At 46.6% G+C, this 132,723-nt stretch overlaps 4 protein-coding genes across 6 annotated transcripts; 1 reads left to right on the forward strand and 3 right to left on the reverse strand.

The window, feature by feature from the left end:
• Window positions 1–2,485: 2,485 nt before the first annotated feature.
• Dupd1 (dual specificity phosphatase and pro isomerase domain containing 1) lies at window positions 2,486–42,553 on the reverse strand. The gene is made up of 4 exons (XM_032917788.1): window positions 42,479–42,553; window positions 28,612–28,837; window positions 13,160–13,380; window positions 2,486–3,059 (listed from the first exon to the last, which is right to left on the reverse strand). The coding sequence occupies exons 2-4, from the start codon at window positions 28,806–28,808 to the stop codon at window positions 2,830–2,832; spliced, it is 648 nt and encodes a 215-aa protein (XP_032773679.1). The 5' UTR covers window positions 28,809–28,837; window positions 42,479–42,553; the 3' UTR covers window positions 2,486–2,829.
• Window positions 42,554–61,390: 18,837 nt separating this feature from the next.
• On the reverse strand, window positions 61,391–70,659 carry LOC116913552 (dual specificity protein phosphatase 13). 2 transcript variants are annotated; one of them, XM_032917759.1, is made up of 4 exons: window positions 70,466–70,659; window positions 67,844–68,017; window positions 62,986–63,206; window positions 61,391–61,846 (listed from the first exon to the last, which is right to left on the reverse strand). In XM_032917759.1, the coding sequence occupies exons 1-4, from the start codon at window positions 70,657–70,659 to the stop codon at window positions 61,644–61,646; spliced, it is 792 nt and encodes a 263-aa protein (XP_032773650.1). In that variant the 3' UTR covers window positions 61,391–61,643. The 2 variants fall into 2 exon arrangements, with proteins under 2 accessions (XP_032773650.1, XP_032773649.1); XM_032917758.1 differs by lacking the exon at window positions 70,466–70,659 and adding an exon at window positions 68,767–69,188.
• A 3,435-nt stretch (window positions 70,660–74,094) lies between these two features.
• Window positions 74,095–76,724, reverse strand: LOC116913553 (dual specificity protein phosphatase 13). Its single transcript, XM_032917761.1, has 3 exons — window positions 76,576–76,724; window positions 75,557–75,774; window positions 74,095–74,294 (listed from the first exon to the last, which is right to left on the reverse strand). Exons 1-3 carry the CDS (start codon window positions 76,722–76,724, stop codon window positions 74,095–74,097), a joined length of 567 nt encoding a protein of 188 aa, XP_032773652.1.
• Window positions 76,725–78,816: 2,092 nt separating this feature from the next.
• Window positions 78,817–120,590, forward strand: Samd8 (sterile alpha motif domain containing 8). Of its 2 annotated transcripts, none has more exons than XM_032917344.1 (6): window positions 78,817–79,039; window positions 103,218–103,810; window positions 108,030–108,125; window positions 111,055–111,172; window positions 118,827–118,977; window positions 119,361–120,590. In XM_032917344.1, exons 1-6 carry the CDS (start codon window positions 78,866–78,868, stop codon window positions 119,663–119,665), a joined length of 1,437 nt encoding a protein of 478 aa, XP_032773235.1. In that variant the 5' UTR covers window positions 78,817–78,865; the 3' UTR covers window positions 119,666–120,590. The 2 variants fall into 2 exon arrangements, with proteins under 2 accessions (XP_032773235.1, XP_032773236.1); XM_032917345.1 differs by having other exon boundaries at window positions 78,843–79,095.
• The last annotated feature ends 12,133 nt before the right edge of the window (window positions 120,591–132,723 follow it).

Raw genomic sequence — 132,723 nt, forward strand, 5'->3', positions numbered from 1 at the left:
AGAGGCCAGACACTCAACTCTAGGTTCTCTGCTTCAAAAGGACTCCAGTCCAGGGAGAGGTAGGCTGTGGGATGAGGTTCAGGGACGGTGGCTCAAGAGAATCCCAAGTGGGACTCTGTACGTTCTATCTTTTCACCATGCGTGTTCACTTAAAGCAAGTACTTCATGAAAATAGAAATGCCGACTTGTCTGGATACGGAATGGATGAGACTAACAGAAAGCTGAGGTCAGATGGGGCCAGCAGGATGCTCATGGGACACCAAGTCTGAGTCACCAGGGAGTCCATCTGCAGGTCTTCTGCCACTCCAGTGTTCTCTCCCTCAGAACCACGAGAGCCTTGCTTTGTCCAGCCGAGCGTCTGGCCAACTCAGCACTTTCTCCACCTCAGTCTTGCTGCCTGACAAGACCAGGTGATGGTGACGTGTGTGCTGGTGGTACAGCTTTGCTTTTGCCTTTGCAACTTTGTGGCAGTGTTTTAGTTTTGTTATATTGTAATTGTTAAGTGAGTCTCTGGTAATCTCCCTTGCCTATATTAAGAGGAGGACCCAGCCTCCTCCTGGACTAAGGTGACACCCAGAGCATCCTCAGAATTCCTGGAAACCAGCCTGGCCACAAGGTCCCAAGCTACAAGTGTCATGAAAGGAAAGCAGCTTCCTTGGGTGACATAGTGACCTAGATGACTTTACCCAGCGGCCCTGGATTCCAGCAAGAACATCTCTTGGATTCTCTAGTTCACACTGGAGACTTGGCCTTTCCCATCATTCCTCAGCAGGCATTAGACCCCCTCTGCCTTCTCCAGAATGCCATCATTCCTGGTGCTCCACTGCTGGTCTCTCTCTCTCTCTCAGCAGCCTCTCTCTAGGCGCCTGGTTGTGGAAGCCCGCATGCCGCTTCGTAATGCTGCTGCTTTCTCGAGAGTGAAGAATGGACCCAGCTATACCACTCCTGGGAATATACCCAAAAGATGCTCCAACATATAACAAGGTCCACTATGTTCATAGCAGCCTTATTTATAATAGCCAGAAGCTGGAAAGAACCAGATGTCCTTCAACAGAGGAATGGATACAAAAAATGTGGTACATCTACACAATGGAATACTACTCAGCTATCAAAAACAATGGCTTCATGAAATTCTTAGGCAAATGGATGGAAATACAAAATATCTTCCTGAGTGAGGTAACCCAGTCACAAAAGAACACACATGGTATGCACTCACTGGTAAGTGGATATTAGCCCAAAAGCTTGGAATACTCAAGATACAATCCACAAACCACATGAAGCTCAAGAAGGAAGACCAAAGTGTGGATGCTTCAGTCCTTAGAAAGGGGAACAAAATGCTCAAGGGAGGAAATACGGAGACAAAATTTGGAGCAGAAACTGAAGGAAAGGCCATTCAGATCCTGCCCCACCTGGGGATACAGCCCATATACAACCACCAAACCCAGACAGTATTGCTGATGCCAAGAAGTGCTTGCTGACAGGAGCCTAATATGGCTCTCCTGAGAGGCTCTGTCAGAGCTTGACAAATACAGAGGTGGATGTTAGCAGCCAACCATTGGACTGAGCACGGGGTCCCCAATGGAGGAGTTAGAGAAAGGACTGAAGGAACTGAAGGTGTTTACCACCCCATAAGAAAAACAACAATATCAACCAACCAGACCCCCCCCCCCCCAGAGCTCCCAGGGACTAAGCCACCAACCAAAGAGTACAGATGGCGGGACCCATGGCATATGTAGCAGAGGGTGGTTTTGTCAGGCATCAATGGGAGAAGAGGCCCTTGGTCCAATGAAGGCTTGATGCCCTACTGTAGGGGAATGTCAGGGCGGAGAGGCAGGAAGGAGTGTGAGGGTGGGTGAGGGCGCATAGAAGCAGGGGGAGGGGGGATGGCATAGGGGGTTTCCAGAGAGGAAACCAGGAAAGGGGTTTAACATCTGAAATGTAAATAAATATTCAATTAAAAAAAAAGAGTAAAGAATGGCCATCATGTGCTGACTTAACTCTCAAGAGAGACGGGCTCACACCGGAGCTCAGCTGGCTGCTCTGCCCTCACGTGCCATGCTAACCACACAGCTGCAAATACTTGAGAGTCTGAGTAAAAACAAACCTCCGTGCTACCCTTACTGAAGCCAAAGGGAAAGGAGCATTCTGGCCCCCTAAAAATAAGTGTCCTGCCTCTCCTTTTCTCCGAAACTGTGAAGTTACACTCTTCCTTGTCCAAATTTACCACAACTCACTGGGTGATGGCAGCTCTGGCTGTGACGCAAGGAAAGGTTATTTCTGTACAGGAGCTCAGGACACCACGCCCACCCTCGCCCGGCACATGCGCACATGCACACTGGCCAGACACTGAAAAAGAAACGGTGATTCCTCTGGGGCTTCCTCCGAGGTCGCAAGGCCTGTCCTGTAACACAACTTACCTGGCGATTTTCTGTGGTTTAAAAAAAAAAAAAAAAATCAAGCTCTTTTTTTTTTGTTATCTTTTTATAAGTACGTTATTTTTTTTTCCTTTCAGAGCCAAACATTTAATCACAACACAGTACCCACACATTTAAAAAAAAAAAAAAAAAAACCAGCCCAACAAAGGAAACCCTTTTTTTGCTTCCAACCTAAAGGACAGGAGACTGTGAAGAACGGTACCTTCCCCTTACCCAGTTCTCCCTGCAGCTGACTTGGCCCACCATGAGGCAAAGCTAGACTCCGGGGAGTCTATGCTGCGCCCAGCCCTTGGCTTCACTGTCTCATCTCCACGACGAACGAAGCCTTGGTGCAGACACCTTTCAGCCTTCTGCTCTGGGCACCAGGGTCTCTGATCCTCCTTGAGGAGGCGCCCTACAGCCCCAGCTCACCGGCCCCCGGCCCCGCCTGTCGCCGCTGCTTCACCAGCTGCTTGTCCAGCTCCCGGAGCTGCTTCAGGAAGCCCCGGTTGGGCAGGACACAGCGGTTCTTAGCCACTTGTTGGATGGCGTCCACCAAGGTCATGTTCTTGTGGATCATCAGGTAGGCCAGGACCAGAGTTGCTGACCGGCTTCGGCCCATGGCACAGTGAACCAGGATCTTACCTGCAGGCAGAGGGGACAGGAAAGCCAGCGCTGAACGGGATGGGGTTCCTCAACCCACATTTACCCTGTCACCCACAGTTTGGCTTGGGCCACAGCTCCCCGTAAGCTGTGGGGACACAGTCACTTGGCCCTTTCCTAGGGGTGTTGGGAAGGCAGTTTCCGTACACCACACGTGTTTGCTGATTGGCATGGGGTAGGATTGGTAAAAGGCAGACGTTAACAACTCTTGCTCGGTAAGGGAAGGCACCAAAAGCATCTTCAAGATGGCCCGTCTCCATGCCTCAGAGAGTGGCCTCCTGGAAGCGTTTGTCTGGTTTAATGTTTATTCCGTCATGTTTAGCAGGGCAAAGCATACCCCAGGAGACTGACTGGGAGACATCCGCACCCCACACCACAGCACCCTGTTCCTTGACTCTATCCTTTATCTCCTCTTGCAGAGAAGGATCTGCCTAGAAGAGTGTCCCCTTTACTGTACTTCTGCTTGCCCCCTCCCCTCCCCTCCGCTCCTTCCCTCCCTTCCCCCTCCCTGCCTTTTGCTTCTACTGTGGATGAAAACCAGGGTCGTACCCCTGCCAGACAGGCACTAAACTACACTCGCAGACTTTCAAAAGCCTTTTCTATATCTTGCTTATTTCATTTATTTCATTAACAGTTTACATTGGAGATCTCTACACATCAGTATATAAATAGTTCTCTTTTCTTTCTTTCTTAGGCACCCTCCCGCCCCATGCTGAGAATAAAACCCAAGACCTTACACATGCAAGGCAAACACATCAAGCTCCATCCCCAGCAAGAAATTATTTTCAAAGCATATGCCTTCCTTCCTTTCTTTTCATTTTGATGCTGGGGATAAAATCCAGGGCCTTGTGTGTGCTTAGTACGGGTTAGTACGGGTTATTCCACTGAGCTACACGCCTGGCCCTTGCAAGTAAATATTTTGAAACCACTGGTTCAACTGTTTGTTTCCCTGTGTAACCCAGGATGTTTTCAAAAATCAACAGCCTCCTGCCTCAGTTCCTCAAGTGCTGGGATTAAACAATTTAAGCAGAACACAGGGTGAATCCCAGAGATGACTGGGAATGAGCGTCCACCTTTGGACTGACGGTGAGGGTAAAGGCCTGTGTGCCTTTTTTGCCTTTTTTACCTATGTAACGTAACTGGCCTTGACGTTGAATCCACCAGAGCTCCCACAGCCCCCAAAGGCCTTCGTACGGTCTGGAGTCAGCACACGTGAGAGTCCGCTGCCTCCCTTCTGTTGCTGACTGCCACCTGGGTGACAAATGACAAAGCTACCCAGCCTCTAAGCCTCGGTTTCCGTAGCTGTCAAGTGGAGGGGCAGAATCAGATCAGTAGTGAGTAAAGCCAATTTAGGAAGAAGCCATGTGGTCGTGGGTCAGGCTTTCAAAGACTGAGAGTACTTTTACTGTGACCTGGGCCAGAGGCATGATATGAATGTCCCACAGGCTAAAACGGTCTCCATACCAGTTCTGGAGGGGGTTTTGGTGTTGTGGTTTGGTTTGGTTTAGTTTTCGATGGGGTTCTGTGTGTGCCAGGCTGGCCTTGAATCTACTGGGTCAGCATATTTGCAACCTCCTGGTCCTTCTGCCTCCACCCCCAGGGTTCTGAGATTACAGTTAGGCATCACCATAGCCTGCAATTGACACATGCTGACTTAGTCCTTGTCACATCCACAAAGACAACGGTTTCTTAGCATGAACAATGTCAAAGGCGCCAAACAGACAAATGATCATTGCTGTGTCTGTCGCCACACACAGGGGAGGGGGCAGGCGTTCCCTTAAGAACGTCCTCAATGGGGGTTGGGGATTTGGCTCAGTGGTAGAGCGCTTGCCTAGGAAGCGCAAGGTCCTGGGTTCAATCCCCAGCCCCGAAAAAAAGAAAAGAAAAGAAAAAAAAAAAAAAAAAACGTCCTCAAACAGCAAAAACCACAGTACAAGCAGCCGGGTCCCTCAGGTCTCCACTTGGTGGCGCTCTAGAGCCCGCCCAGTACACCCACTGGCCCTGTCTCATTTCAGCTTTGATTTAAGCCCTGTTGTCATTGTCCCTGCTGTGCGGATGGAGAGACAGGTTCAGGAGGTGCAGTGTCTTGCCGGAGGTCACCCACAATGCTGACCCCAGAAGCAGCAGCTTCATGCAAAACTGCACTGAAGGCCTTCACTGTGTGGCACTGTGCTCTGAGGTTCGGCTCTCTTCTCTCTTCAATCTCCCCCAACCCCTTCTCTCTGCGGGGCCCATTTCCATGGCTGAGGGACCCTCTCTTTACCGATGTTCAGCCGGCTGGCGTGTCTGTCGCTGTGTGGCCGATGTGCTGCCCGCCTTTCTGCCTCTCAGGCCGATGCCCGGAGAGACAAACATCGGACGGTGCTTGTGGACAGTTTCTGCGTGGGTGTGGCTCCCTGTCCTTTTTAGCTCCCCCTTCTTCATGGGACCCAAGCCCAGGCAAGGGCGAGAAGCCAAGACAACATAGAAATGGAAGAATCCCCACACAGTAGGCACATTAATTCTCCTATTCTCGTTCCAAGTGGGATGGGAAGTCCTGTACCCCACAACCAGCTACAAGCACCACTGGGGGGTTGGGGGGGCTGGCACAGAGATGCCCCCCCAACTCCTCACAATTAGTGCCTTTCTCTGTCTACCCTCAGCCAGCAGGGAGGGCAGGAAGCAACCCCCAAGGGGGCACTGGTCCACGTTTTCATCCAACGTGACCATCCAAGCAGATGAACATCTACCTCTGGTGTTCTAATCCCAGTGGAATGTTCCGGATAGAAGCTGCCTGGCCTCTGGCCAGCTCTGCTGATAACTGCTGTGTTTCGTCCTCTCCTGTCATAACTAAACACTAGTAACAGATGAAAGCTGAAACCCATTAAGCTTTTGGGGAGCCTGAAGCCTGTGGGGAGAAGGTAGAGAGGAAGAAGACCGGGAAGGAAGACGGAGATCGGGGAGGGAAAGATGAGGGAGGGGGTCTAGAGGGAGAGAGGGAGCTCTCGGCTCTGCCGGAGCCAAATGTGGTTCTCATTAATGCTGTCAGCCTGGAGAAGGAGGCCCACTTCCCCAGGGCAAGAGCGGGTTGTTCTCTGGAGGTCTCAGGTGCCCCTGGGCCCCACCAATTTCCTGTCACCAGAACCTCAGGGTCCTATTCCCTCTTGGTTCTGGGGCTCTGCCAAATTCCACTACTGAGGCCTACCTAGTGTAGCCTGAACTTCAAGAAAAGGGAAGGCTCTATGACCTGGACACCAGCCCCTGCAGGGGCCTGAGGTAAGGAGAGCTGTCAGTACTGTTTCCTGGTTCAATTCACATCTGATCCCTGGGTAACCTCCATTACCCTGGGCATCCTTCTGGGTACTTCATGGGTTGTTTGTTTATGTGCTTCTGAGACAGGGTCCTGCTAAGTCACTGAGGCCTGACCTCGGACTCTCAATCTCCCGGCGTCTGCCTTCCTGGATGGCTAGAGTCACAGGTGTGCACCAGGATGCCGTGCACCTCACATATTTCACTGTTGTGGATTCTCACGACTGCCTAATGGCTCCAGTCAAACCATCATCACCATTCTACAGATGAGGTCGCTGAGGGATATGCAGAGAAGTGGCCTGTCCCAGTCACACGGTCGGTGAATGGCAGACCACAGTCCAAATCCAGGCCATGTGACTCCAAAGCCGGGGCGGGACAACTCTGTACCTGCTGCCAGTGAGTGAGCCAGATAAAGGCCTTACATTAACGCGTGCCTACATTTGCTGCATGCAGCCTGTGCCACTGCCTTCTATTCCTTCTGATCAATTAAAAGAGCAGAAAAGAAAGTGGGCACACCCACCGTTTTGGCTTTATGACCCACTGATAGGTTGCAGTCTACGACTGAAAAATACTAGCTTCAGTAAAGTATTTATCAGAAGGAGACATGCTGCCATTGTATGGAGAGCGTCTAAATTCGGGGTTTCCTGTGTATCTACCTGGGCACGGTAGCTCGTACCTATAAGGCTGCGGTATCAGGGTTATCGTGAATCTGAAGTTTGAGGCCAGCTTGGTTTACAGAGTAAAAACCTTATCTCAAAATAAACATTCAAAAACTCTGCTGTCTCCACTACTTGTTCTCAGTGGTGACCAAAAGGTGAGCTTCTGTCACTCAAATCAGATATAATCAGGAGGCTATGGGATGGTTCCCTGGGTGAAGCTGCTTACTGGGCAAGCTGGGGGGTCCCATCCCCAGAACCCACTTGGAGGAAGGAAGGAATCAACTCCTTCTAATTGTCCTCCGACCTCTACAGCTGTGCACCCCTGTGCACACATCACACAGACACATTGGCCTCTGACCTCTACAGCTGTGCACCCCTGTGCACACATCACACAGACACATTGTCCTCCGACCTCTACAGCTGTGCACCCCTGTGCACACATCACACAGACACATTGGCCTCTGACCTCTACAGCTGTGCACTCCAGTGCACACATCACACAGACACATTGGCCTCTGACCTCTACAGCTGTGCACTCCAGTGCACACATCACATAGACACATTGGTCTCTGACCTCTACAGCTGTGCACTCCAGTGCACACATCACACAGACACATTGGCCTCTGACCTCTACAGCTGTGCACCCCTGTGCACACATCACACAGACACATTGTCCTCTGACCTCTACAGCTGTGCACCCCTGTGCACACATCACACAGACACATTGGTCTCTGACCTCTACAGCTGTGCACCCCTGTGCACACATCACACAGACACATTGGTCTCTGACCTCTACAGCTGTGCACCCCTGTGCACACATCACACAGATCCATCTTCTCCTCCTCCACCTCCTCATTACCACCACCACCACCACCACCTCCACCACCACCATCATCGGAAAGACACACCAGCCAAGCCTGTGACCTACCTGCTGCCCAGGCCTAATGTGTCCCTTAATCGGGGCCACCTTCCTTCCCTGGTTTTGGGGACTGCCCTTGCCTACTGCCCACTCATAGCCTTTCTCAGCAGTGCATACAGGGAGGGCGAGTTCCTGCTCCATCCTAGACAGATGTGGGGATGTCGAGGTCCTCAGAGAATGAGGACAAGGTGTGAGTCCAACAGGAAGGAAGGGGACTTTAGAACACTGGGGGACAATCTGGCCTGGCTAAAGCTTAGATGCCCCCAGAGAACCAAATTCCTGCCAAAAAGATGATTTCATCCATATAATCACACCCATTTGTGTGTGTGTGTGTGTGAGCGTGTGTGTGTGTGTGTGTGTGTATGTGTGTGAGCATGTGTGTATGTGTGTATGTGTGTGTGAGTGGGGGTGTGTGGGTGTAGGGGTGTGTGTGGATGTTTTTGGCTGTGTGTGAGAGGATGGGTATGTGTGTGTGAGCTGTATGTGAGCATGTGTGTGTGTGTGTGTGTGTGTGTGTGTGTGTGTGTGTGTGCCAGAGGTTCACCTCAGATGTCATTCCTCAGGCACTGTTCACCCTGTGTGTGAGTGTGTGTGTGTATGTATGTGTGTGTGTGTATGTATGTGTGTGAGTGTGTGTGTGTGAGCATGTATGTTTATGTGTGTGTGAGCATGTGTGTATGTGTGAGAGCATGTATGTGTATATGTGTGTATGTGTGAGTGTGTGTGTGTATGTGTGTGAGCATGTGTGTGAGCATATGTGTATGTGTGTGTGTGTGTATGTGTGTGAGCATGTATGTGTATATGTGTGTGTGTGTGAGTATGTGTGTGTGTAGGCCAGAGGTTCACCTCAGATGTCATTCCTTAGGCACCGTTCGCCTTGCTTTTTGTAACAAAGTCTCTCACTCACTCACTCACCCAGCTAGTAGGCAAGGCTGGCTATAAACCCCAGGAATGAGCCTGTCTCCATACCCACCGCCTGCTATCACAGAGTGCATCCCTTCGTCTGGTTTTGTCTGTTTGTCCACGTGGGGTCTCACATGATCTGCGATCAGGCACGGTTCCGACTGAGCTGTCTTCACAGCCTACATTTTATTTTCTGAAACTCTCCGTTTGTTTGTTTAGCTGAGATCCGCTCTCACAGTGTAGCTGTGGCTGACCTGGGCCTTGCTGTGTAGACCAGGCTGGCCTCAAACTCACAGAGATCCACCTGCCTCCGCCTCTGCCTTCTTCCTTGTTGTTGTGCTGGGGACCCAAACCAAGGCTAAGAAAACGCCATGCCATTGAGCAAAATCTGCGGGTTCTGTAATAGATTTTTGTGATGGCTTCAAAAGCAGGCTGGGTCCCGTTTGAGACAAAGAACGGAGTTGGGTGGTGGTGGCGCATGCCTTTAATCCCAGGACTTGGGAGGCAGAGGCAGGCGGATCTCTGAGTTAGGAACAGCCTGGTCTATGGACCCAATTCCAGGATAGCCAGGGCTGTGGCACAGAGAAATCCTGTCTCCAAAAAACGAGAGAGAGAGAGAGAGAGAGAGAGAGAGAGAGAGAGAGAGAGAGAGAGAGAGAGAGAGAGAGCGCCACAGGCAGACAGAGGGACAGAGCTGCCTGGGCAGGCTGTGATGCTGAAACCTGATCTTCTGAGCGGGTGATGTCTGGCGTTTCCTAGGAGATTTCGTTACACTCGATGTTCCCGAGCTCCTGCAAGCATCTGGGGCAGCATTTTGTCAGTTCTTTCTCCAGTGAGGCAGGATGTTCACTTGTGTCAGATCCTATAGCCAGCTGCTGGCTTTGTCTCCACTTCTGTGACATTCAGTGACCTCTAAATAGCACAGTCACCAAAGAGACACTCACATTAAGGACAAAAGACTGTCCTGTGAGGCCAGGGGGGAGGGGCTCTTCCCTGGCCTTGTGAGTGTTGCCCCCGGATAGTCCTGTGACCCTGGGCACACCGCCTGGCTCTACGGGCCTGTTTTCTCAGCTACCGGGCAGGATAACGGACCGAGTTGTGAATCCAGCATTTCCATCGTGATGGAGGTTGCCTAGTTCTTGAAAAAGGTCAAACGGGCACAGGGTCGGAGTAGACCCCAGAGGCTGATGACAGACCGGCTGTGGCAAGTTTGACCCCACAGCACTACAGCAGGTTTTCAACAGGAAACTGGTTGCAGTGGTACAAACCTGTAATCCCAGCACCCAAGCTGAGACAGGAGGATCCTGATTCTAGGACAGTCGGGGCTACTTAACCAGACCCTGTGTCAAACAAACAAAATAGCAAACGAAAAAGAAAACTAAAAACTAAAAACTATAAAAAGGAAAAACCACACGGGAGATGTAGGGCCTTGAATTCAATTCCCAGTGTTAAAAAAAAAAAAAAAAGTCAAATTCAAAAAGAGCCGGCAGTGAGGGGCGTGGGCAGGTGGTGTATTTTAGGATGGGACTTGCCAAGACGGGCAAGAAAGTCAAGAAGGAAGAAAGAGAAAGCCTTGCCTTCGGGCCAGACTGTCTATCAACACCTCTTATGTCAGGAGTATAATAGGAAACATGCGACCGACCAGGTCTGGCTCAGAAATTCCACAGAGTGTCCCTTGGTTTCCCAGTGTAGGTCAAGCCACCCCCTGCATGCGGCCGATAGGCCGGACACCTGTCGTCCTCTTCTCTTGGAGTCTGTGGCAGTGCTGGCGCTGAGCTAACTAGCATTCTCTTTTGTTCCCCTGCCCACGTAGGACAGAGACGACAAGCAGTGAGCAGTCTGACAGTACAATCCAGGTTGGAGGTTTCCCCTGAAGAAAAAAAATTAGACATTCTGCCATGCTGGCGTCGATTCTCACCAGAAACGCTGGCGGGAATGAATAAGCAGCAGCGGCCATCAGAGGAGACACCAACCAGGCTGTCTTCACCCCAGACCTCCATCCGGCTGCCTCACCAGCCGCTGGCACCATTCATTCAGAGGATGCTGGGTTCTGAAGGGTTGGCATTTCGGACCCTGGCTTGGGGAAGTCTTTAGGCAAGCCAAATGTAAAGGTCACTGAGAACGGAGCCCAACCCCGAACCCCATCGGCCAGTGTGGCTATCAGTCAGCCCACGTTTTACCGGCCCACGTGACCCATCTGTTCCGTTTCCCGCACACTCTCAGACTTCCGTGTATGCTCTTTCCTCTTGACCCATCCTTTAGCGCGCGCCTTCACACACCCGGTCACGCACCAGCCTGATACTTTCTTGCTGATGTGACCCTGCCCGGCAGGCCTTGAACACCCAACTCCGGAGCCCGAATCTTTGCGATTTGGCAGTGAGGCAGCTTCTTAAACAGTGCCCCAGGGTCCTAAGACAAGCTTTCATGTGAGTAGATCGTACAAGTTCAAAGTCGGAATGTCTTTTTTTTTTTTTTCCTCCCTCTCTGTTTTTCTTTTGGGATCGGAAACTTTACGATGATGAGGTGCACATGCTGGCACGGTTACACACTTCGCAGTGCATGGCCTCTCTCTATCAAGGGCATCCGCGGGCCTCCTGCACGCCAGGTTCCATGCCAAGGGCTTTGTGTATTCTGCTGCTGCTCCTCATTATAGCTGCTCAAGGTAAATATTTTCATCACGGGAGGAATCACAGCCTTGTCTTCCTCAAGGCCTGCCAGGCCCCTTCCATTAAGAAGGAGTTGTAAGACATAAAAAACCACAACCGAGCACAGGAAACAGATACTGAAAGGCGGGATTGCTGCACAACGTCACCCCCGAGACACGCACACACGCACGCACGCACATGCACACACACGTGTGCGCGTGTGCGCAAATACACACATGTGCGCACGTGCACAAACACACACGTGTGCGCACGTGCACAAACACACACACTTGCACATACACACACATGCACACCCACACACACACATGCACACACAATATGTTTTCAGTTAACTTCAAGTACAATGAGGTGAATTTTACCTCCTGGAGATGAACCAGAATCTGGTTGCTTTTTTTGATCCTGTGTGGAAACTCGGAGCGTACAGAATACAAAAGACAGCCCTTAAATAGAGTTCTTAAAGGACGGGTTACAATGATACATCCTCCGATCCAATCACCTCAGCTCTGTGGGTGGTGTTTGTTCGTTGGCACGGTGTCCTCTGAACCAGAAAGATGACAAATTTTGTGGGTGGCTATGGCTGGTTGAGGAGCCAAGAGCCAGCACAGCCACCAAGGTCTACAGGTCTGGCTGACTTGGCATAGACCTAGCCCTAGGTTGCAAGTTCCTGAAGCAGGTCAGTCGGTCAGTGAGCCTTGTAATGCCAACCTCTTGTGGCAAGAAAGGCTTCTGGTAACTGGATACCCTGAGTTAAGTGGTGATTCAGCAAGGGGCGTGACAAGAGGCTGAAGTCAGGGCACAGATTAGGGAGGTGACGTCCCTTTGGCCTCCGTGGAATGTGCGGAAGTGTACCCAGCTGAAGTGACTTAGTCTTGCATACCCAAGCTGGTTTATATTGGGCCCTTGACTTTTAAAAGGTGGGTATCTTAGAGGGTAGTCTGTGGGTGTGCCCGGTTAGCAGAAGTATTTTAAGTCCGTCTTGGAGTCTTAAGCAGTTCCTTAAACATTTTCTGGCACTGAAACCTTTGGGTCTAGTCAAGTGTGGGTCCAAGTGTGATTAATGTTTTGACTACAGTTCATAGTTTTGAGGGCTTCCAGACCACCCTTGCCGTTCTTTAATTTTTGTTTTTGTTTTTGTTTTTCAAGATGTGGTTTCTTTGTCTATCATTGACTGTTCTGGAACTCACTCTGTAGACCAGGCTGGCCTCGAACTTACATCTGCCTGTCTCTGCCTCCTGAGTGTTAGGATTAAAGGCATGCACCACCCTCCTCATGCTCCACTCTGGATCACCCTTGCCTTTTTAAGGGTTCTTGTTCCCAACACTGGAGCAACATATATGGAGAGGCAGTTAGCTCAGCCAATCCCTGCCAGCAATCCTGAGCTTCAGTGCACCAGGTTTGAGAATCACTTTCTTGTAGGTCCTGCTTCTGACCCACTGGGGCAAGACTGGGTTGGCCAAAACCAGTCTTCTTCCTGGGGCGGCGCCTACGTATGGGGGATAGCATGCCATGGGGCGTGACCTGGCAGGGCAGAGGCAGAGGGTGGACAGGAGGGGGACGGTGCCTCGGCTTGGGGGCGGAGCCTAATGGGGTGGGATTTCAGTCCGGGGGCGGGGCCTTGGCAGGGCAGGGTAGGAAAGGGTCTCTTACTGTGGTCGTCTTGGAGCGCCGAGTCGATGAAGGCGGCAGCCGAGTAGAAAAAGATGCTGAGGTCGAAGCTGGGCACGTCGTCGGCCTCGACGCCGTGGTACTCGATGGCCATGTCTCGGTAGTAGTCCGGCCCGGTGTCCACATTCCAGCGGCCGTGTGCGGCATTCAGCACGTGCGTGAAGCCGGCCTTCTGCAGCCCGTAGCGGTCCAGCGCTGTGGCCCTGGGCGCAGGGAGAAGGCTCGGTCGGTGGACGCCGCGCCCTGCGGGCGATGCACGGCTTTCCACGCTGGACCCTGTAATCGCCCATTACAAGCAAAGGCCCAAGGCAGCGAGCGCACTTCCAGAGGCCGCTGGGCACTGTTTGGCTCTCTGACTATGAGAAAGCTACCCCTGGGGAAGGTGCAGCCTGAGCATTTGCCCTTTCCCTTTGGATCATTCACCTTATTCCGCAGGTCCCGGAGGTGGACCTGCCAGATCTCCCCAGAGGCCACTGAAACAATCTGTTCATCTGAGCCTGCTTCACAGAGCCCCCGGGAGAACCTTTAAAAGAGGCCTCTATTCTGAAGCTTCCAAACATTATGAGTTTGGAGGTCATAGCTGGGAAAAATGGCTTCAAATTGGTGGTTCGGAGGATTTCGTTGGGATTGGATAGAATTCTTGAATTGATGCTGACAGGGTTGAAGGACACAATATGAATGGGGACTGATTGCTTTGTTGAACCCTTTGCCTAGCTGGGCTTTCGTTGTTCTAAGGAGCTATTTCTAACTCAGGTGAGAGTCCTAGTTTTCAGCAGAATTTCTAGAAAGAAAAATAAGGTTGCTGGGGCTGGAGAGATGGCTCAGTGGTTAAGAGCACTGACTGCTCTTCCCGAGGTCCTGAGTTCAACTCCCAGCAACCACATGGTGGCTCACAACCATCTGTAATGGGATCTGATGCTCTCTTCTGGTGTGTCTGAAGACAGCGACAGTGAATTCATATACATAAGATAAATATATCTTTTTTATTTAAAAAAAAAAAAAAGGTTGCTTTGAGGTAATTAGCTCAGACCAGAGCAAAACAAAAAGGCCATTGGCTGGAGTATCAGAGGAAGCAGTCTTTCCTGGAAGGAGTGTTGGGGGTTCCTGGTTGAGACACCTTTAAATCTGCCCTGCTACAAGGGTGAGCATTTGTTCACTATAAGGGTCAACATTTAATGAGGAAAGGACAGTGGGTGAGGCAGGCCATGTCAAGAAATACCAAACACCACAAACTAAAGTGTGGAAGCTGAGAGTGATGGAGCAAACATCACAGTGTCTGTAGTTGATCATTTATCCCCATAACAATATAGATTCTACGATGTGCTGATGGCAACAGAAGGGAACAGACTGATCAAGCCAAGGTCTTGGGGGAGGGGCCCCAGGGGAACTCGATTCTAATGGGCTTGGCAAACAACAATGAACAAGTAGGAGATGTGGGGAAAAGGCCACATGGCACAGTACAGCAAAGCCATGGGACTGTTGGGAAGGTTTGAGGAGGTGGCATTGGACTGAGGCAGGAAGCAAACTGGGGCAAGAGTGTTTCACCCAGGCTGAAGGAACTGAAGGAAAGGCAGGTGTGAAGAATGGGAAGGCTATGGATGCAGCTAAAGGGATGGGGGAGAGGGGAGGGACGGCGGGGCGCCAGGGAATGGGGTCATGGCTAGGCCACCAAGAAGAGGAGTTTGGATACTCTTCTAAGCTAGAGATAGTTTAAAAAGGGGTGAGCATTTCATTTGTTTAAAAGATCGGTCTGGTTGACCTGTAGAGATGGAGAAGGGGATGAGAAGCAGAAGCAAGAAAAGTCTGATGGTGGCTGCTGTGGTATAAGCAAGAGAGGGAGGCGTGGTCTGGGATCACGTCTCAGCCAACTGCCTGGGAATGGGGAGAGAAGGGGAGGGGAGAGGATCAGAGGGGAGGAAATTTGAAAGGAATATAGTTTTGGTCTTAAAAAAACTGGGATGTCAGGGTCAGTATTTGGGAGGTCAAAGAGAACTACAGTCAGTGTTTTAAGAGTGTGTGGGGTTTGGCTTGAAGAAGCCACGTCTGGACTAGAGAGATGTCTCAGTGATAAGAGCACTGACTACTCTTCCAGAGGTCCTGAGTTCGATTCCCAGCAACCATCTGTAATGGGATGCCGTGCCCTCTTCTGGAGTACAACTACAGTGTATTCATATAAATAAAATAAATAAATCTTTTTTAAAAAAGAAGAAGAAGAGAAGATGTCCTTCAACAGCACAAAGACCAGGCTACTGCTCAAGGAAGGATAGCAAGGTGTCGGACAGCAACACTAGATCGCCAGAGGAGCATTGTGCTTCCTTTGAAGACCCTCGTTATTCTAAGTTGATCTGTGGCTGTGAAAAATGCAATTACCAAGTGCAGCTGGGTGAGGAAAGGGTTGAGTCCCGTTTACAGGATAGAATCCACCGTCAAGGGAAGCCAAAGCAAGAGCTTAAGACAGGAATCAGAAGCAGGAACTATAGCAGAGACCAAGGGAAGAGTCCCAGGCTCACAAGTCAGCTACCTTTCTTACATCAGCCTAGGGATGGCACCACCCACAGTGGTCCTTCCACCCTCACCAGTTAGCCATAAGGAAAATGCTACCACAGACATCCCCACAGGCTGGCTGACGGAGGCAATAGTGGAGTCTAGAGCTTGGGAAAGAGTTAAGCACGGGCACTGGACCTGGGAGAAGGATTTTACACAGAGCCTATAGGAGCTGCCCGTGTGCACAACCAGAGGCAATGGCACTTGGGAGACCGAGACAGGGAGATTGTTACAAGTTCCAGGCCAGCCTGGACCAGAGTGAGGCCCTGTCTGAAACAAACCAAAATGAAAAAGAAAAGAAAATGGGGGCCCAGTTTGGTGGCACACATCTTTAATGACAGTGTTTAGGAGGGGGTGGGTGGATCTTTGTGATTTTGAGACCAGCTAGCTTGGTGTAAATAGTGAGTTCCAGACCAGCTAGGGCTGCATAGTAGGAATCCTGTCCCCAAAAATTAGAGGGCCGCATGGGGAGTTAAGATTCTGTAACTGTCCCATCCCCATTCCCAAGCTGGCCCTCGGTGCTGGCATCCCAGCGGTAAAGCACATTCAACCTCCATCATTTCCCTCCAAAAGGCCTGTTTTCTCCTCTTTCTTCTTGTCCCCAAATATATAACAATAAAGGTTACGCTTTGGGGACACAGACCTGCACTCAATTAAAGCCTCCAATAACTCGGCCTGTCTCGCTGAGTAGCAATCAGCCTCACTGTGAGGCTGAGCTCGGTCGAAAAATTAAAACTAACCGTCCTTGACAGGAAGCTCTAACCCACCAGAAACACTGCTCCTTCCGTGATCGGCACAGTCTCCACAGAATCCCAGGGTGGTCTGAATGGATTGCAGTTTGCACTTTGATGCTTTGTGGGAGGTCAAGGATCAAGGGTAGATAGCGCACTGCCACAGGCTGGCTGACACCACTCCACACACCCCGCCCTCCTGCCTTTGTGGCTAAGGAGGAAAGGACCCATCAGAGCTTTAGAGCCGATAGGGTATCTAAGATTCACTAGTTCTCAGGGCTCTATGCCCCCAAGCTGGGTGGGGGATGTGGTGGGGTGGGGGCGTGGTGTCCTCATACAACACATGGGGGTTTCCCTCAGCTGGGAGTCAGGCTGAGACGTTGAAGGAGCACCTACAGCAGAATGGGAAATTTACAAATGAAAACTTGTGCTTCCTAGACTGCAGACACCCGGTGTCCAAGGCCCCAGACCCGCCCAGCTCAGCAGTTCCTGAAATCAGTGTGGGTGGAGGGTTCCGTCTGGCACTGTATTGTGTTCTGCTGCTGTTGTTTTTAATTTGAGGGTCAGATGCATAATTGGCTCAGATAAGTTATGTGGGAAAGGAACCCGGAAATCCAGGGATGTTTTGAAATGATGGGATCCTCTGATCATGGGGAAAAGACTTCAGGGAACCAGCAACAAACAGATTCAGGAATTTAAGTTTGGAGACTGGATGAGGAGGGACTGAGGAAGGGTCTCAGCCAGGAAAGTGCTCGCCTGGAAAACAGGACGATTGAGTCCGATCATCACCGCCAGCTCCCATGGAAAGCTCAGTTCAGTGCTGAGCCTGCTTGCAGACCCAACATCATCGGAAAGGTAAAAGCAGAACCACTGGGTCCTGCGGCCAGCTAGTCCATCGGAATTGGTGAGCTCCAGGGACAGGGAGAGGCCAGTCTCCAAAAACAAAGTGGACAAGACAGAGAAGGACGAGTGCTGTCTGTCTGTGGCCTCCACATGTGCACGCAAGAGAACTACTTTCATCCTCCCACGTGTGCACACACACATATGACACACAGGTAGGCAGGCACGAACATGTTCACACACAGAATAACTTAGACGATAAAGCAGCCTTCCTGTCTGGGTAATTTTGAGAATATCTGGTTCTAAGAAATGTGTTCTTTTAAAAAAAAAATAATCACATGTCATCTGTTTCCAGAAATAACATGCCCAGTGAGAATGTGGAAAATAAAACCCACACAAAAAAAGTCCACCAGCCTTTCTACCCCACTGAAGTAAAGATTATATTATTAGTCTTTTAATGTAAGACCTTTCAGGTTTTTTTCTACACGTAGGTTTTTATAGAGAATGTTTTTGGCGTAATACCATACCGACATACCTCTTATTTTTATGTTCAGTATTAGAGATGAAACCTAAGGTCTCGTACATGCTACATGCGTGTTCTACCTCTGAGGAATCTCCTCGGTCCTCTTTTTAGTTTTTATTTTGAGACATGGTCTCATTAAGTTGCCCAAGCTGACATTAAACTCTCTCTGTAGCCCGGGCAGTCCTTGAACTTGTGACCCTCCTGCCTCAGCCTCCTGAGGACCTGGGATTATAGACCTGCACCATCAGGCCTAATCTATACCTTGTTTTACTGTGCCTTGTCTTATTGTCCTTCAAAGATTATATATGTGTGTGTCTGTTTGTGTGCATGCATGTGTCTATATGTATGTATGTGAGCCTCTGCATGTGTATATGCCTGTACATTCGTGTGTATGTATGTATGTATGTATGCTTGTGCCTGTGTGATGTATGTATGCTTGTGCCTGTGTGATGTATGTGTACTTGTGCATGTGTATGCATGTATGTATATGCATGTATGTGTGCATGCGTTCGTGTGTGTGTGTGTGTGTGTGTGTGTGTGTTGAACCCAAGGCCTCCGGCAAGAAGCCAAGCATGGGTCCTATCTACCTCTGAGCTATTCTCTGTGTTACATTTTATTATTTTATTTCATTTCTTTTTACTTTATCTTAGAGTTTGAGACGCATGGCCACCCCACAGCAAGCTAAGTCCATCACCACCATTTTCCCAACAGCTCAGATGACAGGTAGCATTTTTTAAGCAAAAATTAACTGAAAGATATACATTGTTTCTATAATGCCATCGCTTAATAGACTATCAGGTGCGCCCTGCCTATAGCTGCGTATGACCAAGGGCAGCAGCTATGAATATCCAACACAAAATTATAGATTTACTTAAAACATGAGTCTGTTTATAACTTGATTGTGCAGTTCTCAAGATGACATTGTTGAGTGTCAAAAGACTGGACAGTGGAGCTGGAGGATGGCTCAGTGGTTAAGAGCATCAACCGCTCCTCTCTAGAGGACCTGGGTTTGGTTCCCAGCACCCGCATGGCAGTGCACACCTGTCTGTGACTCCCGTTCCACGGGATCTGACTCCCTCTTCTGGTCTAGGAGGGCACTACACACACGTAGCACACATACACGAAGGAAAAACACCATACACAATAAATGAAAATAAAATTTAAATGTTCTCAAAGGAGGGGGGTTACTGAGCACACCAGATATAGCAGAGTGTAAGTAGACCAAAGAATTTGAGTAAATTGTTTTATTCTGATACTTATTTTGGTAGTTGAAACCAGAGGTGTTTCCAAAAGACATCTGTACACAGCAAACACCTTGACATGGCAGAGTACTGTGGGTGCCGATGTCACCTCGGGGCCTTCAGCAGCTAGACACACCCCACTGCCACGTCAGTTATGGGAGACTTCTGTGTTTTTTGTTGCTTATTATTTATCTGGTTTTTTTTTTTTTTTTTTTTTTTTTTTTTTTTTTTTTTTTTGAGACAAGGTTTTTCTCTGTGTAGCCCCAGCTGACCTGGAACTCTCAATAGACCAGGCTGGCCTCGAACTCAGAGATCCACTTGCCTGAAGCGCTGGGATCAACGGCGTATGCCACCACTGCTCAGCACAGGAGTCTTTTAAAAGCAGAGTTACTGGGCCCAGGGGAATGGGCAATTTAAAATCTCTCTGAGAGTTGGTGAGATGGCTCAGTGGGTAAAGCACTTGCCGTGTAAACTTGGCAGGTTGACTAGGATCACTGGAACCACATAAAGGTGGAAGGAGAGGACTGAGTGTACAGAGTGTTCTCTGTATACTGGGCTGTGCACGTACCTCACATGCCCCCCAACACACACACACACACACACACACACACAGGGCACATACATGCATAATAATTAGGTAAGCTATATCTGACATTCATTCCTTTTTTTTTTTATAAATTTATTTTTTAAGATTTTATTTTATTGTATGAGTACACTGTAGCTGTCTTCAGACACACCAGAAGAGGGCATCGGATCTCATTACACATGGTTGTGAGCCACCATGTGGTTGCTGGGATTTGAACTCAGGACCTCTGGAAGAGCAGTCAGTGGCCTTAACCTCTGAGCCACCTCTTCTGTCCCCTACAATCCAATTTTTATTTATCTTTTTAATAACTTATTTCCATTTTATGTGCATTGGCATTTTGCCTGCACGCATGTCCGTGTGGAGGTGTCAGATCGTGGAGTGACAGACAGTTGTGGGCTGCCATGTGGTTGCTGAAATTTGAACCCAGGTCCTCTGGAAGAGCAGTCAGTGGCCTTAACCTCTGAGCCATCTCTCTGGCCCCTCCAAATTTTATTATTTGTGAATCTCACAGGCAAAAAAAGGTATCTCATTTTCATTAACTTGGCTTGGGAACGAGGTGGGACATTCTTTCCAAACGTGAGCCTTGGAGGCCCCTGTGGTTTTGCTCTATTTGGTTGTTATTGACTGGGCCTCCGTTGGTAACTCAGTTTGCCCTTGGACCTGTGTTCTTCCTGCCTTAGCTTCCCAAGTCCTGAGATTACTGCCAAGTACCACTGCCCCTGCCCGTGGAGTTTATTCTGAGAACATTGTGGATCCCTGGTTTGACTAACGTCTCCTTAGTTCCCTCCCTGCAAACAAACCCCTGGCCAAGCTCTGGGTTCTAACTGCAGCAAAATCCTTCTTACATGGCCTGGTTTCCTCGGCCACTCAGAGCCCTTCCTTTCTTTCCTCCTGATTCTTGTCCCAACGTCCTGCCAGTTCCTTGGGAGTTACCCCCTGAAATGTTGCTTCAAACTCTGTCGGTCATAGTTAGCTTCAGCAGTCTACTTGACACAAACCTAGCTCACCTGGGAAGAGAGTTCTTCAAATGAAGAACAGCCCAGATGAGACTGGCCTGTGGCCACGTCTGTGAGACAGTTTCTTAACTGAGGTCCTAACCTGGTGGGTGTGGGCTGTATAAGGAAAGTAATTGAGCAAGACAGTAAATAGTGTTCCTCTGTGGTCTCTGCTTCACTTCCCTTGGTCCTGCCCTGAGTTCCTGCCTTGGATTCCTCTGATGATGGCCCATAATCTATAAACCAGGTTACTACCTTTCCCTCTCCCAAACTGCTGTGGGTTCTAGCATGCTAGAAAGCGTGCTAGGCTGCATGTGCATACTAGGTAGTGTACGCCTTTAATGCTAGCACTCGAGAGGTAGTGGCAGGTGGATCTCTGTGAATTCTAAGCCAGCCAGAAGGAAGGAAGGAAGGAAGGAAGGAAGGAAGGAAGGAAGGAAGGAAGGAAAAAAGAAGGAAGGAAAGAAAGAAAGAAGGAAAGAAAGAAAGAAAGAAAGAAAGAAAGAAAGAAAGAAGAAAGAGAGGAAAGAAAGAAAACTAGAACATCTCCTTGGGCCACACACACTGAGATCTTTTTTTTTTTTTTTTCTTTTTTCTTTTTTTCGGGGCTGGGGACTGAACCCGGGGCCTTGCGCTTGCTAGGCAAGCGCTCTACCACTGAGCTAAATCCCCAACCCCCACACTGAGATCTTTGTTGTCCTGATCCCAGCCCAAGTCCCTCAGCCTCTATAGCCAACACCATTTCCCTGATGAGCTCTTGTACATAGCCAAGGAGGGAGGCATCTATAGCCTGAATACATGAATCCATGCACAGCATCTGCCACTTTCTTTCAGCTAGAAAAAAACGAGCCACTCCCATGTCGCCGGATTCTGTACTGAATCCCCTTAGGAATCGCTACCTCCCGTTCTGGCGTCGTCAGCAGAGGTCAGCCTGCGGCTGGTCTGGGCGTCTGGTCGCAAGCGCCTGTTTGTATGTGGCCTGTGCCATGCACCCTTTTGAATCTACAGTCTGTAACACCGTGGTAGTCACGGTGTGCCGTTCCTGGCTGTGGCCTTGATGCCGTTGTCCTCCCTTGGAGTCTGGGCTGTGTGCATCCTTCGCAGGTGGATTTTGGAGCCGTGGGTGTTCCTAGCTTCTGGTCTCATTAAGTCATTGGGTGTGAAAGTGAAACTCGCTGGCTCCCCCCCCCCCCCCCCCCCCCCGCCTGCTGGTCTAGCACAGGTTGAGGCCATTCAGGGGCAGCAGCTTAAACTGCTGTGTGAATTAAAACCTCTCAACTAAAGCCTCCGGGGCCTCCCGTTTCTTTGCTGGCCGAATGGACCCGATTACACAGATAGTGCTTTCCTTACAGGGATTGTGAAGTTTCTTCTTTGCCAGATTAAAGAAATTCCATGGGGGAGCAATGGGAAATTTTACATCAGGATGTTTTTCTTTGTAGAATGGGATTATAGGGAATTCTGATTTTTTTTCTTTTAGTCTATGTTTTTTAAATTCAGTAATAAGCACCCTACATTCATTTACTACATAATTGTGTACTATGATTTTATTGATATTATTTCCTTAGTACTCAGGAGAGACAAGTTATTATAGAGACATGGGGGTGGGTTTTTAATTCCTTTGGATTTTTAATTCCTGTTAGAAATCTCGTCCCTCTGGCCATGGTGAGGCTGGCCTGTCATTCCCTAGCCCTGGGATGCTGAAGCAGGAGGAAAGGTTACACAACGATATCCTCTGTTAGAAAACAGAAACCTTAGCTAGGCAATGGTGGTGGCACAGGACTTTAATCCCAGCATTCGAGGCAGAGGCAGGCAGATCTCTGTGAGTTCGAGGCCAGCCTGGTCTACAGAGTGAGTTCCAGGACAGCCAGGGCTACACAGAGAAACCCTGTCTCAAAAATAAAACAAAAACAAAACAAAAAACTAGAAACCTTTACAAAAACAAAAAAGACTAGAAACGTTTTCCCCTGCTGCTTCTCTCCCACAATTTGTCCCCCAAGATGGATTCCAAGAAAGGAGGGAGAATAAATGCTGAAAGCCCATGTTCGAAACATAATGTGTTGGTAATTAAACTAGGTCGCTGGCTCATCTTGCAACGAAAGTCTTTCACGTTGTTCAAACCTTGCCCAAGAAAGATTAGCCTAGCATGAGAAGGCCTGGCCGGGTCTTCAGACATCTTTCTCTGGCTATCTGACTAGTGTCCTCTTGGAATAGTTGAAGGTTCGAAGTTCAGGTTTTCTGGTTCTTCTGGGAAAGACCCAGCCAGAGATATTGTTAACGCTGCCACATTCTGCTGCATCCTACCCTGGCCACGCCTCTCCTTGGAGCAGCAGGTCAGGTGTCAGCTTTGCTTGGTACTTTGAGGCCACAATAATTTTGTGTCTGTATGTGGGAAGAGGGTCACAGCTGTCCTGATACATCTAAGGGAGCCCCCCTCCTCCCTTTCCAGTGTCCCCAGCTGCAGGCCCAGGACATGGATGCTTCCGGCTTTCGAGATTACTGAATCAGACCCGGACACTGGCATTTGCCCGTGACAGACCTGGCTCTCAAAGAAGGGTTTAGGGTTGTTGATGGCCCCCTGAAACGAGGCTTTGGTGGGAGTCGCCTTGGGCCCCATCTTACGGGCAGCATAGTTTAAGAGCAAAGGACACCACTGTGAGGAGAGAGGTTTCTCAATTACTCTGTGTCAACTCATCGTTTTCAGCTGCCCTGCCTAGGACTGTGCAGTTCCTTCACGGTGGTAAGACAGAGTGCCCTTCTTGCTGACTACGTGGAGAGAAAAAGGGGAGAAAGAAAGAAAGGTTTTGCTAAGCAAATGGAAGATGTGGAGGAGATCAAGGCGAGAATATTTAAATCACAGAAGTGCGTGCTTTTCAAGCGTGCTCAAGCAGTTCTTGAGGTACCCATTTAAGGGCTGCTGATTGATAAGAGGCCATGAATTATTCTTATCTCCTAGTCCCTGGCTCTCTGGAGGGCAACACTTGGTTAACCTAATTTGAATCTAATTTAAATGACTTAAGAGTAATAACACAAGTATGTGCTTGAACCTAATAAAGCCTAATTTATTAAATAGGATGATTTTAAAAGGATTGTATATTACAGCCAGACAGGGACTTTTGAAATCATCCTTTATTTAATAAATAAAGAAACCGAGTCCTAGAACAATAAAATGTTTTGCCAAAGGCCAGCAGACAGTTAGCAGCCACACACAATGGGAACTTGAACTCTGTACCCCGCATATGGAAGAGGGGGGCTTTTGCCCACTCTCTGGGAGCCTTGCTTCCCACTGGGGCAGACTTAGTCCCTTACCAAGTTACAGGGAGTGAATGCAGAATGAGGATGAGTTCTCCATGGGGACATCTACAAGGTGACTTGCTGGCCCATGCTCTATCCTCCACAGACCCAGCAGGCCCTCTGTGGGGCTGATGTATCATGGGGACTTGAGGTTTTTAGGCATCCCAGTGGGGCTGAACCCCTTAAGACAACCCTGGAACTGAGTGCACATTCAGGCAGTCCTCGAGAGACAAGCCTTAGACTGGGAAGCCAGGAGAGCGTCTGGGGAGGCGTTGAGAGGACTTCTTAAATCCTAAATCCATTAGATGAGGAAACAGAAGTTCGGAGGGCTTGATGGTCAGGCCCGAGCCCTGCAGAAACCCGACATTGTGGCTCAAGAGCTCAGCCATCCACAGGTCTCCATAAAGAGGGCCTGGAGGAGAAAGACTGGACATCTTCTTGGGGATAACCCTGGCCACTGGCAAGCCCCAGGAGTCACTGGCCTGGGTTCCAGCAGTAGATGGTAGATGCCTTCCTAACTGTCCTCCAGAGTCTGACATCTGGCTTTCAAAATCCTAGGTGCTTTATAGGCGGGTGGGGACTCATGTTAAGTGAAAACTGGGGCTTGTTGTCTGTGGAGCCAGCTTTGGGCTTTGGGTAATACCTCCAGGGAGACCAAGAAACTCGGGCTTTCCTGTCATCCTGCAGCTGGGGTTAGAGCATCGCCTGGCTGCTCGGCCGTGAAATCCATGACCCTTTAAAGTCTGTGAAACTTGATAAGCGGGCATCATACCAAGTCCAGGATCAGGGTCAAACATGAGGCTGAGCTGACTTCTGTTCTCTGCACACAACTGACTTGGAGCTGCCTGGTCATTGAGTGATTATAGTGCATGTGTGTGTGCGCGCGTGTGTGTAGAGCTGTGTGACTGTATATTAGAGACTGTAAAAATAGAGACTGTGTGTGCATATATGTACATGTGTGTGCATGTGTATATGTGTGTTGCGTGTGTATAGATGTTTGTGAGTGTATATGTGTGCGTATGTATACACGTGTGTGTGCATGTGTGTATATGTGTGTGCATGTGTGTGTTGTATGCATGTGTATGTATGTGTGTATGTTTGCATTTGTGTATGTGTGTGTGTGTGTGTGTGTGTATGTGTGTGTGTTGGGGCTTGATTAAACATAGTAGGATTGTCTTGAAAGGGTGGTGACATTGTCTTGGTTGAAAGCGGCAAGGTTATATTCAGAGGTCAAAAACCAAGCATTTGCCATCGTTTGGTACCCCCTTGAGCCGATCGAACGTGTCTGTTCTCAGTCACTCACAGTGCTTCCCTGAAAGCAGCCCTTCCTTACGCCTCCTACAGGCTGGCCGGCACCTACAATTTTGGATGTTTCACTAACGACAGTTACCATGACGTCGGAGTTTGTTGTCACTTTGCTATTTCTAAAACGCTTTCCTTTAGGCTTTGAAGCTTCTCAGCAACTTCTTTAGAAGCCAGGACACGGATCCAGAAAGGTAAAAGATCTCGTCCAAAAGCCACTACATCATTCCAGGGGGCAGTGTTAGGTTTTAGAATGTTTGTTCTCCCTCCCCAGGGTGGCTTCTGCTTTTCTGACCCTGTCAACTGGATGTTTTCATGTGAACTTAGGGGCCCAATGGAATATGGATGAAGATGGCTGGGAGCTGGGGGCACATGCCTATGATCTCCCCCTTAGGAGGGAGAGGCCGGAAGATTAGGAGTTGGGAAGCCAGACTATATCAGAGTTCCTTATAAACAAAAATAAAACAAAACGTGACACGCACCACGTCCGGGTCAGGTCACGGTTTAACCGTGCCTTTCTTCTCTCTTTGCGGCAAGGGGAAAACATCCCAGCAGTGCTCCGGTGAGCACTGAACGTGAACTAGAGTCAGAGGTAGACCCAGCACGGACAGTAACATTGAGAAGGACGCGGCCTGTTTCATTGAATCCAAGCTGACTGCATAGTGGTGGCATTTGGATTAATTCCAGACCTTCTGAAGGTGTGCTTTCTACCACCCATCGTCTTCCATACAAACAGTACTGAGCTCACACCCCTGTGTATCCGAACCCGTTCCTGTGAGTTACCTTCTTCCTAAAGTGATATTTGAGGTCAAAATGTATGCCCTCCTCGACAACAGCTAAGTTTGACTTATGGGAAATTTACGAATATAACACAGAGGTTGTTTGGCAGTAAAGGAGAACAGAGCAGTGACGTGCTACGGCGTGGATGAACCGTGACAAGTAGGTGGAAGGACAACAAACCAGTCACAAAGCCCACCTGATCTACGAGTCCATTGGTGTACCATGTCCAGATTAGGCAAATGTACAAGAACAGAAGGTAGTCTGGTGGCTGCAGGGGGCCTGAGGAAGACGGGAGTAAGAAGTGGCTGCTTAACGGAGCCTGGCTTCCTCTTGAGGTGATAAAAATGTTCTGCAGTTAGATGTGCAGGCGGTGGTTGCCCAACTCTGAGAGTATCATAAAATCATTGAATTGTACAATTTAAGAGGATGGGGTTTATGGCACATAAATTATATCCCAGTAGAGCTGGATTCTAAGAGAAAACAGTACACTGAGTTCTGTGTACCCCTTGCCTAAGTTTCCCTAATGCTCTCAATGGGGAATGACTGGACAAATTGTACCACAGTTGTACTGTGGAATATTAAAAATGCAGAACAGCATACATTGTAGAAATTGTTTTTTAAAGAAGAAAGTGTTTAAGCCTGAGCTCCTGAGACCCTGTCTCAACAAACACAGCAAAACAGCCATTTGTGGAGCTAGAGAGACGGCTCAGCAGTTAAGAATTAAAAAGGCTCTTGTAGAGACCCCAGCAGTTCACAGCACCCGCCTTGGACAGCTTACAACTGCCCACAACTACAGCTCCAGGGGGTCTGAGACTCGGACACCCTGGCCCAGCAGAGGCCACTCGTATGCTCCGCTCCCCGAAGGCATACACGTGTCTACGTAATGAAAAGAAATTCTTTAGAAAGGTCAATCTGTTTCAATGAAAGGAAAGTGCCTTGTTTGTTGTGTGTGCTTGTATGATTTTTTTTTTTTTACCTTTGAAATAGCACACAGAAAGTAAATGTAACACATGAACTTAATGTAGGGGACAGAGCAAGATGGTTCAACGGGTAAAGGTGCTTGCTGCAAAGACAGATACCCTAAGTTCAGAACCTCTGGTTCCCACATGGTGGAGAGAGAACCAACCCCATCTAGTTGTCCTCTAACTTCCATGTGTACATTGTGGTTTGCACATGTGCACACAGGAACACACACACACACACACACACACACACACACACACCCACACACACACACACTGCTTTTAAAAACCCAAACTTAATACTTGTTATTGGCAGAATTAAGAATTGAAAAAGAGGGGTTGGGGATTTAGCTCAGCGGTAGAGCACTTGCCTAGGGAGCGCAAGGCCTTAGACTGGAAAGAATTGAAAAAGAGAAATGTGTGTCTGTTTTGTTTGAGACAGCATCTCATAAGCCCAGGCTAGCCTTGAATTCACTGTATAGCCGACGTTGACCTTGAACTCGTAGTCTTCACGTCTCTGACCTCTGACGTGCTGGGAGTATAGGCTCACAGCACAATGTTTACCTTGCAATTTGTTTTTATGGCCCGCTATTTCGTTTAGTTAAGTAGGAAACAGCACGCAATTTTTCTAACTTCCTATGACCTTAAACAAATGAAAAAGATTAAGGGGAAAAAAAATAAGACAAGGGCTACTGCCCGTGCTAAATAGTTTACCTTTGTTCTTCTGAGCGTCCATCTGCTCATGCACAGGGGTCCTGTCCATCTGCTCCAAGGACCGGCAGAGCTTGGGTTGCAGTTCAGATTGAAGTAGAGGTCATGAACCTCAGCTCTCTCTCACCAAGGTTTAGGATATGGGGTACTTACTAAACAGCTCTGTGACTCAGTTTCCTTACCTTGAGACATTCTCTTTCATTGGGTTATTATGAAAAAAAAAAATGAGGTGGTGTTTGCAGGGTGCTTAAGGTAGTGCCTACCACACAGTGGTCCCAAAACAGTGGCCATAATCATCATCAGACCTTTCTCACAGTGTGTGTGAAATGGGGAAATAGAATAAGTCCTACAAAAGGGGCAGTGAGCTGAGTTTTTTGACTTACTGTCTTGCAGACACATATTCGGGAGGGTGTACTCCTATACCAAGCTCCCATTCCTACTGTGTTAACAGTTACGTTAGACTACATTTCCAGCTTCTCTTGCAGCTAGGTGCAGGGGAAGTCTTAGGCTAGGCTTCCCCTTGGAAAGCTGCCTTTCTTGAGTTCCTTTCCCCTAGCTTCCTTTTCTCTGGGTCCTATGGGTCGCAGCAGAGCCCTGTGAGCATTTTGGATCATGAGCAACCATGAAGAAAATGCTAGACCCTCATGATGGTGAAACACTTCCCAGAAACCCTTGTCTCCATACCCGTGCTGTCCCCATGCTAGCCTCAGCTAAGCCCTCCTTTGGACTTATTATGCCCAAGAGAAAAGTAAGCCCGCCTTGCTTAGGCTTTCTTCTGGGTTTTCTGTAAAGTGGAAATGAGCACTAACTAATTTGCCTCTTATAAAACAGCTGAGCAGGAAGGCCAGGCCTGTCAGTACGCATTGGTAGAGAGTGATGGAGGAGACACTGCATTCCCCAGGGCAACAGGGCTGAGCCTGTAACTTACTCATCACCAATGTGGAGCCGAGGCCAGACCTCATTGACGTGTGTGTACTGGGGGCTGCCCTTCCAGAAGAGGCGCTCCAGCTCGAAGGCTCCAGGGGTGCAGTAGTCCTCAGCCTCTCCCTCCTCCTGCTGCAGGGACAACCTCTCGGCACAGGGGTGGGCATGCTTGACGCTTGTCTTTGTGTCTCCTGATGCCATTCTGGAGCCAAGGGAGGTTCTTTTCCTTTCTGCATGAGAGAGGGTGGGAATAGGGTTAGCGGGGGTGGGGGGTGGGGGATGCTGGGCTTCATGGAGGAAGTGAGAAGCAGAACTTAATTTGGTGGGCGTGCCCTCGCCTGCTATGCCCCCTTCTTGCTCACCCCAAGCCACACAGGTAAGTGAGAAAGGCCATGATGACAGTTAAACGACACTCCCCAACATTCCAGTGTTCACACAGCCAAATCCTCAGGAAGTATAAGCAGATTTTATAGCACACCCAAGAGCAGCTTGAATCTGGGCAGCCAGTTCCCCATCCCCCTTGGTTTTTTTATTTTAATTTTTATTTTTATTAGGTCCAGTTCCTCTGGTGGCTGCTTTTTCCTTTATCTGACTGGAACTTACTATCTCGGGACATTTTGAGTTTGAATAGAGCTATGGTTCGCTCAGAATCTGCAGGAAACAGCTGCCCAGAAGAAAGGACAGGTGGCTGAATCTAGAGTGGGTGTGGTTTGGTTCTGACAGCCACACACAAAAGCACTACTTCTGAAGCTTTGGGGTGGAAGGGAAGTTGTCTGTGTGAGCGTTGGCCATCTCCTCAGGATACCTGGGATCATATTCATGGCTCTTACGCTTGAAGTCTGACTGCTGCTGCCTTACCCTCTCAGGGGGCCAAGAGAGATGTCCCTGGTAGACAGCTGTGCCTGCAGATTGAAAACTTTCGGGACACCGCTGATGGGATGCGAAGGAAATGTGTCCATTGTCCCCAGGGAATTTTGTTGATTTGACAAGTAGATCAGACCTTTGTAGCTGCTAATCCACACAGCTCCCAGTCCAAAGGTTCAACCAACCAAAGACCAAAACGCTCAGATGAGTAAAGGGTACTTGTTCTGAACCTGCATAGATTTTTCTCTCTTGACATTACTCCCTAATTAACTACTGCTCACACACTACAAATACCGTATCAAGTACCACAAGTAACCCAGAGATGATTTAAAGTCCCCAGGAGGAAGTGTGGTGTTCATATGCAAATATAGTGCCCCGCCCCCCCATGAAATAGGGTCTCTTGTAGCCCAGACTGGTCTCAAGGATCCCGAGTCTCTTATCTTTGGTCTTTACCTCTACAGTGCTGACCTTAAGGGGCTGTACCACCATTCCCAGTTTATAGGGTGCTGAGGGTCAAACCCTGAGCTTGGTGCGTGGTAGGCAAGCTCTTGCCTTACCAAAAAGCAAGCACAGTAGCCGCTTCACCACCACAACAGTGCCATTTTGTAAGAGGGACTTGAACATCCATGGACTTTGGTAGCCTGAGGCCTGGAACCACTCCTCCATGGGTACTGAAGGATGATCGATCAAACTGACAAAGCACTTGTTTTGAGACAGGTGCCATTGTTCCCATTTCTTTAAAGCCACTAACTCAGTCTTAACTCTGTGAATGTTGCTATTATCCCCACGTTACACATGAGAGAAAGGATAAAGATGTTTGGCACATGCGGCGCCCGTCTGCTGAGCGGGAGGGTGGTGGGGAGAGTGAGATGGAAGAAAGACTATCAGGAAGGCTGGGAGGTTTGGAAAACGCAAGAACCGAGCACTACCCCGAATGCAATTTGGAAGGCTCGAGCTTCTCAGAAAAGGACATTCTGGACATACAAACTAAAAATAACTCCAGTGGATTCAAGCACATTAAACACTCATGTGGTGATGATTCTTAAAACAAGTTCGCAGTCTAGAGAGAGATGGCTCAGCAGTTTAGAGCCTGTGCTGCTCCTTCAGAGAACCTAAGTTCAGTTCCCAGTACCCATGAGTCAGATGGTACACAAGTGGCCATGACTTTAGCTTCAAGGGTACTTATCACCCTCTTCTAGATCTTGTTAGCACCTGTTCATATGCACATTCTACACAACACACACACACACACACACACACACACACGATTAAAAATAAATCTTTAAGCTGGATATAGGGACAGTTACTATCCATTCTTGGGTGGTTGGGGATTTAGCTCAGTGGTAGAGCGCTTGCCTAGTAAGCGAAAGGCCCTGGGTTCGGTCCTCAGCTCCAGAAAAAAAAATCCATTCTTGGGAGGCAGAGGCAGGCAGAACTCTGAGCCTTGTCTACAGATCAAGCTCTAGGACAGCCAGGGTTACACAGAGAAACCCTATCTCAACAATGAAAAAAAAAAAGGGGGGAAATACTTACATGCTAACAGATGAGTGATATAATGTATAGAATTTGCATCATAAACAATATAGTTGGAGGGCCAGCAAGATGCCTCAGCAGGTATAAAATGCTTGCTATATAAACCTGGAGACCTGAGTTCAACCCCCAGGAGCCACATGGAAGAAATAGACTCCAGAGGGTTGTCTCTGGCTTTCCCGCATGCATTGTGGCATGTACACATATAAAATCAAAATATCAGCATATAGCTGTATAAATGCAAACAACACAGTATTGGAGGCTGGGGTGCTGATGGAGGTGTGTGTGAGGCAGGACTGGCTAGGGGTGGTAGTTGGGTTTGGAGAATGGTTGCGACATAGTTACTGTTTCTCATTGTGTGCTTAGGATTCCCTGTGATTCAATGTTCAAATGTGCTGGGCTCAGGGGTACGTGCCTGCGGTCCAAAATATTCTGGGAGGATGTTTCAGGCCAGGAATCTAAGCATTGAGAATGAGACCCCAGTCTCTTAAGAACAAATTTAAACATTTAAGAGCAGTGAAAAGACCAAAACCATTGTGTCAGGAATTCAATTCTCCCAAGTTCACAGTAGGTACAGGAAAAGATCAGTAGCTATCAGTGTCTGCCCCTGAGGATGGGGGATGGCAGAAGCGTGTGTGGCCCAGGGACCCTGCTTTGGAGCCTGCCAGTGTGTTTGTAAAGGCCAGCTCTACTACAGCCATCGAACCAGCTGAAAACACAGATTCTGGGATTACACACTGGACCAAGGCAGGGACGGAGAGCCAGTATTTTAACAAGATCCCAGAAGAGTCTATGCTCGCAGACGATCGTAATTGACTGACATGTGGCTGAAGAGTCAAGAAAACTCTTGTACGGATGCCCCAAATGCCTTCGGTCTTCTCGGTGATATAGGAACAGGGCGTTGGTTCCCGATGCAGATCCAGGCCTGGGAGAGGAAGGACTTGGACGAACGGGTGAACAGATAAGAATGAGACCACTGATGAACGGCAAAGGCCTGTGCAGTCTGGCTGGGAACTCAATAAGGGCTTTGGAAGTAGGGCTGAGGCTCCCTGGCCTGACTGGGTGCCGGGGAGGAAAGTGCAGAGAGGACACTGAGTGGACTGTGCCTCCTCCAGGGGTGGTTGCTGAGACCTGCGCTTGACTCGTGGGCCTGCTTGCTGGGGTTCTGGGGAGGTGGATGGCGTAACTGCAAGGTCTACCTGAAGCTTCCCTTGTAGGAACCAGCCCAGACTCCTCGGTCTCCTAAGACCATAGTTACAACTTTCCTTTAGGACCACAGCAGCCTTAATTGCAAAGATGTGCTGCTTAGTGCACCCCCACCGCACCCACTCATCTTATTTCTAAGTCTGGCATCGGATTCTTAAATCCGGTGGCTTAAATCCCTGTGAGTCCTGCTTGTCGCTAAGGGGACTTGGAAAGGTGCGATTGTAAGGAGATGCTGGAGTCTGTTCCGATGTAGATCCTCTGACCACTGAAGGGGACTGCACCCTTGTGAGGCCTCTCCTCTCTTTAGGCTGCGGCGGAGGGAACCATTCCCAGCCCGGCCCTGCATTAAAGCTTTGGCTGCGTTTCCAGACAGAAGAGGAAGTGGCGTTGTGTACCCAGAGCGGCTTGGCACTTAGAAGGGGCTCTGGGATCTATTATCTTCCAGCGCGATGTAGGAACAAAGCATGGGGCTGTCCAGAAACCACAGATCTGTAATCTTTCCAAATCCTGAAGGCGGCTTGTGCACGCCCCGCCAGCCCCCCCCCCAAACCCCACCCACACAGCTCCCAAACCTCTCATTCTTCTAGAGGCAGCGAGAGCCTGTTTCCCAGATCACAGCCAAAAGGGGAAGACAGGTCTGCTCTGTTTGGTTTCCATAGATTCTACTCAGAGATGAACTGCCAAGGTCTCCATGACATACCCTATCAATCACAGACTAAATGTCATAACGAGAGCTGGGCAGGCTGTCAAGGCAGGCTTCCAGGTTCCTGTTACAGCTTCATCCTTAAAGGCTTGGACCTGAAGAACCAAACGCCAGCTCTCAAGGCTTCTCGGCCCGTGAGAGCATCCCTGTCAGAGAAACAAAAGCCAACTCTGGCTCCTTCACGAAGGGGACAGGTCGCTGACATAATTAGCAGAGTGGAAGGCAGTAGTTAGATGCTAAAGAACAAACAATAACTTGTCTGTTATTGGAAGACACATGGAAGAAACATTAGGGAATAGCAAGGACTGTGGCACTAAAGAGTCGGTGCCCCTCTGATAGGGGACAGCAAACTGTCATTCTGTGTAGGAGTGCAATTCAGTTTTTTTTTATTGTTTAAAGATATATATGTTTTCACATTTTATTTACTTTAGGGGGGGGTTCGTGTCATGGCACATGTGTACTTAGTCCATGTCTTAGTTAGGGTCTTATTGCTGTGAACAGACACCATGACCAAGGCAAGTTTTATAAAGGACAACATTGAATTGGGGCTGGCTTACAGGTTCAGAGGTTCAGACCACTATCATCAAGGCGGGGGCATGGTAGCATCCAGGCAGGCATGGTGCAGGAGGAGCTGAGAGTTCTACATCTTCACCCGAAGGAAGCCAGGAACAGACTGAGCATCCTCAGGCAGCTAGGAGGAGGGTCTCCAAGCCCACCCCCACAGTGACACACTTCCTCCAACAAGGCCACACCTTCTAATAGTGCCACTCCCTGGACCAAGCATATGCAAAACCATCACATTTCACTCCCTGGCCTCCATAGGCTCTTCAAACACATGAGTGTATGGAGACCATATGTAAACTTAGTATAATAAAAAAGTACATTTAGTCCAGCTTCCAACATCACCATAGTCTGTAGCAAGTATCAACAATGTTAAAGTCCAAAGTTCAAAGTTCAAAGTCCAAAGTTCAAAGTCTCTTCCAGTTCAATCCAATCACTTAACTGTAATCCCTGAATTAAGACAGGCAACCCGCTGGGCAAACTCCAAACCCTGCCGTCTCCGTGTCTGATGTCAAAGGGGTCTTTAAGTCTTCAACTCCTTTGTCATCTTTGTTGACTGCAACAAACTTCTTTCTCCTGAGCTGGTTCCACTCCCTGGTAGCAGCTTTCCTCAGCTGATAGCCCGTGGCTCTGGTATCTTTAAGGTCTTTGGGTCTCCAAGGCAGCTTCAATGTTTCAGTTTGTTTCAATGTCTGGGATCCACACGTGATCCTCCAAAGGGCTGGCTTCACTTCTCCAGCTCTGCCCTCTGTAGCACTCAGGTGGATTCACTCCACTGTCTCAGCTGTTCTTGGTGATCATCCCATGGTACTGGCATCTCCAATACACTTAGGTCTTCTGTTGCAACTAGGCATCACCGGTAGCCTCTCACAGGCTCTCTTCATGGTGCCAAGCCTCACCTCCTTTGCTTGACCCCCTCAGTCCTGGGCCATCAATTGCAACTGAGGCCGCACCTTCACCAATGGCCTTCCATGGCTCTCACAGTGCCCAGCCTCAGCTGCTCTTCATGACCCCTTCATGCCTTCAAGACCAGTACCACCTGGGTGATGCTTACACATTACCAAGTCCAGCTGCAGCATGAGGTACAACCTTGACTGTCTCTGGAACACAGCTCTCAAAAAGTACTTTCCAGAAGATTTCACCTCAGTGATGCTAATCTCTCTCTTAGCTCCAGCTAACCAGCATCAACTGTCCCAGTCGTCTCCTTCTCCTCTTGACTATAAAGCCAGAGACATGGCTGAAGCTGCTGAGTTCTGCTGCTTGCAGGAGCTGGAACATGGCTCCCTTGTTCTATTACATTGTCACCAGCTTCCTCTTTTCCAACTCCTTCCCTGCCTAAGCGTGGCTGTCCAGGTCTTGCTCTGTAGATTGACCTTGAATTTAGAGATCTGTTTGTCTGTCTCCTGGGATTAAAGGTTTGTACTTAGTCTCCTGGAGCTAACCTAGCTGGGTGGGATCTTACCCCAAGGTCATTACTCTTAATTCAATTTAATATCCTTGAACACAGGATTCGGCTGCATCTCACTTCCAGGTGTCCCTTTAATACTTGAACCACATATTGTGTATTTTTCCTTTCTCAACTTCCCTTCTTTTCACTAAACGCTCTTCATGAGACTAAACCAGAGAACAAAATCTATGATGGGCATTTCTGAGACTTCCTTTGTCAATTTAATTTAATCTGAGTCTTTTCACCTTAGCCTCAGGCAGACTCTTCAGACAAGGGCAAAAAGCAGCCACATTCTTCACCAAAATACCACAAAAGCAGTCTTTACAGCACATACCAAAATTCTCCTCTGAAACCTCTTGGGCCAGGCCTGCACAGTTTAAACCACTCTCAGTAACAAAGACGTCCACATTCCTACTAAGAGAGCCCATTAAGCCTCATTTAAAGCATTCCACTGCTTTCTAAATCCAAGGTCCCAAAATCCACATTCTTCCAAATGAAAGTATGGTCAGGCCTATCACAGCAATACCCCACTCCCAGTACCAACTTCTGTCTTAGTTAGGGTCTTATTGCTGCGAACAGACACCATGACCAATGCAAGTTTTACAAAGGTAACATTTAATTGGGGCTGGCTTACAGGTTCAAAGGTTCAGTCCATTATCATCAAGGCAGGGGCATGGTAGCATCCAAGCAGGCATGGTGCAGGAGGAGCTGAGAATTCTACATCTTCACCCGAAGGAAGCCAGGAACAGACAAAGCATCCTCAGGCAGCTAGGAGGAGGGTCTCCAAGCCCACCCCCATAGTAATACACTTCCTCCAACAAGGCCACACCTTCTAATAGTGCCACTCCCTGGGCCAAGCATATGCAAACCATCACAGTCCACGTAGTACAAGTGTAAAGGTCAGAGGACAAACAGTGGAAGTTGGTTCGCTTTTTGCACCATTTGGGTCCTGGCGACTGAACTCAGGCTTGGCAGAGAGTATTTTTCGCCTACTAAGCCACCTTGCTGGTTCTTAATATATTAAAAAATGTTTTTATTACTTGTATGAGTGCATTGTTGGTATATGTATGTGTACACCTGCATGGATGTGTACATATATGCACACACATGTGTGCACATGTGTATGTGTGTGCATGTGTATACACACACCTGCATGGATATGTTATGTGCGTGTGTACTTGCGTGCATGCATGTGTGTGTGCGTGTGTGTGTGTGTGTGCAGGATTACTTGGATGTGTGCTTGTGTTGTCAGAGCATGGCATGTGGGGTTTGTTCTTTCCACTGTATGGGTCCTAGGGTATGGGAGGCAGGTCTCTAGGTTTGCCAGCAAGTGCGTTGACCTGCTAAGTCATCTAGCCAGCCCCTTTTTATAAAAAGCCAGAGAACCAGCATGTGCTTGGAAATTATTGGCTTTGTTTTGTTTTTTAGACAGGACATCAGTACATAGGCCTGGTTGGCCTAGGAGTCACTATATAGACTAGACAGGCTTTGAACTTTGAGCAGCCCCCTGTCCCAGCCTCCCAAGTACTGGGATTGCAGTTATAAGACACTATGGGGGGGGGGCTAGAAAGATGATGGCTCAGTGATTAAGAGCACTGACTGCTCTTCCAAAGGTCCTGAGTTCAAATCCCAGCAACCACATGGTGGCTCAAACCCATCTGTAATGAAATCTGATGCCCTCTTTGGTGTGTCTGAAGTCAACTACAGTGTACTTACATATAACAAATAAATAAATCTTCCTTTTTTTAAAAAAAAAAAAAGACACTATGACAGGGTTAAAGTTAAAATTTTGGAATCAGATCGAAATTGTTTTCTCCTGCAGCAAAAGAAAGCAAACACAAGCACCTTACCCTGAAAACGGTAGCCAGTGTGTTCTTAAACAGAGTTGTGACCTGCTGGTGGGTAGGTAGGGAAAGGCTTGGGGCCGCAAACTACCATATAACGTTTTTCCAAGATAGAGACCTCCACATACCTATTGAAACTGGGGGTTCCCAATGTCACCTTGGAGAACCTTGTAGCTCTGTCAGCCTTCTCATTACCCAACCTTACAGATATGTTTGAGTGGCTTGAGGAAATTAAAGAAAAAACCGCACACCACGGTTCACTTAATCCCAGCATTTGGGAGGCAGAAGCAGGAAGATCTCTGTGAGTTTGAGACCAGCCTGGTCTACATAGCAAGTTCCAGGCCCCCTCAGGGTCTAGAGTGAGACTTTCTCAAGAGGAAAGGGGAGGAGGAGGTCATGGTGGTGGGTGTGGGGGAGGTCGTTGGGGAGAAGAGAACAGGTTATGGAGCATGGTGATTCTGTGTTTCTAGAAAGATGCATGATTAACACTGGCAATGTGCTGTTGTAGTAGAGTGAACGTATGACTGGTTTAGTTTTCTTTGTAAGCAGCCATCTCAGTATCTCTGATAGGTGTGCATGACATCAGCATACAGACAGGAGAATCACCCCGAATCGCAAGCAGGTTCTGCTTTAGGGTCATAATGTGTGTAAGAGGTGCTTACCCTGAAACAGAGAGCTGCCTTCCTGGGGGCCCTAGAGCAGCCGTGTGTTATCTAACCTATAGGCCTCCAGGGCAGCAGTCAGGCCTAGCTTCTGTCGATTATTCTAGTCCCTGTGCTTGCTGGGAAACCATGGGGTTCCAGTCTGTAGGAGCCCCTATGCTGGCACAGGATCTTTAGGAAGGAGAAAGCCTGGGGAGCAAGTGCAAGACCTTGTGAGAGGCTGTGCAGGGCTGTGGCTCTGGTGCCTGAGGTGAAAACATCCTGAGGGGAGTTCCTTCCTCCTCTGCCTTCCACTCCCACTCCTAGTGGCAGAGCAAGGGCCTTGCTCTTCCTTTCAGCCTGGACTTGGTGCAGACTGAGCCAGTGACCTCCAGGACACTCTGGGGTCATCGGCGAGCTGGGAAGCAGCGCCATGTTCTCTGTGACTTGACCTTCTGAGTTACATATGTGTCATATTTCAAACACAGGACGAGGCCCGCCAGGTCAGTGTGAGAGAGGTTTGGGCAGGAGCTGGACAGGCTGGGCCATAAAGATCTCTGGCATCTTAGAAATTTTTGACCTAATTTGGCCTTTGATTTTTTTTTTCTTTAATCTGCAGTTGGGACTGGGGAGAATTAGTTCTGCCAAAAAAACAGGCCCCAGGTAACATGACCATATGAGCTTGTCGCCCGGGCACTGTGGGCTGGCTACAGGCCTACCTCCAGGTCAATAGGAGACCATGTTTCAGAGGACTGAGGAGAAGAGTTAACAGAGCAGGACAGCCAGCATTGCTCTGGTCATGTGCACACAGCACTCACGCGTGTGCGCGCGCGCGCGCACACACACACACACACACGCATGCACACACACACACGCATGCATGCACATACACGCACACACACATATACACACGCATGCACACACACATACACGCGCACACACACAAACACACACATACACACACACATACATGCACAAGCACACACGCACACACACATGTACAATTTTTTGAAAAAAAATTCTGCCCTCTTTTGAGAGGAACCTGTGGAGATTTGTGATCCCAGGGGAAAGTTGGTTCCAATTTAAATGCAATGTACACCAGGTTTCTCCCTCAACCCTACCCGAGTTGGGTCTGAAATGCTCTCTGAGAGGAGGGGCGGAGAACACTGTTGCATAATGACTGTTAGCTGAGCAGTACCTACTGGTGGATTTGGGATTTGGCACGAGTATGTAAAATATGTAAGTGTATACATATTCTCAACTCGCCTCAAGTCACTGCTTGTCTCTACGCACGTTAAATCTACCAAAATGAACCCGACCACAACATAAAATCTGTGGACTTTTTTTTTTTTTTAAACTAAAACTTGGACAAGAAAACCCAGGAATTTCTGTTATTGTTGTTGCCTATAATTTACTTCTTAATGTACCAGATGTAATCCAAGTCTAACAGACTTTTTTTTTTTTTCCTTTTGGATTCTTGGCAGTCTGTTAACAGGAGGCAATTATGTGAAATAATAAAAAATCCTTTTATTAAAGAAAAAACCAGAGAAGCCTTCGTTTAAGAGGAAATTTAATATTGCTTCTCCGATGGTGTCAATGTCATGAACTCATTTGATTAACTCTTCGAATGGTTCCAAGTGCTTTGGGTGGTAATTTATGAGCCCCTAATTGATTTTCCCAGTCTTGGCAGAGGTAGGACCTCCTGGAGTGGTGAGGGGGCTGAAGGCCCACACTCAGCTTCCCTCTCAGACAAGAGAGAGAGCCCGGAAGGACATTGCCCAACGACAGAGGGGGAGCTATGTTGAGAGAATGACACCCACGGACACCTCACTGAACCAGTTGTGGTTCCTAACTCCTGAGTAGTTGGGCCTCTGCCTCCTCTTGAGATGTGTGGGAATGCCGCCGGCAGTTTCCAAACTCTTTCAAGAATCGTTTCCCACAGAATGTCACCTCAGAGCAAGCCCTATATGGAGAAGGGTAAAGGGGGGTTATGCTGGGAATGGGAGGGGCTTGGAGCCCACAATACGAGCTCCCTCTATTTCCCACCCGGACCATTTCTCCTCCCTAGGCCTCCTTTTCAAATGCCACACCGGGAAGGCTAAGGACCTTGGCAAGGCTCAGGGCCAAGGCTGCTGCCTTCCTAAAACCACCACTTAAGTCCTCAGAGAAATTACAGCCCTGGCCAGACTCCAAGGAATCAATATATGGGTGGTTTCATTTACTGTATTCCCAGGAAATGTCTGCTCTCGAAACCTCCTACGTGGGACACAAGTACACCACATTATACACAAAGAAAAGTGAGGGACAGCGAGGATAGGAAAAATGACACTAGCTAGCGGCTCATGCCTTCAGTCCCAGCACTCAGGAGGCAGAGGCAGGCGGATCTCTGTGAGGACAGCCAGGGCTACACAGAGGAACCCTATTCTCAAAAAAAAAAAAAAAAAAAAAGGAAAGGAAAAGAAAGAAAGATGACGCCAAGTCAGCGAGTGGGGGCACAGCGGGGACTCAGTTCAGCAAGCAGTATCGCATCCTGATTGTGTCAACAGGGAGTACGCCACGTCCCTAGTCAGAGGATGAGCTCGTGAGGAGAAACCTGGGCTTCTTGATTATTTTTAAACAAAGGCATGCATGCGTGTGCGTGGGCACACGTCTGTTCAGGTACATGTACATGTGCATCTGTGTGGCGGCCCGTAGTCGACACTGGCTCTCTTTGATCACTTTCCAGGTTATTTTCTGAGTCAGGTTCTCTTGCCGAGCCCCGAGCTCATGGATCACAGCTGGTCTAGCCAGCCAGCCTGCTCTCGGGATCCCTGTCTCTGCCTCCCTAGGTCTGGGATCACAGGCGGCTGGGGTCTTCCTGTTTGTACAGCAAGGGCTTTATCCACTGAGTCATCTCCCCAACCCTGCCTTTCGATTCTGTGTGTTCCCCTCCTGTTGTTGTAAAAGGTTTGTCACAGACTCTCTTGAGTCTTATGTACCTCGTATCTGTCGTCCTCACACATAAAGGGGACAATATATCAGGCCAGGGATTTAAATGAGATCATCTTAGCCCCACCGTATCAGCTTGAAGAACATTCCTCAGAGCAGGGACCTGGGTGAAGAGGGAGGTGAGTGTTGTTCTAAGCCAAGGTGAGAGTGGTGGGGCCTGGGTAGAAGGTGGTGGCAGGGCAGTTACAGAAGAAGATAGAGGCACCAACAGGTCCTGCTGTCTGCCTTTGGGGGGCAGGATTCATGGGTTCCTGTGTGAACTGCAAGTGAGGCTTTTCTGAATAGTTCATTTCTGCTGGATTTATCAGGCTTCCACCTCCTTACTGGTGGAAACGGAAGGCACAGTACCATCAAAAGTCACTCGAACAAAAATTAAATGTCGTCTGCTCTGGAGTCAAGTTGGGGACAAATGTAGTGACATTCCCTAGCCTAGCCCCTGGTCCTGCTCCTCCTAAACAGAGCAGCCAAGTGAGGGTCCCTGCTGCTGTCTGAGCATTAAGGGTACCAGGCCCCCACCCCCGTCAGTTTACCATCAAGTTCTAGGCACGCTGGACTCCAGGCTCTATCACTGCCTAAGCCCTGTGACCTGATTCACCTATGCCTCAGTTTCCCCATCTGAAAAAGGGGAGAACATGGAATAAAGGAAGTGCATTAATACTTAAAAGAAGAGCTCAGCTAGCTGTTCAGGGAGGCAGGTATGGTGATATCTGCTTAAATCCTAGTACTAGGGAGGCTGAGGCCTTGTGTTTGAGGCCAGCCTGGACTACATAGTGAGTTAGCCTGGGCTACATTGTGAGAGACACTGTCTCTAAAACCTCCAATTCAAAAACAGACAACGTCAACATCAGGGCATGAGGAAACGCTGGCAAAAGTAGTGTGGCTGCTGAAAGGAGCCTGTCCCTCCCCAAGTGCAAGCTGCTAAGTCTCTGTACTTCCGGAGGAAAGTAAATGAATAGAAGCCCAAAGCCCAGCCTTCAGGCTTAGCAAGCCTCTGCTCTTTATCTTGGGATAGAAAGTAGTCACCCAAAGTGCACCTCACACAGGCTCCATGCCACTCCACCCAGCTGTTACCTCAGGGCCGAAACACCCTCAGCCATGACATCTGCCTCACTGCCAGTGAGGGGCTGTCGCCTCTCCTCTGTTCCTCAGCACAGACCTGCCTTACCCTGTGAGGGGGCTTTAGAGCTGCCTGGCCTTCCCTAATTCTCCTCTAACCTCCTACCTCCTCCATGCCCAGAGTACTTCCCCAGAAGCCCCTCCAGTCTTGCTGCTGCTAAGCAAATGTCAGAGTCCTCCTCCAATAGAGTGAGAATACTGGGGACATGTCAAAGCAGCAGAAAGAGCGTGACGTATGAGGGTTCCCCCAGGAGCTGGTGACCTCTCCACACATGACCCTCATGTCCCCTTCTGGGAGCGCTTCTGGCTTCCGAACCATCAGTGCCTCACAGTCCTGACAGCTATTGAATTCCAAGCCTACCAGTGACTACTGGGGCCACCAGATGGACAAGAGCAGTGAGGTCTAATGGGAGAGCCTGGTCGTCTGAGACACGGGATACCTCTCCCCTCCTACCACGCATGGTGCTGTCACATAACTCCATCTCTCCATCATCCAACCTCTTCCATCCCCAACCCCGTGTTCCCCTCAAGATTGGGAAAATCTTTGGAGAGCATCTTATTCTGAACGAAGCTTAAGATTGCCAGGACACTGGAGGCTTGAGCGCTGCTTTGTAATTTGCGCTGCCCTACACGTGCTCCGAGAGAATCTGGTGCCTCTATTTCCCCTGCTCCACGATACGAAACAAAACACAGAGCATCCAAAGGCTCAGACAGGACCCAAGAACTTCAACCCGTTAGGTTATCCCTTAGAAATCGTCACTGAAATTCAGATTTAGAGGTAAGAAAAGAGAAAGCAATTCCATGTTGCCTCCAGTGAAGGCTGGGGAGAGCAAGAAGCCTTTCGTACTAAAAGGATGTTCTCTACAGTTCCTGAAGTTGTGGAAGCGAGATTTCCAGGCCCCGCAGCCATTTTCCCAAAGAGCACTTGGCTAAACCCCAGAGGCAACTGTCATCCCATTCAAGGGCCTTACCTGGGCGCCCCAAGTGCCTGGCTGGGCTAAGAGGTACCAGTCCGAAGGGTGTGTGGCAGCCTTACACTAAACCTCCAGACCGGCTCACAGGGCCTATTTTTAGGGTCAGATCTGCTGACACTGACCTTGCATGCTGTCCAGTCTGAGAGGAGACCTGTGGCATTTGTTTGCAAAATGATTCCCCAGTGTGACCTGAAACCCTTGACTTAAGCAGTCCTGTACCTGGAGGCCACGTGTTTGTCTCTGGCTCAGCCACAGATACAGGACATGTGGCCGCCAGGGTGGCGACAGATGGGGAAGTCCCCAGCTTACACTGTCTTCTTATACTGGATAACGCCAGGTGTCTGAATGCCCTCTCTGGGCTCTGTGTCAGAATGGTGACTGGGCTGGGGGAGGTTTGCCTGCTGACACGGGGCCCATAGGAGGTTCACAGCGCAAAGAACTCTACCTCGGCTCTGTCGGAGAGTTTGGAATCTCCTGGGGATGGATGGAATGGATATCATATCACAAAGAACGATCGATGAAACCCTGAGAAAGGGTCTCTGTGGGCAAACACTGTGTGGTAGCATTTTCTGCAAAACTCCCAAGGTCCCAGTTGTTCTGAAGTTCAGTGAGGACGGTGCTCACAATCCTACCCTCTTATGTAATTATGAGCACAGAGATAGAGAGGAGAGAGAGATAGAGAGAGAGAGAGAGAGAGAGAGAGAGAGAGTCAGATAATATGTAAATGGATTGACGATAGACCAATGAGAGAAATATTTCTTACCATCTAAGATGATAATGTAGTAAAGTCAAATAAAGGCAAGAGAAGAATTCGAGGGTGTTGTGATTTGAGTGTGAAATGTTCTTCACAGGCTGGTAGAACTGTCTGGAGAGATTGTGGAACCTTTAAGAGGAGGGGCCTAGGCTGGAGTGAGTGGATCACTGGGCAGGGAGGGGTAGGGTGTGGTGCGTTCTAAAGGGGGTGCCATATCTATCTCAGAGGGAACGCTGGTCCCCATCTACCACGGAGCTGCCAGCAAGCCGTCCTGTCCCCACCTTGATAGACTGTGTCTCCCTAACCCTTTAAGTTGTCAGGGAAAGAAAAACATGGGACACAGAGGGACTGTTGAGGAAGAACCTAAGCGATGAGCTTCTCCACTTTCTCTCAGCCCTTCATACATGATACTGTGTTCTGTGCTAGACCATCCCAGCACTCGAGAGGCAGAGGCAGGAGGATCTCTGTGAGTTTGAGGCCAGTCTATTTAGTGAGAGCAAGAACAGCCAGAAACAAAATACCAAAACCCAAACAAAACAGAACACCCTGTGCTTATGCTCTGAGTAGGATAACAGGGCAGGGAAGGGTAGAAACTCCCACCATTTTCCATCAAGACCCCCCAAGAATCTGTGAGGAGACTGTGTTAGAGAAGAGCAGTAGCATTTACAGGAGTCTGTCTTCTGAAGCAAAAAACAAGGCTAGCCTGTGAGGCACACACCATCCTCTGCATAACTGACTCAGAACTAGAGCCATGGAGGGACACCCCCGTACCCCCTCATGCTGGTGAAACAAACACCATGTTGTCTGGACAGGATCAGCCTGACTTAGAAGCATCCAGATAATTCCAGCTCCTAGAAGATTCCCCCAGGACACGGAGATGTGTACCGCAGCTTCCCTCTGCAAGCATTCTGTTGTGTTCACGTAGCTTCTCGAGAATTTGCAATGCTGTGACCTTGTAATACTGTGGTCATTTTTGACATGGGTACCAGCACTTCTTCCCCAACAATGTGATTTTCATTAGCAAACTCTTTTCCCCCCTGGAATCTCCCCCCATCCCCCTTTTTTTAAACCAGTTTTCTTTCTCCCAATGCAGAGATGGGTCCACACTCTCCTCTCCCGCTTTCTCTCAATTTGGCTCACATCAAAGTGTGAGCAGGTAGAATATTCTGCCCCCTCCACCTCCCATTCCAGTGATATCCACTTCCTAATCCCTGAGAGCTGGGAGTAGTGCATTGTAACATGGCAAAAAATGAATTAAGGGCCCAGGAGTTAAGACCATTCATATCTGACCTTAAAGTAGGGCGGTCTGCTTCATCACCCGAGTGGGCCCACTGTCACCACAAGCTTCTTAGAGTGGGGGAGGAAGGGTGGAAGGGGAGGAAGAAAGCATGAGAGGATGTGAAAGGGGAGGGCCTACTGCTGGCTTTAAAGACTAGAATGTCCATGCTGGGAGGCAGCCTCTGGAAGCTAAGGTAGACAGGAAGTAGATTCTCCCCTAGGACAGCTGAGAAGGAGGCAACCTCCTGCTGACATCTTGGTTTTTCCACTCAGGGTGTGCACAGCCAACCCTAGCTGCTCTAACAAGACTCATAACCTAGGAGGCTTAAACAACAGAAATTGCTTTCTCACACAGCTGAGCCGGGAAAGCCCAAGACCCAGGGTTGGCGTTGGGTTTTGCTCCCTGTCAGTGCGTGAACCTCTGGAATCTGGTGCTGTGGTTGCTAAGGGTCAGGCTGTGTGCCGGCCAAGCATGACCTGTACCTCTAGGTTTGTGACATATACCTTCCAGGCCAGGGAAACTTTTGGTCTTCTCCTATCTCCGTGTCCTTAGAACAAAGGTGGAGGGGGAGTGGGGGGACAGAGTCTGAATTCTGGGGAGTGGGGTAGGTTGTCTTGCCACTGACTTTGGAAGCAGACACAGCTCTGGAGTATGGGAGGATGTGGAATACATGGAGGTGCCTCGGTGGAAGACGATGGAATCTGTCTGTCAAGTCTGGGTACCAAGATGGTCTACAGAACATGACAACACTGGGTGGCTGTTTAACTGGCTCTGCCTGACGGTTCTGGGGAGCTCTAGAATGTGCCTGGAATCCCAGCAAATAGGTAGTATATGTATGTGTGTATATGCGTGCATATATACACACGTGTTTATTTTTAGAGATAAAACTTCATGATGTATCCCAGCCTAACCTTGAACTTCTGCCCCTCTTGTCTCAGCTTCTCAAATACTGCTATTGAACGCAGTGTCCGGCCTTATAATATTCTCTCTCTCTCTCTCTCTCTCTCTCTCTCTCTCTCTCTCTCTCTCTCTCTGTGTGTGTGTGTGTGTGTGTGTGTGTGTGTGTGTATGTGTGTGCTGTGTGTGCGCCACGTGTATGGGTGCCTGCAGAGGTCAGAAGAGGGTGTCAGATGCACCAGGGATGGAGTTATAGGTAATGGTCAGCCAAACTCCAGTCCTCTGGAAAACAGTACCTGCACTAACCCCTGAGCTACCAGTTCTTCTTTTGAGACAGCGTTTTGCCGTATGTTCCAGAGTAGCCTTGAACTCTCAGTCATTCTGCCTTGCCTCACTAGTGCTGGGATTGTAGGTATACACCAGGAGAGCCAGTCTCAGTTTTTAAGTGTGTGTGTGTGTGTGTGTGTGTGTGTGTGTGTGTGTATGCGTGTGTGTGTGGTGTATGCACAAACACGCATGTGCATATTTATGTGTATTAGTGCACATATGTGTGTGTGCATATGAAGGCCAGAGGATAGTCCCCAGGGCCATCCTCAGGAGCACCATGTTTCCTTTGAAACCACATCTGTTATTGGCCTGGAGCTGAGAAATTTGAATAGACCACCAGTCTAGAGAGCCCCAGAGAGCCTCCTGTCTCTACCTCCTCAGTGCCGGGCTATAAATGCGTTGCACAATGCCTGGCATTTGTATGTGGATTCTGTGGATGAAACTCAGGTCCTCATTATTTTGAAGCAAGAACTTTATTGACTGAGCTATCCCCCTGGCCCATCTTCCTATTGTTTAACACACACATACGTAGGTCTGTGTATAATACAACCCAATCATAACCTTTCTTTGCATTGGCTACCAGGCTTGTAAACTATTTATTTGGCTGTTTGGTTGGTTGGTTGGTTGGTTGGTTGTTTTTTGAGTCAAGATCTCTCTACATAGTCCCAACTGTCCTGGATCTCACTATGCAGATGAGGCTGTCTTCAACTCACAGAGATCCACCTGTCTCTACCTCCCAAGTACTGGGATTAAAGGCCTGTACCACAAAGCCCTGTTAAATCATTTAATTCTTTATAACAATATCTTATGCATTAACATTTAAAAACTATGAGTTAAAAATTTCAGGTTCGTTTAAATCATCTTTATTATCCAATGATTATTCCTTTTCATGGAAACTATTTTAAAAAGAAAAAGTTTTCTTGAGGGCCAGTGAAAGAGCTCGGTGAGGAAAGGTACTCACCCAAGTGCTGGTCTGGCAGCCTGAGTTTGATCCCCAGAACCTACCAAAAGGTGGAAAGGGAGAACAGATGCCGAAAAGTTGTCCTCTGACCTCCACACCTGCATCTGGCATTCATGCCCCCCCAACAATAATAAAATATACGATTTGTAAAAGAACCCTTTCAAAAATACATAACAAGCCAGGCATGGTGGAACACATCTCTATTCCTAACACTCAGGAGGCAGAGGCAGGCAGATCTCTGGGTTTTCAGCCAGCCTGGTATACAGAGTGAGTTCCAGAACAGGGTTACACAAAGAAACCATCTCAAAAAGAAGAAGGAGAAGGAGGAGGAGGAGGAGGAGGAGAAGAAAGAAAGAAGAAAAGAGAAGAGAAGAGAAGACAGGAGAAGAGGAGGAGAAAGGGGGAGAAGAAAAAAGAAATAGACAATGAAATAAACCTACCCCTTTGTTGTTTTTATTTACTTGCATTTTGATAAAGGATGTGTGCCCGTGTTTTTCCACTTGGGATGCATGGGTTGTTTTACTTTGGATCCGTTAAAGCAGCACTGTCCAACAGAAACATAATGAAAGCCCTGCTTCTCAATTTTAATTTTTTAGCAGCCAGATTTAAAAAAACTAGCAAAGAGAAACAGGTGGGATTAATGGGGATATTTTATTTAACAAAATATATCGTAGATATTTTCATTTCAACATGTAATCAGAACGAAAATTTATTAGAGCCACTATTTGGCACCACTGTTTTTTTTTTTCACGGTAAGCCTTTGAAGTATATTGTAAAAGTCTGAGTATTACAGCCCATCTCAATTTAGAACAGTATGTTTGAAGAGCTCAACGGCCCTGTGGGGCTGGTCTAGGTTTCTGAGACTAGGACAGACACATCAGCATGGTAGCCGGAACGTAGGCTTGGACCTTCTGTTTGTTCCTCTGCTCAAGCCCCTCGCCCTACATCCCCCTCCCTGAGAAGGACACTTCTCACATAACAGCCCTTCCCCTCTCTCTCCCCAGCGCCTTAGATCCTGGTTCCTAAAGCCCACTGTGCTGCGGGTGCCTCTGGGGGTTTCTGTGGCCTGCCTGGGAGTTGGCTGGCCTCCGGCCAGCGCTCATCTGCTGAAGAGCTGTCACTCTTGACTTTGATGGCTGAGCTATGTGAGGACATGTGTTTGGAAAGAAGGCCTAAAGACCGGGGATGTTTCTCTGAAATCAATACTTCTGTTTATCACCTGGCTGTCAAAACACTGGGACTGCCTGCTGTGAGCTTTCCGTTGAGGGAACATCTGAGCCCTTGGGGTCTAGGTCCCGGGCAACGCACAAGAGCCCTTCCAAACTACCCCGTCTCCCAGAGGACCAATGCCCTTTAGGGCTCCTCCAGCCTGTCAGTTACGGCAAGCCAATCAGTCACATTAGCACCTCGGTCCTCATGACCAAGCTTGTTTGTTTTACACAGAGATGGCTAACAGTCCTCACAGTGTGTTAACGCACCACAGTGACGTTGATGAGGCTTGACAGGGCGGCTTGTTTGTGTAGCACAGGCTGGAGAGTACGGGAGTAAAGGGCACGTGCTCCCCAAACACGCGGGACTGGGTTCAGTTCCTGCTCTCCCCACTTAGCTCTGAGCTGGTCCCGGTGCCCTGACTTCAAGCAATCCCTTCTTCATCTGTAGTTTGGGCACCGTAATGGAAGGCGCTTGTGGCTTAAATAAGGTAAGGCATTCAGAGCTCTTTGGATCTGTTAATTGCCTTAGCTTATTGGACAGATTAAGACATCTCTATCGAAAACGAACAGTCTATTGGGGCTGGACCCTGCCTGGGAACGCAGCCGGCATTCCCACACGTGAGACCCGTGTCCAGTCCCTGCTCCAGCATGCAGTAAAACAGGATGTCCCTGGTGAGCTCATAGAGGGGAGAAATGGCCCCTCTATGAGAGAGGGCTACCTAGAAAAGCTAGTTGACTTAGGAAAGTTTTTCAAAGAGCCGACACGGACACCAAGGGAAGACTAATTGAAACTGTCATATGATATGCTGGTTGCCCTTGACCCTGTAGGACAAAACAAATACTTGTCACACAGACAGTGGTGCAATTCCAAATCGCCATGGGTATTTTAGTTCTGGGATAAGAATCACAATAGCTGAGTTGTGCCCAGGGCAACAGGGCAAACTCCCGGTCAAATCTCAGGGGCTTTGGCCTGGAAATGTGGCTCAACCGTAGTGCCTTAAGCTTGCATGCTGCAAGGCCTGAGTTCTATCTGCAATGCCACATAAATGAAGACGCAACAAATAAATTTAAATATTTTCCTGGGGTGGGGGGGAAATGCTAACAGGATGTCCTGGGGCTGGTTTTTAGGAAGGAAATGTGTGTTCATGCAGTGTGCAGCGAAACTTGTTTTGGTCAGGAATTCATCAGGGAAGGTGTGAACTGAACCAGTAAGTGGAATGCTAGAATGGGACAGGGTGACCATCTTACAGAACAAACAAGATGCTGGGATGGAACGACTAGGAAACAGCAGCGTGAAAAGTCACGTGACGCAAAAGTCACGTGATACAGACGCAGGCTGTCGTCCCAGCAACTAAGACAGCCTTCTCAGGCATGGCAGAGCAAGAATGTGGAAGGAACCTGGGCCCGTGAATGTCTGGACTGCCCGTCTGCTTCTGTTTCCTGATGAGAGAGAGAGGGAGAGGGGAGGGGGAGGGAAGGGGGAGGGGGAGAAAGATCAGCAACTGCCGGGGTTGGGGATTTATCTCAGTGGTAGAGCGCTTGCCTAGGAAGCGCAAGGCCCTGGGTTCGGTCCCCAGCTCAAAAAAAAAAGAAAAAAAAAAAAAAAAAAAAAAAAAAAGATCAGCAACTGCCTAGACTGTATTCTAGAGTTTCTGTGGCAGGAGCCTACCACACCCTAAAGTGCTCACAGGCCAACTCAGCTGATGGTAGAGTAGTTGATGGGCAAAGTGATAGCAGGTGAGGGTTGAAACTCATAGGGCTTTGTGGGTCATGGGAAAGAGTTGAGATTTTATCCTTGCATGTTTGTTTGCATGACTGGAATGGTATTGCATTGCATTGCATTGTTTGAGATGGATTCTCACTGTATCCCTGGCTGGTCTGGGACTCACTATGTGGACCAGCCTGGCCTCTAACTGAGATCTGCCCGCCTTACCTCACGAGCATGCCACCACACCTGGCTGATTCGCATCCTTAAAAGAACAGCTTATGGGTGGAGAGTGAAATATAGCAGAATTATAGTTAGGGCCTGGGAGATCACTGGGGAGGAGTGCGGGTGAGAGGCACTGGTCACCTTTGTAAGGGAGGACGGGCTGCCTCATGCAGACATCAAATTCTTCACACCCAGGAGGGCCAAGCTTGGCAAGGGGGCGGGCTGCAAAGGCAGCAAACAGCAGCAAGCAGCAAGTCCTTTTTACAGGAGTAGGTTTTTAGTCAAGGGCGGAAGCAGCAAGGGTCCACTAGGAGAAACGGGTCAGAGTCTAGACATCATTTTGACGGTAGTTTGTAAAGGATTGCTTGATTAATTTGGCTCTGCAGGGTTCCGGAAGGAAAAAATACAAAGCACTCAATGGGCCCAAGGGCATCACTGTTATGAACCAAAGGATCCCAGATTCCGATGCTGTGTCTAATCAGCCATAAAATGCCTGCGAATTGGATTAAGGAAACAGCTCGCTACTTTGGTGGCTTTTAACACTGTCCCTGAGGCTAGTCCGAGGGGGGAGGACAGCAGCAAGCCTGGCCCAGGACCACCCCTCACTGCTGCTGCCTAACAGGTGAGCATGTTCTGCCTGTCTCTGCCCAGCACATAATGGTGAGGTGCCTCACACATGTTAGAGTATGGTAGAAATGGAGGGAGGACGGAAGAAAGAAATCCCGTGCCACTGACCACATGTTCTGCTGGTCTCTGCACAGAGGTGTAACAAAAAGTTAGTCCTCGGTTTTTACCTCTCAGCCTCTCTCAAAGGCCCTGTGTCGATCAGCCGACTGGAATTGAGGACACCTAACTAACCAATGGTAATCCTGAAGCCCCTTCTTGGTTAAAAGATCAAGCTCCCAGAATCCCGTTTTACCAGGCTAGATTGTTGGATATACCTCAGAGCTGATGGTAATTTGGAAGGTGGGGAGGGGCACTGTGGGGCCCTTGAACCCCGATGCCATTTACCTGTGTTGGCTGCAAAATCACCTCCTCAGGAACCCTAACCAGCTAGTGAGCAAAAGCCTTCTGGTTCTCCCAGTATATGGCGCCCCTACCTACATCTGGAACGCTGTCTTAGGGAAGAGTGGGCACTACCAATGATCCTCTTTGCTGGCTGCCCCTTTTCCTGGTCCAGCTGCCTTCAACCATTGACCATTAAAGTTGAGAACTAAAATGTCTACCAAAGGGTCGTGTGTTAAAATCTTGGTCTCCTGCCTATGGTACTGTTGGCAGGCACAGTCTGTGGTACTATTTATTGGTGGGCACAGCCTATGCTACTGTTGGCAGGTACTGTAGGAAGGGGAGGAAGTTAGGCTATTGAGAGGCTGAGGGGAAGGGGATGGCACTCTGGTCCCTTCCCTTTTCTCTTTCAGGCTGCCCTGAGGGAAACAGTTCCTCAGCTCCATGCTGCCAGCAGCATGTGCAACCTCAAACTTGAAACCTTCACATTTGTGAGCCACACAAACTTTTCCTCTTTCAGTGCTGATTCTTCCCCTCTCTTGCCCTAACAGTTGCTTGGTATGTCTTTCTGTCCCCTCTAGAACCATTATGGTTCCTCTAGAACCATAATGACAAAGCAACTTCCAAGTAGCAATGACCGATTGGTAAATACAGGGAGGTTTTTGTTTTTGTTTTGTTTTGTTTTGTTTTGGGGGGGGGTGGGTCTCATGTAGCTCAGGATGACCTCAAACTCATATAGCTGAAGCGGACCTTGAGTTCCTAATATTCCTTCTTTTACCGCAGGAGACTCAAGGTTACAGGTATATGCCACCACACCTGGACATTAAATACAGTTTTCGCCTATGTCTATGTTCCATGTGGCATTTGGAGCAAATTTACGTTTTAAAATATTTGTTTCTGAAACTGAGAGGTAACTGAATGTTCTGAACATTTTATCCCCAGTAAAACCTCCAAGAAATGAGCAGGGATCCCCAAATACTGTCCTGAGTAATCAGAGCTGCACACACTCGCTCCCTGCTGTGAACTCTTCCCAAGTCCTCCAAGGAGCCCATTGTGTGTGAAGGGAGAGGGTGGCAGGGAGGGGGGTAGGGATGTGGAAGGAACTGACTTTGACCTTTGTCCGTCTACCCTAATCACCCATGAGGGTGTTCTCAGAATGTGGGGCGCCTCATTTAGCCAGCAAAGAAATCGCTTACTCCGGACTTAATGAGGATTTTTTAAAAATTGAGTTGTAATTGAAAAGAAACAACAACAACAACAACAAACAACTCTTAGACATTCCAGAGTTTACTCATAAGCCTGATTCAGGAGATTTAGTGTGTGTGTGTTCGTGTGTGTGTGTGTTCATGTGTGTGTGTGTCTGTATGTATGTCTGTGTGTTTGTGTGTGTGTTTCTGTGTGTGTGTGTATCTGTGTGTGTGTATGTGTGTGTGTGTGTCTATGTCTGTGTGTGTGTCTGTGTGTATGTGTATGTGTGTATGTGTGTATGTCTGTGTGTGTGTATGTCTGTGTGTGTGTTTGTGTGTGTACCTGTGTATGTGTGTCTGTGTGTATACCTGTGTGTGTCTCTCTGTGTGTGTATGTCTGTGGGTATATACGTATGTGCATCCATGTGTGTATCCTTGAATGTGTGTTTGTCTGTGCATGTGTCTATGTATGTATCTGTCTGTGCATGTGTCTGTCTGTGTATGAATACTCAGGTACCACGGCCAGACCATGGCAAAGTTAAGGAGAATGTCAGGAGATTTTTGTATAGGACATTAACTCTTTTCTAAATTAAAGACCAGAATAAGGTTCAGCCAGGTCTGTGGTGCCCATAAAACACTTTCCATTAAATCAAATATTCTCTAGTCTTTGGAGAACTGAGGGTTTGCAGAGCAGGCTGCATTTGGCATTACAGACCCCTAGTGTCAGTTTCTAGCCCTACTTAAGAAAACCCCAAGGGAATGCAGTCAGCGTTGGATGCAAAACTTCTTGGCAAGAGTTATACATCATATAAAATAATTAAAGGACTATGAAAAATAAATCCAGGGTGCAGGAGAGATGACTCAGTGGTTAAGAGCAAGTGTTGTGGGCTGGGGGGATGGCTCAGTGGTTAAGAGCATTGACTGCCCTTCTAGAAGTCCTGAGTTCAAATCCCAGCCTATACATTAAATAAATAAATGTTTAAAAAAAAAAAAAGAGCAAGTGTTGTTTCTCAGAGGGTGGGAGTTCTGTTCCCAGAGACCACGGCTCACAAAATCCAGCTGCAGGGGATCTCTTTGGGTACCACAGGTGTATTCACAGACTCACTGACAGACACACAAACACATAAGAATTATTCTTAAAATAAGAATAATTGGGACTAGAGGGCTGGCTTGGCAGTTGAGAACACTGGCTGTTCTTCCGGAAGATTGGGGTTTGATTCCCAGTCCCACTGTAACTCCAGTCCAGGGAAATCTGACTCCTTGTTTCTGGCCTCTGTGGGCACCCAGGATGCATGTGGTGCACAGAGTTGTGGAAAAATACTTTTTAAAATAAAATGTTTTAAAAAATTCTTTTAAAAAACTATTTTTTTTAATTAAAAGGGGAAAATTTAGAGTGGTGGTGGTGGTGGTAGTGGTGGTAGCAGTAGCAGGGGTGCCTTAATCCAGCAGAAACAGGCAGATCTCAGTGTTTGAGGCCAGCCTGGTCTACAGAGGGAGCTCCAGGACAGCCAGTGCTACACAGAAAAACCCTGCCTCAAAAAACCAAAACAAGGGGGAAAAGGTTTTTAAAAGAAGGAATCCAGGCACTGGCTTTTCACAAACAGGCTACCTATGGTCACCCCATTGTACAACCAGTGTTCTGAGAAGGGGCAGTGTACAGCCCTCCCATCCTCAGTAAAAGCAGATTTTTCATCTAAGCCCTAATTGTCTCTGAAAGAAGGGAAGAAACTCAAGCTTTTATTCAACCCCTACAGTTTGCTAGACTCTGAGCTGTTTGTCTGCTTGGTTTTTGGTTTTGTTTTTAATGTTTTGTTTCCTGAGACAGGGTCTCACTATGTAGACCAGGCTAGCCTTGAACTTGCAGAGTTCCACCTGCCTCTCTGCCTTCTAAGTGCAGACAGTCACACCTGACCTTTGAACCTGCTTGTTGATTGACACATTCACAGCAGACCCACAGTCTAGCTAATGCTTGAGGAACCCGGGGTTCATAGGCGCTCATGTCTGCTGGCTCCTGCAACTGCTCAGAGGATAACATGGGCATAGAAACCTCAGTTCCTGCGTGTCCAGGCTCCTGCCGTGCCATTCCAGCCTGTGGTGGTTTGAGTGACAAATGTCTCCCACCAACAGTCACTTTTCTGTTGCTGTAAATAAGTAAATACCATAACCAACGCAACTTATAGGAAAAAAAAAGAGTTTGTTTGAGCTCACAGTTCCGTCATGGTGGGGAACCATGGCAGTAAGCAGCAGGCAGGCTAAAGGAACAGGAAACTGAAGCAGAGAGAGAGAGTGATCCGGATGTAATGGAAGAATTTCTACTCTGAAAGACTTTGCCATGGACTTCCTGCCTTCCAAGCCTGTGCCACTGAAATCTCCCCAAACAGCACCAACTAGGGTTCGAGTGTTCAAATAACGGACCCTATGGGGACAGTTCTTATTCAAACGACTATCCCCACCTAGGCTCCTGTACTTGAACATTTGGTCTCCATTTGGTGGTACTGTTTCAGACGGCTAGAGGACCTTTAGGGGGTGAAGCCTTCTAGAGGAAGTACATCCTCAGGGACAGCAAGTTTAAGGCCCACCCCTAGTCCCCTCCTTCCCTCTCTGCTTCCTGGGTGTGGATGAAAATGTAATTGGTCTGCCCCCTGATTCCCAGGTTGGCCTCACAGACCCATTCCTAAGCCTTCCCACTGTGGCGCACTGCAGCCCCTCTGACTACAGAAGCCAAAATACAGCCTTCCTCCCTCAACCTGCTTCTGGTCAGTGTACTTTATCACAGCTATGTAAAGATTACTCTATTACTTCAGGCAGCCACTGACATAGCCAGGGAGCTGGCGGTTGGTTAGGTGGGTGGTCAGCTGGCCATGCGGGTGGTCAGGTATAGAGTAAACATCTTTGTCCAGAGTAGTGGTGCTTCTCTGGAGGAACAGAAGTGGACCAAGAGCAGTAGTGTTCAAGTGCACAGCTGCGGGTAAAGCCCTTGGGAGGTGGATACAATAGGATCAAGAGTTCAAGGCTAGCCAGGTGGTGGCGGTGCAGCCTTTAATCTCAGCACCTGGAGGCAGAGGTATGTGTCGGATCTCTGAGTTCGAGGACAGCCAGGCTACACAGAAAAACTTTCTCGAAAAACAAGGGTGGTAGGTTCTCCTCAGCTACCTAGCAGGTTCAAGGTCAGATCCATCTATTTGAGGTGATCTCGAATAGATCAGGAGGGACCAGAGAGGTGGCTTGACAGGTGAAGAAGCCGCTAAGGCCTCAATCCTAGTTCAAGCCCCGGGATCCTGGGACTCTTCATGATGGAAGAGCATAAGTCACTCTCGAGTGACCTGTGACCTCCAGGTCCCTATGGCACACGCACAAATGACAGTAAACGAAGCAACGACAAAAACATAAGAGAGAAGCTGGGCACAGTGGGCCATGCCTGTGACTCTGCCACTCATGGTTCGGTAGAGGTTGAATGAGGAACTCAAGGACAGCCAGGGCTACAGAGTAAGATCCTATCTCAGAAAAAGAGAAGAAAGGAGAGCTTGGCTCCAGTCTGAATGTGCTGACCAACTGTCTCTCAAAGGTACTTAGTCAGCCTTGCCAGGCGCTGTCTGCCATCTGACTTGAAGTTTGAAAATGGATGAGGTGCATTCGGGTGACCTCAGGGATGCTTTGGGAATCTCTGGGAAACCCAATACTCTAGTGGAGGGTGTAGCTCAATTGGTAGGATGCTTGTTGGGCATTCTGGAAGCCCTGCATTTGGTCCCCAGAACCCTGTACACCAGACATACAGGCCTCACATACCTGTAATCCCAGCCATTGGGAGATAGAGGCAGGAGGAACAGAAGTTCAAGCTCATCCTGGGCTACATAATCAATGTCAAGGCTAGCCTCGGCGACGTGAGATCCTGGTTTGAGACAAGCCAACAAAAATAGGCCAAAAAAGAAAGCCAAGCTTGTTGTGGAAACTAGAACCGTCTTCTAGGAAGCATCTATGATTTAAATGACAATTCTAATGTTGACCACCCTGGGGTATAGGCTGAGGTGTCTTCCCAGGCTCTGGCTGAACGGGGATGAGACTCTTTCACACTTTGCCTGTGATGGTGGTGGTGTCACCAGCTGACCCTTCTGGTTTCTCCTCTTCTGACTCCTGCTGTCTCATGGTTCCTGCTTCCCACTTCTCTCCTGGCTCCCCTCTATGTCCTGTGATCTTTGACTATGGTTCATTCCCAGGACTTCCCACCCAGAAAGGGTCTACAGAGCTGGTATTCCCCATTCAGCAATGAGCCCCCGCCAATGGCATTTCGTGTATATTAGAGTGACTCCCACCCACCCGGGGCAACTTGTGGATCAGACCATACAGGAGACAAGGCCAAAGATGAGAAGTAGCAAAGACTTCAAACATGGTGACGTAAACGAGAGAGATTTCTAGGGCTGGAGAGAGGTCTCGGGGTTGCCCGGTCGTTGCTGATCTTGCAATAGGACCCAGGGTTGGTTCCCAGCAATCACATGACAGCTAACGAGTCTGTAACTCCAGTTTCAGAGGATCTGATGCCCCTTTTGGTGTCTGCAGGTCCTGCACAGATGGGTTGGCCAGATATACATGCAGGAAAAACCCACATTTAACAAAAAGCTTTTCTCTCTTTCACGTGAAGGATATGTGGAGGCAGAGGGTGTCCAGGACTGAGATGGGGTCCCAGAATCCCACTGACACTCCACAGAGCACCAGAAGGCAATGAGTGTCAGGCCTTTCCCCTTTGCTCTCCAACTCAGGGTCTCTGTCTGAACCTGGAGCTCACTGTTTTAGAAAGTCTCAGTGGTCAATGAGTTCCCAGGACCCGTCTGCTTCTGACCTCCGACGATGTGTGCGTGTAGACGCCTGCCCCAGGCCTGGCTATTCTGTGGGTGCTGGCGATACAAACTTAAGTCTTCATGTTACAGCAAACACTTTACCTACTCAGTCATCTTCCCCAACCCCATGCCATTCCCTTTTAGACAGGGTCTCATTATATGTACCTGGCTGTGCTGGAGCTCACTCTGTAGACCAGGCTGGTCTTAAAATCACAGAGATCTGCCTGCTTCTGCCTCCCGAGTGCTGGGCTTGGAGGCGAGCATAGCCATGTCTCGCTAGCACACCATTTCCTTTGAAAGAGACTTCTGGAAGGTCTTGCAGTAACTCTGCTTATGCCTTACCAGTTGAGGTGTGGTTGTGGCTGTGCTTTAAGTCACCTCACTCTACCTTTCCCAGGCCAGCCTGTTTCCTCGTGGGCCTGGGACACGTCTGGCTCTCTACCACCTGGGTCCTTATGCTTCCCTACTTTTTCCTATAGCAGCCACCGATCCTGAACTCCAGCCACGGAGCCCCAGGAATTCAACCTTCTGAAACCTGAGCTCCAGGCTGAGGGAAAGGCTCCGTCCCAGCCCCAGCCTGTAGGCATCTCAGCCCAGACAACGACAGGGGCAGGCTGCCTACATGCACAGGCCAGGATGATGACTTAGAAGCTGGCCTCTGGGGGCCACTATTTTGGGTGCTGCTGACGGTGGGTGAGCAGGAAATAGCAACAAGGTCTGAGCTGTCAGGAGGAGGAGGACCTCCGGGAATTGGGGGTAAGTAGGTTGGGCTGTTAGCTAGGACTATGTCCGATCTGGATAATTCCAGTCCCCACCAACTCCAGGTTGGACTGAGAAAAGCCATCTCTCCCTAGAGTTGGAGCAGCCATACACGGTAGGGCCCTAGATTCTGGAGTGAAACTGGGCCCAGCAGCACGAGCCTTCAGAAGTATGCCACAGAAATGAGAGCACCAGCTGCCAGCGCTTGTCCTAGATCCTGAACCTACATTCCGTTCTGGTTTCTTCCTTGGAGCCTCAGTTGACTTGTGTATGAAATGGGGGTGTGAACCTACCAAGCCAGAATGCTTTCAAGTAGATTGTGATTTGCAAATAGATTAAGGGGGGCTAAGATCCAGCCCAGGGGTCAGCTTTACCCTGCCAGGGATCCTGAGTCGGGACCCTGTCCACTTGGGAGGAAGGGGCACAGGCAGCTCGTTAATCTGGAGTGCTCTGTCCACAAAGGTGGTTTGCCCAGACCCTTTCCAATTTGCACCAAGGAGAACCATCACCCTGCAAGAATAGAATAGAGAAGGGAACCTTCTTTAAGCCCCCGGGGGAGCCAGAATTGGCTCTACAGTCTTGGTGAGGACTCTGGTGAGTCTAAGGGGCTTATGAGTGGTCTATGTGAGGAGAGGCCACCAGGGGAGCTGGACAAGAGATGTGTGCAGTGCGGCAGGAGCAGAGGGACCACCCAGTCCCAGGATGTGCCAGGATCTGGTCTCCTTCATGGCCTAGTGATGTGAACCCACGGCTGTTGGCCCATAGACCCACAGAGCTGTACCTGAAGGGGTTGCCAGGGGCTATGTCAAGGTTGACAGCTCTTCTGGTTTTAGTCTGAAATGTTCCCTTTAGGCTCACCTATTTGAATGCTTGGTCCCCAGCTGGTGGTGCTGTCTGGGAGGTTTTGGAGCCTTTGGGTCGTGGAAACAAATTATGGGTGATTGGCATCTGAAAACTCTACCTTTTTCTGATCTCAACCATGGTGCTGAGCGGTAGCTGAGAACTTTATATTCTGATTCACAGGCAGCAGGCAGAGAGAGAAAGAGGGAGAGGGAGGAAAGGGAGAGAGGAAGAGAAGGAGGGAGGGAGGGTAAGAGGGAGGGAGGGAGGTAGGGAGGGAAGGAGGGAGGGAGGGAGGTAGGGAGGGAAGGAGGGAGGGAGGGAGGGAGGGGGAGGGAGCGATAGAGAGACAGACAGAGATGGAAAGACAAAGACAGATAGACACAGAGAGACTTTTGAAACCTCAAAGCCCACCTCCCGTGACACACCTCCTCCAACAAGGCCATACCTCCTAATCCTTCCCAAACAGTTCCACTAAATGGGAACTAAGCATTCAAACATAGGAGCCTATGTGGGCTGTTCTCATTCAATCAAGCACACTGAGTTCTCTGATTCCTGGTCATCCACAATGTAAGCAGCCTTAAACTCCTGCCACCAAAGATTGAGCAACTTTGAATTTCCTCAGAAACTGAGAACCAAAATAGTGATGTCTTTCTTTAAGTGGCTTCTATCAGATATCTTGCAATAGTGGTAAGAGAAAAAAAATCAATAAAAATAGCTATTGTTGGCACAAGAACAGTGGCTGGGAAACTCTGCTGTAATGTAGGGAACAAGCTAGAAGAGAGTCTGAGGTGAGGGTACAGGATTATGAAAAGTTCAGCTGAGGCTGAAGGCCTAATACACTAATGAAGGTGGGTAGTGGAATACCCAGGTTTGGAGCACAGGAGAGAAGACTGAGGCTGGGAGAGCCAAGGCTCACCCAGAAAAGTAGGAACATCTGGGAGATAAGACACAAGACGACAAAACCCAGAGAAACCTTCATATTCTAGAGTCAGTAGAAAAATTCTGAGGAAGCAGGAGAAAAATGGGACCATCCAGAAAAAAGTGGGGAAAGCAAACCATTTCACCCTAAAAACCATGAGCAGGTTGTGCTGTTTGCCAGTGAGGAACCCAAGGGAAACTTTCTGTATTGTTTTCTTCTTCCTTTTCTCCTGTAGCCCAGGCTAGCCTCAAACTCACTATGTCCTAGGGATGACTTTGAACTGATCTTTCTGCTTCTACCTCCTGAGGGTTGTGGCACACGGGCACACAGGTTTATATCATGCTGGGTGAGGTGGTTTGAATCAAAATGACCCCCATAGGCTCATAGGGAGTGGCATTACTAGGAGGTGTGAGTGTGGCTTTGTTGGAGGAAGTGTGTCACTATGGAGGTGGGCTTTGAGATTTGGGATGCTCAAGCCAGGCCCTGTGTCACTCTCTCTCCCTACAACCTGGTGATCCAGATGTAGAACACTCGGTTTCCTCTCCAGCATTGTGTCTGCCTGTATGCCCCTATGCTTCCCACCATGACGATGGGTGGACTAAACTGCTTAAACGGTAAGCCAGCCCCAACTGAATGTTTTTCTGTGTAAGAGTGGCCACGGTCATGGTGTCTCTTCATAGCAATAGAAACCCTAAGACACTGAGGATCAAGCCTAGAGCCCCATGTGCCCTAGGGAAACAACTCTACCAACTGAGGACACCCCTAGTCCCTGGCCTGGAATTTACTATGTAGTCTAGCCTGGCCTTGAATGTACTCAGTCCTCCAGCCTCAATGCTAGCCCCATAGGTATAAGCTACTGCTCCTTGATGTTTTGTTTATAATGCCGTGTATCACACCCAGAGGTTTACATATGCTAGGCCAGTGCTTCACCCCTGCCCTACACCCCCAGCTCCAACGGTCAGTTTTCAGATTAACTTTTAAGACTGTTCTTTTTTGTTATAACACTTCTTTATGGGGTTTTTTTTTGGGGGGGAGGGAGGCGGGCACATCCATGTCATAGTAAGTGTATGGAGATGAGAGAATAATTTGTGGGATTTGGTTCTTTCTTTCTACTGCATGGGTCCCAGGGATTGAACTCGGGTCGTTGTGTTTGGTAGCAAATACCGTTACCTGTCCAGCTGTCTCTCAGTTGACCTTAATTTACTTTTAAAAATAAGCTTGATTTTATTATTACTGTGCATAGGCATGATGTGTCAGGGTGTGTATATGTGCCCTGGCATGAGTGTGGAGGTCAAAAGATACCTTCCCGGCCCCCATTCCTTCTCTTCATCTTTATAAGGTAGAAGATGGAGCTCGGGTTGCCAGGGCTTACACTCTCACTGGATCCCAATGGTGAGTTTTGATTGTGGCCCAGAGAGGATGTGACACTTGGAACTTTTTTTTTTTTTAAGATTTATTTATTTTTATGTGTAGAAGTGCTCTAGCTGCGTGGACACCTGAAGGCCAGAAGAGGGCAGCAGATCTCATTATAGATATTTATGAGCCACCATGTGGTTGCTGGGAGTTGAACTCAGGACCTCTGGGAGAGCAGCCAGGGCTCTTAACCACTGAGCCATCTCTCCAGCCACTGGAATTTTTTTTTTTTAAACAGACAACCTTAGCGTTGGGTGAGGGGTACAAAAGAGACAAGATGGGGGCTGGGGTTTAGCTCAGTGGTAGAGCGCTTACCTAGGAAGCGCCAAAAAGGCCCTGGGTTCGGGTCCCCAGCTCAAAAAAAAAAAAAGAACCAAAAAAAAAAAAAAAAAAAGAGACAAGATGAGGACTTAGTCGCCTGGTCCGCAGCACTGGAGCAAACCTCCTTTTGAACCCCACCTGCACGGTCTCCTCAGTTGGCCTTGTGGTATCAGCAGGCTCCTCCTTCCTCCAGACTACTGAGTCAGAGCTGGCAGGCTACCCTAGGACTGTGGCCCTCGTGAGAATAAAGCCATTGTCATACAAACCACTGTTATTATGACGAACCTTTTATTATAGAGACAGTCTGAAATTTCTTCTGCATAAAGAATTTCTCTGCTGTGTCAGGGGACTCCACTTGCTGAGGGCTGCCACCCAGCCCACCCTGCCTCTGCTTCAGCGGAGCCCTGACTTGCTGGTGCCATCTCAGGATCTCTGGAAACAGCTGAGGCTGCCATTCCCAGGGCCAGGTAAGTCAGGTTAGGCCACGCTGGATGGAAGGGTCAGGGCTTCAAGTGCTCCCTAATTCAGAGTCTCCCTGTTTCCCGCCTCAGCCTATTGTCCAGAACCTGGAGCTGTCGGAGGAAGCCTGAGTTGGGACAGATATCTCGGTGGGCCTGCACCGTCTGGATGGCGTCTACCAGTGTCATATTCTCGAAGATCATGAGGAAGGCCAGGACAATTGTAGCAGAGCGGCTTACCCCCATGGCGCAGTGGACCAGCACTCGGCCTGTAGGAAGACCCAAGCTAGCATTGGTGACCTGTTCCCATCTCACCTTTGGGAAGAAGGGACATCTCTGGCCATCCCTTCAGGGACAATGGAAGCTCAAGGTCACACAACGATTTAGTATAAGGCTAAAGAGCAGCAGGGCTCCCTCTCCTGGTGTAGAGGGGCTTTCTCTGGTAGCCATTGCAACTCTAGGTGAGGGTCACCAAACTTCCATGACCTCTTGGATTTGCACTTACGTTTTCCCTCTGGGGTGCTTACCCATGAGTCTTTGCAAGGTCTTGGTGATTTTTGCCTAGTATCTGGCTTCTTTCTAAAGAGTATGGTTATTCTGGGGATCAAAATGGATGGTATGAGCGTGTGTGTGTTTGCATGTGTGTGTGCGTGCGTGCATGTAAGAGTGTGTGTGAGTGTGTGTGTGCATGTGCATGTGTGTGCATGTGAGTGTGTGTGAGAGAGAGTGTGTGTGTGCATGTGAGTGTCTATGAGAGAGTGTGTGTGCATGTGTGTGTGAGCGTGTGTGTGAGTGTGTGTACATGTGTGTGAGCATGTGTGTATGTGTACATGTGTGTGTGAGTGTGTGTGAGAGAGTGTGTGTACATATGTGTGAGTGTGTGTGTGTATGTGTGTGAGAAAGTGTGTGCACATGTGTGTGTGTGTGTTGATGTAATGGTTCGCATGAGAGTATAGGTGTGCATGCATGTACACACATGCATATATGAAGGCCAGAAGTCAGCTCTGGGTGTTGTTCCTTGGGTGCTGTCCACTTTCATTTTTTGAGATGGGGTCTCTCACAGGTCTGGACATACTGTCCAGGCCGCCTGCCAATGAGCCTCAGAATCTCTCTATTCATCTATCTGATGCTGGAATTATGAGCACACACTACTATCCCTGCCTTGTCCATGTGGGTTCCAGGGATCGAACACAGATCCCCATGCTTGCACAGCATGTACTTTCCCAATGGAGCCGCCTCTGCAACCCCATGCTGAATCTTAGTTATATCCGAAGTCACTGGCTTCCACCATGTACTCATTAAGTGGCAATAACCATCTGATCCTACAGTGGGAGGGCCTCTGACAGAGCTGGTGTGTGGGCTCCCTACCCACCCTGACCCTAACCCAACCTCTTCCCCAGCAGCTTACTTCGGGGAGTATTGAGGGCATCTCTGATGTAACGAGCAACAGGCAGAAAGTAGACACTGAGGTCAAAGAAGGGGTTATCATCGGCCTCAATGCCATAGTACTCCACGGGTGTTCCACGGTAAAACTTGGCGCCTGTGTCCACCTGAAACTTGCCTGCAGCAACATTCACGACATGGGTAATGCCCAGCTGGATTAGACGGCTCTTGTCTCTGGCAGCATACCTGAGGGAGGGTACACGGGAAGTTAAGGGGCGGGGTGGGGCTCACGGGGTCGGAACTTACCCCTCACCTCTGTTCTCCTGCAGGAGTGGAGACTGAACGGTGGTGAACCGCCGCGGTGAGGGCAATCCTCCAAAACAGTGCTCACGCTTCTATGTGCCACAACCCTTTAATACAGTTCCTCATGCTACGCTGACCCCCAACCGTAGAACTGTTTTTTTTTTTTTTTTTTTCGTAGAACTGTTTTTATTGCGACTTCATTGCTGTAATTTTTCTTCTGCTGCGAACTTCAGTGTGGATGTTTTTGGAGACTCAGGATTGTCAGAGGGTCGTGACCCACAGTGTGAGAACTGCCACTCTGAACCTTTCCGCTAGGGAACTTCCCAGATGGATTTAGCTACGTGCATCAAAAACCTTAGAAAGGCATCCATGCGCTGTGTAAACACCTTCTTCTAGGAACAGATTAAAGGGAAGAATTCTAAATGTGCCGAAAGGTGTTATATAAGCCAGATTTAATACTATTTGAAACCGAAATATTAGGGAAAGAAACATTTTCTGACGGAAACAAAAACTTATTAAGTATAGTACGGTAATCCTTTTTCATCCATGGTTTTACTTTTTACCCACAGTCGACTATGCCTCCCAAATATTTTTTTTAAAATTCTATTGGTAAACAACTAATAGATTTCAAATTTTGTACTGTCCTGCTGTGTTGTGCCTGAGGCTGTCATAGCTAGCAGTCGTGGTCAATTTTACAGGTCTATGTAGAGAAAACCTTAATTGAGAAATCGCCACCATAGGACTGGTTATGGACATGTTTCTGGGAGGTTTTAGTTATTAATTGACATGGGAGCATGGAGCCCCCTGTGGGCAGTACCATCCCCTAGCAGGTGGGTCTAGGCTGTGTTAAGGACTGTTGCTAAGCAAGCCAGAGGAAGCAAGTCAGGAGGTAGCATTCCTTCATGGTTTCTGCCTCAAACCCCTGCCTTGGCTTCTCTTGATGATCAACTGTAATTCCTCCCCAAGTTGGTTTTGGTCAATGTTTTATCGTAGTGACAGAAAGCACACTAGAACAAGGACAAACATCCCCCTTTTAGCCGGTGTATACACACGGCATATGCGATATTACCTGCTAATTACTGGCTATCTCGGTTATGAAATTGACTAACACGGTATCACGGGCAGGCCTGTGTTCCATTAGCCCTTGCTTAATATAGTAATTACTCCATTTTGTTATTATTAGTGTTGCTTAATCTAACTTACAAATTAAACCTCTCAAAGGTAGGCATTCATAGGGAAAACTGCAGCATATGTTATGAGCTTTTGGCACTGTTTTTAGTTTAGATATCACAGGGGAACATGGGACAAACCCCTCAGGCAAAACAAGTTCCTGTGTATCTAAATCATGAAATACCGCAAATCACTAAAGTGTGGTGAATGCAGGTAAACAAGGGAGGGTGTTTACGTTTTATCAAGAACCTGTGAAGATGCAGGATACAAAACAGAACGTTATAAGAATTTTTGAATATGTAGTGTGATTAATTTAAAAAAGCTTTCCTTCTATATAAAGCTCATCTCAAAACGGTATTACAAAGTGATGGCAGCTTTACCAAAAATAGCACTGTGAAAAAAGCACACAGGCACTTTTTAAAAGTCTACAAGGATTTTCATCTCTGGGAAAAAGAGGAATATTGTTAACTAGATATTCATCTGTTTTAATTGTTCTAGAGTCCGTTTACGTATGTAGATGGGTGTTTTGTCTGCATGTATATCTGCACATCAGAAGATGGCTTTGGATCTCACGGGACTGCAGTTGCAGACGGTTGGAGAAGCCATGTGGATGCTGGGACCTGAACTCTGGACCTCGGAGGAGCAGCCAGGGCTCTCCCTAGCCCAGTGAGTTCTAAATACAAAGGGAAAAATTATAATTTTTCTATATATTTAGTCTATATTTTCTTTTTAAAAAAGATGTATTTATGTTTCAGGGGCGTTTTGTCTGCATGTATGTCTGTGTGAGGGTATTGGATCCTCCAGAATTGGAGTTACAAACAGTTGTGAGCTGCCGTGTAGGTGCTGGGAATCCCGGTCTCCTGAAAGAACAACTAGTGCTCACTAAACCTCTGAGCCATCTCTCCAGTGCCCTATATTTGTAAAATTTCCCAGCATACCTTAGTATCCACTCCTAGGACCACTATAATAGTTAAAAATGGGATCAGCGCCAATGGAGAATTTATGAAATAGTCACACAGTAGAATATCATATAATACTAAAATTAAGCCACAGCTACACAATGCCTTGTGTCGCACAACTTTAAGCCACCGAAGCGGCCCATGAAGTATACACAAGATCATCTGTTTGCCACACAAGTGTGGGGACCTGAGCTCAAATTCTGAGCACCCACATAATCGGCAGATGCAGAAGTGAGTGCTGTCCCTACCACTGCTCCTGCAATGAGATGGCTGGTAGAGACGGGAAAATTCCCAGATACCTGGCATGTACAGCAGGACAGTAAGGCAGTAGACATGTTCTCTCACCTCCACACATGCACTGTAGCATGTATGCACCTGTGTTTGCAGACACAAGAACATAGGAGTGCATACACACACACAAAGAAAAGGTTTGGTTTTGGGTTTGGGTTTGGGACAGGATCTCATGGAGCCGATGCTGGCCTAGAACTCCCTATGCAGCTGCAGACATCGTGCACAGATCCTCCTTTTACATGTGTGTGCCATCATTCTCAGTTTTTATGCCATGCTGGGGATTGAACACATGACTTTGTGCTTGCTAGGCAAATGCCTTACGAACATAGCCACATTCCCCAATCCCCAAAAGTTTTTTTGTTTTATGTGTATATGTGTACTCCTGTGTGAGTTTGTGGGCACCGTGTACATTCAGGAGCCTATGGAAGCCAAAGGGGGCGTTGGATTCCCTGGAACTGAAGTTACAGGCAGTTGTAAGCTGCCATGCAGTGTGTGCTCTTAACTGCTGAGCCATCCCTCTAGCCACATAAGATAAAATTTAAATACTTCGCTCTAACTTTAGAAGGCTGACAAAAGGCACATCTGTAGTATTCAGGGTAAGACCTGAAATAAAAATTAAGGCTGCTTTTGAGTTGGGCGCACATGGCAGTCATATTAAATGATGTAACACAGCCCAGAGAACATAGCATGCATTCACTCCTCTGTGGCTCCCGGGTTTTATATAGCTACGTAAAAATCACGTATGTATTACACACATATGACACTAAGGCCGAAGCAAGGTTATCTGGTGGAAGGAACCAGACTAGTGGGAGGGAGAGAAAAGATAGGTATTGGTGGGGTGGGGGTGGGGGTGCACAGTGGTGCATGACTTGCATCCCGACACTGCAGGCAGAGGCAGGTGGATCTCCGTAAGATCAAGACTAACTTAGTCTTCCTAGACAATCGCAGTTAGCTACAGTGAGACCCAGTCTCAAATTTTAAAAAGAAAAAAAAAATAAGGGGGAAAATTGGGAGTTGAATAAGGTCAAATACACAATAACTTGAGAGATCTGCCAAACCCATCCCTATATAGAATATACAAAATACCAATTAAAAATGAGACAGGCATGGTAGCGCACAGCTTCAACCCCAGCACTTTGAAGGCAGAAGCAGGAGGATCTTTTATGAGTTTGAGGCCAGCCTATTCTACCTAGTCAGTTCCTGGACAGCCAGTGAGACCCCAAATCAATAATGGTGAGGACGATGATGGTTTCAGGTAGGCTAGACACAGAGCTCAATTTGCAGAGTGCTGCCTAGCACAAGCAAAGCCCTGGGTTTGATCACCAGCACAAAACAGGCATGGTGGGAAGGCACACTTGTAAAACCAGCTCTTTGGAGGCGGAGGCTGGAGGATGGGAAACTCAAGGAATCCTTAGCTTCAGCTACATACGGAGCTTGAGCCGACTTGGGGTACTGGGCATCTTGGAGAGAGGGGGAGGGAGGGGAGGGGAGGAGGAGGAGAAGGAGGAGGAGGAGGAAAAGGAGGAGGAGGAAGAAGAAGAAGAAGGAGGAGAAGAAGAAGAAGAAGAAGAAGAAGAAGAAGAAGAAGAAGAAGAAGAAGAAGAAGAAGAAGAAGAAGAAGAAGAGGAGGAGGAGGAAGAGGAAGAGGAAGAAGAAGAAGAAGGGGAGGAGGAGGAGGAGGAAGGAGGAGGAGGAAGAGGAGAAGAAGAAGAAGAAGAAGAAGAAGAAGAAGAAGAAGAAGAAGAAAGAGGAGGAAGAAGAAGAAGAGGAAGAAGAGGAAGAAGAAGAGAAGAGGGAGGAAGGGAGAGGGAGAGAGGAGGAGGAAGGGAAGGGAAGAGAGAGGAGAGGAGGGGAGGGGAGGGGAGGGAAAGGGAGAGAGGGAAAAGGAGGAGGAGGAAGGGGAAGGGAGAGGAGGGGAGGGGAGAGAAGAGAAGAGAAGATTCATCATTTAAAATGTAGTTATTCACTAAAAAGGATCCCTTCTAAGGCACAGGTTCTCTATCTCATGTCCTGAAAGGTGAAACTGTGGTACCTGCTTCCACCCTTAAACATGAGAAAAATGCGTGCAGTGGTGAGAAGCATCGGGCGCCATCTGGAGGAAGCCTGTCCTGCTACTCACATCCTCCAGCCACCCCTAACCCCTACGTGGGTCTTACTTACGCATCTCCCAAGAAAAGGTTGGGCCAGACTTCATTGATGTGGGTCAGTGTGGAGGTCCGACGGACCCACAGCAATCGCTGTAGTGAGGCCAGCGTGGGTGGCTGGTACGGGGACACCTGGACTGCCCCATGAATCTTTGGCTTCCGGAGTTCCTGCTTCTGCAGCGAGTCCATCCTGGGAACAGAGCGAACACGACAGTAGCTGGAGCAGGCTCCCCGAAGGCGGGGCCAGTGAACGAGGAGGCCTGTGTTGCAGTACCAGGAGCCAGTGGGTTGCTGTGGGGGGCCAGCCTCGGCTATGCTGACTGAGGCTATTAACTGACTCAGCTGGGCTGGAACCTAGAACCCTTTCCTTGGGAACAAGGAGGACTAGAACTCTCTTGTCAACGCCATGGTGCTAAGCACACCTTTCCTGAGGCCATGGATGTTAGAAATGCTGGTCTTAGGGACCTCGGGGATCTCTGTAGGGCTAATCAGTGCAGATCGCACCCCTTAGGGACCCCAGTTGGCTGAGGCTCCTGGAGAGGACCCAGGATGTCTCTCCAAACCCAGGCAGCTCATCAGCGGCTCCCACCCCAGCTGTTTCTAAGGCTGATGCCTGAGGTCAGAGACTCAACTACAAGTTGGCGTTAGTCAGCTTGTTCACGCCAGGTGAGCTGGTGCCTCTCATAAGCAGAATGTATCCCCTGTGGTGTGTTCCGTGTTTCACCGGGAAGGACACTGAAGCTTGGGTATCGATTCAACAATACCCAAAGACAAATGGCTGGAGACGACCCTGGGCTTGGTATCCAGCGAGTGACTTCAGTTCATTCCCTAAGCCTTCCAGTTGCCAGGGGGTGGTCAACAACTGGTGTGTCTCTTCTAGGGAGCTGTCAGGGCTGAGCTACACATCCGTTTTCAGGCCCCAGGTTTTTTCCTCCTTACCCTTGTGGTTCAGGCCAGTGCATCTCTGCAGGCCTCACTGGGATGGAGTGAGTTGTGTCTGGAGTCAGCTGGCTCAGGCCATCCGGGACCTTGCAGAACTGAGGTGTCAGAGGCACCAGAACCCGGGTCTGGTGCCTTAGAGGGAAGAGGGACCTACCTTGGCCAACTGCCCCTGGTCCCCTCAAGGAGTAACTAGAGAAGGTATAGACTGGGTAGAGCATCTTTTCCCTCTGGTAGGCACTGCCAAGACCAGAAAAAGAAACGGGCACCCAGGAGGCCACCGGCTTGGCCACACTCACCCAGCGAGTGGATGGTGAGTTGGACGGAAGGGAGGACCGGCCTTTCTCCCTCATCCCCCTCTGTGACCTCTCTGGCAGGCTGAGTGGCCTGCCACCTACCTAGGGCATGGTCTGGGGCCAGGAATGGGGGTTTGGGTGCAGGGCAGGCTGAGAGGAACAGTCCTAAGGCAGGTTCCGTCCAGAACTCAAATGCTGTGAAGCGCCTAGGATTCCAGGTCCATGCATTTGAGCCAATGGGTGTGCGTGTGTTGGGGGGTGGGGGGGATGAAGACAGCGGCCCTTAATCTCTCCCTACTGCCTCTGCTGTTGAACACACGTGTCCTTCTCGCCATCCTGAAGAGGGGAACCACCTGAAGAGAGGTGCCTGGGGAACAGACTCCCCTTAAAACTTGGCAAGGGTATATATCCTGGGACCTAAGCAAGTGTTCATTCCTGTCTGAGCCTTAGTTCCCCCATGGTAAAGACTCCTGGGGCTCCCTGACTTTCCTATGCTCTGTGGTGTTCTGCTGGCTGCAAGAGAAAGGAATGACTATATGAAGTAATGCCAGGACAAAGGACATTAGGGTGGAGGTGACCCCTGAATCCAGGGGAGTCCAATAGCCAGAAGCCACTAGGTAGACTCCTCCAGCTGTGAGTGGAACTAGATGGGATTTTGGGGAAGCCATAGGCCCCACCACAGGCCTGCTGAATTTGACATGGGATAATTTTGCCCTCTAGTGGCCAGTGGCTGCCAGGCAGCACAACTGTGTCCCAGGAGCTGGGTGGTGGTTATTTATAGGATGTCCTTAGCTTCCCTGGTCTAACTCACATCTATAGGAAAGATTTTTCTTAAGACTTAGGGTCTCCTGGTCCGGTCCTCTGAGGGCTCCTTTCACCTATCAGTCAAAGCCAGGCCCAGCAGCTCACTCAGTGAACCATTCTTTAAGCTTTAGCATACCCTACTACCACCACCACCACCACCACCACCACCACCACCACACCAAAGGAAGCCCAGGGACTCAGTCAGTACTCTTGATTCCTGCTACCCCCCGGTCTATGGAAGGCCCTGATCAACACTGACTTGTACACCTCACTATGTCAGAAGGAGGCATGGCTGAATGTCCTGCAGGACCAGGCCGCTGTTTCCACTCTTCACATGGCTCCCTGGTGCTACCTGGCTTCTGCTCCCCTGTGACTTCAGCAGAGGAGTTGCTTCTGTGGACAGTGGTTTTCTTGCCCACACTACCACTGCTTACAGGGTCACACATGCTTACCTTCTGTTGGCATTGGTAGCACCTCGAGCTTCCTCTCTGTTGCCTGTCTTTCACTTTGCCCCAGGGAAAACAGCCTTCTAGAATACCACCCTGCACCCTCAGGCCTTGCTCAGCCACCCAGGGACACAGCAGCTGTTTGCCACCTACCTCTTTAGGTGTAACCTCAGAACACATTTCTCCTGGTCTCTTCTGCTGTTCCCTCTCCGTCTCCCTTCTTCCCCAGGGGAGCATAGACCAAGTGGGGCTAGCGTTCTCACAGTAGGACTTCGAGGAGTCTGGGAAAGAGACTTTGGCAGGCAAATGCCAAGGGTAGGGTGTAGTGGTCTCTGCCCAGTGTACATCCCTGGAGTCCTGGAGGGAGACAGGCCTGTGTGGGAGTCTGTGAATGGGATCTTCACTAGGGGCTGCTGGGAGACTCCCATGACATCATAAGTGGGATGTGCCTCCTAGAGGCCCTGCATCATGGGAGATGCCACATAAATGAGGTGTTACGTTATTTCTGTTGCTCCAATCCGTCTCATCCCTTCAGGGCTCAGACAAAACCTGTAGGGGGGTGGATTGCTATGGCCTGTAGAGCTTACACCTGGATCTCTGTGTTTCACGATTGTATTCCCAGCTTAAGGAAGCACACTGTAGACCAGACAGAGCCTAGAACTCATGTCTTCACGCTGAGTCCACAAGGTGCTCTCACGAGGCAGACAGTATCAACATCCCCACTTTCCAGATGAGCAAAATCGAGGCTCGGAGAGATAAAGGCAGTTCGCCCAATGTCACACGGTAGCAAGAGGCAGTGTTCTGTGACTCTAGCTCTGACCCACTTGGATTCCCCCAACCCAATCCTCACAGTTGCCCAACACACACAGGCATAGGTGCCCTGGGCCCTAGTACCCAGTATTCTTGGGGGCCTCTGCTTAGAGCCCTAAGCAGAGGCCCATTCACCCACCTGTAGGGAGATCCTGCCCAGGTCGTGGTCTTCTGCAGTCCACAGCTTGTGCTGCCGGTTCCCAGTCGCCTGTCTCTGCACACTTGATGCTGTTTCTATTTTTTGATTTGAGTTTAATTATAAAGCATGCTGTCGTCTCCCTTTTGCCTCCCCTTGCCACTCCCAACTTATCCATTGGTCCTAGGGAGGGCATGGTCAGCCAGGTACTTTCTCCTTGGACCCAGGCCTTGGTCTTAATGTTTAGCATACAGGAAGTTCAGAGGGTTGCCTTCGGTGTGTGGTATGAGTGTATTTGGGTAGCTGGGGGGTGGGGGGAGGGAATCAAGCAAATCATCTTAAAAATTCCCCTTGGAGCCTGGGTGGTTAAATACACCTTTAATCCCAGTACTCAGGAGGAAGAGGCAGGCAGATCTCCGTGAGTTCAAGGACAGCCTGGTCTACATAGTGAGGAGTAGTTATAGGACAGACGGGTGTTTTACACAGCCACAGTGAGACCCTGTCTAAAACAACACAGCACACATATACAGCAGAAAACCACCTCCCTTTGGGAATGGAAGGTGTTGCTCAATGGTAGAGCACTTATCTAGTATGGTTGAGACCCTGAGTTCCATTCCGGCATGCCCAAAACAAATACCTCCCACCCCCCACCCCCCAATCTCTTGGCTTTCAAAGGTTACCAGAACTAGGGCCAGAAATAAAAAGCCGGGGAATGTATGCTGGAGGACACAGAGGACGCTATCTCAGAACATACAATGGCAGGACATCGTGCACAGGCCGAGGGGCCTCTATTGCAGGGTGACCGGTTCAAGCTCACAATCCGGCAGGCTCCGACAAGGTAGCACAGAGAGACAAAGTTGTCAAGGGGCTATGGGGCAGTTTGTGCACCCAGTAGCTTTATCCACTGCCCTCTGCCACTCCCTTAGAAACAGACGGCCCAGGCACCTGCCTACTTAGAGCCCAGTGGATTTGAAATTAAAAACTATCCTTTTAATCCAGATGCTCTAGCCATACACCCATACCATAATACTCTCCAGCCCACACACACACACACACACACACACACACACACACACACACACCACACACAGCCTTAGGTCCACCAAACTCCCAGGAGCTAAGACTTAACCACCGCTGAGGACCTTGGCCTCAAGAAGAGCTGGCGAGAACAATGAGACTCACTCTCCTTGGCCCTATCAGAGACCCTGGGGGACCCTGTCACAAGAACCTCAAAGACTAGTTGACAGACAACCCACTCCCACCTGTGGAGACTGAAGACAGCGGCTGAGAGGGTGTGTGAAACGCTGGAGGGAGCCGTTGGAGCAGTGGGTTCGACGGTGAGCACCACACTGGGCCCCTTTCATCTTCTGGGCATCTACTTGAGCTAAGGCTGCCGTCAGGGTCAGGGCAAGGGTGGCAAACTGGCAGAGCCTGGTGGCAAAGGGTAAGGACTGGCTCTGGAGAAGAGAGCACCGTCACGTTACAGGCAGGTGAACGAAGGCCCAGGGCGGCTGGGTCTTTAGGACAGGAGCAAGAGCTGTTACCTAAGCCTGCCTCACCTCTGAGTTCTCTGTGCCAGGTTGAGTGGATACAAGAGGAAACAGTGAGGGTAGGTTTGATAGCCATGGCTAATGGAGAGAGAGAGAGAGAGAGAGAAAGCCCCTCTTCACAGCCCCTCGCTTTGTGGCCTCAGCTGTGGGGTTGCATGGGTACAGTTGCACAGCCTGTGTGCTGCAAATCTCTTGAGGGCTCTCATGACACAGCTGATTCTGGGGACGTCATTTTGACAAGTTGTGCAATGTTGCAGCCATGCTCAACCAACTTCCCCCAAACCAGCTGTCTGATGGGCAAGACACTGAGGTCAGAAGTCAGGGTGTCTGGTATCCCAGGCTAAGGGAGCAGCGTGACAGGGCACACTGTGAAGTCTGCTGCTCTGCCACGTGTCTCATTCCTGTCTGGAGGGGAAAGAGCGGGTCGTGAACTTTGACTGGGCAGCACCCGAAACCAGGTAGAAATAATGTGTGTGTGTGTGTGTGTGTGTGTGTGTGTGTGTGTACATATATGTATGTATATGTATATAGTATATATATATGTATGAAATAGAATGTGTAATTATATTATATGATACATACTATATAATTATATATCATATATAGCACACATAATATATCATATACCAACATATCATAATATCATCTATCTAATTTATGGTATACATGATATATGCTATATATAGTCTATATATACTATATGTATGATGTACATATATCACATAAGACTTCCTAACACTAACCTTTCCTTCCTTGTCTTTCTCTTTGATTCACCCCACTCTCACACCTCGGGGTGTGTGTGTGTGTGTGTGTGTGTGTGTGTGTGTGTGTGTGTGTGTGTGAGTGTTTGCCTTCTATCATGTTTGAAATAGGTTATCCTGGCTTTTTTTTGTCTTCCATTTCACATGCCACGTCCACTAACTTCCAGAGATTCTTCTGTGTCTATCTCTCATCCTACAGCTAGGTCCGACCTTATGTGAGCTCTGGGGATTCAAACTCGGGTCCTCATGCTTGTGTGGCAAGTGCTTTATCCACTGAGCCGTCTTCCATCTTTCTCTGTTCTCTGGAGAGCTAATGAACCCAGGCGGGAGGATTGCCTGCCCGGCCCTGGTGAAATCTTGGATGAAAAGGGGAGCCCAGCAGCTTGGGAAAGGGAGTGGGTCCTCCCTTCAGGCACACAGCTTTGCTAATCAGTTTCATCACAGGCTCCCTGTCCAGGCCTTCAACGGACTCCTTGCTGCCAACCACACTCAGCTTTGGCTCCTTGACCTGCCTTACCTGGCTCCTCAGCTCTGACCTGCACCCCGGAGTTGCTGGTCCAGCTGGCAGAGCTGGCGGAGGAAGCCGCGGTTGGGGAAGATCCATCGGCGCTCGCTCACGGAGATTACAGCCTGCCGCAAGGACAGCTGCTGGTGCAGCATGAGGTAAGCCAGCACCAGCGTGGCAGATCGGCTCACGCCCACCACGCAGTGCACCAGCACCTTAGCTGAAGAATACATGCAGGTGAAGGACTCCTCCCCACCAGCCAGCCCACCCAAGGGTCGGGGCCAAAAACCCAAGGTCTGTTCCTGATCCTATCTTGGGTGTATTATGGGACCTGGCGCAAGTCCCTCAGCTTCTTATGGGCCTCGGTGTCCTGATCTTTCAAATGAGTAGACTGAGTCTTGAACTACAACCCAAACCCTCAACATGACTTACAGAAGCCTTCGAGACCTAGCCGTTCATCCTGAACCTCCCCTCAGCCAGAACCCACCGCAAATCTCAGCTCCAGGAACGCAGGCTAATTTGCAGTTCCTTGGCGTTGCCATGACCTCTGACCTTTCCCCCCTGACCTGGGTCTGACTAGCCTTTACTCATCCATCCAGTCTCATCTAGACACGGCTTCCTCTGTCAGCTTTCCCCACTGCTGAAGGTGTCAGGAGAGTCACAAAGCCACGAGCCCTTCCTGCATGTGACCCAAGGAAACTGCTGTGGAGGGAAGTCCCCAACGCCACGGTCCTCAGGATTGAGTATTTGTGGAGTTCTTCATGTCTGCTCTCTCATATCAGTAACATTCAGAATGCATCACTGTTTGATTAGCACGCTCTACAGGAGCAGATGCCCTGGCTTACTTAAGTCTGACTTCCTAGAATTTAGTTCTTTCCTTGACACGGGGTGAACAATAACCAGGTGATGGGTGAATGGATGAAGGAAATAAAAACATGTCAAAGTGCTTTGGCTATTACAAAGCAACATGAACCTTACCAAATTCCTCATCATAAAAAAAAAAAAAAAAAGTATGAGGAAACAGAAACCCAGAGGAAAGGACACACTGGCTTGCCCAGGGTCACAAAGCGAAGGGGGCATGGCTGTTTCCCAAGATGAACAGACAGTAAGGGCTCCAGCCTCTCCAGATCTATTGCATCTTGGGTATATTGTTTCATTCATTCGGAAGTCCGTTGGGGCAGACCTCTGGGTACCGTGTGGTGCTTTCCCAGGGCTGCCTGACGAGGAGTAAAATTGTTCTGACGATTGGGAGACCAGGCTTCCAGTCCCACAGCTGCTCCTAATTTATTATGGCTTTGCTATTTGGCTTCACTTTCTTTATCTGTGAAGCAATGCCATTAAATAAAATGTTGAGGCATAGAGGGGAAAAGAACAAAAAAAAAAAAAAAAACAGGGTTGGGAGGATGCTGAGGATTGAGGGGAGATTGGATATCCTTCCCACTAGTGAGCAGAACAGAGTATGGGCTCAGCCTCAAGTCCTACCTCCAGGCGTGGCGAGGGCTCGGTGGATGAAGTCAGCTGCTGAGGAGAAGTAGGTGCTGATATTAAAATCAGGGAGGTCGTGGGCTGGGATCCCCAGGTAGGTCACACTGCTGCCATAGAAGTCAGGACCCCCCTGACAGTACAGTCCTCCGTGGGCAGCATTCAACACATGGGTGATCCCCAACTTCCACAGCTCAAATCGGTTATTTGCCGTGGCCCTGGCAAGGACAGAAAGGGGGCCAGATTTGGGCTGAGCCTCTGGGTGGGGAAGGAGGCTTGTTTGACCCCTGCTTTGGGAAGAGTGAAGCCATAAGGGTAAAAGGGGGCCTAGACTTCATCGATACTGAGCTGAGTCTGCATCTCTCTGTCCCAGCCCTAGAGATTTCTGCTGGTAACATTGGTGCTGCGAGGGTAATTTTTTTTTTTTTTTTTTGGACCCCTTTTGTTGTCTCGGGCAGCCTGCCCCCACCAAAGGCAGGAAGGAAGAGATTGCTTCAGCCCTGAGAACTAGCTACCCCTCCCTTCTTGCCACATGTCCTACTACTCATAAACATCATCTAGAGTTACTTAGTCACCACGTCATACCTGCTACTAATCTACAAATACTTAGAAATGACACCTTTCCTGATTCATCCCGAGTCAGGCTTCTCCACCTACTCACAGGAGGCAAGCTGGGACCAGAAACTATGATCTATGTCTACGCCATTTTATATTCCTAATGTTGCTTGCCCGACTGTTTTGTTTGTTGTCTTAAGATGTGCCTGAAGACCCCAGGGATCTTCCAGCCAGGAAGTCTCTCAGATCTTCCCAAAATAACAAAACCAAAACACTCAGGCTCCCTCTAGTGTTAGAAACTGGTCACCAAGTCGCTCCTGGCACTTGGGAAGTCCAGAGAAGATTCTGGCCTGAGGCAGGTTAGAAGCAACTAGTTCTGTTGCCTCTAGCCACCTCCTCAGGGAAAGAGTTCAAGGATTGACATTTCTTGCCTGACTCCTACAACCCTGTGAGCAGCTACTCACGCATCTCCTATGAAAAGGTTGGGCCAGACTTCATCCACCCTGCTGCAAGAGGGTCTCCCTGCCCTCAGCAGCTCTTCCAGCTGCAGGACACTGGGGCAAGGTGTGGTTTCTTTTTCTTCCCCAAGTTTTGGGATGGAGGCATCAGCCATGGGCCAGTCTGCATACCCGGGTCTCTGCCTTTGCGGTCGGGTCACTCCTCTCTGTTTCCCTGTGTTATTTCTCCTTGCCAGAGATTGGCATTGACAGGTGGGACAAAGTGACTCAGCAAGTCCAGGGGCCTACGAATAGAGCAAGATCTATTTCCCTTAAGCCAACTCCTACCTCTAAAGTCTCTGAGAACATGGAACTGGACCCCTGCAAGTCTCTCTCTCTCTCTCTCTCTCTCTCTCTCTCTCTCTCTCTCTCTCTCTCCTCTCTCTCCCTCTGTCAGATTCTTCTTTAAAGTTCAGGGTATATCTGCCCTGGAGAATTGTTGCAAGGGTCAAACGAAAAGTTCACTGTGTCTGACATAGGGTAGGCACTTTAAAATAGGTTCATTCATAGGTTTAGAGCCTGCATAGACTGGATCTGAGGACAAGAGTTAAAGCAGAGAAAAGCACTGAGAAACAAACGTTATGAAAGACCTTTGCAGGTCTGAGTGGGCCACAAATAGGGTGGAACACCAGTGTCTGCTGCATTGGAGCCTATGGATTGTGGAGCACAGGGGACATTGTCTGAATTGTGGAGTCACAGAAAGCATCTGACGTGTGCCTGTAAGGTTCACATGGAAGATTTGAACAATTGCTCTATAATGAAGATAGTTTTTTTTTTTTTTAAAGAGAAAGCTGACGAGTCCTTTTATGTCAAATAGGTGATCATTCATTGCCCGAGGCTCTGAGAGTCCACAGACATTAGAACCATTTTTTTTTTCTTTTCTTTTTTTTGGAGCTGGGGACCAAACCCAGGGCCTTGCACTTGCTAGGCAAGCACTCTACCACTGAGCTAAATCCCCAACCCCTAGAACCATTTTTTAAAAGAATTACTTTTTATCATTAAAAATATTTTATTGGCACTGGAGAGATGGCTCAGTGTAAGAGCACAGATATACATGCAGGCAAACATTTATACATATAAAATAAGTTTTAAAATTATTTTGTTTGAGTCCCTACAAATGTGTATGTGGGCTGCATGCATCTCGTGCCTGCTGGGTCCAGAAGGGGCTGTTGGATCCCTTGGGATTAGAGTTCTAGATGGTTGTAAGGTCGCATGTGGCATTGAACTTGAGGCATTGAGGTATCAGGGGATTAAACCTGCATCTCCAGCAAGAGCAGCAAGTGCTCTATTGACTGAGAAACATCTCTACCCCCATCAGAATCATTTTGAGGATGAGAGAGTCCTCTGCCTACAAGGGCGGGAGATGAGATGTTTTGCCTTATTTCATGCAGCCTCATGGAGCCCCTAAAGGGTATGAGCACAATGGGCAGATTTCTGCTCTCCTGTCCACTTTAGAACCTGCCCCCATCTCCTTCAGTACTACCAAAGCTGGTTCTGCATTGTTCAGGAAAGTAGAGTCAAAGGAGGGCTGAGATTCAAGCTGCAGATGGCTTCAGACTTGGATTCTGTGGATGTCAGGCTTGGTTTAGAATGGGGTGTTCTGTTAGGGTGGGGTATAGCAGTGCCAGGAAAGGGCAGTTTGAGGTCGGATACCAACTTGGATACATATTAATTGTGCTACGTCAGGCTACAATGTTTCTTGACTTTTCTGTGTGAGAGATCTACTTGGCAGAGTTGGAACAACGATTTAGAGTATATAGTCTCTAGCATAGACACAAAATAAAGGGACAATGAACTGGGCTGGGCAGTGGTGGCACTCGCCTTTAATCCTAGGACTCGGGAGGCAGAGGTAGGTGGATCTTTGTGAGTTTGAGTTCAGCCTGGTATACAGAGGGAGTTCTAGGACAGCTAAAGCTATACACAGAGGAATCCTGTCTCGGAAAACACCAAAGGGGGAAAAAAAACAATAAATGATGCTACTTGAGGACTGACTGAGAAGGAGCTAGCCCCTTCAACGGTCTCATAATAGTCTTTTTCTAGGCTACAACCCCAGTTAACAACACACAAACCCTCGCCTATCTTCGTTACAACTCACAAATTATGCTTGGGCATGACGCATGCGCTCTCATCCTCCCCCGTGTTTTTCCCCGCCTCTTCCGGTTTTGGATCCGCCCCTCCCCGGTAGCGCCCCGCCTCCCGAAGTAGTTCCGGTTCGGCTGGCCGCTACTGGCGGCACGGCTCCGACGGGGCCGGAGCGATGCCCGCGCGTAGCCGAGCCGGCTCCCGCCAGCGCTCCGGCTCCCTGCCTCGGCCTTCGCGTCTGCCTCTTGAGGCGCTGAGCTCCGCCTACGCGCCGAGGACCCCGGACTCCGACGGCGCCATAGACACCGGCTCCGAGCTGGGTCCCGGCAGCCCGGCTCCCACCGCGGAGGTGAGCGGGCGCCGAGGCTGATGAGAGGGGAGATTGGGGGGCGCCCGCAGCCAAGGGTGAGTGGAGAGCTGGGGGCGCTAAGGGCCGCGGGGAGACGGTTGGGGGAGCCGGGGGAGGCCGCTCTGGAATGGAATCTGGAGGAAATCAGGGGGTTGAGCTGCCCGGTGGGGAACGAGGGACGAGGCGCAGGGGCTGGGCCCCTGCTACCCAGATAGTGAAGAAGGGACGTGCAAGAGGGGTACCCGGAATCCGGACCCAGAGGAGGAGGTGCCCTGGGTTGTGGCCATAGAGATGAGGGATGGGAAGAGCTGGCCCCGGGCCGCCTGTAGCCCGCAAGAGGGCAAGGTAGCCGGGTGGGGACTGACAGCCACCTGACTCGGTGGGAATGGTGGTTGGCTTCGCGGGGCCGGAGTTAGGGTTGGCTGGAAAGAGGGAGGTGCTGTCGGGTGGGAAGTCGTTTGGCCCAAAGGGTAGAGAGAAAAAGTCCAGGGGAAAAAAGGAGCCCTTGGGGGATCTAATTTAGAGCCTTGGCTTTTTTACAGGCTAGTGTCTTTCAAGGTGCCAAAGATCTCTGGGTAGTGGATGAGGGTTTGGGTCTTGCTTGTTTGTGAGCCTTTTTAGAAGCTGGTTTGCGAGGGGCGGGTATGCATCGCTGACAGGGACTAGGGGAGGCGATTGGAGAGAGGAAGTGATGTTCGGAGAGGGTAGTGATTTGTGAAATAAAGATGTCACCCAGATTTCTTTTGACGCGAGTGATTTCTTTGTGCTTCGTTCTTAAGAAGGTTCAGTTGTCAGGCAAGTTTAAGTCTGTAATACATTACCTTTAAATTTTAAAAATTAAACCTGCAACGCTTGGATTTTATAGATAATTCAGTGTGAATTGTTAACACTTGAATATGGCTTGAGTTGACCCGCATATTGGCCACAGGGTGGAAATGTGGTCCGTGGGAATTCTTGGGTTAAGAGGGCATTTGCTACAAGAAGTGAAACCACCTATAGTCCAGAAACCTACAAGATCCTCCCGTTGGCAACTCGAGGATCGGGGTTACCTCGTAAAAAATTTGAGGGGTAATTTTAACAGCTTTTTCAGGATCAGTATTCTCTTGCTATTTAGAGACTTTCCTCATGAATGGAATTTTTTCCTATAGTGATCTAAAAACATAAAGGTAGTAAGGGGAGGTTGTGGTTGGCAGCTGACAAAAGGAATGGCTGAGCACACAGGTGCTTTTTCTAGAAGATGTAGTACCAAAGCTGTAACTTCTGCCAGAAAAGTATTGACCCCAAAACTTTGTGTTCATATAACTAAAAGATGGTATCATGACTCCTACGACTGTTAATTGAGGCTCAGTGAGGCTCCCTGCAGCTTCTCAGATAGGTTTGGCCACATCCTTAGACATTTTAAAGCCAGCTTTTAATTATTTTCTACTTTAAACAAGCATCTACTGCTTAATCCTCACAAGATTATCATTTACTGATTGCAACAAGCTTTTAAATTGGTTTCTGTGAATGGGCCTTAATGCTCAGACCAGCTAATGCTCAGTGGATAATAATTTCCTCAAAGAATAGGACATTCCTTTGCTCTTCTGAGGCCGTCAGAAGGGTTCTTTAATAAAGATGATCTTTAGATGAAGGATTTTAAGTAGCCTTACTGTTCATGGTTCTACTTTCCCTGGCAGACTGGGAACCTTCAAAAGGTTGTTTTTGTGCTAGCTCTGATCTTTTTTTGGGGGGTTGGGGGGCACGGTCTCAATGTGTAACACAGGCTAACCTTTAACCCAGGATTCTCCTGAGTTAGCCTCCTGAGTGCTTGAATTACAGACATACACTACCTCACCCAGCCAAATTTAGCCGAGTAAAAATGTTGATGTATGAAAATTTACTGAACTGGAATACAAACTCTACAAGGGTACCAGCCTAACATGAGATTAAAGAGAGAAACTGTTGGATGGAGTTATAAAATTAATGGGTTGAGATGCCAAGCGATGGCTACGTTTTCATTTCCGTCCATCAGTTCTCACAGCCACCTAATTGTAAAGAAAAGGAGTCTTACAGTAAAGCAGATACTGTAAGGCAGAAGGAGCCTTCCCAAGTGCAGCTGCAGAATTGGCAGGTGCAGTTAGAATGATTTCACAGGCCTTCTCCTCATCCTGCAGAGTTGCTGTTTGTGCTGTATTGTTGTCTGTAAATACCAAGATTTTTGATGTCAAGTCTTCAGTTCTTTAAAACTTTGCTAACTGAGATGTTTTCTTACTTTTTCTCAGAGCTAGGATTGAACAATTTTGAGAAACTTGTTAAATCCAGATGTTCTAATGGGTGCTGTTATTGTTTTGTCTTAGGGAGATGCTGTCTTAGGCTGTAACCAAGTGCAGAGTGCTTATGTAGCATTCAGGAGGCTCTAGGTTCAATCCCAAGTAGTTAGAGGAGGAGAGCCCTATTAATTAGCTTGTTAAAAATCTTAAGATTTTTGCTTAGAAGCCTGACATATATGCCATTTATTACTAGTTGTAACTAGCACAGCTATTAACTTAAAAGATGTCTTTTCTGTCTTCTAATTTAATTTTAAATGTTAACTAGTACATTTTCATAATATGTACTAGATTATGAAGCTTTGGTCCAGATTATTCTGTTACATTGACTAGATTTGGGGACATAGCATACAAAAATAAAGATTTTAATCTGGGCACGATGGTTTATACACATAATCCTGGCACTCAGGACGAACTAAGAGGATCAGGAGTCAAGGCCAACCAAGCTCATCCCTGTCTCAAAAGGAGGGGGAAGGAAGTCAGACAAACTGGAGTTGAGTCGAGAGTTTTCTCCGTAGTGTGCTTGAACTCTTGAGTTCAACTGCCAGTAAAAAATAAAAGTAAAAGGCTTGAGTTGTCAATCTGTGAAGCTGCCAGCTTGACCCAGAATGAAGGTCTTTGTAGGTTCACCTTCTCACCAGTGTGCTGTGACTTTAGGTCAGGGGTCTTGCACTGTTTCCCACTGGATTTTGATTGCTAATATGAACACTTTTGGTGTAGCCGAGACTATAAATTAGCCTATAAATGTTGTCTGTCACAGTTTTACTTTCTCTATGGATAGAACTAGGTACAACTCAATAGTAATAGCTCTGATTTAAAGATCTGCTGAAGCCAGACGAGATTTATACATGAGAACTCTTGAGTATGCCAGTGCAGTGCTAGGACAGCAAACACACTTTGCTGTCTCAGTTGAGGTTCAGCCAAGAGGATGCTGATGAAAGCCAGGGAGCAGGTGCACTTCCCTCTTCCAGCTGGTCAGGGCTGGTCTTCAGGTCCTGTATATAAGGCCACTACCAGGAGTCTGAGATACAGAGGGTAGGAATTGCTTCTGCATCTCTGCCACTGTTTTGCAATGTTGAGTTCCTATGAAGTGTTTTAGAAAAAAGTCCTGAGCTTGCTAAGAAAAGTAAAGTATCTTTGGATAGGTTTAGAGAAAAAGTTTCTATTTGTTCACTGAAAATGTTGTTATTTAGACTTTTACGTATTTCAAATGGAATGGAGAAAAACAGGAGAGTCAAATTATAGAGTTGTTTTTTTTTCTTTTAAAGATTTATTTATTTATTATACAGAAGGACACTGTAGCTGTCTTCAGACATAACAGAAGAGGGCATCGGATCTCATTACAGATGGTTGTGAGCCACCACGTGGTTGCTGGGATTTGAACTCAGGACCTCTGGAAGAGCAGGCAATGCTCGTAACCACTGAGCCATCTCTCCAGCCCCTCTTATAGAGTTGTTAATCATGAAGTTTAGATAGAAATGCTCTAAGTGTGGTACAGTTTATATTTCTGCTTTTGTTTATGAATCTAAAAATTAGCATAATTTGTATTTGTTGTACGCATATTACATAGACTGTATTAGATTAAATTGGAGTCGGGCTTACTTTGTCCTGAGTGTGGTTTTAAAAAAAATGCTATTTACTTACTTATATTTACTTACCTACTGATGTATATGGGAGGGAGTGTCGGGTGAGCTATGGCACATGTGTGGAGGTCAGAAGGCAGTTCCATCCACTACCTGGGTTCTGAGCATGGCATCTAGGTGTTTGGAGCTGGCAGCTGGCACCTTTGCCCACTGAACCACCTTACCAGTTCACAGTGACTTTGTTTGTTTGTTTTGGTTAATAAATATTATGAATTTTTCTTGAATAATTTGCAACTGCTCAAAGAGCAGAAATAAAAGGCATTTTCTAACAGGCATTTTCTGTGTCCATTTCTGAACTCTCAGATTGTGTTTGTAGTTGCTGGGAAATTATCACCTTACCGTGGCCTCACAGTCCCTGTAAGAATCCACTGTCCCTAAGAGAGAATACTGCTCTCATTATTGCTGTCCAAAGAAGGCGAGGTGTGTGGTGAGCAGCTCCGGCTTTCTGTCTGTCTGTCAGATGCATCTCTACTGAGTGTGTGCATCCAGAGAAGTTTAGAGTGAGTCACATGTAAGAGGGCAGCTACAAGGCAGCATGAATTACACAAGTTTCCCCAAGGAACGTATGTAGAGCCAAAGCAGTAGCTTCCCACTGTGTGGAATGAAAAGCTCTGTGTGTGGCACCCGGTGTGCTGGCCCATGCCCTTGGTCCCAGCATTCAGATGGCAGAGACAGTTTTAGAAATCAGGCTCCAGGACAGCCAGGGCTGGTACACAGGTGACCCTTGTCTCAAACAACCAAAAGAAGAAGAAAGAAAGATAGGAAAGAAGGAAAACTGTGTGGCCATTCTCTTGTAAAATGCTCATTCTTACAATTTCCCTAAGGAGTTTTCTTCAGTGCTGGGGGCCAGTTCAGGCCTTCTGCAAGTCAGTCAAGCATCCTACCAGGAAAGTGGAACTTTTACAGTCCTAGAAATGTGTTAACCTTGTGCATTATTTCCTCTATCACTTCCCCTTAAGTCCCCCATCTTTTGAAACAAGGTCTCATCACAATCTCTCAGGTACTAGAATTAAAGGTGTCCTCTGCCATACCTAATGCTGCGACCTCTTAATACAGTTCCTCATGCTATGGTGACCTCCAATCATAGGATTATTTTTGTTGCTACTTTGTAACTGTAATTTTTCTACTGTTATGAATCATAATATAGATATCTGATATGCAGGTGGTCTTAGCTGATCCCTGTGAAAAGGTCATTCGATACCCTTCCAGGGGTCACAACCCACACCCCACCGGTTGAAAACCACTGATTTAGGGGCATTTGATTGTATGGCTGTCACAGAATCTAAAGGTAGAAGATGAATGCTTCATGCAGCTGTAGTTCAGTGTTTTAGAGGATCTTGTACACACAAAAGATGTGTGCACATTTACACAAACACACTTGAGAATATTACGAGAAAAATTCATCAGGGCTGAGATATACAGCTCAGTGGCAGACCTCTTGCCTTAGGGTGCTTGAGGTCCTGGGTTCAATCCCCAGTACTACAAAACAATAAAAGACCAGGCCTATTTAGATCACTTGTAGTTGCTGTCTGAGCATAGAAATCGATTTTTATAAAACTGAGCAGATCAAGAGTAGAGTTTGATTTTATTGATGTGTCTTCTCTATTCTAAAGATAAATTAAAACCCATGTGGTCTCTTGAGTATTGATATGATTAAACCTGATAGAGTTTTATATCTTTTTAGTTAGGAGTGCCTGTTATTTTTCAGAAATTCCCATTTCTTCCCAAAGTGTACTTTTATATCAACAACAACCAATTATATAAATTTGTATTTTTATTTTAATTAAGAAATGTTTCAGTAGTATGTGTTTGTGAGGTATGGAGTGGTAATTCAATATATATTTACAGTTTATAAACTCTGTGTGTGTGGGCGGGGGGAGAGGGAGAGAGGGAGAGAGGAAGAAGGGAGGGTGAGGGCTGAGAAGCCAAGGCTGGTACACTAGACAGGCTGGCTAGTGAGTTTAAAGAATTCTGTGCTGTGTCTCTCCCAGCCCACGCTGGGATTACAGGCAGACACTGCTGTCTGTAATCGCAGCCCACGCTGGGATTACAGGCAGACACTGCTGTCTGTATGTGGCTTCTTATGTGGGTGAGTTGGGATCTCAACTTCCCTCATGCTCATGTGGCAAGGGTTTTACTGCCTGAGACATTTTTCCAGTTCCTCATGTCTTTAAACATTAAAAATGGATTTAACTCAAAATTTCACATGTTTAGGAGTGTGTGTGTGCGCACGCGCAGAATCTTTTAAAAAAAAAATGCTGTTTTGGAGGTGTGTGTGTTCATATGCCCATGCATTTCCAACATGTGTTCGTGAAACCAGAGGATGAGTCTTGGGCCTTGTTTCATCACTCTCTCTGGGTACTGGGCTCATCTGTCGTTCCTCTCTCTCTCTCTCTCTCTCTCTCTCTTTCTTTCTCTCTTTCTCTCTTTCTCTCTCTCTCTCTTTTCTTTCTTTCTTTTCTTTCTTTCTTTCTTTCTTTTCTTTCTTTCTTTCTTTCTTTTTTCTTTCTTTCTTTTTCGTGTTTCAAGACAGGGTTTCTTTGTGTGCTCATCTTGGCTGTCCTGGAACTCACTCTTTAGATTAGACAGACATCAAACTCAGAGGTCTGCCTTTGCCTCCTGAGTGCTGGGCTTAAATGTGTGTGGCACAAACACCACCACCTGGTTGTGTTTGGGCTTTTTAGGTGAGTGTTGAACTCAGGTCCCAATGTTTGCACAGCAAGCATTCTTAACCCACTGAGCCAGCTCTCCAGCTCCCAGTGTGATTTGTTTAAAAATCAGATCAAGGTAATTAACATTTCTGTCTCCTTACTATTACAGGTGTTATTTGGTGGGGTGGAATGCCTCTCTTCTGTTTGTTAATAAAATATATAATAGGTTAAATGAATTGTAGTAATTCCATTCCACTACCAAACACTTCCCCTTCCTCCGTCCCTTCCTTCCTTCCTTCCTTCCTTCCTTCCTTCCTTCCTTCCTTCCTTCCTTCCTTCCTTGTTTTTATTTTATTTTGATATAATTACATTTCTCCTTTTCGTCTTCCAAACGGTCCCATCTCCTCTTACTGGCTCCTCTTAAACTTCATGGCCTCGTTTTCATTAGTTGATACTGCATGCATATGTCTGTGTGTGTACACACTTAAGTCTGGCCTGTTCAGTCTGTGTAATGTTACTTGTTTCTTTTCTCTTTTGTTGCTGTGCTAGAGACTGAACTCAGGCCTCAAACAAGAAGCACTGTCCCTTTGAGCGGCACTCCAGCCCCAGAATTATTACTTCTGTCTGTCTGGTTTTGGTTTACATATTAGCCAGACTCCCTTCATCCTCCTCTCCTCTCTTCTCCAGCCTCCGTCAATCACTGTGCTTCATTTTGATTGTGTGTGTGTGTGTGTGTGTGTGTGTGTGTGTGTGAGAGAGAGAGAGACATAGACACCTAATGTAATATCCTCTAGTCCACTATTTTAGTAAAAATGATTATAATGTTTTGTTTTTAAAAATATACCATTTTAATTCTTTGAGAATTTAATACATGCATACAGTATATTTTGATCATATTCATTCCTCATTTATCTCCATGACCCCTCCCAGATCCACCCCACCATCCCAACCTCCTCCCAGCTTAGTATCTTTTTTTTTTAAAATATTCTATTTGTTTATTGTATGTGAGTACACTGTCGCTGTCTTCAGACACACCAGAAGAGGGCATCAGACCCCATTACAGATGGTTGTGAGCCACCATGTGGTTGCTGGGAATTGAACTCAGGACCTCTGGAAAAGCAGTCGGTGCTCTTAACCACTGAGCCATCTCTCCAGCCCCTTTTTTTTTTTTTTTTTTCTTTTTTTCGGAGCTGGGGACTGAACCCAGGGCCTTGCGCTTGCTAGGCAAGTGCTCTACCACTGAGCCAAATCCCCAACCCCCCCTTTTTTTTTAATAGCCAGTCTTCTAGTTCAATCTGTGTTGCCCATACACTCCTCCGTGTAGGACTGTCCTGGAGCTTTGGCCCATAGGGCTACACCCTTAAAAGAAATGTATCTCGTCTTTCCCTAGAAATCATCAACTGTCAATAACTTCTTAGTTTGGAATGGCACTTTCAAGCCTCTCCCTACTTCGTGCTGGAATGTTCTAGCTTGATCTTGTGCAGATTTTGTAAAGGGAACCACAGCTCTGTGAGTCCTTAAGTATAGCAGTTCTGTCCTAGCCAAAAGGCAGTTTTGCTCTTGACCTTAGAGACCTCGGGCTCTTAATCTTCCCATTTCTTTCAAGATCCCTGAGCCTTGTGGGGAGCAGGTTTGATGTGGTGGCTAAGCACTCCACAGATTCTTTGCATTTTGACTAATTGTGAGATGGTTGGTTGGCTTGTTTATGAAGTCGGAGAGCTGTGTATTTTATTTGAGAATCCCTCTTATGTCATCCAGATTAACCCAAGACTCCTGACTGAGCTCTTGTCAGCTCAGCTTCATAGCAATTGGTGTTTGTTTGTTGTTTGACTGAATTCCATGCTTTTGTGGTTCTCTTGTCTGTTAATGTATTTGATGGCCATCTAGGTTGATGTTGTGTTTAAGCTCTCTTAGTAATAAACTTAAACTTAAGTGAGCGAGGGTCTCTCTTTGATGTGCTGATATCATTTCCACTGGCTGTAGTGTTAATCAGTTTCTGTTCCTTTAACAGTAATCACTTATGATGGTTTGTTTGACTTGTGGCCTAGTTGACCCTGTTGCTTTCATTGTGTATGGAGGAAGCATACCATGACAATGAGAATAGCAGAGCAAGCTTGTCTACTACTCCAGCCTGGAAAGGATGGAGCCCCCGTGAGGAAGAGGTGGGTTCCACAGGCCACTCCTCCTCTAGCTCAAAGTCTCTCCCGGGGTTTTTGGAAAGCTTTGCAGATACAAAGTATAACAGATAACTACTTAAAAGTGCAGTTTTTAGGGATTTTTGTTTTTTGAGACAAGGTGTTAAGATAGCCCAAGCTGGACTTGAACTCATTCTGTAACTGAGGGTAACTTTGAACTCGTCATTCTTCTGCCCGCACCTCCAGAGTGCTGAAACTACACCACAACACATGGCTTGTTTTTGGATTTTTGAGGTGCCTTCATAGACCTTTTTGTCCTTGAACTCATTCTATAGACTAGGCAGGCCTGGAACTCAGAGACCTGCCTGTCTCTGCCTCCCAAGCGCCACCACCACCCAGCTACCTTTATAGCTCTTGATACTATATTATTACATTCCCGTCCTCACCGGTATTTGTTAGTTTGGGGTTTTTGATAATAAAGCATTTACAGTTGGAGTAGATTTATATTTTCTCCATTTGATTTCCAGTGATAGGGTGTAAGCCTAGACCCTCTTGTACATGGCTAGTACCGTGCTAGAGGCCTAGCCCAGTTCAACTTTATTTTGAGACAGGGTCTCACTGATTTGCCCAAGCTGTCTTTGCAGTCACTCTGAAGCCCAAGGTACTTTGAAACTCAAGGCAGACATTGAGCTTTCTGCCCTCCCATTTCAGTCTCCAAGCACTTGGGTTACAGCCTGTACACAGTCAGCTGAGCTCCTTATCGTGTACTTTGTTGCTCGCGTGACAAGGTAGCTGATTATTTTGCGTTCATTTGTTATTAAGTGTTTTGAGGTGTTTAATAGTATTCTGGATGTGACTCCTTTGTTGGATAAATAGCTGCAGGTTTCCCTGTTGTGTCGATTGGTCTCATCCCCATGTTGGTGGTTTCCCTGTTGTGTCGATTGGTCTCATCCCCATGTTGGTGGGTTTCCTTGCTGTGGAAAGCTTCTTAGCCACTACCATCTCACTGCCTTTTGCTTTTGTTACTTGTGTATACTTTAGAAATGTTGGTGACATATACCTGCAGTTCCAGCACTCTGGAGGCAAAGGCATGCAGAACTCTGAATTGGAGGCCAGACTAGTTTTCCTAGTAAGTTCCAGGACAACCAGTGTTATGAGACCGCCATCCCCCACCCCACCACACACTCTGTGTGTAGCTTGGAGATAGAACATTTGCCAGTATGTCTGAGGCCCTGGGTTTAAGCTGCAGCACTGAAAAGAATTTGTTTATAAGTAGTAATACTACTGTTGAAATACTTAAATATTAAATGTTGTGTGTAATTTATTGGTTTACTTATTTGTGTGCGTACCTATATGCCCCACACTGTGGCATATGCCTCAGCCTCCTTTTAGAGACCAGACAACAACTTTCAGTTGTTGGTTCTCTCCTGGCATGTGGTTCTGAGGTGTCAAACTCAGACTTGTGCCATCTGGCCAGCTCAGAGGCAGCACTCTTGGTTTTTTGAGAAAGGGTTTCTCTTTGTAGCCCTGGCTAACTTGAATCTCACTTCGTAGACCGAGCTGGTCTCAAACTCAGAGGTCTATCTGCCCCTGCCTCTGCCTCCAGAGTGCTTGGATTAAAGGCATCCAAGCTAGTCTCAGAGATGCACCGCCACTCCTGAGTTTTAGATCAGATTCTGTCAGTGACATGCTCTCTCAAATTTAGTTCCCTACCCTTAGTTTATTCAACTGAAAATTGTTGTACTAGATCTTAGATCACCGCCAGTGCTAACATTTTACATATTCTGTCCTACTGACTCTCAGAGCGATGTACAGCAAGCCTCAGTTGACTGTTCATAGTCTCTTAGTCCTGGGATAAAACTCAAAGCACTTTTGAATTGCAGTTAATGGGGGACGGAGTGGGATCTGGAATCATGTCTTGCTTTTGGATGTCACGGCTTTGCTGTTGACTCAGCTTTTTGTGTCTTCTATTAGTGCTTGTAGACATATGCGAATTATCTGATTTTTTTGTTTATATCTATTCAAGTGAAGTGTACTGAACTGAAATGTGTTTAATTTTTTTAAATTCTTTTTCTTTCTAATCATCAAATATTGCATGCTAAATATACAAAACGGACTTTGGAAAGTTAGAGCGAAGAGCCCACCCTAGGAATAACTATTAATAGTTTTGTAATTTATGTGTGTATGCATATGTACTCTTGTGCCTGTGGAGGCCAGAGTGTCAGATCTCCTGGAGCTGGAGTTGCAGGTGGTTAGAAGCCACCTGATTGGATAATGGGAACTGAATTCGGGTCCCGGAAGAGCAGTGCATGCTGTGACACCAACTCCTTTTACTTTTTTTTTAAACTAAAAAAGAAATGCCATTTTCAGTTCTTTTGATAGTTTCCTTAAAGAAAAAACAACTTTTAAACTTCTTCCTTTGAAATTGATTTTCAGGGAGTAGCAAACCCCTGTGTTGTTTTCAGAAGAACAGAGGACCCATATACCTTATCCGGGTCCCTGCTGCCGTCATAGCTTACAGCACTGTAGAGCAGTGGTAGAGCAGTGGCAACAGGAAGCCGCCGTCTTACAGTGAGTAGGTCCTTCTCACCACTGTCCCAGTCCCAGGAAAGGACTGTGGTAGGTGTGGGTGTAGCTGGTCTTCACTGTGGCTTAAACACATGATGTGTTCTATACTGACCCATGTGAGACCCTGCCTCAGAAAGAAAGAAAAAAGGCGGATGTTGTTAAGATATACTTTATTGGGCTGGAGAGATGGCTCAGCGGTTAAGAGCAAGGACTGCTTTTCCAGAGGACCTTAGTTCAATTCCCAGCAACCACATGGTGGCTCACAACCATCTGTAATGGGGTCTGATGCCCTCTTCTGGTGTGTCTGAACACAGCTGCAGTGTACTTATATATAATAAATAAATCTTTAAAAAAAAGATATACTTTATTATTTTCAGTTGTGTATATGACTATACATATACATACAAGTGTATATGGTGAGTCTGGAGCCAGAGGCTTCCAATTATCTGAAACTGAAGTTATAGGAATTTGTGAGCTTCCCAATGTGGGTGCTGGGAATAGGACTTGGGTCCTTTGGAAGAAAAAGTGCTCTAAACTACTGAGCTGTATCTCCAGTCCCAAAGCCAAATGTTTGAATAAATGCTCATCTAGGTAGTTATATTAATCACTTCATGTCCAGGGTTAGTGTTTGTGACCAACCACTGACCACCACAGCACAGATGACAACTACACAAATCCAGAATGTAAGTCATTCTGTAGAATTGTGTCAAACTGAACCCTGTCTGACCCCTGCCTGTCCAAATAAGAGATGAATTATTCTGTATTAAAGAAATGTGGTAACTCAATGTACTTCATAGCTCTAACTTCTATCCTGAGATGAAAACAGATAGAAAAGACAATTGGGGTCATAAAATGGCTAGTTTTCTTAAGTATAAAATGGCTAGTTTTCTTAAATATAAAATGGCTAGTTTTGGGCTGGAGAGATGGCTCAGTGGTTAAGAGCACTGACTGCACTTCCAGAGTTCCTGAGTTCAAATCCCAGCAACCACATGATGGGTCACAACCATCTGTAATGAGATCTGATGCCCTCTTCTGGTGTGTCTGAAGACAGCTACAGTGTACTTATATATACTAAATAAATCTTTTTTTAAAAAATGGCTAGTTTTCTGAAGTGTTGCAATGGATAGTGTACATCTGTAAGCAGGTGTCTTCCTCTAATCCTATTTGGAATAAGGGTCTTGCTGTGACACAAACTTGTCTCAAACTCACAATCCCTGACTTCTGCATCCCAAGGACTGGTCTAGAGGCATATGCCAGCCACCTTGCCCTGCAGAAGAAGTTGTCATTGGAATATGTGTGCTGAGATGGTTGTATTTATTAAATGGTTTACCCTTATCCCACCTCATCCACTAAATGTATCTAGATACATGTAAAATGCATGTGGAAAAATGTTTGGCTCTTGAATTTGAATTCTTACATGCTAATTTCAAGTAGAACCTGTTGTTTGAATTCAAATGTTTACAGTATGACTCATAACTGTAGCAAAATTATAATTATGAAGTAGCAACAAAAATAATTTTATGGTTGGGGGTCACCGCAGCTGAGGAACTGTATTAAACGGTTGTAGCTTTAAGAAGGTTGAGAGCCACTGCTTTACCCTGGTTCTAAGTCCTGGGTTAGACAAGTTGTTTACACAGGTTACTGAGACAGAACATGCCCTGCTTTCAAAGAATGCAGAAGCACAGGCATTTGATGAGAAGGGATGAAGACAGCTCTTACATCTCTCAGGGTATCGCAGGGATACAACGTGAACTTTGCTTTACTTAGCTTTGCACCAGCACCTTATATGGACCCAGTCTAAGAATTCAGAGGTCTAAAGGGCTTGTGTGGAATCAGTGAGATGACTCAGTGGGTAAAGGTGCTTGCCTCTTTGATACGAGCTTCATCCCAGGACTCCAAAGTTGTCCTGTGTCCTGTACATGAATACATGAATGCTGTGACACTTGTGTGCCAGGGGTATGGAAGGGTGCTTGCTGTCTCACTCTCCTGTTCTCTCTCTCTCTCTCTCTCTCTCTCTGTCTTTCTCATACACACACACACACACACACACACACACACAAATAACAAAAATAGATATTACTTTAAGTACTGAGCTAGGCTACTAGGAGTGACTTGTAGCATGTGATTTGGACTGGCTTGCAGAGAAGAACTACCTTTGTCACAGAAAGTTGTATTAGAACAGCATGTAACTAGTGAGTTTAAAAAATAAAAAAAAAACAAACAAACAAACAAAAAAGGTTATCCCAACAATGGAAAAAACAGTTCAGTTAGAGGGGAAAAGTCTTTGTTACTTTTTTATTATTACTGTAATAAGACTCAGGACCAAAGCATTTGTAGAAGAAAGGGTTTATTGGCAGTTTACAGTTTCAGGGTGACTCCACGACCACCATTGCTGGGAGCGTGGCAGCAGGCAGGTTAGCAGGCGTAGTGCTGGGAACTCAACAGTCTTATCCTCGAGTAGGAAACAGAAAGATAGCTAACTAGGAATGGTGGGCTCTTGGAACCTCAAAGCCCACCCCAGGTGACATACCTCCTCCAAGGCTAGTATTTAAATATGCAAGGCTGCGGGGGCCATTCTCATCAAATCGCCACAGTCCCACAGCTAGACAGTGTTTCTGTAGACCAGGCTGTCCTGGAACTAGAGATCACCTGCCTCTGCCTCTGCCTCTGCCTCCTGAGTGCTGGGACTAAAGGTGTGCGCCATGATTTAAGAACCCAGCACAGCTCTTAGACGTCTCTCCAAAGGGGAGAGAAGGATGCACTAAAGACCAGTGATCAAAGGGGAGCTCTGCTGATCTTAAGAACAGCACATTTGAAGTTGCTGTTCATTCTAAGCTGTTCTCATTTCATCAAGGAGGTGTATAAGACCATCGTAGAAAATAAGTTGAACTCAAGCCCAGTGTGGTGGCCTGTCTGCACTAGCACAGTTAGGCAGGGGGTCACAGGTCAGAGGCCACCTTGTCTCAACAACACTTAGAACAAGTTTTAAAAAGAACAGTTTAGTTGTATAAAGTGGTGAATACCTATGGTTTCAGCATTGGAGTGGCTAAGAATCAAGTATTCAAGGCCATCCGTGGTTGTATAGTGGGTTAAAGGAGATCCTGTCTCAAAAACAAATTATATCTGTTTTGAATTGTGTGAATAACTTAGATAACAATGATGTTCACAAAACCCTACCCTCAGTTTAGAATTAAATTATCTTTAAAAAATAAACAGACTTCAAGTTAGATTTATTTAACCTTTGTTTCTTTTTATTTCACAAAGATAGACAGACAGACAGACATAGAGATGTATCATCCCAGAGGTTAGTTCAGATCCTCATCACCTATGTAAAAAGCCACACATGATGGAGGGCACCGTGACCTGAGCATTACACTGTTGGGAAATTGCTCGGGTTTTCTGGCCAACACCTTAGACCGTAGTTAGTGAGAAACTCTCTTAAGGGGGCAAGATGGGAAGGGATAGAGCAGGACATCTCTGCTCATGTAGGTGCACGAACACCCCCCCCAAGCAAATAAATAAATGCATTATAGAAAATATATTGAACTCAAGCCAAACATGGTGGTGCTCGCTAGGAATCCTCAACTTGGAGATCATCTTAGGCTACCTAATAAGGCCTGACTCAAGCAACCGAGGGTGGTAGGAATTGAACTCCTGTTAGGCCAGTGAACTCTTTAGTTAGCAGGATTTAAACTAATCTGATTAAAAAAGAAACAAATTTAAGATAACTGCTGTGCTCAGTATGTCTTAATTGTGTAACCAGAGTACATACAAAAGATAAAGTGGTATGTATTGCATGCTATACAGGGAGTCAGCTGCTTTCGTTTTATCTATTATCTGTAACTTAGAGTGAGCTAAGACCCACTGATAGTCAGTCACAGGCTGAAAGCAGGAGTGGACCTTGTGTCTTGATAAGACAGTGTTAACCTTTGCTGCAGGGATTTCTTAGCTGCTCGTGACTTCAGAGTGTACTTTAGTTTTCGTCTCAGATTGAAATGCTTCATTTACACATGCCAGTTAGCACTCAGCCTGGGGATCTTTAAGGATAGAGTCCTTGGAGAGAATACATGAGGCTTGGGTTCAGTCCCCAGCTGTACCAAACAAAATTCCTTTGAGAAAGGGACAGGTACGAGGCTTTATATGAAGTGCTTTTAAATGTGCATCAAGCAGGGCATGGTGTATATGCCTGTGATCACAGCGCTGTGGGGAGCAAAGGTAGGAGGATTACAGTAAGTTCGCATAGGAAGTGCCAAGCTTGTCAGGCTCACGTAGGCTCAATAGCAAAACCAAACCAAAGTGAATCAAGAGTTAACGATGTAATTGAGTTAGTGTTTAGATAACATCTTGGATTCTTTGATATATGTATTCTGTTTATAGAACAGTGACCTATGGTGATGCAATAATAGCGATAACTTTGTGAGCAACTGTTAATAGGGAGGAATTGGACATGCTAGTATGGTGACCAGTGCACCGTCGCTGTGTCACCCTGCTTCATAGCACTCATCATCACTTGTGTGAGGTAAAGTCCTCTTTAGAAGTTTTTTTTTTTTTTTTTTTTTTTTTTTTTTTTTTTTTTTTTTTTTTTTTTTTTTTTTTTTTCGGAGCTGGGACCAACCCAGGGCCTTCGTTTGCTAGGCAAGCGCTCTACCACTAAGCTAAATCCCCAACCCCTAGAGAAGTTTTATATGTGAGAGAAATATAGCTATTAGTGTTATAGGCTGTAACTTTTATAGTTTGAAAATGCTCTTTGAATATGTATAACTTAGGTATACATATACACATACATATACACATACATACATACATACATACACACACATATCTGTTGGTTTTTTTTTTTTTTTTTTTTTCGGAGCTGGGGACCGAACCACTGAGCTAAATCCCCAACCCCCACATATCTGTTTTTGGGTTGGGATCACTCACTGAACTCGGGAACTTGGAGCCTACTTATTTGGGTAGGCTGACTGGTCTGTGCACTTAGGGGTCCCCCTGGCTGTCTCCCCAGTGCTGGGATTATAAACATGTTACAATGTTTCCTTTCCCAGCCTCCTACCTAAGTCTTTTTAAGTGCTTCTTATATGGGTGCTGGGAGTTCAATTTGAGTGTTCAGGCTGTGCACCAGCTGAGCCAGGCCTGTAGTTGATTGTATATGTAATGGTCTTGCTAACCATGGATTCATTCTTTAGAAACGTTTGTGGTTGTAGTTGTTGATATTTGTTTGATTGTTTTTGTTTTGTTTTGTTTTTGAGACAGGATCTCACTGTGTAGCCTTGGCTGGCCTGGAACTTGTTATGTAGGTTAGACTAGCTTGGAAGTCACAGAGATCTCCCTGCCTCTGCCTCCCAGGTGCCAGGACTACAGGCGTGTGCCACCACGGCTGGCCAGTATTTATGTCTCTACGTACATACATGCTGGGGATGAGTTTTTAGTAGCCCTCCTCCATATGAGCATGCACTCTACCACTGGGCCATGTGCACCTTTGGCCCCTACCGTTGGAACACTTGCTGTTGTTGTCCTTGTTTTCTGGGGTTGGTGCATCTCCTACACAGCACCTCGGGGCTTCTGAAGGAGTGGTCAGGTTATCTGCATGCCTTTTTCTTCTCTTGGCCTGGTTGCATTTGTTAGAGCCTTTGATGTTTCCTAGAGGCATCAAGAATCATCTTTATCCCAGGTATTGGGAGGAAGGCTTTCCTTATGAAATCTGATACCAGATACTAGTAGGTTCTTCAAAGATGCCTTTTACCAAGTTCCTTTGTATTTTTAGTTTGGTGGGTTTTTACTGTCAGAAATGATGGGTGAATTTTGTCAAATGCTTTTCTTTATATTTTGATGTGATTTTGTGATTTTGCTCTTTAACTTGTTTGACTTTTTTTTTTTTAAAGATTTATTTATTTTATGTATATGAGTACACTGTAGCTGCCTTCAGACACACCAGAAGAGGGCATTGGATCCCATTACAGATGGTTGTGAGCCACCATGTAGTTGCTGAGAATTGAACTCAGGACCTCTGGAAGAGCAGCCAGGGCTTTTAACCTCTGAGCTATCTCTCCAACCCAAGTTCGCTATTTTTATTTTCAGATACCAAATCAGCTTAGCACTGTTGACATAAATGCCACTTGGTTTTAATTTTTTGTCATTAAATTTGTTTTTGTTTGTTGTAGCTCTGTGCATGAGGGCTAATCAGTTCATGGTATTGTTTTTTTGTTATCTCTTGATTTTGTTTTCAGGACTGAATTCAGAAATATCGGTTCCTTGAAAGGCGTGTAGAGAATTGTATTTATTTGGTTGGTTGATTTTTCAAGACAGAGTTTCTCTATGTAGCCCTGGTTGTCCTGGAACTCCCTCTGACTGGCCTTGAACTTAGATCCCCCTACCTCTACCTCCCAGTGCTGGGATTGAAAGCCACCCCCCACATGGCTTTGGTATTTCTTTTTTTTTTTTTTTTTTTTTTTTTTTTTTTTTTGAGCTGGGGACCGAACCCAGGGCCTTGCGCTTCCTAGGCAGCGCTCTACCACTGAGCTAAATCCAACCGGCTTTGGTATTTCTTAAAGCTATAGTTAACTAGTGAAGCCCCCTGGGATACTCAATTTCTTTAGATTTGGGGGTTTTGTTTGCGTTTATGCAGGAAGGTGGGATTAGGTCATCAGACAACGTGACAGAACCTATTCTCTCTATCCATATGCGTGTTCCAGGCATCAAACTCAGCCCTGCCCACCATTAGTGCTATCTGTTCTCATCTCTATTACTGCTTATATTGCCTTTTACTGTGAGTTTTCTATCCCCCTCTCTCCACCTCTCCACCCCACCTCCACCCCGTCTCCCTCCTTAAATCAGTTGGGGTTTTGTTAGCCATCAGTGAGGTTTATAGATGTTTAACTGGGATAGAGGAGCTGTTCTGGAGGAAAGCAGGGATGTGGTGTAGCTTCTCTGCGAGCCACTCATTGTCCTTAAAACACTCAAGGATGCGATTTTGGAAATTTTGAAGCAGTTATCAAAGGAGGTTGCAAAAAATGAAAGGAGGTCACAGTATGGTTCCTGAAGGGCTGGACAGGATTCTAATTGATAAGGTAAAAGTCCAGATCATGGGGTGCCTTTGCTGTAAGCAAAGTTAACAGTCTTGTTTGAGATTTTCAGAAATATCTAGGGAAAGGAATGAGGCTCCATCAGGGGTCAGACACATTCAGGCTTTTATGCCTGGTCATTTATGATTTTAACATAAAACATGTACATGTGACAGGAATGTCTCTATGCTGGTGGCTTTTCCCGCAGTTATTAATCATGCTGGGTTCATGCTTCTCAGTCAGACTTCAGAGTGAGGGATTTCTCTTCCCCATATAATTTTCCCTGTGTTTCTTTCTGTCCTGCCTTATCCCACTCACAGAAATCCACCTGCACCTTCTGAGCTGTGGGATTAAAGTTATGCCCAGCTGATCCTTTGGAAGTTGCCTGTAATTTCTTCCATGCCAAATAGGAGCGTGGACCCTGTTTACCAAGTTTCAGCCTGTCCGCTCCCAGGGAGACACGAGAAGGACATAGATTGGAGGGACTTGTCATTTGAAGGGAATCAGCAATGCTTCAAGGGGAACATGGATAAGAAAGTCATGTCAAGAGGGTCACTTACAGCAACCCAAGATGTTCCCCAAATCTTTTAGGGACTTCAACTCAGACCAAACTGGGATTAGTGGTATTTTCACAGGAAAGGATCTCGGGGTGAGCCCCTTTGAAGCAGAGCTGCGGCTTTTCTGGTTCACTCCATGTCATGTGTCTGTCTGGGCGTATGTGCACGTGTTCTAGGTGCTGCTTGAGAGCACCAGATCCCGTAGAGCTGGAGCTGCAGGCAGCTGGGAGCCGCCCGACTCGGAGTCTCAGGTCCTTTATAAGAGCATTATGTACCCCTTAACCACTGAGCCCTCTCTCCAGCCTCCACAGCTGGTAATTAAATTTAAAAGGTGACTCATGTGATTGGACGTTGTGCCGGCATGGCGTGTGCCTGGTGCCATGGAAGCTGGAAGAGAAGGCTAGGTCCCCTGCACCTAGAGTCACAGGCGCTGGGAGCCGCCGTCTGAGTGCCAACTGAGGAGCTGCAGTTGTTCCTAACTGTGGATCCATCTCTCCAGTCTCAGAATTGGACATTGTTATTGGAAGATATGGTCAACGTAGATTTAAAACAAGGTGGCTAAGAGAAAGAAGGGAGGAGGGGCTCAGAAAGAAAGTAGGACATACCTGAGACATAGGTTCTGGCTTCTCTCCGAGAGTTGCGTGATTCTCTCTCTTGTTCCAGATGGAAAAAGACAGGGCCCCACGGTCGGCGGGGCTGTGCCCTGCACTCACTGTGTAGCCCAGACTAGCCCCAAATTCTAGATACCTGTCTAGGTATTTGTCTAACTTGTCCTCTCTGGTGCTGGGTGACAGGTGTGTCCCAGCGTGCCTGCTTCCTGTTTAACGTACTTAAATGTCTAATGCAGTTGTTATAATTACATACATTTCCCTTTTCCAAAACACCCAATTCTGTGATCTCTGTTCTGGTCACTGTCTAGTGAACCATTTTCATGGATTTTACTGTCTTGCTCTTGGATTCTAGATCCTTTATATTCTTACATATCTTATAAATATTACTGAAATCACAAGGTGCAGAAGAAAGGTTACCCTAGGGTCATTTTCTTCACTAGCAGCAAAATAACATTTAGGGGCCAAACAGTTCTTTGTTTGCAGAGAGATGATTCCAGTACCCCACAGCTTTCTGCTGTTTTCTTGTTTTGAGACAGGCTCTCTCTATAGGTCTGGCTGGTCTGGAACTTGCTATATAACTGGTCTTGAGCTCATAGGGATTCACTTGCCTCTGTCTCCTGAATGCTGGGATTAAGACCATGTGCCAGCATTGTTCCTGGCAGATTTTTATTTTCTATTTTTTTGAGGGAGGATGTCTTAGGATTATCATTGCTGTGATGAAACACCATGACCAATGCACCGTGGGGAGGAAAGGGTTTATTTGGCTTATACGTCTACTTCATCGTTCATCCCTGAAGGTCAGGACAGGAACTCAAACAGGATAAGAACCTGGAGGCAGGAGCTGATACAGTGGCCAGGGAGGGCTGCTGCTTACTGGCTTGCTCCAATAGCTTGCTCTGCTTGCTTTCTTGCTTTTCTATAGAACCCAGAACCACCAGCTCAGGGATAGTACCACCAACAGTGGACTGGGCTCTCCTCATCACTCACCAATTAAGAAAATGCTCTGCAGGCTTGCCTGCAACCCAGTCTTATGGAGGCATTTCTCAGATGGGGTTGCCTCCTCTCAAATTACTACTCAGTTACTCTCAAATTATCTAACCTGTGTCAAGTTAGATAAAATTAGGCAGCACAGAGCTTCTCACCATGTAGTTTCTCCCAAATTCTACCTTTCTGTGTGGTTCACTCTGGCCTTGAACTCCCTATCATCTTGATATGGCTTCCAGAGTGCTGAGGTACACCACAGCTGGCAGCATTATAAGATCTTACCAGCATCTCTCCATGCTAGTAACTGCCTCCCCAAGGGGCAGCCATCAAGAATACATACATCTACATGCTGCCAAATATCCCTGGAAAGTGAGGAGAATTAGCCTTAGTTGAGAACTATGGTTTTAGGTTTTATTTTGTCCTACTGGTATTGTTGTGTGTTCTTCCTAAAGCCTCGTGTATTCTGAGCTGTTGGTGTTCAGCCTGCTTAGGATAGGCTTTTTCTTGTCCGTGTGTGAAGTAGGAAACCTTTGGATGGTTTCTTTCCCATCTTAACACATGCATGTTCTGATGAGTATTCAAGGGAGACAGACTCTGTGGATCTCTAACCTGTCTCCATCTGAGTGTCTCCGTAGTATTCAGCCCACAGATACAGCCACCTCAGCTCAGCTCAGCTCAGCTCAGCTCAGCTCAGCTCAGCTCAGCTCAGCTCAGCTCAGCTCAGCTCAGCTCAACATGTCCGCCAGGCCTCAGCTTACCTATGTTTCTTAGGACTCTCCTGGCTTAAACTCTTTCAAGGCATTAAGCTAAAGTAATATGAGCCCATTCATTTGTTTACTGTCAGGGGTGGGGGATGGCTGATGGTCCAGCATTTTGAATCTTTTTTATATATTTACCATTTGATTATTTCAAATCAGAGAGTAGAATTTGCTCTGCTTTTATATCTTGGGCAGAAGCAGTGGTTCTGCTGCTAATTGATATGAATCAATTATTGTTAAAATGGAAAGCACTGTGGAACATTTATTGACTAAAATTCATTTATTAATTTGTATAAAGCCAGCATCTGACATGTTCTTTGTTCAAAGTCTTCTGTTCCCTGGAATCCCTGTGGTTCAGCATGACTATTAAATGGACCCTAAAGCTTACTATCACTTTTAATATTCCTCTTTAATACATGTTCTCACAGTCGGAGCTAAATATTGGTTGCTGTGGCCCTGTAACTATTATGTGGTAGCACACAATTACAGGACATGCACTAACCTGATGAGGCAGAGCAGGGAAATGTGTCGTGCTTTTAGGGCATTCCCACAGCAGGCTCAAAGGCTTGCTCCTGTGTTACAACTCACATTATAGGAGCTAAAGCATGTGCATCAGAGCCAGTTGGCTTGATTGAGGTTGAAAGGACTGTGAGTTAGTATGTGGGAGAAGCATGGAAGGAGAAACGATTTTGCCCAGAGTGAAGTGAAACTGTACTGAAGAACAGTACTCCAAGGATGGGAGTGACCTGGAACCCACTGGTGGTAAGCCAATGGCCGAGGGGTAAAGTAGCAGAATAGAGAGAACTCGGAGAGGATTTATTTGTTGTAGATGAGGCTTGCTACTTAGTAGCTGCTGCTGAGTTTATAACACATCTTATTAGGTATCCAAGTCTGGTATTTGATCAGCATCCAGGGAGGAAAGGAGGATACAGATGTAGCAGGAAAGATGAAACCGTCTAGCACTGGATGTAAACGCAAACATGGTAAAACCATAGTTTAGTGGGACTTCACATACACCCTCTGTAACTTTGCAGCAGAACACTCCCTATAGATGGGTAGGATGTTCGTTTTCTAAGATTGGGAAAGAAAATGTGGGTTGATAGTGAAATACATTTGAAGGTTTCTAAAAATGAGTACTTTTTTCAGTATCAAGACCAAATCCTTAGTGATAAACATTTTCATCTTGGGTAAACTTTATCATGTCTAGTCTTGTTTCCTGAGTATTTTTGATGGTGTGAGTGAGCTTACTAGTTAAAATGTCTGCTCTTGTTCAGTGATGACAAGTCTTTAGACAAGTCTTTGTGTGGGTAGGGAAGACTGTACCATCATCTGCTGTTTACTTTCCTTAACCTAAAGAGGCCAGGAAGTTTTTCTTACTCCAGAATGTATGCTATAAAGCCACAGTGAACATTAAGTCAGGAGATCAGAGGGTCGTCTGGTTGGGAGGAGAGGAAGATGATGCTGTCCTGGGTGTTGTGGAAAACCTTTGTCTTGGGGGATACTCATTTATACTTACGTTTTGTTTCCGTTTTAAAACAAGCCTTTTTTCAAACACTATAGTTTAATTAACTTTCACAAAAGAAATGTGTAACTCATATCTATCCAGAACATTTTACTAAAACTTTTTTTAAAGCTAGATAGTCACTGTATCATTGTGGATTAAAAACAGACAGACAAACAACCTATCCTGTTTTTAAACATTACTCAGAAGGAAATATAGTGACTTAATTTTAAATCCAGAAAATTGGCTTTAATAGTTAAGAAGTAGACACCTGAGAAGTGGTTTTTTTTTTTGTTGTTATTCTTTTCTTTCTCATGTAGGCCTGTTTCCCATGTGTCTGATACATTTTAAAAATTGAAATAGATCCTGGTTTTACAAAATAAAAAGAATATAAATAGCTGAATAAGATCAAAGCAGAAAAAATCATCAGTACTTTAAAAAACTGTAGTGGGGTTGGGGATTTAGCTCAGCGGTAGAGCGCTTGCCTAGGAAGCACAAGGCCCTGGGTTGGTCCCCAGCTCGAAAAAAAAGAACCAAAAAAAAAAAAAAAAAAAAAAACCTGTAGTAAGTAGTCTTTCCAACTATAATCTGAGTTTTGCTTCATGTTTAGTGGTTATTGACAGACAATTTCCTTTTAAAACTCTGACCACTAACTCTAAGCAGGGCAGGCATTTTCAGTTCTGCAGTGGGCTTTGAAGAACTAGTAGAAGTGGCAGTGGCCGTGCTTTAATCCCAGCACTCGAGGCAGAGGCAGCCGGGTCTACAGAGCTAGTTCAGGACAGCCGGGGCTGCACAGAGAGACCCTTTTGGAAAACAACAAAACTGTTAGGAACCGAGCTCACAGCCTTTCTTAAACCTTTAGTATGTTAGATAAATCATTTCATAACTAGTAGATTGAATGTTCAAATCTAAAGTTTTCTGGAATTATATATCTATAGTTTGTGTTCTTTTTCTTCCTCAAATGGAGAATTTTTTCTCATATCTTTTATAGATCGCACTTTGTGAGAAATATTAAAGTGCCCTCCCCCCATTATATCCATCATTGTTCTCAGTAGTAACCTTTTGAAGTGATCATGGCAGACATGCTGTGGAAATGCCAGTTTAAAATACCTTTCTGTAAAGTGTTAAAGCTGGGGTTGTAGCTCAGGGTAGATCACTGGTCTAATGTGTGTGAGTCCTGGGTTCAACAACAGCCCTCCGTAACACCAGAACGTTCGCCATCAGCCTCATAAAGTTATTTGAGTGCTAATCTACGGGAACCACTCGTTGCCGATAAGCTTCTGTCCAGTGGGGACAGTAGAGATACTCTACTGGGTTTTATTGTGTGTACTTGGATTGGTCTTTAATGAAGATGTTGAACTACATTCAAGTTTTTGCTTTGTCTTCCTGTTTTCCCTTGACAGGAAGTAGAAGAGGAAATGGCAGGCCCTAGTCAACTCTGCATTCGCCGCTGGACTCCCAGGCATGTGGCCGTGTGGCTGAAGGAGGAGGGGTTTTTTGAGTATGTGGACATCTTATGTAACAAGCACCGTCTGGATGGAGTCACACTGCTCACGCTCACCGAATATGATCTCCGCTCTCCTCCTCTGGAAATCAAAGTCCTAGGAGACATTAAACGGCTAATGCTCTCAGTCCGAAAACTGCAGAAAACACACATTGATGTTTTGGAGGAGATGGGTTACAACAGTGACAGCCCCATAAGTCCCATGACGCCATTCATCAGTGCCCTTCAGAGTGCAGACTGGCTCTGTAATGGAGAGCCTGCACACAGCTGTGATGGGCCCATCCCTGACCTGAGCTCTGATCAGTACCAATACATGAACGGCAAGAACAAGCACTGTGCCCGAAGACTGGACCCCGAGTACTGGAAGACCGTCCTGAGCTGTGTCTATGTCTTCATAGTGTTTGGGTTCACCTCTTTCATTATGGTCATTGTTCACGAGCGAGTGCCTGACATGCAGACCTACCCACCACTCCCAGATATATTCTTAGACAGGTAATCTTGTTTCTAAATGCTGAGTTCCTAGGCGGGGTCTAGAGTCACAGTGGTAGTAAGTAGGGTGCGCTGTGGTGGTAGCTGGACGCGTGTTCCATTTGCCTTGTGTGGTGCCATCAGAGGACACGCTTTGCCACACTCCATACCCGTCCTCTGGAAACTGCGGTAGGTGGACCACAAGCTCACATTCGGGTCATGTGTAAGGGTCACCTTAGGAGGATGTTCGTAGTAGGCTTAGCTGCCGTTCTTTCTAAAAAACAATTTTATTGTTTTAAATTTAATTTATCTGCAATAGTACAAACTAATTCAGGGGTTGATTCTGTTTTTATTATGTACTGAACAAAACTAAGTATATATTACATAAAAAATAGTTTATGGTTAGGAAAACAAGCAAACAAAAGAAACAGTAAGTCTCGCATCGGTGATCTTTAAAAGCCGTATGTGCCAGGTTGCTTCCCTTGCTGCTGATTGAGCCCAGGGCTGAGTACAAGCTGAGCTAGGTCTGCGGGAACATCAGAGAGAGGACTGAGACTGACTGCCGTAGGGACCAGCGCTAGTCAGTACTCAGCCTGCTCACCTCTGACTGCATACTCAGTACGCTATTCTTCCTGTTTAAAAACAGAGTAATGGATTTTAAAGGAAAATAACTGATGACTAGTAAACAGACGAGAAATACTGGATGAGACATGATAATGTTCAGAGCATCACCCAGATGGTAATTCTGATAATCTTGCCCCTGAGAAAACCTTAACCTAAATCTGATCACAAGGAAATAGACACACAGAAAGGAGCATTGTGTATGATAGCTGATCTAGATTCTCTAGAAATGTCGTAATAAACAAAACCCCAGGGGGACCACGAAGGAAATTAAGGGACAGACATGTTAATTGGATCCTAATCAGGAAAATGTAGTTGCAAAGGACATGTTGAGGATAATTAAAAAGTGTGACAGTGGGGACATATTAGCCAATGATACAGAGTCAGTGCTGCAGGTCCCAGGGAGCCTGAAGGTTCATCCCTGTCCTCAGAGATACGTGTCCTGAGAGGGAGGTGTATGTGTAACTTACTCTGAGGATCCTAAGTGTGTGAAATGAAGCAATATGGCAAAATAGTAACTATAATTGGGTGACCTGAGCGAAGAGTAGTAAGAACTTAGTAAGTTTTTCAGAAGGACCAGGATTTTTTTTGGGGGGGGGGGTGTCATATACATTGGTGATAGCAAGAGGGAACAGGATTTGGAAACAATGAGGTCATTGCTGTAAGATCAGTGAAGGATTACAAAGGTGGGCTTGGAGCTTGAGCATAGGCTCTGGATTGTTTGCATGAGGCTGTATTATAAGATGGTGCGCTAACTGTAGGCATTAGCTGGGCTTTGTTGTGCTTTTGTTCTATTTTTATATATTATGCCTAAATATATAAAATACGGTATAAATACATATGCCATAATTATATATGATGCTTGAAATTGAAGTTATGAAGAGAATTATTAATAATTACAAGGTTTGGTTTATAACCATGAGTGTAGGTTGCTATGGAGGGAAGAGAAATAAAAATAGAAGGGAGGAGAATGCCATTACATACTGTTGAACCAGGAGGAATCATGGGAGAGAGGGAGGAAGAGGCCAGGGAGCAGGGCAGGAGCATCAGTAAGATGGAAATCTGTTTAAATAGAGGTTTTCATTAGATGTAGTGAACTGTAAGTTTACAGGAAGGACTTTCATCATTTTGTATGAATATAAGTTTATATTGAGTAAAGGCTAAAACAGATGTTCTTAAGCAAAATTATTAAATAGTGGATGAGAGACACAAAGGAAGAAGAGGTAGTCTCTCTCTCTCTCTCTCTCTCTCTCTCTCTCTCTCTCTGTGTGTGTGTGTGTGTGTGTGTGTGTGTGTGTGTGTGTGTTGGATGAGTATGTGTGTGTTAGGTGAGTGTGGGTGTTACTTTACTGGAAGATTTAATGTGGGATGAAATAGAGTAAATTGCCTCTGGGGAGCAGTAATTAGGTTTAGTTTTGAGAAGGAAGTAGATTTACTTTCATCCTAAGTTTGCAAAATTATTTTAAGTGTGTTTGTGTAATTTTGTGGGTCAGAGTCCCTGGCTGTCTTTGAACTCTTTTTTTTTTTTTTTTTTTTTTTCTTAATTTTTTTTATGCATTGGTGTTTTGCCCGCATGTGTCTGTGTGAGGGTTCCAGAACTGGAACTAGAATTACAAATGGTTGAGAGCTGCCCTGTGGGTGCTGGGGCTTGAACTCAGGACCTCTGGAAGAGCAGCCAGTGCTCTTAACAAGGATGGGGCCATTTCTTCAGCCCCGTCCTTGAGTTCTTCATGTAGGCCAGGCTGGCCTCGAACTCAGAGATCTCTGCCTCCCAAGTGCTGAGAACAAAGGTATTTGCCACCATGCCTGGTTTGTATATGTTATTTGGAAAGTTTTTATTTTAAGGGTATCATGGCACATGCCCTTGGTTCTAGCAAATCAAACATTTGCTGATGCCTAGATAATTCTGTTGACATATGTATAGTTTTGCTGTTAAGTTGAGAAGGCAAACATAATACGTAAGCTAAATATTTGATACTTGAGTACAGAGAGCAAACTCTGTGTTTTTTAGAGTTAATGTATTTGATTTTTTTTATAGTCCTCAATTCTGAGAATACCCCACATAAATTCATAAAATAAAACGGCAAGTTCAGGATCATTTAGAAATTGTTAGAAATCTGTTCTAACCCAGAGCCAAAACTCATGTAACAATTCTTTGTTTTTCTGTTTTTTCAAGGCAAAGCTCCTCTGTGTGTCCCTGGCTGCCCTGGAACTTGCTCTGTAGACCTTGCTGGCCTTGAGCTGAGGGCGCCTGCCTCTGCCTCCTGAGTGCTGGAGTTAAAGGTGGTGTGTGTTTTTTTTTTTTTGTTTTTGTTTTTTTCATTTGTTTGTTTTGGTTTTTTGGTTTTTGGTTTTTTTTGTTTTGTTTTGTTTTTCAAAGCAGGGTCTCTCTGTGTAGCCCTGGCTGTCCTGGAACTCGCTCTGTAGAGCAGGCTGGCCTTGAACTCAGATTCACCTACCTGTGCCTTCCAAGTGCTGAGGTGAAAGGCTGTGCCACTGCCATCGGCAGTAGCAGCTTATTAAAATCAGCTACGACCACAAAACTCAACCCCTCCAGGAGTATCATAGCTTGTTGCTTACAGGCTAAGGAATAGCAAGTGCAAAAGTGGGTGATCTGGGCTGGAGAGATGGCTCAGTGGTTAAGAGCACTGACTGCTCTTCCAGACGTCCTGAGTTCAATTCCCAGCAACCACATGGTGGCTCACAACCATCTGTAATGGGATCTGACGCCCTCTTCTGGAGTGTCTGAAGACAGCTACAGTGTACTCATAAAATAAATAAATCTCTAAAAAAAAGTGGGTGATCATGTGTCTGTCTTTCATCTGAGCAGAAGACTTGACGAAGACACTGATACAGTAGTCTTTGAATCTGAGCTGAGGTGCCATGACAGCACTCATTGGTGCTGTATGTAGCAATGGCGTGCAGCTGGAAGAACATGTTTGTGTTCAGAACTAAGACTGCAGTAAAGTTATGCCATGCCCTGTTGGCGAGGTAGGTGCTGCCAGAAACACCTCAGACTCCTCGAATGGGAGATGAGCTGGTTTTTGCTTGTTCTCAGTTCAGAGACCTTTTACTGTAAGCCATTGTTTCCTTATTGTTTCTTTCTTGATTGTTCATTTGCAGGCTCCTTACCCATTCAGTCCTATAACGCACAGTTTAAGAAGTTGAGTGCTGGGCTGGAGAGATGACTCAGAGGGCTCAGAGTGTGTACTGCTCTTACAGAGGACCTGTGCCTGCTCCAGGCAGCTTGCAGTTGCTATAACACAGGACTCCAAGGGATCTGAGGCTCTCTTCTGCTTTCCTCAGCCTCCTGTTTCCCATGCACATAGATCCACGGATACACATAGACATAATTAAAAAGAAAGTCTGCTTTTTATAAAAGCAATTGAATGTGATAGTGTGGGAGAGAAGGGTTGTTTCTTTATAAAGAACTACTATAGGACGTCTGCGACAGCAATTAGGTTTGAAGCAGATTTTCTGCCCCCTGGGCTTTCCAGATAGCATCTCCTAAGAGAAGTAATGCTCTGCAGAGCAGTTCTGAGGTTGCTGTTAGAGAGTACTGTGTTGGGAAGGGTGCATCTGCTTGTGTTCAGTTCCAGAAAGAAGTGTTTTTCTGTTGCAGTGTTCCTAGGATCCCGTGGGCCTTCTCCATGACTGAAGTGTGTGGCATGATCCTGTGCTACATCTGGATCCTGGTCCTCCTCCTTCACAAGCACAGGTACTCACTGACTCCCAGACTGAAGGGCTGCCTGGTTTTCATGTAGGATTGTCAAGCCTGCTCCTTCATTCTGCATTTCCCTGGAAGATCTCCTTCTGTTCAGTGACAAAGAAAAATTGGGTTTAATTAAGAAAGATCGTAAGACCAATATATTTAGTAATATTGTGAATGTATTTTATAGGAAAAAGGATAGTCAGCCTTGGTCAGTCAGTCCTTGCTAGTCTACCTCCTCCTAGCCCTCCTTGTCCTCCTCCTTCAGAAATAGCTAGGAATGCCACTGCTGTAGAAAGATGGATGGAAATACTTCCAAGGACAGTGTTTGGTTATGTGTTTGAATGGAGGAGGGAGAGCCCATTAAACAAGATTGTCTTCTGTGCTCTGCACATCTGAGGTGGTATAGAAGCGCTAAATAGAGAGACTGCTTCTTGGCAATTTCACCAAGAAGTAACCCAGGGAAGGCATAGGGTTAAAAGGCCCCTTTTATTCATTAATGACATTAAAAAGGAAAGAAAACAAGGTTTAGTAATGAAGAAACACTAAAAACTCTCTTGTGGTTAGCCACTGCCCACTGTTTTTAGAACCCTGAAAAGGAATGAGGTGTCGTCTTGCAACTTGGGGGCCTCTCTTCTTACCAGGAAGCTCTGTGATGGCCACATACATCCTGAGCTACAGTTATTTTAATACGTTGAAGGTGAAAAGGAAGGTTGATGGCTGCTATTTCAGTCCCATTTTGAGGCCATAATGAACCCATTTCTCATTGGGCATTGTGTCCTGTGGGTACTCATATTTTAAATGAAATAGTTTAAAAGTATGTGTATATCACTGCTTTCTGGTTAACTTTGCCATACAAGACCCTGTAGACTTGAATCTATCCACTCTGGACAATAAAAACAAATTTAATCTTGTAAGAAATTCAGGTATGCTGAGGGCAGATGCTGAACAAAAATCTAGGTTAAAAAAGATTTTCAGGGAAAATTCATGGGCACAAAAGTTGTGATCAAAGTCTAGATGAAAATGCCAGGCTCCAGAACTTGATAAAAAAAAATTAAATAAATTTAACCTTTCTAAGAAACTTTGGTAGACTCAGGGAAGCAGAGTGGTGGCCAGGTAAATCCAAGTAGTGGTATTTACTTAAAGAAGATAAATCCAAGTCAGTCAGTCAGTCTGTCTGTCTGTTGTCTGTCTGTCTCTCTCCATATGTGTGTGTGTATATATATATATATATATGCTATATGTCTGTTTGCAGGGTGTCAATTCCCCGTAACTTGAGTAGCAGGCAGTTGTGAGCTGCTATGTAGGTGCTGGGAATTGAACCCAGGTCCACTGGAAGAGCAGCTAGTACTTTTAACCTCAAAAATATTTTTCAGATGTCATCTTTGTATCATTTTGATTGTGGTCCTCTGAAAGGTTATTGAAATAGATGCAGGTTCCTAAACTCCATCCAGATGTGTACACTAAAGAGTGAAACAATCTTTGTCTTCTGTCCAGTGCTACTTTTGAGGGAAAGTCCCCCAACGCTTAGTCTGGATTTAGGGCATTTAAAGAAATAATGGCATAAATGATGTCACAGTTTGTGACAACTCAAAGTTTCCTTTTTATATATACATAACATAAACTCTAGTATCTTAAGAGCTCAGTATTTCATAGCTTCAGTTTAAGTTAGGAACAACTTAGGATGACTGTCATACAGCCACTCTGGTAGGAAGACTAACTCTACCCCACTATAGACAGTTTAAGGGTCTAGCAAGATGACTCACGGTAAAAATACTCGATACTCTTTCTAGCACCAGAGTTAAGTCCCTAGTACCCATGCTGATTCGCTCAGATCCTGCACCTCTGGCCCCAAGGTACCTGCATTTCCATGCACATTCCCACAGGCCAACACACAGACCTACACATTGTAATTAAAACAATAAAAGTCAATCTTAATTTTTTTTTTTTTTTTTTTGAGCAAAGCCAGTGGTGCTGATGGCTCACACCTTTAATCCTGTGCTCAGGAGGTAGAGGTGGGTGGCTCTCTGAGTTCAAAGCCATGGTCAACAGAGTAAGTTCCAGGAGCCAGAGTTATACAGAAGAACTCTATTAAAGAAAGAAAGAAAGAAAGAAAGAAAGAAAGAAAGAAAGAAAGAAAGAAAGAAAGAAAGAAAGAAAGAAAGAAAAGAAATCCAGCGAAGACCCAGAAGCCCTGGGTGGACCATCTTTGTGTCCCCCAGCAAGTACTGAGTCCTGTGTGTTTAGTTACGGTAGCTCTGACACTGAGCTTCCGAGTATTACTTCTGTCTTGAAAAACTCCACTTTCCTATGGCTATATTTTACTGCAGAAAGGCTGCTCTTGGAGATCTGCACTACCTGCACGTGGATTATAGTTTTAATTACTTAATATTAAATTCAGATCTTAGTTATAAGAGCCACCTTGTCTCTAGCTGGCTACGTGGTACATAGAAAATCCCCATCACTATAGAATTCTGTTGGATGAGGACAGTTTAGATGTTTTCTAAGAGTCCTCTCCTCCGAGATAGAATAAAATAGGGTACATTTATAATAAACCTGTTACTCTGAGTACAAGCTTAGTAATAAAGCCACACACACACACACACACACACACACACACACACACACACACACACCCCAGTGCTTTGTGGGGTGTAATGTAAGTGTGGTGACCTTTCTCCCTGTAGGTTAACAGGCTACGTTTAGTAATAGCTTTTGAGCAAACAGCCGCAGTCTAGATTTTAGAATGCCATCTGAATGTCCCTCTGTCCTTCCGTTACAGTCACAGCCCTGGCCCGAGGCAGATGCTGTCACACTCATCTCTATGGTTTTCCCTTTAATAAGACCTTTAATAAGGTTTTCCCTTCTCTCTCTAGACAAGCACTGATGCCTCAGTTTGGAGTGTCGCTGACTTCTGCTCTGGTCACTCTGTTCACAGGTCAATCCTTCTGCGAAGGCTCTGTAGTCTGATGGGCACTGTATTCTTGCTTCGCTGCTTTACCATGTTTGTGACCTCCCTCTCCGTGCCAGGACAGCACCTGCAGTGTACTGGAAAGGTAGCCTGCTACCTTCTCTATGTTCTCTCTTGTTCTTGTTGGATTAATGACACAATGTGTTTGGGAGGGCAATGATCCTCCTTTTTATGTTAAAATGTGCTTTTTTTTTTGTATCTGGTAGTAAACTTGTAGAAAGAATTGGGTTAAGTAACTATAAGCTGGATTCATCTCCCTGTGATTTCATCTGTGGGTATGAGTTCTAGGCTGTGGGACTATGGGAGCCACTGTTTTGACTGCCTTTTTCCCTTTCCTACCACACACAGCATCTTTATTTAAGTGTGTTTTAGCATGTATTGTGTGTCTAGTGGGTGTCCTTACCACACCCTTACGTGCGAGCACATCGTTCTCCATACACTCAGCATCTTTAGCTCTTCACGGATGCTGTGGCCACTTCATGGCTTTCATCCTTCCTTTTCCTTAAACACTTTCCAGTCCAAATGAGTTCAGTGCTCTATAAACCTTTCACACAGCTCTATAATCCTTCCCTTTGGTTTGGTGTGTGCTTTATACATTTTGTTTTGTTGCATTGTACATATATCCTTTCTGCTGGCTAAAGAGACATGGCAAATTATGCTGATAGGGAACAAAAGAGAGGGTTGTCAAGTTTGTTGTTTTTACTTTAAGATCTAGGGTAAGATCTGCTTTTTAAATTTAAGCTCAGTGGTGGAGTGCTTACCTGATGGATGTGCAGGGGCTACTGAGGTTTGGTCCCCAGCACCCACCCTCACCCCACTACTTAAGAACAAATCTATAAAATAATTTTAAAAGTTGAGGCTCTCAGCCAGCTGTAATACCACACCTTTAGTTCCCGCATTTGGGAAGGCAGAGGCAGAGGCTGGTGAATCTATGTGAATTTGAGGCCAACCTGATCTACATACTGAGTTCTAGGACAACCAGGGCTATGTAGAAAGACCCAGTCTAAAAGAAACAGAAACAAAAGTTGAAGATCTCTCCTGTCCTTGATAGACAAAACTGTTGCAAATGGTTAGATTTGAGAAAGAAAAAAACTAACCCACTTAAACAGGCAGAGGGCTTGATGGCTGCATTAACACCTTTGGTGAACAAACCTAGGTGCTGTGACCTTTGCCTGTCACAGTAGAAATGGCTGACGTGCCAGTTAGGGGAGGAAGATGAGCACCCGGAGGAGGTGAATGAAGAGCTACAAACACTGCCCTTGAGCGGAGGGGAGCACAGCTCTCCAGGTACTCAGGCCCCGGGGCCTGAGCATTGAGGAGCAGGCCCACACAAGTTCAGACGGACTGAAAGCAAATCTTCGTAAGGTTAGAAACTATTGGGGCATTTGTGGTTTTCCATATAGGAAAGCTGGTGTTTTGTTTGGTTTTTCAAGGCAGAGTTTCTCTGTGTACTCCTGGCTGTCGTGGAACTCTCTCAGTAGACCACACTGGCCTTGAACTCAGAGATCCACCTGCCTCTGTATTTCAAATGCTAGGACCAAAGGCGTGCACCACCATCACTTGGCAGAAAAACATTTTTTTAATTATGGACTTGAACAAGTTTCTTGTAAGAGCTCAAATTAGATATAAATGTATGTTAAAAAGCAAAAACTCACATAGAGCCCCTTTTCATCCCATCCTACAAGTAAAACTAACAGTTGTGTCCAGTTGCACAGGTCTGGTTTGGTTTCTTCTTTCTCCTTCCTGCTTCCAGCCCTTCCCTCCTTGGAGGCAGACTCTATGCAGCTCTAGGTGGCCTAGAACTCACTATGTAGATCAGGCTGACCTGGAACTCAGTAATCTTCCTGCCTCTGCCTCACAACTGCTAGGATTAAAGATGTTAGGTAACACGCTCACACAAACCATATTTAAGTAGAATTTTTATTTACTTCATAAATTGACATTGATGGACACCTTTCGAATGGTGGGTGAATTTCAGAAGTCGTTCTATAACTGACATTTAAGGTATTGGCATGTTACTTACTTTTTTCTCTTTTGTATATGCGTGAGGCCTGATGTAGATCTGTGTGTGTGTGTGTGTGTGTGTGTGTGTGTGTGTGTGTAGGCAGGGTCTCTGGCTGAACCTGGAGCTACTAGTTCTGGTAGCACGGTGCCTAGCTGCTCTGGGGATTTCTTGTCTCTTCCTCTTGCTGCTGGAATTTCTAGTGGGCCAGCATACCGGGCCAGCTTTTTCCATCTTTTTGGCATGGGTTCTAGGGCTCTGAATTTAAGGCATGTTTGCTTGAAAACACTGTACCCATCTCCCAGCCTTATTAATTACTTTTTTGCAATGAGTATACAATTATTGTTATCTGTTTTAAAAGCTCATCATTAATAGCTGTGGGCTAGTCCATTGTAAACTTCCCCACCCCACCCCTACCCCCAGATTGCCGATGGTGAAAAATTTGGGTGTTTCCAGGGTATTTTAAACAGTGCCAGAGTAAACATCCTTAGACAGTAGAGCTTTTCTGCTTGTATCTTGTGGAGGGATCTTGAACCCAAGGCCTTGCACATGCTAGGCCAGCACTGTTTACCTCTAGTTTTTGGAGATAGAACTGTATTATTAAGGATAGGCACATTGGAAACTGTGATACGTAGTCCTAAAATGCTTAGTTGACAAAAGCTAGTTTTCAGGTGTTTGGACAAAGGTACACGTTGTAACCTTGTACTTTCTAAGTAGCTTGTTCTCTCTGAAGGACAGTAATGAAGATCAGCCACATTTGCTTTTCAAGGTCTCCAGACATCACCCAGAAACGTCTGGACAAAACATTTTAAGTTTGTGTGTGTACTCACATGCAAGTGTGGGCGCTCACATGCCAAAGCAAGAATGTGTGGTTCAGAAGGCAGCTCTGGAGAGCCAGTTCTCTCTCCTCCCATTTTGTGAAACCAGGGCTTGAGCTCCAGTCATCAGGCCTGCTCACGAGTGTCTTTGCCCACTGAACCATCTTGCGAGATCAGCATGCATTTCCTTAGCAAAGCAAAGCAAAGCAATAATGTAAAACAGTCACCAGGAGCTGGGCATGCACTCATGCCTACAGTCCCAGCACAGGAGGCTGTGGCAAGAGATTGGCAAGTTTGAGGACAGCCAGACCACAGGGTGAGGCTTGAGGTAGAAGACACATTACCAGAGTGGCATTCCTTCCCTACTTCACTTGACTTTGTGCAGACAGATCTGTAAGCTTCTCTAAACGTTCCCGGGTACTGGTCTCTGTAACTGCCCTTTAAGCAATTCAGAAAATCGACTTTGTTTTAGCAATTACATTAACAAAAAAATGACTGAAATCTCGTTTAGTTGCAGTAATAACCTGCATGAACAAGTGTACATCCCTTTAAAGTAGACTGTAGGGCACCACCACCAAGGTGCCACCATATAATTGAACCAGGTTTTTAGCTGTGTTCATAGCTCTCTTTGTCTTCAAAACAATTATTTCTTTGATTTATAGCCTTAAACGATTATCAGAAGTTGGGTTTTGTTGTTGTTATGTTTTTGCTTTTTGCTTTGTCAAGACAGACTTCCTCTGTCTTCCCATGACTGTTCTGAAACTTTGGTTTTTAGATTAGACTGGCCTTGAGGGCCTCCTACCTCTGCCTCCTGAGTGCTGGGATTAAAACTGTGCACTGTTATGCCTGGTTTAAGTTTTAAAGATTAATCTTTAAAACTGCATGTATGTGTCTTTCTGGACATGGACGTGTGTGTGGTGCCCACAGAGACCAGAGTGTGCTGGATTCCTTGGAGCTAGAGTCAGACTCCGTTGTGAACCATCCTTCATGAGTGCTAGGAACTGACTGGGTCCTTTGAAAGGGCAGTGTATATTCTGAACCTCAGAGCCACCTCTCCAGCCCAGTACCAGCTCTCCCCAGTCCCAACAGGCTAAGCTGAGCCACTCACCCAGTGTGCCAGTTAAAGGGATGGAGCCAGTTAAAGGGATGGAGTGCCGCAAGACACAGTCAGTCACTGCAGCCACTTTGGGAAGAAGACCAGACGCCAGCCCTCCCCCAACAGCAGTTTCGGTGTACTGATAGGAACTTAGGCTTAACTAGAGAAAGTTGAGGTAATCATAAGAAGTACACGTAGTAAAGCTGCCTGGGTCTAAGAGTGTTCTGGGTGGTGATTACCTCAGTCCCTGTCATTGCTTGAGGAGATAAGACAGTTCCCATGACGGGATTGCTCTTACTGGAGGGTGATCTCATGATAGGGTCGCCTGCCCATGAGGTTGCAGCCTGATTGCACATTTAGGACTGTAGGTTTGGAAGGGAACTGGAACAGCTGACAGTAGGCGCCTTAGTCTTCATCCTTGTCTTTCCTCGTCCCTTCGTTTCAGCCGTGAAGAAAGATGAAATAGGTTGAGTAGAGGCCATGATGATATGCCTCTGAGCAGTTTGGCATGTGGCTCACCCACACTGAGACAGATGCTCAGAGGAGGCACAGATGCCAGGCTTTCATTCCGCTTTGGGCCTCCTTGCAGCAGCTAGGGAGTCCTTGACTCTCACCAAGAATGCTCGGGCTGTTGTAGAGCGACTGCATTATCCAGAGCTGTGTGCTGAAGCGTGTCACAGCGTCAGTAGTGCGGCTACGTGTGATGGAAGGGGAAGATGACTGAAGGAGGAGGAGGGCTGCACTTCATCCTTAGCAGCGTGCCGCTTGGTTCACTTTCTCGTCCACACTGCTCAGATCAGTCGCGTCATTGCCGGCTAGTTAATGAAAGACAATAGCTAATGCTTCTTGGTCTTTTTTATGTATGGCTCTAATCTCCTGAAACTGTTTCTGTACATGGTTTGAAGTGAGGTAAAAACATTTTCCCAATAGTATGTTAACCAATTAGGAGATTCAAACTAACCTATAAACAAGCTATAGTTGTTTTTTCCCCCTGAAAGTTTGGCAATTTTAGTATCGATAGATTAACAAAAGAGAGGGCATATATGTTTAATAATAATTCTGCCAACATGTTGGCATAAACTTCATGTCTTTCCTTACGGAAAGGAACCAGCAACATGGCGCTTTTGGAGTGTGGAGTGGTAATACAGACCTTGGCAAGCTAAGGAAAGGAACTGCTTGTCATTAATGACAGTCTTATTGTCCTGACAAGACTCCCCAGGTAGCAGCATGTGGACACCTGTGCCATCTCTGTCTGAGCGTCAGACCTTCAATCTCTGCTTCCTGCAAAAGCTCTTTCTAGGCAGATCTGGAGAGCTCCACACTTCTGTGTTTGCATCTGTTGCTTAGTTGACTAATAAAGATAGATACTTCTTTTTATTCAAGGAGAGGTTTTTAAACCTATTACCTAGTGCAGTTTTATGAGCAACCGGATCCGAAGATCTGAAGGGAACATATTTGAGGTAGAACATTTTGCTTTCCCGTGAAGCTTGTTATATGGATAAGAATTTCCTGATAAACCTCAGGCGGTAAAGAGGTTTATCAGTACGGCCACTTGTGAGAAGGCTGGACCATGTGCAAAGAACCTTATCTTGTGCTACAAGAACAAATTAGATGTTACTCTCCGGTGTGGACAGCTCTCCTTCTGTCTCCAGTGGCTTTTTTTTTTTAATTAATTAGTTAATGTATGGATATTTCCATCCATTCTGCCCTGAATGCTGCTAGCTGTTTTAAAGTGTAATGTAGCCTACATTATTATAGCAGTCATAGAAAGTAGAGCGTTACAGCCAGATGTCAATCCTCACAGTGAGTCCAACCAGAGGCGTCTCACTGTGATAAATTATTGCCTTAAAATCATGGCTCCAAGGCAGAACCAAGAACAGGTCTCTCTTCAGAACTCAGCAGTGCAAAGCTGACTCGCATTCACATCTAGACAGTTTTCTACTCATGCTTCTCTGCCTCAGTTCTGCTTCTGGAAGGATGTATGAGAAGTACAGGATGGGAAACGATGAAAAGATGTATGTTACTGAGTGGTAATTATCTGGGACTAGCATTACTTGTTTGTTCCTGTCCATAATTAAAATATTACCCAGCCTGGTAGTGGTGCACACACCTTTAGTCCCAGAACTCAGAGGCAGAGGCAGATAGATCTCTTGAGTTTGGTGTACAGAGCAAGTTCCAGGACAGCCAGAGCTACACAGAGAAACCCTGTCTCAAAATATCTCTCCTTCTTAAATCTCCCCCGACACACACACACACACACACACACACACACACACAATGTTCTGGTGTGATCTGTAACCCTTCTGTCTTTCTCTTACACTATGCTACCTGAGACGTGTGGGCCTCGGAGGCTGCTGGAGCTTCAGTTGCCATGGTGGGGTTATAGGTAGAAGGCAGAGGGGGTGGGAGGAAAGAGCTCCTCTGCCAGTCTGTAGCTGTCCTGTAGGTCTTTCACATTCTTACTTACAGTTTATTATGCAGAGCATAGCTCCCTGTAGCTGTAGGGAAGGCCTGGACGGATAGGAGCTGTTGAGTTCATTGACGACAGGGAGAATAGTTGTTAAATGACAGCCTGGATGGTTCAGCATGGTTTATTTCCTTGCTGCTGCTGCTTTTTTATTTATATATTTTTCCTTTTTTAAAAAAGAAATTTAGAGCTTATTAAAATATTTTAATAGAGATAAATATGGACATTATGGAAGAAAAGTAAGTAAATAAAATAAAATTTGAGTATTGGGGTTTAGAAATTGCCACACAAACCACTCAGTCCCAGATCTCAGTCAAATGGGGCTAGTTTATTGAACACACACCCTAAGACTGGTCATCAGGGACATAGTCCAGGGACATAGTCAAGACTCTGGAGCTGAACTGTGACACCCAGCAAGAACCCTATAGATCTTTTAAGCCTGAGATCTGGAAACATCTGTGCCAAGTTATTCTGCCAATCAGGATTTAGGGAAAGGGGATTTCTTTAGGAACATGTTTTTGTTGTACATTTCTTCTGTCCTCATTGGTTGGGGTGTTCCATTGTGGCAGGGGACTTACCTTGTCTAACATTCATTCAACCTCTACTCAAAATGGAAGTTTTATTCCAAATGGCGTCTTACATCTGTTGGTGTCTTTCCAGGTTAGCTTATAAAGGCATGAAACCATAAAATCTCATACACAGGTGTCGGCAGTGCTGCTGGCTTGCTGTTCAGTCCCAAGCTCATTGTGACTAAGCAAACAAAGGAGCGAACCGACTTCCACTGTGATTAGTTCCCAAGAGCATCAAAGCACAGACGGGACAGAATATGCAGTCCGTTCAGGGCTGAGGAAGGTTCCTTTTCATTAGTAACAGCACAGAATGGCTGGCCTTGGACTCCTGATCCTCCTGCATCTGAGTCTGAAGGGCTGGGATTTTGAACATGTGCCATCATTCCTGGCAGTGACCTTTTCACCTTTTGCTTTTGTTAATATCTTGGGATGAGGTCTCTCTGTGCAGCCCTGGTTGTCCTGGAATTGGATGTGTAGACCAGACTGGCCTCAGGCTCACAGAGACGGATATACTGGCCTCTGCCTCTGAAGTGTTGGTGTTTGAAGACACCCCCATGCCTGCCTTGACCTTTTTACTTTAAAGGAACTGTAAAAGAGTTTGAATTACAATGATTTCATTTAATTAGCATTTCGAAGTGCAGCCCGGCTTTGATTAGCGGAGTTAGACTGTTTGCTTTTACCTGGTGCTCTTATTTCTGAGTCACTCCTCATGGGTTACCTGAGGTGGAGTGGTGAAGCCTGAGCCTCACTGAGCATTGGAAGAGCTAACTCACAGCCCTCTTTGTAGGTGTATGGAAGTGTGTGGGAGAAACTGCATCGGGCGTTTGCCATTTGGAGTGGCTTCGGCATGACTCTGACGGGCGTGCACACTTGTGGGGATTACATGTTCAGTGGCCACACCGTTGTCCTAACCATGCTGAATTTCTTTGTCACAGAATGTAAGTATGTCCTCAATGCTCCTGTGCATGTTAGGCAGCTTTGCAGAGGAGGAGCATGGGGAGGGGGAGGATGTAAAGTCCCAGAAAGAAGAGGCAATGGGGGGATGTAACTCAGTCGCTGGAGTGCTTGCTGCCATGCGTGAAGCCCCAGCTTTTATCCCCAGTGCCCCGTAAAGCCAGGTGTGATGGCAAATGCCTGTAAATCCTAGTTCAGGTTCATCCTGAGCTACATAGCCAGGTCAGGGCAGCCTGGGCTACGTGAGACAGAGTGGTGGGGCATAGGTTAGAGGAGCAGAAGCTTATAGCCTACCCTGAGAAGCATGTGGCTAAGAAGCACGGGAGGAAATGTGTCATTAAATGGTCCTTCTGTCCTCCTTTTCTAGATACACCAAGAAGCTGGAATTTCTTGCACACTCTCTCCTGGGTTCTCAACCTCTTTGGAATCTTCTTCATCTTGGCTGCCCATGAACATTATTCCATTGACGTGTTTATTGCCTTTTATATCACAACAAGACTCTTTTTGTACTACCACACTCTGGCTAATACCAGAGCGTATCACCAGAGCAGGAGAGCGAGAATTTGGTTTCCTATGTTTTCTTTCTTTGAATGCAATGTTAATGGCACAGTACCTAATGAATATTGTTGGCCATTTTCTAAACCAGCAATAATGAAAAGACTAATTGGATGAAGACTCTCTCTCTGTAATGAGTTTGTTGTTAAATATACAGTAGTTATGGAATGAAAACGAATACCGTTGCTTTGTCCCCAGGTTCCTGGATATGTTGCATTTTGGCTTCTGTGTTGACAGGCTTCCCGTTGTGAGTAAGGCTGTGACTGTGAAACTCAAGAAAGAGAACACAGGACTCCGTCTCTAGCTGTTTGAATGGAGAGGCCAAGGAGAGAGTTTCTGCCCCTCACTGTAGGAAGACCCAGTGTGTGGGTTATGTCAGGCCATTACCTGTGCATGTTGAGTGTTTGCTTACTGAACTCAAGCACATCAGCTTGGGCTGGTTGAAGAATTTTTACTGATTTCCAATAGGACTCAAGTCAAGAAGTATTTTTTGAAGCTGGTGTTCCTTACCTAGTGAGCCATTCTCAAATGTTCATTGAACTAATCTGTCTGTCTGCAAAGTGAGTGTCCTACTGGTAAATAGGTTTTACCTTTTGAGCCATTTTAAAGAAAAACACATTGAACACAGCAGTTTTTGTGAAACAAGAGAATGCCAGGGGCAGGTGGGAGGTGACACGCTGATCAGGGGTCGCTGGCCTTCCCACTAATGCAGGTATGGGGTCAGCATTTCAGAACAGGTGCAGCCTCGGTTGCCGTCCCTGATCTGTTTGGAAGTCTCAGTGTGAACACAGAAAGGGTTCATGAGGGGAAATGGCTGTGTTCTTAATAGTAAAGTGGTGTCATTTTAGTGCTGTAAGTATCTGGAATAAATACTGTTGTGTTAGTTAGGCAGATGACAGCCCAGTATAATGCTTTTTTAATAATGTGACTTAAGTGAAACAAATGAGTGTTTTACCAGATTTTAAAGTTCTTACGTCAGTGAGTGAGTAAGTGTGCATGCAAAGAATTTTTTTCTTCTGGGAAAAAAAGAACAAAAACAAAAACAAAAGAAAAAAAAAAACAAGTTGTAGGCGTACTGTTCATTAACTCTGGGGGATTCCTCTTTATGCTTTCCCTGAAAGTTCTCATTCTTCACCATCGAAGTAAACCAACCGTCTAAGACACACTTAGACAGAAGAAAAGCTTCATACTTTTTATTTTAAAAAATAATTGTATGCATACATTCTTTCTTTCTTTCTTTTTTTTTTTTTTTTTTTTTTTGGTGTAATAACAAGAGGCATCTTTTATTAATCTAGATCTCGGGCCGACATGCCACGCATCTCACGCAGGAGATAGAGGGCCGACGAACCGCATACATTCTTTCTATAGTCTTAACTTGGCAGTTAGAACTAATGCTTTAGCTGCTGTTTACATTAGAAAACTACCCTCCGTGACTACTGTCACTTCTCCAGTACCACGTGTCACTTTATTTTTTATTGGTTGTACATAACAGTTTAACCTTAGCCTGATGGTAGAATTGGAATACTGATTGTATAGTTTTTACGTTCCATTAAGACAAGGACTCTGGAGCTGCAGGTACACTGCAGTCACAAGTTTATTCCTTCTCTGTGTGGGTGACATGTTCGTTTTCGCAGTTGGAGTCCCAGTCCCACCCCCTTGGAAGCCACTGATGTTAGACCCACCCCCTCGGAAGGGGGTGTTAGACAGACAGGTGCCGGCCTGTGCTGAGGGAGCCTGCTGGGAGTGTGGGGGTGCTGGGGCACCCCTCATTTCTCACCCGAAGCCACTCAAGCTCAATCATGCTTTTAAATTTCATACTTCAAAATATGTGCAGTATTTTAAATTATTGATTCTGTTACAAGCCAGGATCAAAAATGCCAATATCTCATCTAAAGAAACTGCATAATCATGGAGCAGAGGTCGCCATGCTCCTTTGAGTAGTTCGTCAGGAATATTACTGCCACCCCGTCTTATTACCTGACACCCCCACATAGCAGGATCCAGTTTACCTGGGGGGATGGAGACAGACAGTGTTGGCTTTTGGGAAAATGTTCCAAAAACATGTGTCTACATTAATTTTAAACTGCTAGCTATATCAATGGTAAATATCTTAATGATAAACATCAGGCCTCTCTGTCACAGAGAGAGCAGTAGGTGCAGCCAGCTTTGCCCTTGCAGGGCTGTCAGCGGGGCTCCCGGCCACAGCTGCAGCACAGATTGACGGTTCTGAGGGAGAAGGGAAGCTGGGTCTGTAACCTAGTATCTCTGACAAGACAGTGTTTACATGAGCTAATCCTCTTCAAGACTCAGAGCTGAGACAAAGTCATTTTTCTTTCAGTTTTTGTCGTCACACCTTTTTTTATTTTATTGTATTAAAACCTAGCCATAATGAAGATAGAATTTCTGTTTACATCTTGGGCATGATGTGGCTGCATGCAGAGGCTTCATGCTTTTGAACCCTGTATTTGATTGTGCTGCACGGGAGGCTTTTATTCTCGACAGCTTAGTACAGAAGCAGGAGAAGGTTTGCGTTCTTGGGGATGCAAAGGACGGATGGCCTATATTCTAAAGACAGTGTCATCGCCATCCCTGTGTGCTGACCCAGGGCTGTGTGTGTGCTAGGCGAGTGCTGTTGAAAGGTAGACACGCTGGTGGAGAGAAACAAGCTGCTCTCATCACCACACACTTCTGCAGAGCCTTTGTGCTGCAGCTCCCCGGGAGGCTGTCCTCCAGTTCTCTCCAGCCAGAATTGCTGTGGCAACAATATTTTTATAAAGCAATGGGCTTCATCTTAGAACCAGTCAATTAATAAGCGTGGCCGTAACTGAGAAGAGCCACTTCCGAGAGGCACCTGACACAGTAAGTGGTGGTCAGCCCCCTTCTGCCTGCCTGTATGATTGAGAATCCCAAACGCTGTAGTTCATAAGTGGGGAGCAGAGAGGAAGTGGGCTTTAGGAACATTTGTGCAAAAGGTTTTTTGGGGGGTTGGGGGAGGTTTGTTGTTCATTTGTTTGTTTTTGTTTTGCTTTTTGGAGACAGGGTTTCTGGAACTCAGGGTTCCACCTGTCTTTGCCTTCCATGCTGGGATTAAAGGTATACACCATATGCACCTTTTTGTAAAACTTAATTCACATAAATTTAGATTCATGACAAACGTGTTCTCTTTATATTCAGTGAAAAGCAGTCTTGTCATTGAAAGATTCTAGATCCAACGTGCTTAACAATGTTTACAATATTCTTGACTTAAACTCTCTGATTTAGTATATGTAATTATTTGATAGCCTTTGTGGGTGAAATCCCATGGCGGAAAGCAGATAGTAGAGTCACCTGTCAGCCCTCTCAGCTCTCAGACTGGAAGACAAGAAAGATCTTAGAAGAGTTCACTTGCTTTCCTTCATACAGTGTGAAAGCCACCAAAGCATGTCAGGGGTTTTGTTTGGTTGGTTTGGGAGTTTTTGTTGCTGTTGTTGTTACTGTTTTGTTTTTGTTGTTTTGAGTATTTTGTTTTTGAGACAGGGTTTCTCAGTATAGCCCTGGCTGTCCTGGAGCGCACAGCATGTGGGTTTTAATGGCAACTGTGTCTATTAACAGTGACTGCATCCCCAGCCACCCTACACCTGTGCAGCTGAGGAGGAAAGTCCCATCAATGATGCTTCGAGCAACCAAGGGGAAGAGAAGGGCTTTTGTTTGTCTCTTCTTCTTATGAATAGCTTTGAATGACTAACATTATTGTAAAAGCAGGTGTTGGCTTGCTGATAAATTCAGTGGCACTAATTTCACATGACTAATATGATGAATTACTGTATCAAGATCAGTACAAATGTCTATGAAGTCTAAGCTATTTCTCCGGCTACACTAAGTTAAGGATACATTGTATTCTGTGTTAATCAAAGGACTCTTTGTTCTGTGTGTTCCCTGTGTCTGCATAAGGAAGCCCGTGCTTTGATGGGAGAAGGAATGTTCTATTGTTTTTTGTTTTTTGTTTTTCATTGTTACTTTACATCTCTTTTAATCTGAACTACTGGATTGTCTGAAGAACTAAACGGAGCCTGTTATTAACATCTTTAAAATGTTTAATTTTAATAATTTTTCATTGAATTCATGGATTGTTAGGATAATGAAATATTTCTGATATGGAACAAAGGAAATGAAACTGGTACTCAATGGGGAAGCAGGTTGCTTGGACTAAACCAGGCATGTTCAGTTTTGAGAATTCTACCTAGAGGTCTCCTGCCCACAGAGAAACTAGTGTTACTTGAAGATATGAAAGTCCCTGTGGTAGCCATGCCTTGAAGCACAGTGTTGTACATAAGTAAATACCTGATTCTAAATTAAATCCAGATCTAACTAATATATTATTTTATAACTTTGTTGTATTAAAACGTTTTAAACACTAAAGAATAAAGCATTTGAAAGTTGATATGCAGCTTCTAATTTAATCATCCTTGCACTGTAAACATAGTGTCTCTTTATTGTTTCAGACAGAATCTTGCTACTAGTGTGGTCTGGTCTCAGACTTCTGTGCACTTTCTGGCTTGGACTTGCTGTCCTCCTGCATCAGCCTCCTAGGGGTTAGACTCTCAGGCTCAGTGGACTTTGGGGGTTTTGTCTTTTTTCCTAAATGGTTAAACACTGCAGCTTTAGAAAAGGAAGGAAGGGATGGGGGAGGAGGAGGGAGGGGGGGGAGGAGGGAGGGGAGGAGGGAGGGAAACCTTAAACTGCATTTCACAGTACACACGTGGAGGTCAGTAGACAGCTCCGAGAAGCTGGTCACTATTACGTCTCAGGGATTGAGCTTGGTTTTCAGGTTAGGTGGTAGCCTGTGCCTTTACCTATGTGTATTTACGTACAAACACCTGTTGTGCATTTACTGCCACACAGCAGCTTTAAAGCTGTAGGATATAATGTATGGCATTGACTGCCTCTCGGGTAGTTATTGTCTGGTACACAATAGGTAACAGGAAGTGCTGGCAAAGCACTTGTCTAGCATGTGTGAGGCCTTGGTTTGATCATCAGCACAAAAAGAGAAACAGACTGACACTTGAAAAATGGAGGTGAGAAGATTAGAATTCAAGGCCTGCTTCTGCAACATAGCTGCATAGCAAGTTGGAGGTCAGCCAGAGCTTTCTGAGAGCCCAGACCTTAAATACAAGGTGCACACTTGCAATCCCAGTACTTCAGGGGTGGTGGCAAGAGGACCAGAGTCATCCTCAGCTACGTATTGGTGTCAAGGCCAGCCTGGGATACTTGAGACCCTGCCTTCTCCCCACACCCGTCTCAAAAGGGTCCCACTGTGCAGTCCTCTTAGTCGGCCTACCATTGCAGAGATCCAGCTGCCTCTGCCTCCCAGTGCTGGGATCAAAAGGCTGCACCACCACACTCCCCTAAGACACTTTCTCAAATCAAAACCTTACTGATTCCTGAACACATCAGGGCTCTGCTACAAGCTAGACCCCTAGTCCCTAAAGTTTTTGCTTGCTTGTTTGATGTTGGTTGAATTGTAGATTACATGAGAAGATGGCCAGACTGTTAGATGGGCTTTGGAAAATAAACAAGGAAAAGAAGTAGAGAGTTGTTGTGGGTCTGGCAGCTTCTGACCATGGCTTAGTTGAGATGCTAAGAGTCGTTATAAGTATATGACTGAGTACTCTTAACCCATGGCTGAGCTTGTCCACGTGATCTCTACCTCCACAGTGCTGGCCTTGTCTTTTGGACACTTAGGGAGAGAGCATTCCAGAAGAGAACTTGATGAAATGGAAAATCCTGGCTTTAGACAGACCCCACCTAACTATCTATGTTGAATGGGGTTCAGGTTGGGGTTGCCTGCCTCACAAGTTGTATGGAGGGCCAGATTATGACAGCGCTATGACCTTGGTGGCTCAATACCCATACTAAAAAAGAGACAATATTTCTTGAATTTAGGAGGGTAAGATAGGGCCCATGTTTTAGATAATAATCCATCTGGAAGGTGACACTAAATGTCCTTTATTTTTAGAGAACAGGGAAAGTGACAAGGAACTCCGCAGAGTAAAAAAGGCTCTAAGAGGAGCGTACCTCTTACTAGTGTGTGAGTTACTCCCCCACTTGCCATGGATGTGGAGGGAAGGACGATGAGCTTATGGGATCTTAGCCTCTTTCTACCTTGACACTGGGCTCCAGGGGAGAGACTCTGGCCTTGGGCTTAGTTGGCTAGGGCTTTTGGGCTTTTTACCCATGAGCCATTCTGTAGGCTCCAGGACAACATTCTTTAAATGAATAAATTGACTTCAGCCTTCTCTTAGAAATCCCGAAGCCATTTTCATTCAAAGGTGGTAGCATATCTGTCCTCATGAGGATTTCTCAATTTAAAAAGCTTCATAAAGTGGAAGGGAAATGTTTGGGACTCACTGAAGCAACAGACAAACTCCCTATCTAGAGGGAGTTGGGAGGGAGTAAGGGTTTATATACTAAGGAAGTTTCAAGAAAAGTTCAGTAAATATTCAGAACTTCAATCCTGGAAGGACAAGTCAAAGATTTCACCGAAGGTTTAGGACCACAGTTTTCAACCTGTGGATTGTGACTACCCCTGCCCCTGCTTCAGTCACATATCAGATATTTATTTATTTATTTATTTTTTTTTTTTTTAATGTTATGAGTACGCTGTCACTCTCTTCAGACACACCAGAAGAGGGCATAGGATCCCATTACAGATGGTTGTGAGCTACCATGTGGGTGCTGGGAATTGAACTCAGGACCTCTGGAAGAGCAGTCAGTGCTCTTAACCGCTGAGCCATTTCTCCAACCCTCAGATATTTATAACAGTAGAAAAATTACAGTTCGGAAGTAGCAGCAAAATAATTTTACAATTGGGGGTCACCACAACATGAGGAACTGTATTAAAGGGTCACTTTAGGAAAGTTGAGAACCAGTGGTTTAGAGGGTGAGCAAAAGAAGGATCAAGGCCAGCCCGGTAGCTTGGTGGGTAAAGGTGCTCACCACCAAGCCTGACAACCTGAGCTCTACCTGAAGGATCCACAAGGTGGAAGGGGAAAACCTGCAGGTTGTCCTGTGCCCACTTGTATGCCTTGGCATGTGTGCTCCTCTGCTAACAACACACACACACACACACACACACACACACACACACACACACACACACACACACACGTGATTTTTCAAAAGCTTCTCAAAACTGGATTTACTTGTACGTAGCAGGGAGCAGATACCAGAATTTGTGTTTGTTACCAGTGGAAGCAGCAGGAGGCCCCATGCTAACAGGGAAGCTAGGTACTGCAGGGAGTAGTTCTGCAAACAGCATCTCTACCTGTCGTACTTTTTAATGGAGAGATGTCATCCCAAGCCCTCAGCCTCTATGTTGGGAATGGTGGAGGATTGAACCAGAACCCAGTTGGAAGTTCTTTTTGTTATGCTACCTATCTGCCATTTTAAAAATTGGACGAGGCAGGCGGAGTGCAAGAATCAAAGCAAAATACAGCATAAACCAGAGGGCTAATGAGGGCTGGGAGACAAGGGATTATTGAACCACCTTACGTGCTCGGTGGGTTGAAATCTCGAGAACATGTCTGAACAGTACATGAGGGTATTAACACTGGTCTCAACATTAGAATCAGTTACATAGACATAACATTTTTTTTCTCAATAACGTGTAAGTCCCCCATGCTTAGCAGTCATCAGGTCTGTTTTGGAGCATGACCCTGGCAAGAGAGTTCATCCGTCACTGGAGGGACCCAAGGCTGTCATCTGTGGATGCTTTTGCCTGATTAAGCTTGTCTCGAAAGTCTGCGGTCAGCTGGTGTGTGGATGAAGGCAGCTGTTGTGGCCAGGCAGTGGCCAGGCAGCAGATCCAAGGAAGATGGCGGGTCCTATTCCCTTCCAGCAGCAGAAGGAACATCCGTCGTCTCCATCCAGCCTGCAGCAGCAGCTCCCCCTTTCCTTTCAACCTGAGAGAAGCCTGAGGAATAGTCATCACAGGGATACAGACCAAAGGAAGAGAGGGTTAAGGTGTTAAGAGTCTGATCGGCAGCACATGGTGGTCCATTGGTATAGGCCTAGGAGAAAGGCAAGGGGTATATGTTACAGGAATCTTAATCCCGGTCTGGTATCCTTTAAGTGGAAAGTCGCCTGTGTTGCAGAAAGGAAAGCAGAGGGAAGGGCTTGGGGATCATTTATGTCACCTGCTTGGCGTAACTGAGAAAGGAAGCATGTTAATTATATATCTGGAGTAGACAGTAAGAGTTTGTGAAAATAAGTTGGTTTAGGTAAATAGTCTCATTTTTATTAATTGAAGATTAGATAAGAGTTGTTGAAGTAGTCTGTTTGGCCTGTGAAGAGTAGATCCAAGACGATTCTCTGAAGCTTAAAAGAATTAAGTTTACAAAAGATAAATTTTAGATGTCAGTATTATCATTGTTTGCAACTGTAAACAATTTTGGAGTAAAAGCATAAACATTCTTTTACTCCTGTTATTAGAGGAAAACAAGCATTTAAGCAAAGTTTTAGGCAAAGAAGAATGAAAATTTTAAGTTTTGAGCGGGCCATATCATCTTAGCCATGCCATCTCAAAGTGTAGCAGTGAAACTCTGCCCACCATGCCTAGGTCTCATAGCTCCTTACTGGCCGGCACATATAATCTGCCCCAAGGATCCAACTTGGCAATGTGCATCCGACTGAGCCAGCAGCCTGGTAGGTCCTTTCCATTTAGATGTCTGGCCTGGCCCACCCCAGTGCTGATGGCTGCCAGCATGTCTGTGCCCTCCGGGCAGATCCCTTTTCCTACATGTGCATCCCAGTTGTGCATTGCTCCCTGGCTATGTGCCACCATAGCCCTGACAGATGACACAGGAGAGGTGCAAGAGGGGTGGAAAGAGATAAGCTGCCTGCCCTCAGAGTGTGGGGCTTGGGCCTTTGAACTGATGCCAAAGGACAGGATATGGCCACTCAGGGGTTGGGGGTTCTCACCTTCCCCCTCAAACTAAAGGTCCTGTTGACCCCCACTTTGGGCGCCAGCTGTGGTAACCATGTACTTCCTCCAGCTGTGACCCCGTGTTGGGCGCCAGCTGTAGTATGCATGTATGCTACCTCAGGGTGTCCAGACACTGTATACTATGCTTGAAGGATGAAACAGAGTCCAGATTGGGTAGGGTCTGCAGGATCCCCTTCTGACTGGGAGTGAGTGTGGGGTTAGGGGATGGGGCTTCTCCAAGGATTTTAATGAAACATCTCTCTTAGCCGATCTTTAGTGAAACAACTGATTCACATACACCTTGTTGTTTGTATATGAACTTTGGAGAGTGGGAGGGAGTTTCTTTCAGGGTCAGTGTAAATCCCTGGCTAGAGTTTGAAGTACTGTGAATGCCTCATTTGTATGGAGAGGCATTCCAGGAATCCCAGGTTCTTGCTGGGCAGGTTTTTATCACAACAAAGGAGTTGGACTTATAGGTTTGCCAAGGACTATGTGACACTCCTCAGGCAGAAGATTGGGATCTGGCTCCCCAGATCAGGCAGAGAAGAGGAAGCCCCACTAAGAAAAGGGAGTCCTCCATTTTGTGTTGAGCTCCAAGGAGCTATAAGGACACGGTAGACTACAACCTTAGTAGCCAAGTACAACAAACAGAGGAATATTAAGTCAAAATGAAAGTTAAAAGTATTACCACTCAGTGATAAGAATGTTTGCTTGGTGTGTACAAGGCCCCGAATTTAACCCCTAGCACCGCCAAAAGAGAAATAGAATTTTTAAAGTATACAGGAGGTCAAATGAGAGGAAGGCTCAAGAGGCCCTACCATTTGATAGTTGAAAGATCTGGGACTGTGCACAACTTTTAGGAAGCCTTTGCCCCAGGAAGGAAGACTGAGGAACCAAAAATTAGCTGTTGACTGCTACTGGCTGATGCAATGTGAATCTAGGATATCCTGGATCCCCGTCACTTCCAGGAGTCCTAGGCTCCCAAGCATGAAGTAGAATGGTAACTGGCCCTCGCAGAGATATTAAGAGAAAAGATGGTGACTTGGAGGAAGCTGAGTTAGGCACCTCAGCTGTCACTTTGGATAGGACCAAATGACACCTTTAAGGCCTCTGGTACAGTAGCACGATTTAAACTTAAATTTAATTAAAATTTTAAAAGTAAATTAAAATTTTAAAGTTAAATTTAAATGTTACAGCTCAGGATGCTCCCTATATAAACCAGAATGAAGAACCTCCTTGATCATTCATATTCTAGACTTAGAAGCACTGGATAAAACTTTGCAAACAATGTCTGAACTTAATGGTTGTAAGATGCAGATTTCATTAAGAAAAGAGCAAAGTGCATGAACTTTGAGCCTATCCTTTATGGAACTTGAGTAGCAGAGACCAAGCTAGAGAGTGTTGTGGTATCAGTGATACAATTTGAAGCATTTTGATACACATATCTGTTGAAGAAATTTGATAAGCATAGCTGTCCAGGTAAGAGTCTAAATGTTTTTATTAATTCCACAATGGTTACTGTGATTCTTACTATATTTTTTGGAAATTGTTCATTTTAAATAAATTATGGGGAGCAGGAGAAATGGCTCAGCAGTTAAAAGCACTGACTGCTCTTCCAGAAGTCCTGAGTTCAATTCCCAGCACCCACATGGTGGCTCACAACCATCTGTAATGGGATCTGATGCACTCTTCTGGTGTGTCTGAAGACAGCGACAGTGTATTCACACCCATAAAAAAATAAATCTTTATAAATGAATAAATATGTAAGTAAATACATAAATAAATAAGTCATGAACATGGAAGCCAGTTGAGCCTAGGCCTTATAACCTTGGCCACCCTGGAACTCTGTAGACCAGGCTGCCCCCAAACTCACAGAGCTTTGCCTGCCTCTGCCTCCCAAGTGCTGGGATCAAGAGGTGTGGCTACGGTGCCCAGCTTGGCTTTGTGAATTTTCTATTTAAAATTTAAAAAAATTTAAATTTTCAGGTCATCTTTAAATAAGACTGTACCATCAAACATACTGGCTCGAACCTGTAATCCTAGTATTTGAGAGGTGGAGGCAAGAAAATCAGGATCCCGTTCAAGGTTGTATATCCTTGCATATCCTTGGCTGTATAGGGAATTTCATGCCAACCTGGACTACATGAAACCCTGTCAAGAAAAAAAAAAAAGTGTAACTTAGGATAAACTAATTCTTTCTCTCCCAATATATGAGTTTGCCTGTTAATCCCATATACCATTGCCAAAGTAATATGTTCTTTCTTGGTTTTGCCCATCTGATGGGCCACAGGATGTTTGTCTCCTTTGAAGTTTGCTTTACTTTGTTTTGAAGTCCCAGGGATACATTGTGTGTCCTGAGAAGTACTCACCCAGTAAGTCATATTCCCAGCCCAAGAGTGAGTTGTTATTACCATAGTCTATAAAAGCAAGCCGTGTGTTTTGTTTTTAACTTTAGGGTTTCTCTGTGTAGCCCTAGCTGTCCTTGAAATTGTAGACCAAGCTGGGGCTATGAACTCAGAGATCGGCCTTCCCATGCCTTCTGAATGCTGGGATTAAAGGGGTGTTCCACCCCAGTCACCCAGGCAAGAGTTTTTAAAATAGTAAAATAGGAAGCAAATGTGGAATGGTTACAATTTCACTGTTAGGAAAGTTTTCAGAATACATTTCTGATCATCCTGTTTTCATAAACGCTTAGTAGTGAAGCTTCACTGTTACTGGAATCAACAGGCTTTTGCTGTAGAGTCCAGGCTGGCCTTGAGTTCAGACCCCTAGCCCTGGCTTCCTATTGCTGGAATTAAAGGTGTGTACCCTACAGGCAGCTGAAGGTTTCAGTAGTAAGAAATGAGTCATCAATAGGCAGATTAATAGTTGCAATGTAACCAACCATGTGCATAAGATGGATGCCACAAACACAGGGTTGGACTCCCAGGGGCAAGATGGCTGACCCTCTCACAGAGCTTAAACACGGGATAGGGGCTCGCGCTCCTGGGGGTAAGCGCCAGCCCTTGCTTATTAAGTCAGGGTTACCTGACTATGGTCAGTGGGGATGTCACCTATCAGGCATGGGGGGTTGGAGGGGTTACAGCAAGACTGAGGCTGTGACAAGTTTATCTCAAGCAATCAGATTTTTTTTATACCCTTATCAGAAACAGAATACAATTGTAGTTGCCAGGATACAATGATGTTTGCAAGTTATATAGAGTAAACCAAGATTAATATCTAAGACTAATTGTCCTATCAAACTTCTATATGCTTTGCTGACTTCTAGGGAACAGAGAGAAACATGGACCGCCTGAATGGCTTCCTGCTTGAGGGAATGCCCTGCCTGGTTACTCAGGAGTTGAAAGGCACACAGTGCCCCAGGAGCCAGGGGCTCTCACCTGAAAAACTTAAGACGCCTGCCCACCTGTCAAGGCAGAGAGGCCAGGCCTCTGTGATCCTCTGCCCTGGGAGGTTGGGCGCAGAGGTATACAGGAAGCAAGCCATGACATGGGGTTGGGAGTTGGGGGGATAGCTTCCTTAGTGAAGTGCTTGTCTTACAAGCATGAAGACCCAAGTTCCATCCCCAGGACCCACATTAAAAATGTTGGATGTGGGGTTGGGGATTTAGCTCAGTGGTAGAGCGCTTGCCTAGGAAGCGCAAGGCCCTGGGTTCGATCCCCAGCTCCGAAAAAAAGAACCAAAAAAAAAAAAAAAAATGTTGGATGTGGTGGTCCATACTTAGAATCCCAGCGGGAGACTGGAGTGTGGTACTTTGAGAGAGAAATGCCCCCAAAAGACGCAGGCATTTGAGCACTTGGTCCCCAGTTGGTGGTAATTTGGGGCGAAGGGCAGGCTTAGGTGTGGCCTTGTTGAAGGAAGTGTTTCAATTTGAGGGTTTGAAGAGTTAGTGCCCGTTTGAGTTTGTTCTGTCTGTTTCCTGCTTATGGTTGGAGATGTGAGCGCACAGGTTGCTGTCCCAGCCAGGTACCTGCTTCCTCTGTTCAGCCGTCCCAGACTCTAGCCTTCTGACAGAAGCCTTGATTATGGTGTTTATCACAGCAACCGAAACAGAACCAATACAAAGAGGCTCCCTGGAGCTTCCTGGCCAGCGAAGCTAGCCTAACTGGTGAGAGGCTAGCACAGAGGAAAAGAGACCGTCAGAAAAGGACATATCAGAAAGGCCTCTGGGGCTGGAGAGATTACCTCAGTGGCTCTTCAGAGAACTCAATCC

This window comes from Rattus rattus, chromosome 12 (genome assembly GCF_011064425.1).
Source record: "Rattus rattus isolate New Zealand chromosome 12, Rrattus_CSIRO_v1, whole genome shotgun sequence".
NCBI lineage: Eukaryota > Metazoa > Chordata > Mammalia > Rodentia > Muridae > Rattus > Rattus rattus.

Excerpts from the sequence above, each read along its gene's own strand:
- LOC116913553 (XM_032917761.1), bottom strand. The coding sequence starts at position 76,724 with ATGGCTGATGCCTCCATCCCAAAACTTGGGGAAGAAAAAGAAACCACA. Across the intron at positions 75,775-76,575 it reads AACCTTTTCATAGGAGATGC|GGCCACGGCAAATAACCGAT; the intron begins GTGAGTAGCTGC and ends TGTCCTTGCCAG. Across the intron at positions 74,295-75,556 it reads AGCCCTCGCCACGCCTGGAG|CTAAGGTGCTGGTGCACTGC; the intron begins GTAGGACTTGAG and ends TGTATTCTTCAG.
- LOC116913552 (XM_032917758.1), bottom strand. The coding sequence starts at position 69,119 with ATGAGGGAGAAAGGCCGGTCCTCCCTTCCGTCCAACTCACCATCCACT. Across the intron at positions 63,207-67,843 it reads AACCTTTTCTTGGGAGATGC|GTATGCTGCCAGAGACAAGA; the intron begins GTAAGTAAGACC and ends ACCCTCCCTCAG. Across the intron at positions 61,847-62,985 it reads TGCCCTCAATACTCCCCGAA|GCCGAGTGCTGGTCCACTGC; the intron begins GTAAGCTGCTGG and ends GTCTTCCTACAG.
- Samd8 (XM_032917344.1), top strand. The coding sequence starts at position 78,866 with ATGCCCGCGCGTAGCCGAGCCGGCTCCCGCCAGCGCTCCGGCTCCCTG. Across the intron at positions 111,173-118,826 it reads ACCTGCAGTGTACTGGAAAG|GTGTATGGAAGTGTGTGGGA; the intron begins GTAGCCTGCTAC and ends CCCTCTTTGTAG. Across the intron at positions 118,978-119,360 it reads GAATTTCTTTGTCACAGAAT|ATACACCAAGAAGCTGGAAT; the intron begins GTAAGTATGTCC and ends CTCCTTTTCTAG.
- Dupd1 (XM_032917788.1), bottom strand. The coding sequence starts at position 28,808 with ATGGCATCAGGAGACACAAAGACAAGCGTCAAGCATGCCCACCCCTGT. Across the intron at positions 13,381-28,611 it reads CGGCTCCACATTGGTGATGA|GGCCACAGCGCTGGACCGCT; the intron begins GTAAGTTACAGG and ends CCCTGCGCCCAG. Across the intron at positions 3,060-13,159 it reads GGCGCTCCAAGACGACCACA|GTAAGATCCTGGTTCACTGT; the intron begins GTAAGAGACCCT and ends CTCTGCCTGCAG.